Here is a 121,796-nt window from a genome sequence, read left to right as displayed (position 1 = left end):
ACCAGCAGCGTGCACGGGTGGCCAAGAAGGCCACTGGCAACCTGGCCAATATCAGGAACAGTGTGGCCAGCAGGAGCAGGGAGGTCATTCTGCCCCTGCACTTGGCACTGGTTAGGGCACACCTTGAGTCCCGTGTCCAGTTCTGGGCCCCTCCGTTTAAGCAAGACGTTGAGTTGCTGGAAGGAGTCCGGAGAAGGGCAACAAAGCTGGGGAGGGGTTTGGAGCACAGGCCTGTGAGGAGACGCTGAGGGAGCTGGGGTTGCTTAGCCTGGAGAAGAGGAGGCTCAGGGGAGACCTTCTTGCTCTCTGCAACTCCCTGAAGGGAGGTTGTAGCCAGGTGGGGGTTGGTCTCTTCTTCCAGGCAAGCAGCACCAGAACAAGAGGACACAGTCTCAAGCTGTGGCAGGGGAGGTTTAGGCTAGAGGTTAGGAAGAGGTTCTGCACAGAGAGAGTGATTGCCCATTGGAGTGGGCTGCCCAGGGAGGTGGTGGAGTCACCATCTTTGGAGGTGTTCAGGAGGAGACTGGATAGGGTGCTTGGTTGCATGGTTTAGTTGATTAGGTGGTGTTGGATGATAGGTTGGACACGATGATCTTGAAGGTCTCTTCCAACCTGGTCCGGTCCATTCCATTCCAATCAACTAAACCACGGCACTGAGTGCCTCATCCAGTCTCTTTCTAAACACTTCCAGTGATGGTGACTCCACCACCTCCCTGGGCAGCACATTCCAAAGGCCAATCTCTCTTTCATCCTGCTCTATTCTAGTCTATGAAGACCTTCTTCCTAACATCCAGGTTTAATTGGTGAGAGCAACAGACTTGGTTGCTGCCACCCGCTGCTACGGGGTCTGAGTGGCCCCCAAATGGGGTTTGGAGGCAGGTAAAGGTTTCTTTTGGCATGTGAAGGGGTTTTGTGGGCATCTAGAAGGGGTGTGAAGCCCCCTGAAAGGGTCTGGGATAGTGTCAGGGGGTTCTGGGCTGGTCCACCAGCGGGTCTGGGGACATTAGAAGCGTCTGGGGGTACCTAAACCGGAGCTGGGCGTATCAGATGGGGGGTTTGGGTGCCTCCAAAGGGGTTTTGTGGGCATCTAAGTTGGGGAATCTGTGGGGGTCCTGAAGGAGTTGGGGGGTTCTCAGTGAGGTTTTGGAGTCTCTATGGAGTGCCTGGAGTCTCCTGGAGTGCCCGTGCTTGAAACCCCCCCAGAGGCCGTGCAGAGTGGTGCTCACAGTAGCTCTGCAAGTCTGCCATGGGCTCAGGAGGCTGTGCAGCGGTTAAACCTTTTCTTTTGCTCAAGCACAATCTTTCTGAATTCTTGGATTTTTTTTTTTTCCCAGGGTGATGTGAAACTGTCTGATTTTGGGCTAAGCACAGCTGTTCAGAAGTCTCAGAGACCTGAGCTCTACAGGAACTTCGCACACAAACCCCCAAGTGCTTTCTGTGAGTACAAGCTGTCCTTGTCCAGCATGGAGGTAGTTGAGAGCTGAAGCCAGACCACGCCATAATTCCCTCAGCTTCCTCTTCTGAAAAAAGAAGTAGCAGAGAAGGAAAGCTGAAGCTGCAAAGACTGAAGTGAGTGGCCAGTCGTTCTACATGAACAATTGTCTTAGTGCTAGCAAGTAGGAGGCTCTGAAGTGTGGTACTTTGAGAGCTCCATTCATACTTGCCCTTCAGGAGGAGCCAGCTCTTTCATTGAAGGATCTTCCTGAGGTGTCCAAGTACAATTTCTGTTGACACTTTTCAGCTCTTACATCCAGGTTGCTGACAGAGGATGTTGGGTTTGTGGGCCCTGGCAGCGACAGTTTTCCAAAGAGGAGCTCTAAGGCCAGCTGCAAGGTTAGGTTTGGATTCTCCTGGGGTGCCTGTGCTTGAAAGCACCCCCAGAGGCCGTGCAGAGTGGTGATCGCAGTAGCTCTGTGCAAGTCTGCCATGGGCTCAGGAGGCCAGTATCTAGAGAGAGGGAAGGACAGAGACTCTTCTAAGACAGTTTTAAAGAAATAATTATGAGAAGAGGCAAATTAATTCTGGGGACTCATGTGATATATCTGTTTAAGAGAAAAAAAAATGAAGGCAGTTTCTGACCATAACCAGGCTGACAAAGCACAGTAATGTGGTTTCCTATGGGATTCAACTCCTCCTGCATTGCACAGGACACTTCAACAGCTGTCCTGACAAGCTCTAAGTAATGAACTTAATCCACCCTGTGCGAGCAATGGGGCAAAAGATTACAAAATCCATGTATGCAGTTGAGATGTGTTACGTTGGGACGCCCAGGATAGAGCTCATCAAGCTCTCCTAGTGTTTAGACGCAAGATGGAAGAAGGAAGGGGGAAGACAGAGCAGAAGGTCTATTTAAATATGAAACTCCTAGGCTGAAAGAAAAGAAAAACATTTTAAAGAGCACTCAGTGAGACTCTGTCACCAGCATAGCTAATCACAGAATCACTGAGTGTTAGGGGTTGGAAGGGACCCCAAAATAGCATCCGGTCCAACCCCTGTGCCAGTGCAGGATCACCTGGGGCGGGTTTTGAATGTCTCCAGAGACTCCACTAACTCTCTGGGCAGCCTGCTCCAGGGCTCTGGCACACACAGTGAAAAGGTTTTCCCTTCTGTTCCTGTGGAACTTCCTCCTTTTATTCGTCGGACGCAGCGAAGCCGCTGGGTCGTGTTGCTGCGGCAAGGTGACCCACCCTGTAGTTCAGGGCCTGGGTCTGTGCCTTCATGGCAGCCTGTTCCCTTGGCACCCTGTCAGCTTAACAGCCCTGTGCTCGGGGTCTGTGTGACGAGTTGTGGAGCCCTCCATCCCCCTTCTGTCCCCAGCAGCAGCCCAAGGTCCCTGTAAGCAGGGCTGGGGAGGCTGCTTTAGGCAGCTAACAGGAACCAACCTTGCCTGGCCCTTAGGGGGCTGAGGTCAGTCCCTGGGCTCCTGAAGAGGTGGTGTTGCGCTGCTGCCAGGAGGGCCGGCCCGTAGGTGGGGCACGGGCCAGAGCCTGTGGCTCTCTGTGGGGCTTTTTGGGAGTGCTGCTGAGGCCTCACTCTGTCCTGTTGGCATCCTTTGTCAGGGTAGCCAGATCCTAGGCCTGATGTCTGTCGTTAGCTCAATCGCAGAATTTGCTCGTCTGCTGTTCCTGTCCGTAAATTTTTGCCAGTGCTTCTGTAATAAAAAGGTTTTTATTTCTCCTGTAACTTGCAAGCTGGTGACCTCCTTAGGAGCACCACTGTGTTGTTCACAAAGTTCTTTGCTGTTGCAAAGCTGGGAGAAGTGTGAGGTTCAGCTGATGAAGTTTCTCTCTTTAGGAGTGTCTGCTCAGCCGTCCTCTTCCTGGATCTCGGAGCTTTGTCTCTCCCTGTTTGCGGTGCCCCGACAAGGACTTGTGCCGACACATCCTCGGGAAGCTGAAACCACCAAAGGGTTTAATGGGTGAGAGCAAAGCTCAGCTGTGTGCTGAAGCTGCAAACCTTGCCCAGAAGGCTGTCCCCGGCTCGGGGTGATAAAAAGAACAGGAGCGTAGCCGCTCGGCTGTCTTTCCTTCTGTGATGCCACAGCGGGGTGGGCGAGGATACAGCAGAGGAGCAGTGAGGGAGGGGTGAGGGCAGCCTCCCACAAAGGCTGCTTGCAGACCTGAAATGCCAAATGTTTGAAATGCCAGGACGTTCTTGGAGGGGAGGGAAAGCCCCGGGCAAGTGTAAGAGTGAGTGTGAGGTGTTCCAGCCGAGGAACAGCGGTGCTGCTTATTGAGAGATTGCAGAAGGGCAGTGATTTGTGTGCAGAAAGGCCTTGACGTGACCCCCCTCTGTTCTGTAGAAAGGCTTCTAGAGGAGAAAAGCACATCCTGAGCAGAGCCACGGGGGGGTGTGGGGTGTGGTTTGAAGCAGAAATAGCAACTGTCTCTCAATTAAAACAGTGGATTGTCTTGTGTGTGTGTGTGTGGTGTGCTGTTTTTTCATTGACTGGAAAAAGCTCTGCAGGGAGACCAGCTGATCTGCTCCCGAGGCACAGCAGCACCGGACCTGCTGAGCGCTGGGGGCCTGTTAAGGAGGGTCTGCTGTCATCTGAAGTGGGCTTGGGGGTATGAAAGGGGAATTTGGGGGCATGTGAAGGGTTCTGGGAGCATCTAGAGGTGTCTGGGGACCTCTGGAGGGGCTCCTGGGTCATGTCTGGAGGGTCAGGGAGGAGTGGGGGGGTCTGTGCCTCAGTGTGGTTTCGGGGTCTCTGTGTCAGGTCCCCACAGCGTGTGGGTTGCTGTGTGGCACTGCTGGAGTCTCGGTGTCCCTAGCGCCCCTGGCTCTTCTGCTCACTGCTCCCACCTTGTGGGCACGGCCAGGTACTGCTTGCTGTCGCCTGCTGCCAAGGGTGTGAGTGGCCTCTGCAGGGAGGCGCAGAGAGGTATTCTGGGGCGTCTAGAGGGGCTTTGTGGGCATCGAGAGGTGTCTGGCGGCCTCTGGAGGGTCTCCGGGGGGGTCTCTGGAGGGTCCTGAAGCAGCTGAGGGGGCGGGGAGTGGTGGTGTTGTGTTAGAGGTCTCGGGGGGGTTCCAGGGTTTGGGGTCCCGCAGGATTGGGGTGGTCTCACCCCGGTATTGGGTGTCCTGCAGTCCCAGGGTCCCCCAGCCACATCTCCCCCGGCATCTCAAGGCGAGCTGCGAGCACCTCAAGGGCCTTAGAGGGTGAGAAAGGAGGGCTGGGGGCATGTAGACGGAAGTGAGGGCACCAAGACGGCACCGTCCTCCCCGTGACAGCGCCTGCCCTTCCCAAGATGGCGCCGCCCTACCCGTGACAGCGCCTGCCCTTCCCAAGATGGCGTCGATCTCCCCGTGACAGCGCCTGCCCTTTCCAAGATGGCGTCGCCCTCCCCGTGACAGCGCCTGCCCTTCCCAAGATGGCGCCGCCCTCGCCCCGTCGGCTCCGACCTAGCCAGCGTAATCCTCGTCCCCTCTGCTTTCTCCGCTCCGCATCAGCTCAGTGTGGACTCTGCTGCTCTCTGGAGTTGCTCTGTGCCTGCTGCAGGACTCTGCTATGGGTTTGAGGGTGGGCGGCAGCGAGGGGGGGGCCGAGAAACACCAGCGGGGGGGGGGGGGGGGGGGGTGGGTGTCGATTTGCCGCGGTCGGGAGCAGTCTACTCCCAGTTCACGAGCTGTTCTCCTGTCTCTCCCAGCTCTTGCAGGCTGACCCCAATGCCCTCAGACTCGCCCAGCGATCCCAGGGTGAACCCGGCAGCACCCAGACTCGCCCAGCGATCCCAGGGCGAACCCAGCAGCACCCAGACTCGCCCAGCGATCGTCACGTGATTAGGGGCCGCGCAAAGGAGGGGCGGGGAGCAGAGAAAGCGGCGGCGGCGCCCAGCCTCCAGCCACGCCCGCTGGAACATGCTTTCCAATTAGTACGCTACCTCTTAGGTTTCCAACCTGGGTATTCAAAGAACGCCGAGGAAAGTGGGGGCAGGTGCTTTTGCCAGGCAGCCTCCAATGAGCAGGCCCGGGGCAACGAGGAGGTGGCAGCAGCCAGCACATGCAGGCATTTCCTGGGGCTCAGTGAATGTTTAGAGCTCAGGGGCTCAGCCTGTGCTTCCGCTTCCTTTTCTTCAGCACAGGAGTTCGGTTTGGCTGTCCAGAGCCTTGCTCTGCACCCGAATGCCGTACCGAGCGTGAGGGAAAGATGAAGCAACACCCACGTAGGCACCCAGGGAAAAAGCGGAGGTTGTCTTAGGAGCCGGTTTGAGACAAAATTCACCCAACTCCTTCTGCGGTGGTGTACGGGAAAGAGTCGGTAGGGGAAGCCGCAGGACAGCCTGCAGCAAAGCTCAGGACTTGTTCCCTCGCCTCTGCCTTCTGCACGTCTCCTCGTCGGCCGCCTGTGAGCGAGACGCTTCACCAGCTGGCTTGTTTGAAATCAGCAAAGTTATGGCATGGAAGTTATCTGGTAGGAGTCGTTGCTAAACAGATGCAGTTGAAGCTTTGTATCTTCCGTTCTCTCTACTAGTTATTCTAATCTTGCCCTGTTGGTTTAGCCCATCAGTTTTCATGTTCTCTTCATCTATTAATAGCAGAAGAAAGGGCCCCTTGATTCCAGTATTTCTTGCTGTAGTTCAGAGGTAGAGTTGGCTTTCCCTCTGACCTTTTATACTTTTACTTTGTGTTAAGTGGAACCCAAAACTGAATAGGATACTTTGTGTAAAGCTTGAGCAGCCCTTAACTTTCGAATTATTATACCGCATGCACTACTGCTTTGCAACATTCACAGGACTGTGGTGGTGTCAGATAGTTCACTTGCATTTAGTTCCTCAGGGCCCAGGCCTTCCTTTGGGCTGATGGTCTTGGCCAAAGCTGCAATGTTCAGTCCTTGCTGTGAAAGGCAGGAGGTGCTGGCTGGGCAGTTTGCTTTATTTTGTGCCTTTTTGGGGGCGACTCAAAGGGAGTGGGGGGATTGTGGGTGGGCTGGTTCTGCCACGTGGGGCAGGGGGCTGCTGCAGCAGAGGAGCAGGTGAGCGAGGGCTGGGGGCCCCCCCCTAAAGTGCTGAAAATTCTCCGAGGGGACCACACTATCTTTAAAAGTGTAAGTACTGGGGTGAGGCGAGGCGGAGGCAAACCTCTGGTTTGCAGCTGGAGAGGGAGGGCTTGGAGTGACTGGTGCGTAAGAAAGCTTTGGAAACGACCCCTGTCTGCCCTCTCTGCTTCTAAAAGGCTTTTAGCATTGGAAAATAAAAGCCAGGTGGGGGCCCGGCTGCTGCCCACGCCCAGGGAGGTGCTCAGTGCTGCCACCCGGTGTGTAACGGCCGGCAGTGCAGCCGTGCCGCGGCGTGTGCCGCCCCGTGGGAGCTCAATGCTGCCACCCTGTGTGTAACGGCCGGCAGTGCAGCCGTGCCGCGGCGTGTGCCGCCCCGGGGGAGCTCAATGTTGCCATCCGGTGTGTAACGGCCGGCAGTGCTGGCGGAACGAACGTTTTTCTGACAGCTCTTGGAGGAACGTTTCTGTACAGGTGTTCCCCAGGGCTCCTCAGCTGCTCAGAACTCAACGTGTTGTCTTGGAGGGGAGTAAAACCCATGGAACGCTGAGCGTGAGGTCACAACGCAGGCACCGCCCCCCCCCCAGCGTGGCACCGCCCCCCCCAGCGTGGCACCGCCCCCCCCCAGCGTGGCACCGCCCCCCCCCAGCGTGGCACCGCCCCCCCAGCGTGGCACCGCCCCCCCCAGCGTGGCACCGCCCCCCCCAGCGTGGCACCGCCCCCCCCCAGCGTGGCACCGCCCCCCCCAGCGTGGCACCGCCCCCCCCAGCGTGGCACCGCCCCCCCCAGCGTGGCACCGCCCCCCCCAGCGTGGCACCGCCCCCCCCAGCGTGGCACCGCCCCCCCCAGCGTGGCACCGCCCCCCCCAGCGTGGCACCGCCCCCCCCCAGCGTGGCACCGCCCCCCCCAGCGTGGCACCGCCCCCCCCAGCGTGGCACCGCCCCCCCCAGCGTGGCACCGCCCCCCCCAGCGTGGCACCGCCCCCCCCGCGTGGCACCGCCCCCCCCGCGTGGCACCGCCCCCCCCGCGTGGCACCGCCCCCCCCAGCGTGGCACCGCCCCCCCCCAGCGTGGCACCGCCCCCCCCAGCGTGGCACCGCCCCCCCCAGCGTGGCACCGCCCCCCCCCAGCGTGGCACCGCCCCCCCCAGCGTGGCACCGCCCCCCCCAGCGTGGCACCGCCCCCCGCAGCGTGGCACCGCCCCCCCCCCGGCGTGGCACCGCCCCCCCCCGGCGTGGCACCGCCCCCCCCCAGCGTGGCACCGCCCTCAACAACATGGCGCCAGATGCTTAAAGTGGCTCAGTGCAGGGTTGTGGCTGGTAGAGGTTGGAGCTCTTCTGCTGTGTCCCAGGTCAGTGCCAGTCTCTGCTGCTTTGGGGGGTTTCTCTATAGCAGCCGCTGGAGCTGCGCGGGGCTTGGGGGGGGTGGCCACCGGCGGGGCAGCGCGGGGCTTTTGGGGGGGGGGAGGGGGGCGTGTCCGGGCTTGGCCGGCGGGGCTCTGCGGGGTTGGCGGCTGCTGCCTCAACCGTACCCAGAGGCCCCGTGGGAGCTCAATGCTGCCACCCTGTGTGTAATGGCCGGCAGTGCAGCCGTGCCGCGGCGTGTGCCGCCCCGGGGGAGCTCAATGCTGCCACCCTGTGTGTAATGGCCGGCAGTGCAGCCGTGCCGCGGCGTATACCGCCCCGTGGGAGGTCAGTGCTCAACCTGGTGTGTAATGGCCGGCAGTGCAGCCGTGCCGCGGCGTGTGCCGCCCTGGGTGAGCTAATTTCTGCAGCCTAACTGCGCTGAATGCTCGAAAATTCTTAGGGGAAGAGCGGAGGGCGGAGAGCTTGACTCGAGCGTCGCTATGGATCCGGCGCCTGCGCCCTAGCCCGGCTCTGCTCGCGCCAGGGGGGCAGCGTCCCGGTGGTCGCTATGGACACGGCGCCTGCGCCGCAGCGGGTCCGGTCCCGGTGTCGCTGCCGGCCCGGGACTCCCAGGTGTGTTCCTTCCGGCGTCTGAAGGTGGTCTGGGGCCATCGGCAGGGCTTTTGGGGGTGACGGAGGAGGTCTTGGGGACACCTAAAAGGGTCTGGGGATACGTAAAGTTCTCGTGGGGCCATCGGAAAGGGTCAAGGGTCGTGGGGAGGCAGCTGGGCACCTCCGACGGACCCTTTGGGAGGTCTCTGCAGGCTCCCGTGGGAGCTGGGGGTGTCTCGGGGTGGGTTTGGGTTTGGGTTTGTGCTGCAAACAGCGTTGATAATGACTTAGAGAAAGACACACAAGAGACTCAGTAAGTCTCTTGTATCGTGCTTCTATTCTGGCGCCTGACACAGGTAGGATCATTTCAAAAGAGCTGTGTGTCTTCAGAGAGGTTTGGGCAAACTTTTATACAAAAAGTTATCTGTCTATAATGACAGAGGTCCAGATGCTGCCTATCTATACAAAGCTTATCTCTCTAAAAGAGCAGAAGTACACATATCATGCAGCTGTCCTTTGTCTTATCCAAAAGAGCATCTTGTCCAAGACTAACAGAAGTGAATCACTGACAAATCCTGTTATTCCTTCTCTATCCAAAGGCTGTCTGCCAACCCCTCTCCCCCTCCCTGCGTCCCAGCATTTCAGCTAACAAGCGGAAAATTCTTATCAACTCTGTGGTTCTGTTAATGAGACTTTTCTGTTCATCAGTTCCCCCCTTTCTCACAGCCAACAGTATATTCCTATACTATATTTTCTTAAGGCAAACTTTGGACCCAGGCTTTCTGAGCTATCTTTCCCATGCTGACACTTGTGGAAGGTACTCTCAGATGTAGTCACCCAGTCTGATGCCCCCCAAGTCCAATTCATTGAGGCTTCCCCAAATAAAGGGGTCCTCATTTGGCCTCGAGGAAGTTCAGTGCATATCCAACAGTTAGAGAGATTAGTTTGCAAAGCCAATTCTTGCCTAACGTGTAAGTACATATTGCCTTCCCATCCCTCAATTTCCTTGCTGTGCTGCAAAGATTTTGATAGGAATTTCTAGGTATTAACTACAGCCAGGGCAATCCTTCAAGTGCCCTAGGAATGCAGTGAAAACCTTTTGGGAATTGTTCCTGCTCTGGTACTCCTCAAGCTATGAGGAGCTCTTCAGGGCAGCTCCAAGGTTAGGTTTGGATTCTCCTGGAGTCTCACACAGAACGAGTCTCACGATTCCAGTGGTCTCATTTCATAGCTGCATTTTCTTCTCTCTGCCTAGGTGACAGGACGACCTCACTAATGAAGAGAGATAGCCTGAGCTCTGCAGGAACCTTGAACCCAAGCAGCCAGTGCCTTCTGTGAGTACAAGCTGTCCTTGCTCAACGTGGAAGTAGTTGAGAGCTGAAGCCAGACCACGCCATAATTCCCTCAGCTTCCTCTTCTGCAGATTAAACAGTCCCAGTTCCTTCAGCCACTCCTCCTAAGGCTTGTTATCCAGACCCCTCACCAGCTTTGTGGCCCTTCTCTGGACTCACTCTCTCACAAGGGGTGTCCTGGGGAACACCACTTGTGCCCGGCCGGCCACCGGCTGGGTTTAACTCTGTTCCCCACCGCTCTTGGGGCCCAGCCATCCATCCTGTTCTGCTGTCCAGCAGTCCCTTTGAAAAACAATCCATCTGAAAAAAGAAGTAGCAGAGAAGGAAAGCTGAAGCTGCAAGGATTGCAGTCCCCTCAGTTCTGGTTGTAGCCAGGTGGGGGTTGGTCTCTTCTCCCAGGCAAGCAGCACCAGAACAAGAGGACACAGTCTCAAGCTGTGCCAGGGGAGTTTTAGGCTGAATGTTAGGAAGTGGTTTACAGCTTGGCCGAAGACTCTTCTGATCCCTGTCTTCTGGTCGTGACCAGCAGCGTGCACGGGTGGCCAAGAAGGCCACTGGCAACCTGGCCAATATCGGGAACAGTGTGGCCAGCAGGAGCAGGGAGGTCATTCTGCCCCTGCACTTGGCACTGGTTAGGGCACACCTTGAGTCCCGTGTCCAGTTCTGGGCCCCTCCGTTTAAGCAAGACGTTGAGTTGCTGGAAGGAGTCTGGAGAAGGGCAACAAAGCTGGGGAGGGGTTTGGAGCACAGGCCTGTGAGGAGACGCTGAGGGAGCTGGGGTTGCTTAGCCTGGAGAAGAGGAGGCTCAGGGGAGACCTTCTTGCTCTCTGCAACTCCCTGAAGGGAGGTTGTAGCCAGGTGGGGGTTGGTCTCTTCTTCCAGGCAAGCAGCACCAGAACAAGAGGACACAGTCTCAAGCTGTGGCAGGGGAGGTTTAGGCTAGAGGTTAGGAAGAGGTTCTGCACAGAGAGAGTGATTGCCCATTGGAATGGGCTGCCCAGGGAGGTGGTGGAGTCACCATCTTTGGAGGTGTTCATGAGGAGACTGGATAGGGTGCTTGGTTGCATGGTTTAGTTGATTAGGTGGTGTTGGATGATAGGTTGGACACGATGATCTTGAAGGTCTCTTCCAACCTGGTCCGGTCCATTCCATTCCATCACCATCTAATCAACTAAACCACGGCACTGAGTGCCTCATCCAGTCTCTTTCTAAACACTTCCAGTGATGGTGACTCCACCACCTCCCTGGGCAGCACATTCCAAAGGCCAATCTCTCTTTCAACCTGCTCTATTCTATTCTATGAAGACCTTCTTCCTAACATCCAGGTTTAATTGGTGAGAGCAACAGACTTGGTTGCTGCCACCCGCTGCTAAGGGGTCTGAGTGGCCCCCAAATGGGGTTTGGAGGCAGGTAAAGGTTTCTTTTGGCATGTGAAGGGGTTTTGTGGGCATCTAGAAGGGGTGTGGAGCCCCCTGAAAGGGTCTGGGATAGTGTCAGGGGGTTCTGGGCTGGTCTACCAGCGGGTCTGGGGACATTAGAAGCGTCTGGGGGTACCTAAAACGGAGCTGGGCGTATCAGATGGGGGGTTTGGGTGCATCCAAAGGGGTTTTGTGGGCATCTAAGTTGGGGAGTCTGGGGGGGTCCTGAAGGAGTTGGGGGGTTCTCCTCAAGCTATGAGCAGACACACAGACAGTTGTTAACGGACTTTCTTTGATCATTCCAGGACTGGTGTGCTGGGACTGGCAGGATCTTCCTGAGCTGTCCACGTACAGTTTCTGTCGACACTCTTCAGCTCGTACATCCGGTTTGCTGACAGAGGGTGTGGGGTTTGTGGGGCCCGGCAGCGAGAGCTTTCCAAAGAGGAGCTCTTCAGGGCAGCTCCAAGGTTAGGTTTGGATTCTCCTGGAGTCTCACACAGAACGAGTCTCACGATTCCAGTGGTCTCATTTCATAGCTGCATTTTCTTCTCTCTGCCTAGGTGACAGGACGACCTCACTAATGAAGAGAGATAGCCTGAGCTCTGCAGGAACCTTGAACCCAAGCAGCCAGTGCCTTCTGTGAGTACAAGCTGTCCTTGCTCAACGTGGAAGTAGTTGAGAGCTGAAGCCAGACCATACCTTAATTCCCTCAGCTTCCTCTTCTGCAGATTAAACAGTCCCAGTTCCTTCAGCCACTCCTCGTAAGGCTTGTTATCCAGACCCCTCACCAGCTTTGTGGCCCTTCTCTGGACTCACTCTCTCACAAGGGGTGTCCTGGGGAACACCACTTGTGCCCGGCCGGCCACCGGCTGGGTTTAACTCTGTTCCCCACCGCTCTTGGGGCCCAGCCATCCATCCTGTTCTGCTGTCCAGCAGTCCCTTTGAAAAACAATCCATCTGAAAAAAGAAGTAGCAGAGAAGGAAAGCTGAAGCTGCAAGGATTGCAGTCCCCTCAGTTCTGGTTGTAGCCAGGTGGGGGTTGGTCTCTTCTCCCAGGCAAGCAGCACCAGAACAAGAGGACACAGTCTCAAGCTGTGCCAGGGGAGGTTTAGGCTGGATGTTAGGAAGAAGGTCTTCATAGAATAGAATAGAGCAGGTTGAAAGAGAGATTGGCCTTTGGAATGTGCTGCTCAGGGAGGTGGTGCCCAGGGAGTCACCATCACTGGAAGTGTTTAGAAAGAGACTGGATGAGGCACTCAGTGCCGTGGTTTAGTTGATTAGATGGTGTTGGAATGGGATGGAACGGAATAGAATAGAATAGACCAGACCGAGTTGGAAGAGACCTTCAAGATCATCGTGTCCAACCTATCATCCAACACCACCTAATCAACTAAACCAAGCAACCAGGCACCCTATCCAGTCTCCTCCTGAACACCTCCAAAGATGGTGACTCCACCACCACCCTGGGCAGCCCATTCCAATGGGCAATCACTCTCTCTGTGCAGAACCTCTTCCTAACCTCTAGCCTAAACCTCCCCTGGTGCAGCCTGAGACTGTGTCCTCTTGCTGGGCCCGGTGATGATCAAAGTTCTTTTCCAAGCTGCTTACTCCTGTTTGGTTTTATTCTCCTGCATGAATTGTCAGTTCAAAGCACTCGAGAGAAATGGTGTGATGGCTGTGCTGCCAAGCATCAGACTGGGGACCGAAAGACAACCTCCTGTGGATCGATGTACCGGGATATTCCAGGAACCTCTGTGCTGCCACAGACCTGGACTTAAACTCGTTCCAGATGCCGCGGTGTGTTCCGCATGACAATCGCACTCGGCACGTGAAGAGTGGCCAAGAGACTTCCCTTGTTTCCTTTGTGGAAGGCTTTTGTGTGTCCCCCGGCCCCGGGGGCCGTGTTCCTCTCGGGCAGGCTGCGGACGAGGCTGCCCTCGGCAGCAGGCGTGCCGCAAGCGGAGCGGCGAAGCTGTGTTCCTGGCAGTTCTCTCTCCGCCTGGATCAGGACGAAGGTGCCGGCCGACAAGGACTTGCACTGACACAGGGTCAGAGAGCTGAGAGCACCAAAGGGTTTAATTGGTGAGAGCAACAGACTTGGTTGCTGCCACCCGCTGCTAAGTGGCCCCCACGTGGGGTTTGGAGGCAGGTAAAGGTTTCTTTTGGCGTGTGAAGGGGTTTTGTGGGCATCTAGAAGGGGTGTGGAGCCCCCTGAAAGGGTCTGGGATAGTGTCAGGGGGTTCTGGGCTGGTCCACCAGCGGGTCTGGGGACATTGGAAGCATCTGGGGGTACCTAAAGTGGAGCTGGGTGTTTCAGATGGGGGGTTTGGGTGCAACCAAAGGGGTTTTGTGGGCATCTAAGTTGGAGAATCTGTGGGGGTCCTGAAGGAGTTGGGGGGTTCTCAGTGAGGTTTTGGAGTCTCTATGGAGTCCCTGTTGTATCTTGGGTCTGCTGTGGGATTGGTAGTGACTGGGTGCTCCGGTTTTGGTGGCTCCAGGGCAGCAGGTACCCACAGGGCTGTGCCTTGCTTTATGTTCCCCAGCTGTGGGCCAAGCAGGAGCCCCAGGGGAAGGGAATTTCAGCATGTGGCGGGTGATAGTGGAGGCGACTTCCTGACAAAATGGCTTTGGGGGTTTGGTTAGGTCTTGTTTTTATGGTTGACTCACTCTTGCTTTCTTTCCTTTTTTTTCAGGGAGCTTAACTGCTTTGCCTGAGGACCAGTTGCAGATTTGTATTCGGCCTCAGCCACAAGCCCTGACACGGAGCGGGGTGCTTTGGTGTCAGAATGTGGAGCTGTTGGAAACCCAATTGCTCACTGAAAAAAAGAAAAGGAATAATTTGTCATAAAAAAATCCCCACAGTTCCTGTAAGCTTTCGAGTTCCTACTTAATAATATAAAGCAGTTTGTGGTTTGGTTGGTTTGGTTTTTTTCTTGTTGTGCTGCAAAGATTTTGATAGGAATTTCTAGGTATTAACTACAGCCAGAGCAAGCCTCTACTTGCCCTGGGAACGCAGTGAAAACCTTTTGGGAATTGGTTCTGCTCTGTTACTCCTCAAGCTATGAGCAGACACACAGGCAGTTGTTAACAGAGTTTCTTTGTGCATTCCAGGTCCGGTGTGTTCAGACCGGCAGGATCTTCCTGGGCCATCCGATTACGGTTTCCGTTGACACTTTTCAGCCCTTACATCCGGTTTGCCGACAGAGGACGTTGGTTTGTGGGCCCTGGCAGCGACAGTTTTCCAAAGAGGAGCTCTAAGGCCAGCTGCAAGGTTAGGTTTGGATTCTCCTGGGGTGCCTGTGCTTGAAAGCCCCCCAGAGGCCGTGCAGAGTGGTGCTCGCAGTAGCTCTGTGCAAGTCTGCCGTGGGCTCAGGAGGCCAGTATCTAGAGAGAGGGAAGGACAGAGACACTTCTAAGACAGTTTTAAAGAAATAATTATGAGAAGAGGCAAATTAATTCTGGGGACTCATGTGATATATCTGTTCAAGAGAAAAAAAAATGAAGGAGGTTTCTGACCATAACCAGGCTGACAAAGCACAGTAATGTGGTTTCCTATGGGATTCAACTCCTCCTGCATTGCACAGGACACTTCAACAGCTGTCCTGACAAGCTCTAAGTAATGAACTTAATCCACCCTGTGCGAGCAATGGGGCAAAAGATTACAAAATCCATGTATGCAGTTGAGATGTGTTACGTTGGGACGCCCAGGATAGAGCTCATCAAGCTCTCCTAGTGTTTAGACGCAAGATGGAAGAAGGAAGGGGGAAGACAGAGCAGAAGGTCTATTTAAATATGAAACTCCTAGGCTGAAAGAAAAGAAAAACATTTTAAAGAGCACTCAGTGAGACTCTGTCACCAGCATAGCTAATCACAGAATCACTGAGTGTTAGGGGTTGGAAGGGACCCCAAAATAGCATCCGGTCCAACCCCTGTGCCAGTGCAGGATCACCTGGGGCGGGTTTTGAATGTCTCCAGAGACTCCACTAACTCTCTGGGCAGCCTGCTCCAGGGCTCTGGCACACACAGTGAAAAGGTTTTCCCTTCTGTTCCTGTGGAACTTCCTCCTTTTATTCGTCGGACGCAGCGAAGCCGCTGGGTCGTGTTGCTGCGGCAAGGTGACCCACCCTGTAGTTCAGGGCCTGGGTCTGTGCCTTCATGGCAGCCTGTTCCCTTGGCACCCTGTCAGCTTAACAGCCCTGTGCTCGGGGTCTGTGTGACGAGTTGTGGAGCCCTCCATCCCCCTTCTGTCCCCAGCAGCAGCCCAAGGTCCCTGTAAGCAGGGCTGGGGAGGCTGCTTTAGGCAGCTAACAGGAACCAACCTTGCCTGGCCCTTAGGGGGCTGAGGTCAGTCCCTGGGCTCCTGAAGAGGTGGTGTTGCGCTGCTGCCAGGAGGGCCGGCCCGTAGGTGGGGCACGGGCCAGAGCCTGTGGCTCTCTGTGGGGCTTTTTGGGAGTGCTGCTGAGGCCTCACTCTGTCCTGTTGGCATCCTTTGTCAGGGTAGCCAGATCCTAGGCCTGATGTCTGTCGTTAGCTCAATCGCAGAATTTCCTCGTCTGCTGTTCCTGTCCGTAAATTTTTGCCAGTGCTTCTGTAATAAAAAGGTTTTTATTTCTCCTGTAACTTGCAAGCTGGTGACCTCCTTAGGAGCACCACTGTGTTGTTCACAAAGTTCTTTGCTGTTGCAAAGCTGGGAGAAGTGTGAGGTTCAGCTGATGAAGTTTCTCTCTTTAGGAGTGTCTGCTCAGCCGTCCTCTTCCTGGATCTCGGAGCTTTGTCTCTCCCTGTTTGCGGTGCCCCGACAAGGACTTGTGCCGACACATCCTCGGGAAGCTGAAACCACCAAAGGGTTTAATGGGTGAGAGCAAAGCTCAGCTGTGTGCTGAAGCTGCAAACCTTGCCCAGAAGGCTGTCCCCGGCTCGGGGTGATAAAAAGAACAGGAGCGTAGCCGCTCGGCTGTCTTTCCTTCTGTGATGCCACAGGGGGGTGGGCGAGGATACAGCAGAGGAGCAGTGAGGGAGGGGTGAGGGCAGCCTCCCACAAAGGCTGCTTGCAGACCTGAAATGCCAAATGTTTGAAATGCCAGGACGTTCTTGGAGGGGAGGGAAAGCCCCGGGCAAGTGTAAGAGTGAGTGTGAGGTGTTCCAGCAGAGGAACAGCGGTGCTGCTTATTGAGAGATTGCAGAAGGGCAGTGATTTGTGTGCAGAAAGGCCTTGACGTGACCCCCCTCTGTTCTGTAGAAAGGCTTCTAGAGGAGAAAAGCACATCCTGAGCAGAGCCACGGGGGGGTGTGGGGTGTGGTTTGAAGCAGAAATAGCAACTGTCTCTCAATTAAAACAGTGGATTGTCTTTCGTGTGTGTGTGTGGTGTGCTGTTTTTTCATTGACTGGAAAAAGCTCTGCAGGGAGACCAGCTGATCTGCTCCCGAGGCACAGCAGCACCGGACCTGCTGAGCGCTGGGGGCCTGTTAAGGAGGGTCTGCTGTCATCTGAAGTGGGCTTGGGGGTATGAAAGGGGAATTTGGGGGCATGTGAAGGGTTCTGGGAGCATCTAGAGGTGTCTGGGGACCTCTGGAGGGGCTCCTGGGTCATGTCTGGAGGGTCAGGGAGGAGTGGGGGGGTCTGTGCCTCAGTGTGGTTTCGGGGTCTCTGTGTCAGGTCCCCACAGCGTGTGGGTTGCTGTGTGGCACTGCTGGAGTCTCGGTGTCCCTAGCGCCCCTGGCTCTTCTGCTCACTGCTCCCACCTTGTGGGCACGGCCAGGTACTGCTTGCTGTCGCCTGCTGCCAAGGGTGTGAGTGGCCTCTGCAGGGAGGCGCAGAGAGGTATTCTGGGGCGTCTAGAGGGGCTTTGTGGGCATCGAGAGGTGTCTGGCGGCCTCTGGAGGGTCTCCGGGGGGGTCTCTGGAGGGTCCTGAAGCAGCTGAGGGGGCGGGGAGTGGTGGTGTTGTGTTAGAGGTCTCGGGGGGGTTCCAGGGTTTGGGGTCCCACAGGATTGGGGTGGTCTCACCCCGGTATTGGGTGTCCTGCAGTCCCAGGGTCCCCCAGCCACATCTCCCCCGGCATCTCAAGGCGAGCTGCGAGCACCTCAAGGGCCTTAGAGGGTGAGAAAGGAGGGCTGGGGGCATGTAGACGGAAGTGAGGGCACCAAGACGGCACCGTCCTCCCCGTGACAGCGCCTGCCCTTCCCAAGATGGCGTCGATCTCCCCGTGACAGCGCCTGCCCTTTCCAAGATGGCGTCGCCCTCCCCGTGACAGCGCCTGCCCTTCCCAAGATGGCGCCGCCCTCGCCCCGTCGGCTCCGACCTAGCCAGCGTAATCCTCGTCCCCTCTGCTTTCTCCGCTCCGCATCAGCTCAGTGTGGACTCTGCTGCTCTCTGGAGTTGCTCTGTGCCTGCTGCAGGACTCTGCTATGGGTTTGAGGGTGGGCGGCAGCGAGGGGGGGGCCGAGAAACACCAGCGGCGGGGGGGGGGGGGGTGGGTGTCGATTTGCCGCGGTCGGGAGCAGTCTACTCCCAGTTCACGAGCTGTTCTCCTGTCTCTCCCAGCTCTTGCAGGCTGACCCCAATGCCCTCAGACTCGCCCAGCGATCCCAGGGTGAACCCGGCAGCACCCAGACTCGCCCAGCGATCCCAGGGCGAACCCAGCAGCACCCAGACTCGCCCAGCGATCGTCACGTGATTAGGGGCCGCGCAAAGGAGGGGCGGGGAGCAGAGAAAGCGGCGGCGGCGCCCAGCCTCCAGCCACGCCCGCTGGAACATGCTTTCCAATTAGTACGCTACCTCTTAGGTTTCCAACCTGGGTATTCAAAGAACGCCGAGGAAAGTGGGGGCAGGTGCTTTTGCCAGGCAGCCTCCAATGAGCAGGCCCGGGGCAACGAGGAGGTGGCAGCAGCCAGCACATGCAGGCATTTCCTGGGGCTCAGTCAATGTTTAGAGCTCAGGGGCTCAGCCTGTGCTTCCGCTTCCTTTTCTTCAGCACAGGAGTTCGGTTTGGCTGTCCAGAGCCTTGCTCTGCACCCGAATGCCGTACCGAGCGTGAGGGAAAGATGAAGCAACACCCACGTAGGCACCCAGGGAAAAAGCGGAGGTTGTCTTAGGAGCCGGTTTGAGACAAAATTCACCCAACTCCTTCTGCGGTGGTGTACGGGAAAGAGTCGGTAGGGGAAGCCGCAGGACAGCCTGCAGCAAAGCTCAGGACTTGTTCCCTCGCCTCTGCCTTCTGCACGTCTCCTCGTCGGCCGCCTGTGAGCGAGACGCTTCACCAGCTGGCTTGTTTGAAATCAGCAAAGTTATGGCATGGAAGTTATCTGGTAGGAGTCGTTGCTAAACAGATGCAGTTGAAGCTTTGTATCTTCCGTTCTCTCTACTAGTTATTCTAATCTTGCCCTGTTGGTTTAGCCCATCAGTTTTCATGTTCTCTTCATCTATTAATAGCAGAAGAAAGGGCCCCTTGATTCCAGTATTTCTTGCTGTAGTTCAGAGGTAGAGTTGGCTTTCCCTCTGACCTTTTATACTTTTACTTTGTGTTAAGTGGAACCCAAAACCGAATAGGATACTTTGTGTAAAGCTTGAGCAGCCCTTAACTTTCGAATTATTATACCGCATGCACTACTGCTTTGCAACATTCACAGGACTGTGGTGGTGTCAGATAGTTCACTTGCATTTAGTTCCTCAGGGCCCAGGCCTTCCTTTGGGCTGATGGTCTTGGCCAAAGCTGCAATGTTCAGTCCTTGCTGTGAAAGGCAGGAGGTGCTGGCTGGGCAGTTTGCTTTATTTTGTGCCTTTTTGGGGGCGACTCAAAGGGAGTGGGGGGATTGTGGGTGGGCTGGTTCTGCCACGTGGGGCAGGGGGCTGCTGCAGCAGAGGAGCAGGTGAGCGAGGGCTGGGGGCCCCCCCCCTAAAGTGCTGAAAATTCTCCGAGGGGACCACACTATCTTTAAAAGTGTAAGTACTGGGGTGAGGCGAGGCGGAGGCAAACCTCTGGTTTGCAGCTGGAGAGGGAGGGCTTGGAGTGACTGGTGCATAAGAAAGCTTTGGAAACGACCCCTGTCTGCCCTCTCTGCTTCTAAAAGGCTTTTAGCATTGGAAAATAAAAGCCAGGTGGGGGCCCGGCTGCTGCCCACGCCCAGGGAGGTGCTCAGTGCTGCCACCCGGTGTGTAACGGCCGGCAGTGCAGCCGTGCCGCGGCGTGTGCCGCCCCGTGGGAGCTCAATGCTGCCACCCTGTGTGTAACGGCCGGCAGTGCAGCCGTGCCGCGGCGTGTGCCGCCCCGGGGGAGCTCAATGTTGCCATCCGGTGTGTAACGGCCGGCAGTGCTGGCGGAACGAACGTTTTTCTGACAGCTCTTGGAGGAACGTTTCTGTACAGGTGTTCCCCAGGGCTCCTCAGCTGCTCAGAACTCAACGTGTTGTCTTGGAGGGGAATAAAACCCATGGAACGCTGAGCGTGAGGTCACAACGCAGGCACCGCCCCCCCCTGCGTGGCACCGCCCCTCCCGGCGTGGCACCGCCCCCCCCAGCGTGGCACCGCCCCCCCCAGCGTGGCACCGCCCCCCCCAGCGTGGCACCGCCCCCCCAGCGTGGCACCGCCCCCCCAGCGTGGCACCGCCCCCCCAGCGTGGCACCGCCCCCCCCAGCGTGGCACCGCCCCCCCGCGTGGCACCGCCCCCCCAGCGTGGCACCGCCCCCCGCGTGGCACCGCCCCCCAGCGTGGCACCGCCCCCCCCAGCGTGGCACCGCCCCCCCAGCGTGGCACCGCCCCCCCCAGCGTGGCACCGCCCCCCCCAGCGTGGCACCGCCCCCCCCAGCGTGGCACCGCCCCCCCCAGCATGGCGCCAGATGCTTTAAAGTGGCTCAGTGCAGGGTTGTGGCTGGTAGAGGTTGGAGCTCTTCTGCTGTGTCCCAGGTCAGTGCCAGTCTCTGCTGCTTTGGGGGGTTTCTCTATAGCAGCCGCTGGAGCTGCGCGGGGCTTGGGGGGGTGGCCACCGGCGGGGCAGCGCGGGGCTTTTGGGGGGGGGAGGGGGGCGTGTCCGGGCTTGGCCGGCGGGGCTCTGCGGGGGTGGCGGCTGCTGCCTCAACCGTACCCAGAGGCCCCGTGGGAGCTCAATGCTGCCACCCTGTGTGTAATGGCCGGCAGTGCAGCCGTGCCGCGGCGTGTGCCGCCCCGGGGGAGCTCAATGCTGCCACCCGGTGTGTAATGGCCGGCAGTGCAGCCGTGCCGCGGCGTATACCGCCCCGTGGGAGGTCAGTGCTCAACCCGGTGTGTAATGGCCGGCAGTGCAGCCGTGCCGCGGCGTGTGCCGCCCTGGGTGAGCTAATTTCTGCAGCCTAACTGCGCTGAATGCTCGAAAATTCTTAGGGGAAGAGCGGAGGGCGGAGAGCTTGACTCGAGCGTCGCTATGGATCCGGCGCCTGCGCCCTAGCCCGGCTCTGCTCGCGCCAGGGGTGCAGCGTCCCGGTGGTCGCTATGGACACGGCGCCTGCGCCGCAGCGGGTCCGGTCCCGGTGTCGCTGCCGGCCCGGGACTCCCAGGTGTGTTCCTTCCGGCGTCTGAAGGTGGTCTGGGGCCATCGGCAGGGCTTTTGGGGGTGACGGAGGAGGTCTTGGGGACACCTAAAAGGGTCTGGGGATACGTAAAGTTCTCGTGGGGCCATCGGAAAGGGTCAAGGGTCGTGGGGAGGCAGCTGGGCACCTCCGACGGACCCTTTGGGAGGTCTCTGCAGGCTCCCGTGGGAGCTGGGGGTGTCTCGGGGTGGGTTTGGGTTTGGGTTTGTGCTGCAAACAGCGTTGATAATGACTTAGAGAAAGACACACAAGAGACTCAGTAAGTCTCTTGTATCGTGCTTCTATTCTGGCGCCTGACACAGGTAGGATCATTTCAAAAGAGCTGTGTGTCTTCAGAGAGGTTTGGGCAAACTTTTATACAAAAAGTTATCTGTCTATAATGACAGAGGTCCAGATGCTGCCTATCTATACAAAGCTTATCTATCTAAAAGAGCAGAAGTACACATATCATGCAGGTGTCCTTTGTCTTATCCAAAAGAGCATCTTGTCCAAGACTAACAGAAGTGAATCACTGACAAATCCTGTTGTTCCTTCTCTATCCAAAGGCTGTCTGCCAACCCCTCTCCCCCTCCCTGCGTCCCAGCATTTCAGCTAACAAGCGGAAAATTCTTATCAACTCTGTGGTTCTGTTAATGAGACTTTTCTGTTCATCAGTTCCCCCCTTTCTCACAGCCAACAGTATATTCCTATACTATATTTTCTTAAGGCAAACTTTGGACCCAGGCTTTCTGAGCTATCTTTCCCATGCTGACACTTGTGGAAGTTACTCTCAGATGTAGTCACCCAGTCTGATGCCCCCCAAGTCCAATTCATTGAGGCTTCCCCAAATAAAGGGGTCCTCATTTGGCCTCGAGGAAGTTCAGTGCATATCCAACAGTTAGAGAGATTAGTTTGCAAAGCCAATTCTTGCCTAACGTGTAAGTACATATTGCCTTCCCATCCCTCAATTTCCTTGCTGTGCTGCAAAGATTTTGATAGGAATTTCTAGGTATTAACTACAGCCAGGGCAATCCTTCAAGTGCCCTAGGAATGCAGTGAAAACCTTTTGGGAATTGTTCCTGCTCTGGTACTCCTCAAGCTATGAGGAGCTCTTCAGGGCAGCTCCAAGGTTAGGTTTGGATTCTCCTGGAGTCTCACACAGAACGAGTCTCACGATTCCAGTGGTCTAATTTCATAGCTGCATTTTCTTCTCTCTGCCTAGGTGACAGGACGACCTCACTAATGAAGAGAGATAGCCTGAGCTCTGCAGGAACCTTGAACCCAAGCAGCCAGTGCCTTCTGTGAGTACTAGCTGTCCTTGCTCAACGTGGAAGTAGTTGAGAGCTGAAGCCAGACCATGCCATAATTCCCTCAGCTTCCTCTTCTGCAGATTAAACAGTCCCAGTTCCTTCAGCCACTCCTCGTAAGGCTTGTTATCCAGACCCCTCACCAGCTTTGTGGCCCTTCTCTGGACTCACTCTCTCACAAGGGGTGTGCTGGGGAACACCACTTGTGCCCGGCCGGCCACCGGCTGGGTTTAACTCTGTTCCCCACCGCTCTTGGGGCCCAGCCATCCATCCTGTTCTGCTGTCCAGCAGTCCCTTTGAAAAACAATCCATCTGAAAAAAGAAGTAGCAGAGAAGGAAAGTTGAAGCTGCAAGGATTGCAGTCCCCTCAGTTCTGGTTGTAGCCGGGTGGGGGTTGGTCTCTTCTCCCAGGCAAGCAGCACCAGAACAAGAGGACACAGTCTCAAGCTGTGCCAGGGGAGGTTTAGGCTGAATGTTAGGAAGAGGTTTACAGCTTGGCCGAAGACTCTTCTGATCCCTGTCTTCTGGTCGTGACCAGCAGCGTGCACGGGTGGCCAAGAAGGCCACTGGCAACCTGGCCAATATCAGGAACAGTGTGGCCAGCAGGAGCAGGGAGGTCATTCTGCCCCTGCACTTGGCACTGGTTAGGGCACACCTTGAGTCCCGTGTCCAGTTCTGGGCCCCTCCGTTTAAGCAAGACGTTGAGTTGCTGGAAGGAGTCCGGAGAAGGGCAACAAAGCTGGGGAGGGGTTTGGAGCACAGGCCTGTGAGGAGACGCTGAGGGAGCTGGGGTTGCTTAGCCTGGAGAAGAGGAGGCTCAGAGGAGACCTTCTTGCTCTCTGCAACTCCCTGAAGGGAGGTTGTAGCCAGGTGGGGGTTGGTCTCTTCTTCCAGGCAAGCAGCACCAGAACAAGAGGACACAGTCTCAAGCTGTGGCAGGGGAGGTTTAGGCTAGAGGTTAGGAAGAGGTTCTGCACAGAGAGAGTGATTGCCCATTGGAATGGGCTGCCCAGGGAGGTGGTGGAGTCACCATCTTTGGAGGTGTTCATGAGGAGACTGGATAGGGTGCTTGGTTGCATGGTTTAGTTGATTAGGTGGTGTTGGATGATAGGTTGGACACGATGATCTTGAAGGTCTCTTCCAACCTGGTCCGGTCCATTCCATTCCAACACCATCTAATCAACTAAACCATGGCACTGAGTGCCTCATCCAGTCTCTTTCTAAACACTTCCAGTGATGGTGACTCCACCACCTCCCTGGGCAGCACATTCCAAAGGCCAATCTCTCTTTCAACCTGCTCTATTCTATTCTATGAAGACCTTCTTCCTAACATCCAGGTTTAATTGGTGAGAGCAACAGACTTGGTTGCTGCCACCCGCTGCTAAGGGGTCTGAGTGGCCCCCAAATGGGGTTTGGAGGCAGGTAAAGGTTTCTTTTGGCATGTGAAGGGGTTTTGTGGGCATCTAGAAGGGGTGTGGAGCCCCCTGAAAGGGTCTGGGATAGTGTCAGGGGGTTCTGGGCTGGTCTACCAGCGGGTCTGGGGACATTAGAAGCGTCTGGGGGTACCTAAACCGGAGCTGGGCGTATCAGATGGGGGGTTTGGGTGCATCCAAAGGGGTTTTGTGGGCATCTAAGTTGGGGAGTCTGGGGGGGTCCTGAAGGAGTTGGGGGGTTCTCCTCAAGCTATGAGCAGACACACAGAGAGTTGTTAACGGACTTTCTTTGATCATTCCAGGACTGGTGTGCTGGGACTGGCAGGATCTTCCTGAGCTGTCCACGTACAGTTTCTGTCGACACTCTTCAGCTCGTACATCCGGTTTGCTGACAGAGGGTGTGGGGTTTGTGGGGCCCGGCAGCGAGACTTTTCCAAAGAGGAGCTCTTCAGGGCAGCTCCAAGGTTAGGTTTGGATTCTCCTGGAGTCGCACACAGAACGAGTCTCACGATTCCAGTGGTCTCATTTCATAGCTGCATTTTCTTCTCTCTGCCTAGGTGACAGGACGACCTCACTAATGAAGAGAGATAGCCTGAGCTCTGCAGGAACCTTGAACCCAAGCAGCCAGTGCCTTCTGTGAGTACAAGCTGTCCTTGCTCAACGTGGAAGTAGTTGAGAGCTGAAGCCAGACCACACCATAATTCCCTCAGCTTCCTCTTCTGCAGATTAAACAGTCCCAGTTCCTTCAGCCACTCCTCATAAGGCTTGTTATCCAGACCCCTCACCAGCTTTGTGGCCCTTCTCTGGACTCACTCTCTCACAAGGGGTGTCCTGGGGAACACCACTCGTGCCCAGCCGGCCACCGGCTGGGTTTAACTCTGTTCCCCACCGCTCTTGGGGCCCAGCCATCCATCCTGTTCTGCTGTCCAGCAGTCCCTTTGAAAAACAATCCATCTGAAAAAAGAAGTAGCAGAGAAGGAAAGCTGAAGCTGCAAGGATTGCAGTCCCCTCAGTTCTGGTTGTAGCCAGGTGGGGGTTGGTCTCTTCTCCCAGGCAAGCAGCACCAGAACAAGAGGACACAGTCTCAAGCTGTGCCAGGGGAGGTTTAGGCTGAATGTTAGGAAGTGGTTTACAGCTTGGCCAAAGACTCTTCTGATCCCTGTCTTCTGGTCGTGACCAGCAGCGTGCACGGGTGGCCAAGAAGGCCACTGGCAACCTGGCCAATATCAGGAACAGTGTGGCCAGCAGGAGCAGGGAGGTCATTCTGCCCCTGCACTTGGCACTGGTTAGGGCACACCTTGAGTCCCGTGTCCAGTTCTGGGCCCCTCCGTTTAAGCAAGACGTTGAGTTGCTGGAAGGAGTCCGGAGAAGGGCAACAAAGCTGGGGAGGGGTTTGGAGCACAGGCCTGTGAGGAGAGGCTGAGGGAGCTGGGGTTGCTTAGCCTGGAGAAGAGGAGGCTCAGGGGAGACCTTCTTGCTCTCTGCAACTCCCTGAAGGGAGGTTGTAGCCAGGTGGGGGTTGGTCTCTTCTTCCAGGCAAGCAGCACCAGAACAAGAGGACACAGTCTCAAGCTGTGGCAGGGGAGGTTTAGGCTAGAGGTTAGGAAGAGGTTCTGCACAGAGAGAGTGATTGCCCATTGGAATGGGCTGCCCAGGGAGGTGGTGGAGTCACCATCTTTGGAGGTGTTCAGGAGGAGACTGGATAGGGTGCTTGGTTGCATGGTTTAGTTGATTAGGTGGTGTTGGATGATAGGTTGGACACGATGATCTTGAAGGTCTCTTCCAACCTGGTCCGGTCCATTCCATTCCAACACCATCTAATCAACTAAACCATGGCACTGAGTGCCTCATCCAGTCTCTTTCTAAACACTTCCAGTGATGGTGACTCCACCACCTCCCTGGGCAGCACATTCCAAAGGCCAATCTCTCTTTCAACCTGCTCTATTCTATTCTATGAAGACCTTCTTCCTAACATCCAGGTTTAATTGGTGAGAGCAACAGACTTGGTTGCTGCCACCCGCTGCTAAGGGGTCTGAGTGGCCCCCAAATGGGGTTTGGAGGCAGGTAAAGGTTTCTTTTGGCATGTGAAGGGGTTTTGTGGGCATCTAGAAGGGGTGTGGAGCCCCCTGAAAGGGTCTGGGATAGTGTCAGGGGGTTCTGGGCTGGTCTACCAGCGGGTCTGGGGACATTAGAAGCGTCTGGGGGTACCTAAAACGGATCTGGGCGTATCAGATGGGGGGTTTGGGTGCATCCAAAGGGGTTTTGTGGGCATCTAAGTTGGGGAGTCTGGGGGGGTCCTGAAGGAGTTGGGGGGTTCTCCTCAAGCTATGAGCAGACACACAGACAGTTGTTAACGGACTTTCTTTGATCATTCCAGGACTGGTGTGCTGGGACTGGCAGGATCTTCCTGAGCTGTCCACGTACAGTTTCTGTCGACACTCTTCAGCTCGTACATCCGGTTTGCTGACAGAGGGTGTGGGGTTTGTGGGGCCCGGCAGCGAGACTTTTCCAAAGAGGAGCTCTTCAGGGCAGCTCCAAGGTTAGGTTTGGATTCTCCTGGAGTCGCACACAGAACGAGTCTCACGATTCCAGTGGTCTCATTTCATAGCTGCATTTTCTTCTCTCTGCCTAGGTGACAGGACGACCTCACTAATGAAGAGAGATAGCCTGAGCTCTGCAGGAACCTTGAACCCAAGCAGCCAGTGCCTTCTGTGAGTACAAGCTGTCCTTGCTCAACGTGGAAGTAGTTGAGAGCTGAAGCCAGACCATACCTTAATTCCCTCAGCTTCCTCTTCTGCAGATTAAACAGTCCCAGTTCCTTCAGCCACTCCTCGTAAGGCTTGTTATCCAGACCCCTCACCAGCTTTGTGGCCCTTCTCTGGACTCACTCTCTCACAAGGGGTGTGCTGGGGAACACCACTTGTGCCCGGCCGGCCACCGGCTGGGTTTAACTCTGTTCCCCACCGCTCTTGGGGCCCAGCCATCCATCCTGTTCTGCTGTCCAGCAGTCCCTTTGAAAAACAATCCATCTGAAAAAAGAAGTAGCAGAGAAGGAAAGCTGAAGCTGCAAGGATTGCAGTCCCCTCGGTTCTGGTTGTAGCCGGGTGGGGGTTGGTCTCTTCTCCCAGGCAAGCAGCACCAGAACAAGAGGACACAGTCTCAAGCTGTGGCAGGGGAGGTTTAGGCTGGATGTTAGGAAGAAGGTCTTCATAGAATAGAATAGAGCAGGTTGAAAGAGAGATTGGCCTTTGGAATGTGCTGCTCAGGGAGGTGGTGCCCAGGGAGTCACCATCACTGGAAGTGTTTAGAAAGAGACTGGATGAGGCACTCAGTGCCGTGGTTTAGTTGATTAGATGGTGTTGGAATGGAATGGAACGGAATAGAATAGACTAGACCAGACCGAGTTGGAAGAGACCTTCAAGATCATCGTGTCCAACCTATCATCCAACACCACCTAATCAACTAAACCAAGCAACCAGGCACCCTATCCAGTCTCCTCCTGAACACCTCCAAAGATGGTGACTCCACCACCACCCTGGGCAGCCCATTCCAATGGGCAATCACTCTCTCTGTGCAGAACCTCTTCCTAACCTCTAGCCTAAACCTCCCCTGGTGCAGCCTGAGACTGTGTCCTCTTGCTGGGCCCGGTGATGATCAAAGTTCTTTTCCAAGCTGCTTACTCCTGTTTGGTTTTATTCTCCTGCATGAATTGTCAGTTCAAAGCACTCGAGAGAAATGGTGTGATGGCTGTGCTGCCAAGCATCAGACTGGGGACCGAAAGACAACCTCCTGTGGATCGATGTACCGGGATATTCCAGGAACCTCTGTGCTGCCACAGACCTGGACTTAAACTCGTTCCAGATGCCGCGGTGTGTTCCGCATGACAATCGCACTCGGCACGTGAAGAGTGGCCAAGAGACTTCCCTTGTTTCCTTTGTGGAAGGCTTTTGTGTGTCCCCCGGCCCCGGGGGCCGTGTTCCTCTCGGGCAGGCTGCGGACGAGGCTGCCCTCGGCAGCAGGCGTGCCGCAAGCGGAGCGGCGAAGCTGTGTTCCTGGCAGTTCTCTCTCCGCCTGGATCAGGACGAAGGTGCCGGCCGACAAGGACTTGCACTGACACAGGGTCAGAGAGCTGAGAGCACCAAAGGGTTTAATTGGTGAGAGCAACAGACTTGGTTGCTGCCACCCGCTGCTAAGTGGCCCCCACGTGGGGTTTGGAGGCAGGTAAAGGTTTCTTTTGGCGTGTGAAGGGGTTTTGTGGGCATCTAGAAGGGGTGTGGAGCCCCCTGAAAGGGTCTGGGATAGTGTCAGGGGGTTCTGGGCTGGTCCACCAGCGGGTCTGGGGACATTGGAAGCATCTGGGGGTACCTAAAGTGGAGCTGGGTGTTTCAGATGGGGGGTTTGGGTGCAACCAAAGGGGTTTTGTGGGCATCTAAGTTGGAGAATCTGTGGGGGTCCTGAAGGAGTTGGGGGGTTCTCAGTGAGGTTTTGGAGTCTCTATGGAGTCCCTGTTGTATCTTGGGTCTGCTGTGGGATTGGTAGTGACTGGGTGCTCCGGTTTTGGTGGCTCCAGGGCAGCAGGTACCCACAGGGCTGTGCCTTGCTTTATGTTCCCCAGCTGTGGGCCAAGCAGGAGCCCCAGGGGAAGGGAATTTCAGCATGTGGCGGGTGATAGTGGAGGCGACTTCCTGACAAAATGGCTTTGGGGGTTTGGTTAGGTCTTGTTTTTATGGTTGACTCACTCTTGCTTTCTTTCCTTTTTTTTCAGGGAGCTTAACTGCTTTGCCTGAGGACCAGTTGCAGATTTGTATTCGGCCTCAGCCACAAGCCCTGACACGGAGCGGGGTGCTTTGGTGTCAGAATGTGGAGCTGTTGGAAACCCAATTGCTCACTGAAAAAAAGAAAAGGAATAATTTGTCATAAAAAAATCCCCACAGTTCCTGTAAGCTTTCGAGTTCCTACTTAATAATATAAAGCAGTTTGTGGTTTGGTTGGTTTGGTTTTTTTCTTGTTGTGCTGCAAAGATTTTGATAGGAATTTCTAGGTATTAACTACAGCCAGAGCAAGCCTCTACTTGCCCTGGGAACGCAGTGAAAACCTTTTGGGAATTGGTTCTGCTCTGTTACTCCTCAAGCTATGAGCAGACACACAGGCAGTTGTTAACAGAGTTTCTTTGTGCATTCCAGGTCCGGTGTGTTCAGACCGGCAGGATCTTCCTGGGCCATCCGATTACGGTTTCCGTTGACACTTTTCAGCCCTTACATCCGGTTTGCCGACAGAGGACGTTGGTTTGTGGGCCCTGGCAGCGACAGTTTTCCAAAGAGGAGCTCTAAGGCCAGCTGCAAGGTTAGGTTTGGATTCTCCTGGGGTGCCTGTGCTTGAAAGCCCCCCAGAGGCCGTGCAGAGTGGTGCTCGCAGTAGCTCTGTGCAAGTCTGCCGTGGGCTCAGGAGGCCAGTATCTAGAGAGAGGGAAGGACAGAGACACTTCTAAGACAGTTTTAAAGAAATAATTATGAGAAGAGGCAAATTAATTCTGGGGACTCATGTGATATATCTGTTCAAGAGAAAAAAAAATGAAGGAGGTTTCTGACCATAACCAGGCTGACAAAGCACAGTAATGTGGTTTCCTATGGGATTCAACTCCTCCTGCATTGCACAGGACACTTCAACAGCTGTCCTGACAAGCTCTAAGTAATGAACTTAATCCACCCTGTGCGAGCAATGGGGCAAAAGATTACAAAATCCATGTATGCAGTTGAGATGTGTTACGTTGGGACGCCCAGGATACAGCTCATCAAGCTCTCCTAGTGTTTAGACGCAAGATGGAAGAAGGAAGGGGGAAGACAGAGCAGAAGGTCTATTTAAATATGAAACTCCTAGGCTGAAAGAAAAGAAAAACATTTTAAAGAGCACTCAGTGAGACTCTGTCACCAGCATAGCTAATCACAGAATCACTGAGTGTTAGGGGTTGGAAGGGACCCCAAAATAGCATCCGGTCCAACCCCTGTGCCAGTGCAGGATCACCTGGGGCGGGTTTTGAATGTCTCCAGAGACTCCACTAACTCTCTGGGCAGCCTGCTCCAGGGCTCTGGCACACACAGTGAAAAGGTTTTCCCTTCTGTTCCTGTGGAACTTCCTCCTTTTATTCGTCGGACGCAGCGAAGCCGCTGGGTCGTGTTGCTGCGGCAAGGTGACCCACCCTGTAGTTCAGGGCCTGGGTCTGTGCCTTCATGGCAGCCTGTTCCCTTGGCACCCTGTCAGCTTAACAGCCCTGTGCTCGGGGTCTGTGTGACGAGTTGTGGAGCCCTCCATCCCCCTTCTGTCCCCAGCAGCAGCCCAAGGTCCCTGTAAGCAGGGCTGGGGAGGCTGCTTTAGGCAGCTAACAGGAACCAACCTTGCCTGGCCCTTAGGGGGCTGAGGTCAGTCCCTGGGCTCCTGAAGAGGTGGTGTTGCGCTGCTGCCAGGAGGGCCGGCCCGTAGGTGGGGCACGGGCCAGAGCCTGTGGCTCTCTGTGGGGCTTTTTGGGAGTGCTGCTGAGGCCTCACTCTGTCCTGTTGGCATCCTTTGTCAGGGTAGCCAGATCCTAGGCCTGATGTCTATCGTTAGCTCAATCGCAGAATTTGCTCGTCTGCTGTTCCTGTCCGTAAATTTTTGCCAGTGCTTCTGTAATAAAAAGGTTTTTATTTCTCCTGTAACTTGCAAGCTGGTGACCTCCTTAGGAGCACCACTGTGTTGTTCACAAAGTTCTTTGCTGTTGCAAAGCTGGGAGAAGTGTGAGGTTCAGCTGATGAAGTTTCTCTCTTTAGGGGTGTCTGCTCAGCCGTCCTCTTCCTGGATCTCGGAGCTTTGTCTCTCCCTGTTTGCGGTGCCCCGACAAGGACTTGTGCCGACACATCCTCGGGAAGCTGAAACCACCAAAGGGTTTAATGGGTGAGAGCAAAGCTCAGCTGTGTGCTGAAGCTGCAAACCTTGCCCAGAAGGCTGTCCCCGGCTCGGGGTGATAAAAAGAACAGGAGCGTAGCCGCTCGGCTGTCTTTCCTTCTGTGATGCCACAGCGGGGTGGGCGAGGATACAGCAGAGGAGCAGTGAGGGAGGGGTGAGGGCAGCCTCCCACAAAGGCTGCTTGCAGACCTGAAATGCCAAATGTTTGAAATGCCAGGACGTTCTTGGAGGGGAGGGAAAGCCCTGGGAAAGTGTAAGAGTGAGTGTGAGGTGTTCCAGCAGAGGAACAGCGGTGCTGCTTATTGAGAGATTGCAGAAGGGCAGTGATTTGTGTGCAGAAAGGCCTTGACGTGACCCCCCTCTGTTCTGTAGAAAGGCTTCTAGAGGAGAAAAGCACATCCTGAGCAGAGCCACGGGGGGGTGTGGGGTGTGGTTTGAAGCAGAAATAGCAACTGTCTCTCAATTAAAACAGTGGATTGTCTTTCGTGTGTGTGTGTGGTGTGCTGTTTTTTCATTGACTGGAAAAAGCTCTGCAGGGAGACCAGCTGATCTGCTCCCGAGGCACAGCAGCACCGGACCTGCTGAGCGCTGGGGGCCTGTTAAGGAGGGTCTGCTGTCATCTGAAGTGGGCTTGGGGGTATGAAAGGGGAATTTGGGGGCATGTGAAGGGTTCTGGGAGCATCTAGAGGTGTCTGGGGACCTCTGGAGGGGCTCCTGGGTCATGTCTGGAGGGTCAGGGAGGAGTGGGGGGGTCTGTGCCTCAGTGTGGTTTCGGGGTCTCTGTGTCAGGTCCCCACAGCGTGTGGGTTGCTGTGTGGCACTGCTGGAGTCTCGGTGTCCCTAGCGCCCCTGGCTCTTCTGCTCACTGCTCCCACCTTGTGGGCACGGCCAGGTACTGCTTGCTGTCGCCTGCTGCCAAGGGTGTGAGTGGCCTCTGCAGGGAGGCGCAGAGAGGTATTCTGGGGCGTCTAGAGGGGCTTTGTGGGCATCGAGAGGTGTCTGGCGGCCTCTGGAGGGTCTCCGGGGGGGTCTCTGGAGGGTCCTGAAGCAGCTGAGGGGGCGGGGAGTGGTGGTGTTGTGTTAGAGGTCTCGGGGGGGTTCCAGGGTTTGGGGTCCCGCAGGATTGGGGTGGTCTCACCCCGGTATTGGGTGTCCTGCAGTCCCAGGGTCCCCCAGCCACATCTCCCCCGGCATCTCAAGGCGAGCTGCGAGCACCTCAAGGGCCTTAGAGGGTGAGAAAGGAGGGCTGGGGGCATGTAGACGGAAGTGAGGGCACCAAGACGGCACCGTCCTCCCCGTGACAGCGCCTGCCCTTCCCAAGATGGCGCCGCCCTACCCGTGACAGCGCCTGCCCTTCCCAAGATGGCGTCGATCTCCCCGTGACAGCGCCTGCCCTTTCCAAGATGGCGCCGCCCTACCCGTGACAGCGCCTGCCCTTCCCAAGATGGCGCCGCCCTCGCCCCGTCGGCTCCGACCTAGCCAGCGTAATCCTCGTCCCCTCTGCTTTCTCCGCTCCGCATCAGCTCAGTGTGGACTCTGCTGCTCTCTGGAGTTGCTCTGTGCCTGCTGCAGGACTCTGCTATGGGTTTGAGGGTGGGCGGCAGCGAGGGGGGGGCCGAGAAACACCAGCGGCGGGGGGGGGGGGGGGTGGGTGTCGATTTGCCGCGGTCGGGAGCAGTCTACTCCCAGTTCACGAGCTGTTCTCCTGTCTCTCCCAGCTCTTGCAGGCTGACCCCAATGCCCTCAGACTCGCCCAGCGATCCCAGGGTGAACCCGGCAGCACCCAGACTCGCCCAGCGATCGTCACGTGATTAGGGGCCGCGCAAAGGAGGGGCGGGGAGCAGAGAAAGCGGCGGCGGCGCCCAGCCTCCAGCCACGCCCGCTGGAACATGCTTTCCAATTAGTACGCTACCTCTTAGGTTTCCAACCTGGGTATTCAAAGAACGCCGAGGAAAGTGGGGGCAGGTGCTTTTGCCAGGCAGCCTCCAATGAGCAGGCCCGGGGCAACGAGGAGGTGGCAGCAGCCAGCACATGCAGGCATTTCCTGGGGCTCAGTCAATGTTTAGAGCTCAGGGGCTCAGCCTGTGCTTCCGCTTCCTTTTCTTCAGCACAGGAGTTCGGTTTGGCTGTCCAGAGCCTTGCTCTGCACCCGAATGCCGTACCGAGCGTGAGGGAAAGATGAAGCAACACCCACGTAGGCACCCAGGGAAAAAGCGGAGGTTGTCTTAGGAGCCGGTTTGAGACAAAATTCACCCAACTCCTTCTGCGGTGGTGTACGGGAAAGAGTCGGTAGGGGAAGCCGCAGGACAGCCTGCAGCAAAGCTCAGGACTTGTTCCCTCGCCTCTGCCTTCTGCACGTCTCCTCGTCGGCCGCCTGTGAGCGAGACGCTTCACCAGCTGGCTTGTTTGAAATCAGCAAAGTTATGGCATGGAAGTTATCTGGTAGGAGTCGTTGCTAAACAGATGCAGTTGAAGCTTTGTATCTTCCGTTCTCTCTACTAGTTATTCTAATCTTGCCCTGTTGGTTTAGCCCATCAGTTTTCATGTTCTCTTCATCTATTAGTAGCAGAAGAAAGGGCCCCTTGATTCCAGTATTTCTTGCTGTAGTTCAGAGGTAGAGTTGGCTTTCCCTCTGACCTTTTATACTTTTACTTTGTGTTAAGTGGAACCCAAAACTGAATAGGATACTTTGTGTAAAGCTTGAGCAGCCCTTAACTTTCGAATTATTATACCGCATGCACTACTGCTTTGCAACATTCACAGGACTGTGGTGGTGTCAGATAGTTCACTTGCATTTAGTTCCTCAGGGCCCAGGCCTTCCTTTGGGCTGATGGTCTTGGCCAAAGCTGCAATGTTCAGTCCTTGCTGTGAAAGGCAGGAGGTGCTGGCTGGGCAGTTTGCTTTATTTTGTGCCTTTTTGGGGGCGACTCAAAGGGAGTGGGGGGATTGTGGGTGGGCTGGTTCTGCCACGTGGGGCAGGGGGCTGCTGCAGCAGAGGAGCAGGTGAGCGAGGGCTGGGGGCCCCCCCCTAAAGTGCTGAAAATTCTCCGAGGGGACCACACTATCTTTAAAAGTGTAAGTACTGGGGTGAGGCGAGGCGGAGGCAAACCTCTGGTTTGCAGCTGGAGAGGGAGGGCTTGGAGTGACTGGTGCGTAAGAAAGCTTTGGAAACGACCCCTGTCTGCCCTCTCTGCTTCTAAAAGGCTTTTAGCATTGGAAAATAAAAGCCAGGTGGGGGCCCGGCTGCTGCCCACGCCCAGGGAGGTGCTCAGTGCTGCCACCCGGTGTGTAACGGCCGGCAGTGCAGCCGTGCCGCGGCGTGTGCCGCCCCGTGGGAGCTCAATGCTGCCACCCTGTGTGTAACGGCCGGCAGTGCAGCCGTGCCGCGGCGTGTGCCGCCCCGGGGGAGCTCAATGTTGCCATCCGGTGTGTAACGGCCGGCAGTGCTGGCGGAACGAACGTTTTTCTGACAGCTCTTGGAGGAACGTTTCTGTACAGGTGTTCCCCAGGGCTCCTCAGCTGCTCAGAACTCAACGTGTTGTCTTGGAGGGGAATAAAACCCATGGAACGCTGAGCGTGAGGTCACAACGCAGGCACCGCCCCCCCCCAGCGTGGCACCGCCCCCCCCAGCGTGGCACCGCCCCCCCAGCGTGGCACCGCCCCCCCCAGCGTGGCACCGCCCCCCCAGCGTGGCACCGCCCCCCCAGCGTGGCACCGCCCCCCCCAGCGTGGCACCGCCCCCCCCAGCGTGGCACCGCCCCCCCCCAGCGTGGCACCGCCCCCCCCAGCGTGGCACCGCCCCCCCCAGCGTGGCACCGCCCCCCCCAGCGTGGCACCGCCCCCCCCAGCGTGGCACCGCCCCCCCCAGCGTGGCACCGCCCCCCCCAGCGTGGCACCGCCCCCCCCCAGCGTGGCACCGCCCCCCCCAGCGTGGCACCGCCCCCCCCAGCGTGGCACCGCCCCCCCCAGCGTGGCACCGCCCCCCCCAGCGTGGCACCGCCCCCCCCAGCGTGGCACCGCCCCCCCCAGCGTGGCACCGCCCCCCCCAGCGTGGCACCGCCCCCCCCAGCGTGGCACCGCCCCCCCCAGCGTGGCACCGCCCCCCCCCCAGCGTGGCACCGCCCCCCCCCAGCGTGGCACCGCCCCCCCCAGCGTGGCACCGCCCCCCCCAGCGTGGCACCGCCCCCCCCAGCGTGGCACCGCCCCCCCAGCGTGGCACCGCCCCCCCCAGCGTGGCACCGCCCCCCCCAGCGTGGCACCGCCCCCCCCCCCAGCGTGGCACCGCCCCCCCCCCAGCGTGGCACCGCCCCCCCCCCCCAGCGTGGCACCGCCCCCCCCAGCGTGGCACCGCCCTCAACAACATGGCGCCCGATGCTTAAAGTGGCTCAGTGCAGGGTTGTGGCTGGTAGAGGTTGGAGCTCTTCTGCTGTGTCCCAGGTCAGTGCCAGTCTCTGCTGCTTTGGGGGGTTTCTCTATAGCAGCCGCTGGAGCTGCGCGGGGCTTGGGGGGGTGGCCACCGGCGGGGCAGCGCGGGGCTTTGGGGGGGGGGGGGAGGGGGGCGTGTCCGGGCTTGGCCGGCGGGGCTCTGCGGGGGTGGCGGCTGCTGCCTCAACCGTACCCAGAGGCCCCGTGGGAGCTCAATGCTGCCACCCTGTGTGTAATGGCCGGCAGTGCAGCCGTGCCGCGGCGTGTGCCGCCCCGGGGGAGCTCAATGCTGCCACCCGGTGTGTAATGGCCGGCAGTGCAGCCGTGCCGCGGCGTATACCGCCCCGTGGGAGGTCAGTGCTCAACCCTGTGTGTAATGGCCGGCAGTGCAGCCGTGCCGCGGCGTATACCGCCCCGTGGGAGGTCAGTGCTCAACCCGGTGTGTAATGGCCGGCAGTGCAGCCGTGCCGCGGCGTGTGCCGCCCTGGGTGAGCTAATTTCTGCAGCCTAACTGCGCTGAATGCTCGAAAATTCTTAGGGGAAGAGCGGAGGGCGGAGAGCTTGACTCGAGCGTCGCTATGGATCCGGCGCCTGCGCCCTAGCCCGGCTCTGCTCGCGCCAGGGGGGCAGCGTCCCGGTGGTCGCTATGGATCCGGCGCCTGCGCCGCAGCGGGTCCGGTCCCGGTGTCGCTGCCGGCCCGGGACTCCCAGGTGTGTTCCTTCCGGCGTCTGAAGGTGGTCTGGGGCCATCGGCAGGGCTTTTGGGGGTGACGGAGGAGGTCTTGGGGACACCTAAAAGGGTCTGGGGATACGTAAAGTTCTCGTGGGGCCATCGGAAAGGGTCAAGGGTCGTGGGGAGGCAGCTGGGCACCTCCGACGGACCCTTTGGGAGGTCTCTGCTGTGCTGCAAACAGCGTTGATAATGACTTAGAGAAAGACACACAAGAGACTCAGTAAGTCTCTTGTATCGTGCTTCTATTCTGGCGCCTGACACAGGTAGGATCATTTCAAAAGAGCTGTGTGTCTTCAGAGAGGTTTGGGCAAACTTTTATACAAAAAGTTATCTGTCTATAATGACAGAGGTCCAGATGCTGCCTATCTATACAAAGCTTATCTCTCTAAAAGAGCAGAAGTACACATATCATGCAGGTGTCCTTTGTCTTATCCAAAAGAGCATCTTGTCCAAGACTAACAGAAGTGAATCACTGACAAATCCTGTTATTCCTTCTCTATCCAAAGGCTGTCTGCCAACCCCTCTCCCCCTCCCTGCGTCCCAGCATTTCAGCTAACAAGCGGAAAATTCTTATCAACTCTGTGGTTCTGTTAATGAGACTTTTCTGTTCATCAGTTCCCCCCTTTCTCACAGCCAACAGTATATTCCTATACTATATTTTCTTAAGGCAAACTTTGGACCCAGGCTTTCTGAGCTATCTTTCCCATGCTGACACTTGTGGAAGGTACTCTCAGATGTAGTCACCCAGTCTGATGCCCCCCAAGTCCAATTCATTGAGGCTTCCCCAAATAAAGGGGTCCTCATTTGGCCTCGAGGAAGTTCAGTGCATATCCAACAGTTAGAGAGATTAGTTTGCAAAGCCAATTCTTGCCTAACGTGTAAGTACATATTGCCTTCCCATCCCTCAATTTCCTTGCTGTGCTGCAAAGATTTTGATAGGAATTTCTAGGTATTAACTACAGCCAGGGCAATCCTTCAAGTGCCCTAGGAATGCAGTGAAAACCTTTTGGGAATTGTTCCTGCTCTGGTACTCCTCAAGCTATGAGGAGCTCTTCAGGGCAGCTCCAAGGTTAGGTTTGGATTCTCCTGGAGTCTCACACAGAACGAGTCTCACGATTCCAGTGGTCTAATTTCATAGCTGCATTTTCTTCTCTCTGCCTAGGTGACAGGACGACCTCACTAATCAAGAGAGATAGCCTGAGCTCTGCAGGAACCTTGAACCCAAGCAGCCAGTGCCTTCTGTGAGTACAAGCTGTCCTTGCTCAACGTGGAAGTAGTTGAGAGCTGAAGCCAGACCACGCCATAATTCCCTCAGCTTCCTCTTCTGCAGATTAAACAGTCCCAGTTCCTTCAGCCACTCCTCCTAAGGCTTGTTATCCAGACCCCTCACCAGCTTTGTGGCCCTTCTCTGGACTCACTCTCTCACAAGGGGTGTCCTGGGGAACACCACTCGTGCCCGGCCGGCCACCGGCTGGGTTTAACTCTGTTCCCCACCGCTCTTGGGGCCCAGCCATCCATCCTGTTCTGCTGTCCAGCAGTCCCTTTGAAAAACAATCCATCTGAAAAAAGAAGTAGCAGAGAAGGAAAGCTGAAGCTGCAAGGATTGCAGTCCCCTCAGTTCTGGTTGTAGCCAGGTGGGGGTTGGTCTCTTCTCCCAGGCAAGCAGCACCAGAACAAGAGGACACAGTCTCAAGCTGTGCCAGGGGAGGTTTAGGCTGAATGTTAGGAAGTGGTTTACAGCTTGGCCAAAGACTCTTCTGATCCCTGTCTTCTGGTCGTGACCAGCAGCGTGCACGGGTGGCCAAGAAGGCCACTGGCAACCTGGCCAATATCGGGAACAGTGTGGCCAGCAGGAGCAGGGAGGTCATTCTGCCCCTGCACTTGGCACTGGTTAGGGCACACCTTGAGTCCCGTGTCCAGTTCTGGGCCCCTCCGTTTAAGCAAGACGTTGAGTTGCTGGAAGGAGTCCGGAGAAGGGCAACAAAGCTGGGGAGGGGTTTGGAGCACAGGCCTGTGAGGAGAGGCTGAGGGAGCTGGGGTTGCTTAGCCTGGAGAAGAGGAGGCTCAGGGGAGACCTTCTTGCTCTCTGCAACTCCCTGAAGGGAGGTTGTAGCCAGGTGGGGGTTGGTCTCTTCTTCCAGGCAAGCAGCACCAGAACAAGAGGACACAGTCTCAAGCTGTGGCAGGGGAGGTTTAGGCTAGAGGTTAGGAAGAGGTTCTGCACAGAGAGAGTGATTGCCCATTGGAATGGGCTGCCCAGGGAGGTGGTGGAGTCACCATCTTTGGAGGTGTTCATGAGGAGACTGGATAGGGTGCTTGGTTGCATGGTTTAGTTGATTAGGTGGTGTTGGATGATAGGTTGGACACGATGATCTTGAAGGTCTCTTCCAACCTGGTCCGGTCCATTCCATTCCAACACCATCTAATCAACTAAACCATGGCACTGAGTGCCTCATCCAGTCTCTTTCTAAACACTTCCAGTGATGGTGACTCCACCACCTCCCTGGGCAGCACATTCCAAAGGCCAATCTCTCTTTCAACCTGCTCTATTCTATTCTATGAAGACCTTCTTCCTAACATCCAGGTTTAATTGGTGAGAGCAACAGACTTGGTTGCTGCCACCCGCTGCTAAGGGGTCTGAGTGGCCCCCAAATGGGGTTTGGAGGCAGGTAAAGGTTTCTTTTGGCATGTGAAGGGGTTTTGTGGGCATCTAGAAGGGGTGTGGAGCCCCCTGAAAGGGTCTGGGATAGTGTCAGGGGGTTCTGGGCTGGTCTACCAGCGGGTCTGGGGACATTAGAAGCGTCTGGGGGTACCTAAAATGGAGCTGGGCGTATCAGATGGGGGGTTTGGGTGCATCCAAAGGGGTTTTGTGGGCATCTAAGTTGGGGAGTCTGGGGGGGTCCTGAAGGAGTTGGGGGGTTCTCCTCAAGCTATGAGCAGACACACAGACAGTTGTTAACGGACTTTCTTTGATCATTCCAGGACTGGTGTGCTGGGACTGGCAGGATCTTCCTGAGCTGTCCACGTACAGTTTCTGTCGACACTCTTCAGCTCGTACATCCGGTTTGCTGACAGAGGGTGTGGGGTTTGTGGGGCCCGGCAGCGAGACTTTTCCAAAGAGGAGCTCTTCAGGGCAGCTCCAAGGTTAGGTTTGGATTCTCCTGGAGTCGCACACAGAACGAGTCTCACGATTCCAGTGGTCTCATTTCATAGCTGCATTTTCTTCTCTCTGCCTAGGTGACAGGACGACCTCACTAATGAAGAGAGATAGCCTGAGCTCTGCAGGAACCTTGAACCCAAGCAGCCAGTGCCTTCTGTGAGTACAAGCTGTCCTTGCTCAACGTGGAAGTAGTTGAGAGCTGAAGCCAGACCATACCTTAATTCCCTCAGCTTCCTCTTCTGCAGATTAAACAGTCCCAGTTCCTTCAGCCACTCCTCCTAAGGCTTGTTATCCAGACCCCTCACCAGCTTTGTGGCCCTTCTCTGGACTCACTCTCTCACAAGGGGTGTCCTGGGGAACACCACTTGTGCCCGGCCGGCCACCGGCTGGGTTTAACTCTGTTCCCCACCGCTCTTGGGGCCCAGCCATCCATCCTGTTCTGCTGTCCAGCAGTCCCTTTGAAAAAAAATCCATCTGAAAAAAGAAGTAGCAGAGAAGGAAAGCTGAAGCTGCAAGGATTGCAGTCCCCTCAGTTCTGGTTGTAGCCAGGTGGGGGTTGGTCTCTTCTCCCAGGCAAGCAGCACCAGAACAAGAGGACACAGTCTCAAGCTGTGCCAGGGGAGGTTTAGGCTGGATGTTAGGAAGAAGGTCTTCATAGAATAGAATAGAGCAGGTTGAAAGAGAGATTGGCCTTTGGAATGTGCTGCTCAGGGAGGTGGTGCCCAGGGAGTCACCATCACTGGAAGTGTTTAGAAAGAGACTGGATGAGGCACTCAGTGCCGTGGTTTAGTTGATTAGATGGTGTTGGAATGGGATGGAACGGAATAGAATAGAATAGACCAGACCGAGTTGGAAGAGACCTTCAAGATCATCGTGTCCAACCTATCATCCAACACCACCTAATCAACTAAACCAAGCAACCAGGCACCCTATCCAGTCTCCTCCTGAACACCTCCAAAGATGGTGACTCCACCACCACCCTGGGCAGCCCATTCCAATGGGCCATCACTCTCTCTGTGCAGAACCTCTTCCTAACCTCTAGCCTAAACCTCCCCTGGTGCAGCCTGAGACTGTGTCCTCTTGTTGGGCCTGGTGATGATCAAAGTTCTTTTCCAAGCTGCTTACTCCTGTTTGGTTTTATTCTCCTGCATGAATTGTCAGTTCAAAGCACTCGAGAGAAATGGTGTGATGGCTGTGCTGCCAAGCATCAGACTGGGGACCGAAAGACAACCTCCTGTGGATCGATGTACCGGGATATTCCAGGAACCTCTGTGCTGCCACAGACCTGGACTTAAACTCGTTCCAGATGCCGCGGTGTGTTCCGCATGACAATCGCACTCGGCACGTGAAGAGTGGCCAAGAGACTTCCCTTGTTTCCTTTGTGGAAGGCTTTTGTGTGTCCCCCGGCCCCGGGGGCCGTGTTCCTCTCGGGCAGGCTGCGGACGAGGCTGCCCTCGGCAGCAGGCGTGCCGCAAGCGGAGCGGCGAAGCTGTGTTCCTGGCAGTTCTCTCTCCGCCTGGATCAGGACGAAGGTGCCGGCCGACAAGGACTTGCACTGACACAGGGTCAGAGAGCTGAGAGCACCAAAGGGTTTAATTGGTGAGAGCAACAGACTTGGTTGCTGCCACCCGCTGCTAAGTGGCCCCCACGTGGGGTTTGGAGGCAGGTAAAGGTTTCTTTTGGCGTGTGAAGGGGTTTTGTGGGCATCTAGAAGGGGTGTGGAGCCCCCTGAAAGGGTCTGGGATAGTGTCAGGGGGTTCTGGGCTGGTCCACCAGCGGGTCTGGGGACATTGGAAGCATCTGGGGGTACCTAAAGTGGAGCTGGGTGTTTCAGATGGGGGGTTTGGGTGCAACCAAAGGGGTTTTGTGGGCATCTAAGTTGGAGAATCTGTGGGGGTCCTGAAGGAGTTGGGGGGTTCTCAGTGAGGTTTTGGAGTCTCTATGGAGTCCCTGTTGTATCTTGGGTCTGCTGTGGGATTGGTAGTGACTGGGTGCTCCGGTTTTGGTGGCTCCAGGGCAGCAGGTACCCACAGGGCTGTGCCTTGCTTTATGTTCCCCAGCTGTGGGCCAAGCAGGAGCCCCAGGGGAAGGGAATTTCAGCATGTGGCGGGTGATAGTGGAGGCGACTTCCTGACAAAATGGCTTTGGGGGTTTGGTTAGGTCTTGTTTTTATGGTTGACTCACTCTTGCTTTCTTTCCTTTTTTTTCAGGGAGCTTAACTGCTTTGCCTGAGGACCAGTTGCAGATTTGTATTCGGCCTCAGCCACAAGCCCTGACACGGAGCGGGGTGCTTTGGTGTCAGAATGTGGAGCTGTTGGAAACCCAATTGCTCACTGAAAAAAAGAAAAGGAATAATTTGTCATAAAAAAATCCCCACAGTTCCTGTAAGCTTTCGAGTTCCTACTTAATAATATAAAGCAGTTTGTGGTTTGGTTGGTTTGGTTTTTTTCTTGTTGTGCTGCAAAGATTTTGATAGGAATTTCTAGGTATTAACTACAGCCAGAGCAAGCCTCTACTTGCCCTGGGAACGCAGTGAAAACCTTTTGGGAATTGGTTCTGCTCTGTTACTCCTCAAGCTATGAGCAGACACACAGGCAGTTGTTAACAGAGTTTCTTTGTGCATTCCAGGTCCGGTGTGTTCAGACCGGCAGGATCTTCCTGGGCCATCCGATTACGGTTTCCGTTGACACTTTTCAGCCCTTACATCCGGTTTGCCGACAGAGGACGTTGGTTTGTGGGCCCTGGCAGCGACAGTTTTCCAAAGAGGAGCTCTAAGGCCAGCTGCAAGGTTAGGTTTGGATTCTCCTGGGGTGCCTGTGCTTGAAAGCCCCCCAGAGGCCGTGCAGAGTGGTGCTCGCAGTAGCTCTGTGCAAGTCTGCCGTGGGCTCAGGAGGCCAGTATCTAGAGAGAGGGAAGGACAGAGACACTTCTAAGACAGTTTTAAAGAAATAATTATGAGAAGAGGCAAATTAATTCTGGGGACTCATGTGATATATCTGTTCAAGAGAAAAAAAAATGAAGGAGGTTTCTGACCATAACCAGGCTGACAAAGCACAGTAATGTGGTTTCCTATGGGATTCAACTCCTCCTGCATTGCACAGGACACTTCAACAGCTGTCCTGACAAGCTCTAAGTAATGAACTTAATCCACCCTGTGCGAGCAATGGGGCAAAAGATTACAAAATCCATGTATGCAGTTGAGATGTGTTACGTTGGGACGCCCAGGATACAGCTCATCAAGCTCTCCTAGTGTTTAGACGCAAGATGGAAGAAGGAAGGGGGAAGACAGAGCAGAAGGTCTATTTAAATATGAAACTCCTAGGCTGAAAGAAAAGAAAAACATTTTAAAGAGCACTCAGTGAGACTCTGTCACCAGCATAGCTAATCACAGAATCACTGAGTGTTAGGGGTTGGAAGGGACCCCAAAATAGCATCCGGTCCAACCCCTGTGCCAGTGCAGGATCACCTGGGGCGGGTTTTGAATGTCTCCAGAGACTCCACTAACTCTCTGGGCAGCCTGCTCCAGGGCTCTGGCACACACAGTGAAAAGGTTTTCCCTTCTGTTCCTGTGGAACTTCCTCCTTTTATTCGTCGGACGCAGCGAAGCCGCTGGGTCGTGTTGCTGCGGCAAGGTGACCCACCCTGTAGTTCAGGGCCTGGGTCTGTGCCTTCATGGCAGCCTGTTCCCTTGGCACCCTGTCAGCTTAACAGCCCTGTGCTCGGGGTCTGTGTGACGAGTTGTGGAGCCCTCCATCCCCCTTCTGTCCCCAGCAGCAGCCCAAGGTCCCTGTAAGCAGGGCTGGGGAGGCTGCTTTAGGCAGCTAACAGGAACCAACCTTGCCTGGCCCTTAGGGGGCTGAGGTCAGTCCCTGGGCTCCTGAAGAGGTGGTGTTGCGCTGCTGCCAGGAGGGCCGGCCCGTAGGTGGGGCACGGGCCAGAGCCTGTGGCTCTCTGTGGGGCTTTTTGGGAGTGCTGCTGAGGCCTCACTCTGTCCTGTTGGCATCCTTTGTCAGGGTAGCCAGATCCTAGGCCTGATGTCTATCGTTAGCTCAATCGCAGAATTTGCTCGTCTGCTGTTCCTGTCCGTAAATTTTTGCCAGTGCTTCTGTAATAAAAAGGTTTTTATTTCTCCTGTAACTTGCAAGCTGGTGACCTCCTTAGGAGCACCACTGTGTTGTTCACAAAGTTCTTTGCTGTTGCAAAGCTGGGAGAAGTGTGAGGTTCAGCTGATGAAGTTTCTCTCTTTAGGGGTGTCTGCTCAGCCGTCCTCTTCCTGGATCTCGGAGCTTTGTCTCTCCCTGTTTGCGGTGCCCCGACAAGGACTTGTGCCGACACATCCTCGGGAAGCTGAAACCACCAAAGGGTTTAATGGGTGAGAGCAAAGCTCAGCTGTGTGCTGAAGCTGCAAACCTTGCCCAGAAGGCTGTCCCCGGCTCGGGGTGATAAAAAGAACAGGAGCGTAGCCGCTCGGCTGTCTTTCCTTCTGTGATGCCACAGGGGGGTGGGCGAGGATACAGCAGAGGAGCAGTGAGGGAGGGGTGAGGGCAGCCTCCCACAAAGGCTGCTTGCAGACCTGAAATGCCAAATGTTTGAAATGCCAGGACGTTCTTGGAGGGGAGGGAAAGCCCCGGGCAAGTGTAAGAGTGAGTGTGAGGTGTTCCAGCAGAGGAACAGCGGTGCTGCTTATTGTGAGGTGTTCCAGCAGAGGAACAGCGGTGCTGCTTATTGAGAGATTGCAGAAGGGCAGTGATTTGTGTGCAGAAAGGCCTTGACGTGACCCCCCTCTGTTCTGTAGAAAGGCTTCTAGAGGAGAAAAGCACATCCTGAGCAGAGCCACGGGGGGGTGTGGGGTGTGGTTTGAAGCAGAAATAGCAACTGTCTCTCAATTAAAACAGTGGATTGTCTTTCGTGTGTGTGTGTGGTGTGCTGTTTTTTCATTGACTGGAAAAAGCTCTGCAGGGAGACCAGCTGATCTGCTCCCGAGGCACAGCAGCACCGGACCTGCTGAGCGCTGGGGGCCTGTTAAGGAGGGTCTGCTGTCATCTGAAGTGGGCTTGGGGGTATGAAAGGGGAATTTGGGGGCATGTGAAGGGTTCTGGGAGCATCTAGAGGTGTCTGGGGACCTCTGGAGGGGCTCCTGGGTCATGTCTGGAGGGTCACGGAGGAGTGGGGGGGTCTGTGCCTCAGTGTGGTTTCGGGGTCTCTGTGTCAGGTCCCTACAGCGTGTGGGTTGCTGTGTGGCACTGCTGGAGTCTCGGTGTCCCTAGCGCCCCTGGCTCTTCTGCTCACTGCTCCCACCTTGTGGGCACGGCCAGGTACTGCTTGCTGTCGCCTGCTGCCAAGGGTGTGAGTGGCCTCTGCAGGGAGGCGCAGAGAGGTATTCTGGGGCGTCTAGAGGGGCTTTGTGGGCATCGAGAGGTGTCTGGCGGCCTCTGGAGGGTCTCCGGGGGGGTCTCTGGAGGGTCCTGAAGCAGCTGAGGGGGCGGGGAGTGGTGGTGTTGTGTTAGAGGTCTCGGGGGGGTTCCAGGGTTTGGGGTCCCGCAGGATTGGGGTGGTCTCACCCCGGTATTGGGTGTCCTGCAGTCCCAGGGTCCCCCAGCCACATCTCCCCCGGCATCTCAAGGCGAGCTGCGAGCACCTCAAGGGCCTTAGAGGGTGAGAAAGGAGGGCTGGGGGCATGTAGACGGAAGTGAGGGCACCAAGACGGCACCGTCCTCCCCGTGACAGCGCCTGCCCTTCCCAAGATGGCGCCGCCCTACCCGTGACAGCGCCTGCCCTTCCCAAGATGGCGTCGATCTCCCCGTGACAGCGCCTGCCCTTTCCAAGATGGCGTCGCCCTCCCCGTGACAGCGCCTGCCCTTCCCAAGATGGCGCCGCCCTCGCCCCGTCGGCTCCGACCTAGCCAGCGTAATCCTCGTCCCCTCTGCTTTCTCCGCTCCACATCAGCTCAGTGTGGACTCTGCTGCTCTCTGGAGTTGCTCTGTGCCTGCTGCAGGACTCTGCTATGGGTTTGAGGGTGGGCGGCAGCGAGGGGGGGGCCGAGAAACACCAGCGGCGGGGGGGGGGGGTGGGTGTCGATTTGCCGCGGTCGGGAGCAGTCTACTCCCAGTTCACGAGCTGTTCTCCTGTCTCTCCCAGCTCTTGCAGGCTGACCCCAATGCCCTCAGACTCGCCCAGCGATCCCAGGGTGAACCCGGCAGCACCCAGACTCGCCCAGCGATCGTCACGTGATTAGGGGCCGCGCAAAGGAGGGGCGGGGAGCAGAGAAAGCGGCGGCGGCGCCCAGCCTCCAGCCACGCCCGCTGGAACATGCTTTCCAATTAGTACGCTACCTCTTAGGTTTCCAACCTGGGTATTCAAAGAACGCCGAGGAAAGTGGGGGCAGGTGCTTTTGCCAGGCAGCCTCCAATGAGCAGGCCCGGGGCAACGAGGAGGTGGCAGCAGCCAGCACATGCAGGCATTTCCTGGGGCTCAGTCAATGTTTAGAGCTCAGGGGCTCAGCCTGTGCTTCCGCTTCCTTTTCTTCAGCACAGGAGTTCGGTTTGGCTGTCCAGAGCCTTGCTCTGCACCCGAATGCCGTACCGAGCGTGAGGGAAAGATGAAGCAACACCCACGTAGGCACCCAGGGAAAAAGCGGAGGTTGTCTTAGGAGCCGGTTTGAGACAAAATTCACCCAACTCCTTCTGCGGTGGTGTACGGGAAAGAGTCGGTAGGGGAAGCCGCAGGACAGCCTGCAGCAAAGCTCAGGACTTGTTCCCTCGCCTCTGCCTTCTGCACGTCTCCTCGTCGGCCGCCTGTGAGCGAGACGCTTCACCAGCTGGCTTGTTTGAAATCAGCAAAGTTATGGCATGGAAGTTATCTGGTAGGAGTCGTTGCTAAACAGATGCAGTTGAAGCTTTGTATCTTCCGTTCTCTCTACTAGTTATTCTAATCTTGCCCTGTTGGTTTAGCCCATCAGTTTTCATGTTCTCTTCATCTATTAGTAGCAGAAGAAAGGGCCCCTTGATTCCAGTATTTCTTGCTGTAGTTCAGAGGTAGAGTTGGCTTTCCCTCTGACCTTTTATACTTTTACTTTGTGTTAAGTGGAACCCAAAACTGAATAGGATACTTTGTGTAAAGCTTGAGCAGCCCTTAACTTTCGAATTATTATACCGCATGCACTACTGCTTTGCAACATTCACAGGACTGTGGTGGTGTCAGATAGTTCACTTGCATTTAGTTCCTCAGGGCCCAGGCCTTCCTTTGGGCTGATGGTCTTGGCCAAAGCTGCAATGTTCAGTCCTTGCTGTGAAAGGCAGGAGGTGCTGGCTGGGCAGTTTGCTTTATTTTGTGCCTTTTTGGGGGCGACTCAAAGGGAGTGGGGGGATTGTGGGTGGGCTGGTTCTGCCACGTGGGGCAGGGGGCTGCTGCAGCAGAGGAGCAGGTGAGCGAGGGCTGGGGGCCCCCCCCCTAAAGTGCTGAAAATTCTCCGAGGGGACCACACTATCTTTAAAAGTGTAAGTACTGGGGTGAGGCGAGGCGGAGGCAAACCTCTGGTTTGCAGCTGGAGAGGGAGGGCTTGGAGTGACTGGTGCGTAAGAAAGCTTTGGAAACGACCCCTGTCTGCCCTCTCTGCTTCTAAAAGGCTTTTAGCATTGGAAAATAAAAGCCAGGTGGGGGCCCGGCTGCTGCCCACGCCCAGGGAGGTGCTCAGTGCTGCCACCCGGTGTGTAACGGCCGGCAGTGCAGCCGTGCCGCGGCGTGTGCCGCCCCGTGGGAGCTCAATGCTGCCACCCTGTGTGTAACGGCCGGCAGTGCAGCCGTGCCGCGGCGTGTGCCGCCCCGGGGGAGCTCAATGTTGCCATCCGGTGTGTAACGGCCGGCAGTGCTGGCGGAACGAACGTTTTTCTGACAGATCTTGGAGGAACGTTTCTGTACAGGTGTTCCCCAGGGCTCCTCAGCTGCTCAGAACTCAACGTGTTGTCTTGGAGGGGAATAAAACCCATGGAACGCTGAGCGTGAGGTCACAACGCAGGCACCGCCCCCCCCAGCGTGGCACCGCCCCCCCCCAGCGTGGCACCGCCCCCCCAGCGTGGCACCGCCCCCCCCCAGCGTGGCACCGCCCCCCCAGCGTGGCACCGCCCCCCCAGCGTGGCACCGCCCCCCCCAGCGTGGCACCGCCCCCCCCAGCGTGGCACGGCCCCCCCCCAGCGTGGCACCGCCCCCCCCAGCGTGGCACCGCCCCCCCCAGCGTGGCACCGCCCCCCCCAGCGTGGCACCGCCCCCCCCAGCGTGGCACCGCCCCCCCCCAGCGTGGCACCGCCCCCCCCCAGCGTGGCACCGCCCCCCCCCAGCGTGGCACCGCCCCCCCCCAGCGTGGCACCGCCCCCCCCAGCGTGGCACCGCCCCCCCCCAGCGTGGCACCGCCCCCCCCAGCGTGGCACCGCCCCCCCCAGCGTGGCACCGCCCCCCCCAGCGTGGCACCGCCCCCCCCCAGCGTGGCACCGCCCCCCCCAGCGTGGCACCGCCCCCCCCAGCGTGGCACCGCCCCCCCCAGCGTGGCACCGCCCCCCCCAGCGTGGCACCGCCCCCCAGCGTGGCACCGCCCCCCCCCAGCGTGGCACCGCCCCCCCCCAGCGTGGCACCGCCCCCCCAGCGTGGCACCGCCCCCCCAGCGTGGCACCGCCCCCCCCAGCGTGGCACCGCCCCCCCCCAGCGTGGCACCGCCCCCCCCAGCATGGCGCCAGATGCTTTAAAGTGGCTCAGTGCAGGGTTGTGGCTGGTAGAGGTTGGAGCTCTTCTGCTGTGTCCCAGGTCAGTGCCAGTCTCTGCTGCTTTGGGGGGTTTCTCTATAGCAGCCGCTGGAGCTGCGCGGGGCTTGGGGGGGTGGCCACCGGCGGGGCAGCGCGGGGCTTTGGGGGGGGGGGAGGGGGGGCGTGTCCGGGCTTGGCCGGCGGGGCTCTGCGGGGGTGGCGGCTGCTGCCTCAACCGTACCCAGAGGCCCCGTGGGAGCTCAATGCTGCCACCCTGTGTGTAATGGCCGGCAGTGCAGGCGTGCCGCGGCGTGTGCCGCCCCGGGGGAGCTCAATGCTGCCACCCGGTGTGTAATGGCCGGCAGTGCAGCCGTGCCGCGGCGTGTGCCGCCCTGGGTGAGCTAATTTCTGCAGCCTAACTGCGCTGAATGCTCGAAAATTCTTAGGGGAAGAGCGGAGGGCGGAGAGCTTGACTCGAGCGTCGCTATGGATCCGGCGCCTGCGCCCTAGCCCGGCTCTGCTCGCGCCAGGGGGGCAGCGTCCCGGTGGTCGCTATGGACACGGCGCCTGCGCCGCAGCGGGTCCGGTCCCGGTGTCGCTGCCGGCCCGGGACTCCCAGGTGTGTTCCTTCCGGCGTCTGAAGGTGGTCTGGGGCCATCGGCAGGGCTTTTGGGGGTGACGGAGGAGGTCTTGGGGACACCTAAAAGGGTCTGGGGATACGTAAAGTTCTCGTGGGGCCATCGGAAAGGGTCAAGGGTCGTGGGGAGGCAGCTGGGCACCTCCGACGGACCCTTTGGGAGGTCTCTGCAGGCTCCCGTGGGAGCTGGGGGTGTCTCGGGGTGGGTTTGGGTTTGGGTTTGTGCTGCAAACAGCGTTGATAATGACTTAGAGAAAGACACACAAGAGACTCAGTAAGTCTCTTGTATCGTGCTTCTATTCTGGCGCCTGACACAGGTAGGATCATTTCAAAAGAGCTGTGTGTCTTCAGAGAGGTTTGGGCAAACTTTTATACAAAAAGTTATCTGTCTATAATGACAGAGGTCCAGATGCTGCCTATCTATACAAAGCTTATCTATCTAAAAGAGCAGAAGTACACATATCATGCAGGTGTCCTTTGTCTTATCCAAAAGAGCATCTTGTCCAAGACTAACAGAAGTGAATCACTGACAAATCCTGTTATTCCTTCTCTATCCAAAGGCTGTCTGCCAGCCCCTCTCCCCCTCCCTGCGTCCCAGCATTTCAGCTAACAAGCGGAAAATTCTTATCAACTCTGTGGTTCTGTTAATGAGACTTTTCTGTTCATCAGTTCCCCCCTTTCTCACAGCCAACAGTATATTCCTATACTATATTTTCTTAAGGCAAACTTTGGACCCAGGCTTTCTGAGCTATCTTTCCCATGCTGACACTTGTGGAAGGTACTCTCAGATGTAGTCACCCAGTCTGATGCCCCCCAAGTCCAATTCATTGAGGCTTCCCCAAATAAAGGGGTCCTCATTTGGCCTCGAGGAAGTTCAGTGCATATCCAACAGTTAGAGAGATTAGTTTGCAAAGCCAATTCTTGCCTAACGTGTAAGTACATATTGCCTTCCCATCCCTCAATTTCCTTGCTGTGCTGCAAAGATTTTGATAGGAATTTCTAGGTATTAACTACAGCCAGGGCAATCCTTCAAGTGCCCTAGGAATGCAGTGAAAACCTTTTGGGAATTGTTCCTGCTCTGGTACTCCTCAAGCTATGAGGAGCTCTTCAGGGCAGCTCCAAGGTTAGGTTTGGATTCTCCTGGAGTCTCACACAGAACGAGTCTCACGATTCCAGTGGTCTAATTTCATAGCTGCACTTTCTTCTCTCTGCCTAGGTGACAGGACGACCTCACTAATGAAGAGAGATAGCCTGAGCTCTGCAGGAACCTTGAACCCAAGCAGCCAGTGCCTTCTGTGAGTACAAGCTGTCCTTGCTCAACGTGGAAGTAGTTGAGAGCTGAAGCCAGACCACGCCTTAATTCCCTCAGCTTCCTCTTCTGCAGATTAAACAGTCCCAGTTCCTTCAGCCACTCCTCATAAGGCTTGTTATCCAGACCCCTCACCAGCTTTGTGGCCCTTCTCTGGACTCACTCTCTCACAAGGGGTGTCCTGGGGAACACCACTCGTGCCCGGCCGGCCACCGGCTGGGTTTAACTCTGTTCCCCACCGCTCTTGGGGCCCAGCCATCCATCCTGTTCTGCTGTCCAGCAGTCCCTTTGAAAAACAATCCATCTGAAAAAAGAAGTAGCAGAGAAGGAAAGCTGAAGCTGCAAGGATTGCAGTCCCCTCAGTTCTGGTTGTAGCCAGGTGGGGGTTGGTCTCTTCTCCCAGGCAAGCAGCACCAGAACAAGAGGACACAGTCTCAAGCTGTGCCAGGGGAGGTTTAGGCTGGATGTTAGGAAGAAGGTCTTCATAGAATAGAATAGAGCAGGTTGAAAGAGAGATTGGCCTTTGGAATGTGCTGCTCAGGGAGGTGGTGCCCAGGGAGTCACCATCACTGGAAGTGTTTAGAAAGAGACTGGATGAGGCACTCAGTGCCGTGGTTTAGTTGATTAGATGGTGTTGGAATGGAATGGAACGGAATAGAATAGAATAGACCAGACCGAGTTGGAAGAGACCTTCAAGATCATCGTGTCCAACCTATCATCCAACACCACCTAATCAACTAAACCAAGCAACCAGGCACCCTATCCAGTCTCCTCCTGAACACCTCCAAAGATGGTGACTCCAGCACCTCCCTGGGCAGCCCATTCCAATGGGCCATCACTCTCTCTGTGCAGAACCTCTTCCTAACCTCTAGCCTAAACCTCCCCTGGTGCAGCCTGAGACTGTGTCCTCTTGTTGGGCCCGGTGATGATCAGAGTTCTTTTCCAAGCTGCTTACTCCTGTTTGGTTTTATTCTCCTGTATGAATTGTCAGTTCAAAGCACTGGAGAGAAATGGTGTGATGGCTGTGCTGCCAAGCATCAGACTGGGGACCGAAAGACAACCTCCTGTGGATCGATGTACCGGGATATTCCAGGAACCTCTGTGCTGCCACAGACCTGGACTTAAACTCGTTCCAGATGCCGCGGTGTGTTCCACATGACAATCGCACTCGGCACGTGAAGAGTGGCCAAGAGACTTCCCTTGTTTCCTTTGTGGAAGGCTTTTGTGTGTCCCCCGGCCCCGGGGGCCGTGTTCCTCTCGGGCAGGCTGCGGACGAGGCTGCCCTCGGCAGCAGGCGTGCCGCAAGCGGAGCGGCGAAGCTGTGTTCCTGGCAGTTCTCTCTCCGCCTGGATCAGGACAAAGGTACCGGCTGACAAGGACTTGCACTGACACAGGGCCAGAGAGCTGAGAGCACCAAAGGGTTTAATTGGTGAGAGCAACAGACTTGGTTGCTGCCACCTGCTGCTAAGTGGCCCCCTAATGGGGTTTGGAGGCAGGTAAAGGTTTCTTTTGGCGTGTGAAGGGGTTTTGTGGGCATCTAGAAGGGGTGTGGAGCCCCCTGTAAGGGTCTGGGATAGTGTCAGGGGGTTCTGGGCTGGTCTACCAGCGGGTCTGGGGACATTAGAAGCGTCTGGGGGTACCTAAAATGGAGCTGGGCGTATCAGATGGGGGGTTTGGGTGCATCCAAAGGGGTTTTGTGGGCATCTAAGTTGGGGAGTCTGGGGGGGTCCTGAAGGAGTTGGGGGGTTCTCCTCAAGCTATGAGCAGACACACAGACAGTTGTTAACGGACTTTCTTTGATCATTCCAGGACTGGTGTGCTGGGACTGGCAGGATCTTCCTGAGCTGTCCACGTACAGTTTCTGTCGACACTCTTCAGCTCGTACATCCGGTTTGCTGACAGAGGGTGTGGGGTTTGTGGGGCCCGGCAGCGAGACTTATCCAAAGAGGAGCTCTTCAGGGCAGCTCCAAGGTTAGGTTTGGATTCTCCTGGAGTCTCACACAGAACGAGTCTCACGATTCCAGTGGTCTCATTTCATAGCTGCATTTTCTTCTCTCTGCCTAGGTGACAGGACGACCTCACTAATGAAGAGAGATAGCCTGAGCTCTGCAGGAACCTTGAACCCAAGCAGCCAGTGCCTTCTGTGAGTACAAGCTGTCCTTGCTCAACGTGGAACTAGTTGAGAGCTGAAGCCAGACCACACCATAATTCCCTCAGCTTTCTCTTCTGCAGATTAAACAGTCCCAGTTCCTTCAGCCACTCCTCATAAGGCTTGTTATCCAGACCCCTCACCAGCTTTGTGGCCCTTCTCTGGACTCACTCTCTCACAAGGGGTGTCCTGGGGAACACCACTCGTGCCCGGCCGGCCACCGGCTGGGTTTAACTCTGTTCCCCACCGCTCTTGGGGCCCAGCCATCCATCCTGTTCTGCTGTCCAGCAGTCCCTTTGAAAAACAATCCATCTGAAAAAAGAAGTAGCAGAGAAGGAAAGCTGAAGCTGCAAAGATTGCAGTCCCCTCAGTTCTTGTTGTAGCCGGGTGGGGGTTGGTCTCTTCTCCCAGGCAAGCAGCACCAGAACAAGAGGACACAGTCTCAAGCTGTGCCAGGGGAGGTTTAGGCTGAATGTTAGGAAGTGGTTTACAGCTTGGCCAAAGACTCTTCTGATCCCTGTCTTCTGGTCGTGACCAGCAGCGTGCACGGGTGGCCAAGAAGGCCACTGGCAACCTGGCCAATATCAGGAACAGTGTGGCCAGCAGGAGCAGGGAGGTCATTCTGCCCCTGCACTTGGCACTGGTTAGGGCACACCTTGAGTCCCGTGTCCAGTTCTGGGCCCCTCCGTTTAAGCAAGACGTTGAGTTGCTGGAAGGAGTCCGGAGAAGGGCAACAAAGCTGGGGAGGGGTTTGGAGCACAGGCCTGTGAGGAGACGCTGAGGGAGCTGGGGTTGCTTAGCCTGGAGAAGAGGAGGCTCAGGGGAGACCTTCTTGCTCTCTGCAACTCCCTGAAGGGAGGTTGTAGCCAGGTGGGGGTTGGTCTCTTCTTCCAGGCAAGCAGCACCAGAACAAGAGGACACAGTCTCAAGCTGTGGCAGGGGAGGTTTAGGCTAGAGGTTAGGAAGAGGTTCTGCACAGAGAGAGTGATTGCCCATTGGAGTGGGCTGCCCAGGGAGGTGGTGGAGTCACCATCTTTGGAGGTGTTCAGGAGGAGACTGGATAGGGTGCTTGGTTGCATGGTTTAGTTGATTAGGTGGTGTTGGATGATAGGTTGGACACGATGATCTTGAAGGTCTCTTCCAACCTGGTCCGGTCCATTCCATTCCAATCAACTAAACCACGGCACTGAGTGCCTCATCCAGTCTCTTTCTAAACACTTCCAGTGATGGTGACTCCACCACCTCCCTGGGCAGCACATTCCAAAGGCCAATCTCTCTTTCATCCTGCTCTATTCTAGTCTATGAAGACCTTCTTCCTAACATCCAGGTTTAATTGGTGAGAGCAACAGACTTGGTTGCTGCCACCCGCTGCTACGGGGTCTGAGTGGCCCCCAAATGGGGTTTGGAGGCAGGTAAAGGTTTCTTTTGGCATGTGAAGGGGTTTTGTGGGCATCTAGAAGGGGTGTGGAGCCCCCTGAAAGGGTCTGGGATAGTGTCAGGGGGTTCTGGGCTGGTCCACCAGCGGGTCTGGGGACATTAGAAGCGTCTGGGGGTACCTAAACCGGAGCTGGGCGTATCAGATGGGGGGTTTGGGTGCCTCCAAAGGGGTTTTGTGGGCATCTAAGTTGGGGAATCTGTGGGGGTCCTGAAGGAGTTGGGGGGTTCTCAGTGAGGTTTTGGAGTCTCTATGGAGTGCCTGGAGTCTCCTGGAGTGCCCGTGCTTGAAACCCCCCCAGAGGCCGTGCAGAGTGGTGCTCACAGTAGCTCTGCAAGTCTGCCATGGGCTCAGGAGGCTGTGCAGCGGTTAAACCTTTTCTTTTGCTCAAGCACAATCTTTCTGAATTCTTGGATTTTTTTTTTTTCCCAGGGTGATGTGAAACTGTCTGATTTTGGGCTAAGCACAGCTGTTCAGAAGTCTCAGAGACCTGAGCTCTACAGGAACTTCGCACACAAACCCCCAAGTGCTTTCTGTGAGTACAAGCTGTCCTTGTCCAGCATGGAGGTAGTTGAGAGCTGAAGCCAGACCACGCCATAATTCCCTCAGCTTCCTCTTCTGAAAAAAGAAGTAGCAGAGAAGGAAAGCTGAAGCTGCAAAGACTGAAGTGAGTGGCCAGTCGTTCTACATGAACAATTGTCTTAGTGCTAGCAAGTAGGAGGCTCTGAAGTGTGGTACTTTGAGAGCTCCATTCATACTTGCCCTTCAGGAGGAGCCAGCTCTTTCATTGAAGGATCTTCCTGAGGTGTCCAAGTACAATTTCTGTTGACACTTTTCAGCTCTTACATCCAGGTTGCTGACAGAGGATGTTGGGTTTGTGGGCCCTGGCAGCGACAGTTTTCCAAAGAGGAGCTCTAAGGCCAGCTGCAAGGTTAGGTTTGGATTCTCCTGGGGTGCCTGTGCTTGAAAGCACCCCCAGAGGCCGTGCAGAGTGGTGATCGCAGTAGCTCTGTGCAAGTCTGCCATGGGCTCAGGAGGCCAGTATCTAGAGAGAGGGAAGGACAGAGACTCTTCTAAGACAGTTTTAAAGAAATAATTATGAGAAGAGGCAAATTAATTCTGGGGACTCATGTGATATATCTGTTTAAGAGAAAAAAAAATGAAGGCAGTTTCTGACCATAACCAGGCTGACAAAGCACAGTAATGTGGTTTCCTATGGGATTCAACTCCTCCTGCATTGCACAGGACACTTCAACAGCTGTCCTGACAAGCTCTAAGTAATGAACTTAATCCACCCTGTGCGAGCAATGGGGCAAAAGATTACAAAATCCATGTATGCAGTTGAGATGTGTTACGTTGGGACGCCCAGGATAGAGCTCATCAAGCTCTCCTAGTGTTTAGACGCAAGATGGAAGAAGGAAGGGGGAAGACAGAGCAGAAGGTCTATTTAAATATGAAACTCCTAGGCTGAAAGAAAAGAAAAACATTTTAAAGAGCACTCAGTGAGACTCTGTCACCAGCATAGCTAATCACAGAATCACTGAGTGTTAGGGGTTGGAAGGGACCCCAAAATAGCATCCGGTCCAACCCCTGTGCCAGTGCAGGATCACCTGGGGCGGGTTTTGAATGTCTCCAGAGACTCCACTAACTCTCTGGGCAGCCTGCTCCAGGGCTCTGGCACACACAGTGAAAAGGTTTTCCCTTCTGTTCCTGTGGAACTTCCTCCTTTTATTCGTCGGACGCAGCGAAGCCGCTGGGTCGTGTTGCTGCGGCAAGGTGACCCACCCTGTAGTTCAGGGCCTGGGTCTGTGCCTTCATGGCAGCCTGTTCCCTTGGCACCCTGTCAGCTTAACAGCCCTGTGCTCGGGGTCTGTGTGACGAGTTGTGGAGCCCTCCATCCCCCTTCTGTCCCCAGCAGCAGCCCAAGGTCCCTGTAAGCAGGGCTGGGGAGGCTGCTTTAGGCAGCTAACAGGAACCAACCTTGCCTGGCCCTTAGGGGGCTGAGGTCAGTCCCTGGGCTCCTGAAGAGGTGGTGTTGCGCTGCTGCCAGGAGGGCCGGCCCGTAGGTGGGGCACGGGCCAGAGCCTGTGGCTCTCTGTGGGGCTTTTTGGGAGTGCTGCTGAGGCCTCACTCTGTCCTGTTGGCATCCTTTGTCAGGGTAGCCAGATCCTAGGCCTGATGTCTGTCGTTAGCTCAATCGCAGAATTTGCTCGTCTGCTGTTCCTGTCCGTAAATTTTTGCCAGTGCTTCTGTAATAAAAAGGTTTTTATTTCTCCTGTAACTTGCAAGCTGGTGACCTCCTTAGGAGCACCACTGTGTTGTTCACAAAGTTCTTTGCTGTTGCAAAGCTGGGAGAAGTGTGAGGTTCAGCTGATGAAGTTTCTCTCTTTAGGAGTGTCTGCTCAGCCGTCCTCTTCCTGGATCTCGGAGCTTTGTCTCTCCCTGTTTGCGGTGCCCCGACAAGGACTTGTGCCGACACATCCTCGGGAAGCTGAAACCACCAAAGGGTTTAATGGGTGAGAGCAAAGCTCAGCTGTGTGCTGAAGCTGCAAACCTTGCCCAGAAGGCTGTCCCCGGCTCGGGGTGATAAAAAGAACAGGAGCGTAGCCGCTCGGCTGTCTTTCCTTCTGTGATGCCACAGCGGGGTGGGCGAGGATACAGCAGAGGAGCAGTGAGGGAGGGGTGAGGGCAGCCTCCCACAAAGGCTGCTTGCAGACCTGAAATGCCAAATGTTTGAAATGCCAGGACGTTCTTGGAGGGGAGGGAAAGCCCCGGGCAAGTGTAAGAGTGAGTGTGAGGTGTTCCAGCAGAGGAACAGCGGTGCTGCTTATTGAGAGATTGCAGAAGGGCAGTGATTTGTGTGCAGAAAGGCCTTGACGTGACCCCCCTCTGTTCTGTAGAAAGGCTTCTAGAGGAGAAAAGCACATCCTGAGCAGAGCCACGGGGGGGTGTGGGGTGTGGTTTGAAGCAGAAATAGCAACTGTCTCTCAATTAAAACAGTGGATTGTCTTGTGTGTGTGTGTGTGGTGTGCTGTTTTTTCATTGACTGGAAAAAGCTCTGCAGGGAGACCAGCTGATCTGCTCCCGAGGCACAGCAGCACCGGACCTGCTGAGCGCTGGGGGCCTGTTAAGGAGGGTCTGCTGTCATCTGAAGTGGGCTTGGGGGTATGAAAGGGGAATTTGGGGGCATGTGAAGGGTTCTGGGAGCATCTAGAGGTGTCTGGGGACCTCTGGAGGGGCTCCTGGGTCATGTCTGGAGGGTCAGGGAGGAGTGGGGGGGTCTGTGCCTCAGTGTGGTTTCGGGGTCTCTGTGTCAGGTCCCCACAGCGTGTGGGTTGCTGTGTGGCACTGCTGGAGTCTCGGTGTCCCTAGCGCCCCTGGCTCTTCTGCTCACTGCTCCCACCTTGTGGGCACGGCCAGGTACTGCTTGCTGTCGCCTGCTGCCAAGGGTGTGAGTGGCCTCTGCAGGGAGGCGCAGAGAGGTATTCTGGGGCGTCTAGAGGGGCTTTGTGGGCATCGAGAGGTGTCTGGCGGCCTCTGGAGGGTCTCCGGGGGGGTCTCTGGAGGGTCCTGAAGCAGCTGAGGGGGCGGGGAGTGGTGGTGTTGTGTTAGAGGTCTCGGGGGGGTTCCAGGGTTTGGGGTCCCGCAGGATTGGGGTGGTCTCACCCCGGTATTGGGTGTCCTGCAGTCCCAGGGTCCCCCAGCCACATCTCCCCCGGCATCTCAAGGCGAGCTGCGAGCACCTCAAGGGCCTTAGAGGGTGAGAAAGGAGGGCTGGGGGCATGTAGACGGAAGTGAGGGCACCAAGACGGCACCGTCCTCCCCGTGACAGCGCCTGCCCTTCCCAAGATGGCGCCGCCCTACCCGTGACAGCGCCTGCCCTTCCCAAGATGGCGTCGATCTCCCCGTGACAGCGCCTGCCCTTTCCAAGATGGCGTCGCCCTCCCCGTGACAGCGCCTGCCCTTCCCAAGATGGCGCCGCCCTCGCCCCGTCGGCTCCGACCTAGCCAGCGTAATCCTCGTCCCCTCTGCTTTCTCCGCTCCGCATCAGCGAGCTCAGTGTGGACTCTGCTGCTCTCTGGAGTTGCTCTGTGCCTGCTGCAGGACTCTGCTATGGGTTTGAGGGTGGGCGGCAGCGAGGGGGGGGCCGAGAAACACCAGCGGCGGGGGGGGGGGGGGGTGGGTGTCGATTTGCCGCGGTCGGGAGCAGTCTACTCCCAGTTCACGAGCTGTTCTCCTGTCTCTCCCAGCTCTTGCAGGCTGACCCCAATGCCCTCAGACTCGCCCAGCGATCCCAGGGTGAACCCGGCAGCACCCAGACTCGCCCAGCGATCCCAGGGCGAACCCAGCAGCACCCAGACTCGCCCAGCGATCGTCACGTGATTAGGGGCCGCGCAAAGGAGGGGCGGGGAGCAGAGAAAGCGGCGGCGGCGCCCAGCCTCCAGCCACGCCCGCTGGAACATGCTTTCCAATTAGTACGCTACCTCTTAGGTTTCCAACCTGGGTATTCAAAGAACGCCGAGGAAAGTGGGGGCAGGTGCTTTTGCCAGGCAGCCTCCAATGAGCAGGCCCGGGGCAACGAGGAGGTGGCAGCAGCCAGCACATGCAGGCATTTCCTGGGGCTCAGTGAATGTTTAGAGCTCAGGGGCTCAGCCTGTGCTTCCGCTTCCTTTTCTTCAGCACAGGAGTTCGGTTTGGCTGTCCAGAGCCTTGCTCTGCACCCGAATGCCGTACCGAGCGTGAGGGAAAGATGAAGCAACACCCACGTAGGCACCCAGGGAAAAAGCGGAGGTTGTCTTAGGAGCCGGTTTGAGACAAAATTCACCCAACTCCTTCTGCGGTGGTGTACGGGAAAGAGTCGGTAGGGGAAGCCGCAGGACAGCCTGCAGCAAAGCTCAGGACTTGTTCCCTCGCCTCTGCCTTCTGCACGTCTCCTCGTCGGCCGCCTGTGAGCGAGACGCTTCACCAGCTGGCTTGTTTGAAATCAGCAAAGTTATGGCATGGAAGTTATCTGGTAGGAGTCGTTGCTAAACAGATGCAGTTGAAGCTTTGTATCTTCCGTTCTCTCTACTAGTTATTCTAATCTTGCCCTGTTGGTTTAGCCCATCAGTTTTCATGTTCTCTTCATCTATTAATAGCAGAAGAAAGGGCCCCTTGATTCCAGTATTTCTTGCTGTAGTTCAGAGGTAGAGTTGGCTTTCCCTCTGACCTTTTATACTTTTACTTTGTGTTAAGTGGAACCCAAAACTGAATAGGATACTTTGTGTAAAGCTTGAGCAGCCCTTAACTTTCGAATTATTATACCGCATGCACTACTGCTTTGCAACATTCACAGGACTGTGGTGGTGTCAGATAGTTCACTTGCATTTAGTTCCTCAGGGCCCAGGCCTTCCTTTGGGCTGATGGTCTTGGCCAAAGCTGCAATGTTCAGTCCTTGCTGTGAAAGGCAGGAGGTGCTGGCTGGGCAGTTTGCTTTATTTTGTGCCTTTTTGGGGGCGACTCAAAGGGAGTGGGGGGATTGTGGGTGGGCTGGTTCTGCCACGTGGGGCAGGGGGCTGCTGCAGCAGAGGAGCAGGTGAGCGAGGGCTGGGGGCCCCCCCCTAAAGTGCTGAAAATTCTCCGAGGGGACCACACTATCTTTAAAAGTGTAAGTACTGGGGTGAGGCGAGGCGGAGGCAAACCTCTGGTTTGCAGCTGGAGAGGGAGGGCTTGGAGTGACTGGTGCGTAAGAAAGCTTTGGAAACGACCCCTGTCTGCCCTCTCTGCTTCTAAAAGGCTTTTAGCATTGGAAAATAAAAGCCAGGTGGGGGCCCGGCTGCTGCCCACGCCCAGGGAGGTGCTCAGTGCTGCCACCCGGTGTGTAACGGCCGGCAGTGCAGCCGTGCCGCGGCGTGTGCCGCCCCGTGGGAGCTCAATGCTGCCACCCTGTGTGTAACGGCCGGCAGTGCAGCCGTGCCGCGGCGTGTGCCGCCCCGGGGGAGCTCAATGTTGCCATCCGGTGTGTAACGGCCGGCAGTGCTGGCGGAACGAACGTTTTTCTGACAGCTCTTGGAGGAACGTTTCTGTACAGGTGTTCCCCAGGGCTCCTCAGCTGCTCAGAACTCAACGTGTTGTCTTGGAGGGGAGTAAAACCCATGGAACGCTGAGCGTGAGGTCACAACGCAGGCACCGCCCCCCCCCCAGCGTGGCACCGCCCCCCCCAGCGTGGCGCCGCCCCCGCCAGCGTGGCGCCGCCCCCGCCAGCGTGGCGCCGCCCCCGCCAGCGTGGCGCCGCCCCCGCCAGCGTGGCGCCGCCCCCGCCAGCGTGGCGCCGCCCCCGCCAGCGTGGCGCCGCCCCCGCCAGCGTGGCGCCGCCCCCGCCAGCGTGGCGCCGCCCCCGCCAGCGTGGCGCCGCCCCCGCCAGCGTGGCGCCGCCCCCGCCAGCGTGGCGCCGCCCCCGCCAGCGTGGCGCCGCCCCCGCCAGCGTGGCGCCGCCCCCGCCAGCGTGGCGCCGCCCCCGCCAGCGTGGCGCCGCCCCCGCCAGCGTGGCGCCGCCCCCGCCAGCGTGGCGCCGCCCCCGCCAGCGTGGCGCCGCCCCCGCCAGCGTGGCGCCGCCCCCGCCAGCGTGGCGCCGCCCCCGCCAGCGTGGCGCCGCCCCCGCCAGCGTGGCGCCGCCCCCGCCAGCGTGGCGCCGCCCCCGCCAGCGTGGCGCCGCCCCCCCCCGCGTGGCGCCGCCCCCCTCCCGCGGCGCCGCCCCCCTCCCGCGTGACACCGCCCCCCCCAGCGTGTCACCGCCCCCCCCAGCCTGAACCCCACCCCCCAGCATGGCACCGCCCTCAACAACATGGCGCCAGATGCTTTAAAATGGCTCAGTGCAGGGTCGTGGCTGGTAGAGGTTGGAGCTCTTCTGCTGTGTCCCAGGTCAGTGCCAGTCTCTGCTGCTTTGTGGGGTTTCTCTATAGCAGCCGCTGCAGCTGCGCGGGGCTTGGGGGGGTGGCCACCGGCGGGGCAGCGCGGGGCTTTTGGGGGGGGGGGCGTGTCCGGGCTTGGCCGGTGGGGCTCTGCGGGGATGGCGGCTGCTGCCTCAACCGTGCCCAGAGGCCCCGTGGGAGCTCAATGCTGCCACCCGGTGTGTAATGGCCGGCAGTGCAGCCGTGCCGCGGCGTGTGCCGCCCCGGGGGAGCTCAGTGCTCACCCCTGTGTGTAATGGCCGGCAGTGCAGCCGTGCCGCGGCGTGTGCCGCCCCGCGGCGTGTGCCGCCCCGGGGGAGCTCAGTGCTCAACCCTGTGTGTAATGGCCGGCAGTGCAGCCGTGCCGCGGCGTGTGCCGCCCCGGGGGAGCTCAATGCTGCCACCCGGTGTGTAATGGCCGGCAGTGCAGCCGTGCCGCGGCGTGTGCTGCCCCGGGGGAGCTCAATGCTGCCACCCGGTGTGTAATGGCCGGCAGTGCAGCCGTGCCGCGGCGTGTGCCGCCCCGGGGGAGCTAATTTCTGCAGCCTAACTGCGCTGAATGCTCGAAAATTCTTAGGGGAAGAGCGGAGAGCTTGAGTCGAGCGTCGCTATGGGTCCAGCGCCTGCGCCCTAGCCCGGCTCTGCTCGCGCCAGGGGGGCAGCGTCCCGGTGGTCGCTATGGATACGGCGCCTGCGCCCTAGCCCGGCTCTGCTCGCGCCAGGGGGGCAGCGTCCCGGTGGTCGCTATGGATACGGCGCCCGCGCCGCAGCGGGTCCGGTCCCGCGCACGCGCCCTCCTCGCGGGCTGCGCCCCGCTTTTCTGGCCGGGGGGGGCGGGCGCCGCCCTGAGCAGCTTTGGAGCCGGAGCGGTGGCGGAGAGCCCTGATTCGGCGCCTGACGCCGTTCTGGCCCCAGGGTGCCTGCGAACCGCCGTCCTTTGGCGGGGCAAGGCGTCCTGGCGCATTCGGGGAGCTCGCAGTGCGGTTTCCGGTGTCGCTGCCGGCCCGGGACTCCCAGGTGTGTTCCTTCCGGCGTCTGAAGGTGGTCTGGGGCCATCGGCAGGGCTTTTGGGGGTGACGGAGGAGGTCTGGGGACACCTAAAAGGGTCTGGGGATATGTAAAGTTCTGGTGGGGCCATCTGAAAGGATCAAGGGTCGTGGAGAGGCAGCTAGGCACCTCCGACGGACCCTTTGGGAGGTCTCTGCAGGCTCCCGTGGGAGCTGGGGGTGTCTCGGGGTGGGTTTGGGTTTGGGTTTGTGCTGCAAACAGCGTTGATAATGACTTAGAGAAAGACACACAAGAGACTCAGTAAGTCTCTTGTATCGTGCTTCTATTCTGGCGCCTGACACAGGTAGGATCATTTCAAAAGAGCTGTGTGTCTTCAGAGAGGTTTGGGCAAACTTTTATACAAAAAGTTATCTGTCTATAATGACAGAGGTCCAGATGCTGCCTATCTATACAAAGCTTATCTATCTAAAAGAGCAGAAGTACACATATCATGCAGGTGTCCTTTATCTTATACAAAAGAGCATCTTGTCCAAGACTAACAGAAGTGAATCACTGACAAATCCTGTTATTCCTTCTCTATCCAAAGGCTGTCTGCCAGCCCCTCTCCTCCTCCCTGCGTCCCAGCATTTCAGCTAACAAGCGGAAAATTCTTATCAACTCTGTGGTTCTGTTAATGAGACTTTTCTGTTCATCAGTTCCCCCCTTTCTCACAGCCAACAGTATATTCCTATACTATATTTTCTTAAGGCAAACTTTGGACCCAGGCTTTCTGAGCTATCTTTCCCATGCTGACAATTGTGGAAGGTACTCTCAGATGTAGTCACCCAGTCTGATGCCCCCCAAGTCCAATTCATTGAGGCTTCCCCAAATAAAGGGGTCCTCATTTGGCCTCGAGGAAGTTCAGTGCATATCCAACAGTTAGAGAGATTAGTTTGCAAAGCCAATTCTTGCCTAACGTGTAAGTACATATTGCCTTCCCATCCCTCAATTTCCTTGCTGTGCTGCAAAGATTTTGAGGGGAATTTCTAGGTATTAACTACAGCCAGGGCAATCCTTCAAGTGCCCTAGGAATGCAGTGAAAACCTTTTGGGAATTGTTCCTGCTCTGGTACTCCTCAAGCTATGAGGAGCTCTTCAGGGCAGCTCCAAGGTTAGGTTTGGATTCTCCTGGAGTCTCACACAGAACGAGTCTCACGATTCCAGTGGTCTAATTTCATAGCTGCATTTTCTTCTCTCTGCCTAGGTGACAGGACGACCTCACTAATGAAGAGAGATAGCCTGAGCTCTGCAGGAACCTTGAACCCAAGCAGCCAGTGCCTTCTGTGAGTACAAGCTGTCCTTGCTCAACGTGGAACTAGTTGAGAGCTGAAGCCAGACCACGCCTTAATTCCCTTAGCTTCCTCTTCTGCAGATTAAACAGTCCCAGTTCCTTCAGCCACTCCTCATAAGACTTGTTATCCAGACCCCTCACCATCTTTGTGGCCCTTCTCTGGACTCACTCTCTCACAAGGGGTGTCCTGGGGAACACCACTCGTGCCCGGCCGTCCACCGGCTGGGTTTAACTCTGTTCCCCACTGCTCTTGGGGCCCAGCCATCCATCCTGTTCTGCTGTCTAGCAGTCCCTTTGAAAAACAATCCATCTGAAAAAAGAAGTAGCAGAGAAGGAAAGCTGAAGCTGCAAAGATTGCAGTCCCCTCAGTTCTGGTTGTAGCCAGGTGGGGGTTGGTCTCTTCTCCCAGGCAAGCAGCACCAGAGCAAGAGGACACAGTCTCAAGCTGTGCCAGGGGAGGTTTAGGCTGAATGTTAGGAAGAGGTTTACAGCTTGGCCAAAGACTCTTCTGATCCCTGTCTTCTGGTCGTGACCAGCAGCGTGCACGGGTGGCCAAGAAGGCCACTGGCAACCTGGCCAATATCGGGAACAGTGTGGCCAGCAGGAGCAGGGAGGTCATTCTGCCCCTGCACTTGGCACTGGTTAGGGCACACCTTGAGTCCCGTGTCCAGTTCTGGGCCCCTCCGTTTAAGCAAGACGTTGAGTTGCTGGAAGGAGTCCGGAGAAGGGCAACAAAGCTGGGGAGGGGTTTGGAGCACAGGCCTGTGAGGAGCGGCTGAGGGAGCTGGGGTTGCTTAGCCTGGAGAAGAGGAGGCTCAGGGGAGACCTTCTTGCTCTCTGCAACTCCCTGAAGGGAGGTTGTAGCCAGGTGGGGGTTGGTCTCTTCTTCCAGGCAAGCAGCAGCAGAACAAGAGGACACAGTCTCAAGCTGTGGCAGGGGAGGTTTAGGCTAGAGGTTAGGAAGAGGTTCTGCACAGAGAGAGTGATTGCCCATTGGAGTGGGCTGCCCAGGGAGGTGGTGGAGTCACCATCTTTGGAGGTGTTCAGGAGGAGACTGGATAGGGTGCTTGGTTGCATGGTTTAGTTGATTAGGTGGTGTTGGATGATAGGTTGGACACGATGATCTTGAAGGTCTCTTCCAACCTGGTCCGGTCCATTCCATTCCAACACCATCTAATCAACTAAACCACGGCACTGAGTGCCTCATCCAGTCTCTTTCTAAACACTTCCAGTGATGGTGACTCCACCACCTCCCTGGGCAGCACATTCCAAAGGCCAATCTCTCTTTCAACCTGCTCTATTCTATTCTATGAAGACCTTCTTCCTAACATCCAGGTTTAATTGGTGAGAGCCACAGACTTGGTTGCTGCCACCCGCTGCTAAGGGGTCTGAGTGGCCCCCAAATGGGGTTTGGAGGCAGGTAAAGGTTTCTTTTGGCGTGTGAAGGGGTTTTGTGGGCATCTAGAAGGGGTGTGGAGCCCCCTGAAAGGGTCTGGGATAGTGTCAGGGGGTTCTGGGCTGGTCTACCAGCGGGTCTGGGGACATTAGAAGCGTCTGGGGGTACCTAAAACGGAGCTGAGCGTATCAGATGGGGGGTTTGGGTGCCTCCAAAGGGGTTTTGTGGGCATCTAAGTTGGGGAATCTGGGGGGGTCCTGAAGGAGTTGGGGGGTTCTCCTCAAGCTATGAGCAGACACACAGACAGCTGTTAACGGACTTTCTTTGATCATTCCAGGTCTGGTGTGCTGGGACTGGCAGGACCTTCCTGAGCTGTCCACGTACAGTTTCTGTCGACACTCTTCAGCTCGTACATCCGGTTTGCTGACAGAGGGTGTGGGGTTTGTGGGGCCCGGCAGCGAGACTTTTCCAAAGAGGAGCTCTTCAGGGCAGCTCCAAGGTTAGGTTTGGATTCTCCTGGAGTCGCACACAGAACGAGTCTCACGATTCCAGTGGTCTAATTTCATAGCTGCATTTTCTTCTCTCTGCCTAGGTGACAGGACGACCTCACTAATGAAGAGAGATAGCCTGAGCTCTGCAGGAACCTTGAACCCAAGCAGCCAGTGCCTTCTGTGAGTACAAGCTGTCCTTGCTCAACGTGGAACTAGTTGAGAGCTGAAGCCAGACCATACCTTAATTCCCTCAGCTTCCTCTTCTGCAGATTAAACAGTCCCAGTTCCTTCAGCCACTCCTCGTAAGGCTTGTTATCCAGACCCCTCACCATCTTTGTGGCCCTTCTCTGGACTCACTCTCTCACAAGGGGTGTCCTGGGGAACACCACTCGTGCCCGGCCGGCCACCGGCTGGGTTTAACTCTGTTCCCCACCGCTCTTGGGGCCCAGCCATCCATCCTGTTCTGCTGTCCAGCAGTCCCTTTGAAAAAAAATCCATCTGAAAAAAGAAGTAGCAGAGAAGGAAAGCTGAAGCTGCAAAGATTGCAGTCCCCTCAGTTCTGGTTGTAGCCAGGTGGGGGTTGGTCCCTTCTCCCAGGCAAGCAGCACCAGAGCAAGAGGACACAGTCTCAAGCTGTGCCAGGGGAGGTTTAGGCTGGATGTTAGGAAGAAGGTCTTCATAGAATAGAATAGAGCAGGTTGAAAGAGAGATTGGCCTTTGGAATGTGCTGCTCAGGGAGGTGGTGCCCAGGGAGTCACCATCACTGGAAGTGTTTAGAAAGAGACTGGATGAGGCACTCAGTGCCATGGTTTAGTTGATTAGATGGTGTTGGAATGGAATGGAATAGAATAGAATAGAATAGACCAGACCGAGTAGGAAGAGACCTTCAAGATCATCGTGTCCAACCTATCATCCAACACCACCTAATTAACTAAACCATGCAACCAAGCACCCTATCCAGTCTCCTCCTGAACACCTCCAAAGATGGTGACTCCAGCACCTCCCTGGGCAGCCCATTCCAATGGGCCATCACTCTCTCTGTGCAGAACCTCTTCCTAACCTCTAGCCTAAACCTCCCCTGGTGCAGCCTGAGACTGTGTCCTCTTGTTGGGCCCGGTGATGATCAAAGTTCTTTTCCAAGCTGCTTACTCCTGTTTGGTTTTATTCTCCTGCATGAATTGTCAGTTCAAAGCACTCGAGAGAAATGGTGTGATGGCTGTGCTGCAAAGCATCAGACTGGGGACCGAAAGACAACCTCCTGTGGATCGATGTACCGGGATATTCCAGGAACCTCTGTGCTGCCATAGACCTGGACTTAAACTCGTTCCAGATGCCGCGGTGTGTTCCACATGACAATCGCACTCGGCACGTGAAGAGTGGCCAAGAGACTTCCCTTGTTTCCTTTGTGGAAGGCTTTTGTGTGTCCCCCGGCCCCGGGGGCCGTGTTCCTCTCGGGCAGGCTGCGGACGAGGCTGCCCTCGGCAGCAGGCGTGCCGCAAGCGGAGCGGCGAAGCTGTGTTCCTGGCAGTTCTCTCTCCGCCTGGATCAGCACGAAGGTGCCGGCCGACAAGGACTTGCACTGACACAGGGTCAGAGAGCTGAGAGCACCAAAGGGTTTAATTGGTGAGAGCAACAGACTTGGTTGCTGCCACCCGCTGCTAAGTGGCCCCCTAATGGGGTTTGGAGGCAGGTAAAGGTTTCTTTTGGCGTGTGAAGGGGTTTTGTGGGCATCTAGAAGGGGTGTGGAGCCCCCTGAAAGGGTCTGGGATAGTGTCAGGGGGTTCTGGGCTGGTCCACCAGCGGGTCTGGGGACATTGGAAGCATCTGGGGGTACCTAAAGTGGAGCTGGGTGTTTCAGATGGGGGGTTTGGGTGCAACCAAAGGGGTTTTGTGGGCATCTAAGTTGGAGAATCTGTGGGGGTCCTGAAGGAGTTGGGGGGTTCTCAGTGAGGTTTTGGAGTCTCTATGGAGTCCCTGTTGTATCTTGGGTCTGCCGTGGGATTGGTAGTGACTGGGTGCTCCGGTTTTGGTGGCTCCAGGGCAGCAGGTACCCACAGGGCTGTGCCTTGCTTTATGTTCCCCAGCTGTGGGCCAAGCAGGAGCCCCAGGGGAAGGGAATTTCAGCATGTGGCGGGTGATAGTGGAGGCGACTTCCTGACAAAATGGCTTTGGGGGTTTGGTTAGGTCTTGTTTTTATGGTTGACTCACTCTTGCTTTCTTTCCTTTTTTTTCAGGGAGCTTAACTGCTTTGCCTGAGGACCAGTTGCAGATTTGTATTCGGCCTCAGCCACAAGCCCTGACACGGAGCGGGGTGCTTTGGTGTCAGAATGTGGAGCTGTTGGAAACCCAATTGCTCACTGAAAAAAAGAAAAGGAATAATTTGTCATAAAAAAATCCCCACAGTTCCTGTAAGCTTTCGAGTTCCTACTTAATAATATAAAGCAGTTTGTGGTTTGGTTGGTTTGGTTTTTTTCTTGTTGTGCTGCAAAGATTTTGATAGGAATTTCTAGGTATTAACTACAGCCAGAGCAAGCCTCTACTTGCCCTGGGAACGCAGTGAAAACCTTTTGGGAATTGGTTCTGCTCTGTTACTCCTCAAGCTATGAGCAGACACACAGGCAGTTGTTAACAGAGTTTCTTTGTGCATTCCAGGTCCGGTGTGTTCAGACCGGCAGGATCTTCCTGGGCCATCCGATTACGGTTTCCGTTGACACTTTTCAGCCCTTACATCCGGTTTGCCGACAGAGGACGTTGGTTTGTGGGCCCTGGCAGCGACAGTTTTCCAAAGAGGAGCTCTAAGGCCAGCTGCAAGGTTAGGTTTGGATTCTCCTGGGGTGCCTGTGCTTGAAAGCCCCCCAGAGGCCGTGCAGAGTGGTGCTCGCAGTAGCTCTGTGCAAGTCTGCCGTGGGCTCAGGAGGCCAGTATCTAGAGAGAGGGAAGGACAGAGACACTTCTAAGACAGTTTTAAAGAAATAATTATGAGAAGAGGCAAATTAATTCTGGGGACTCATGTGATATATCTGTTTAAGAGAAAAAAAAATGAAGGAGGTTTCTGACCATAACCAGGCTGACAAAGCACAGTAATGTGGTTTCCTATGGGATTCAACTCCTCCTGCATTGCACAGGACACTTCAACAGCTGTCCTGACAAGCTCTAAGTAATGAACTTAATCCACCCTGTGCGAGCAATGGGGCAAAAGATTACAAAATCCATGTATGCAGTTGAGATGTGTTACGTTGGGACGCCCAGGATACACCTCATCAAGCTCTCCTAGTGTTTAGACGCAAGATGGAAGAAGGAAGGGGGAAGACAGAGCAGAAGGTCTATTTAAATATGAAACTCCTAGGCTGAAAGAAAAGAAAAACATTTTAAAGAGCACTCAGTGAGACTCTGTCACCAGCATAGCTAATCACAGAATCACTGAGTGTTAGGGGTTGGAAGGGACCCCAAAATAGCATCCGGTCCAACCCCTGTGCCAGTGCAGGATCACCTGGGGCAGGTTTTGAATGTCTCCAGAGACTCCACTAACTCTCTGGGCAGCCTGCTCCAGGGCTCTGGCACACACAGTGAAAAGGTTTTCCCTTCTGTTCCTGCGGAACTTCCTCCTTTTATTCGTCGGACGCAGCGAAGCCGCTGGGTCATGTTGCTGCGGCAAGGTGACCCACCCTGTAGTTCAGGGCCTGGGTCTGTGCCTTCATGGCAGCCTGTTCCCTTGGCACCCTGTCAGCTTAACAGCCCTGTACTCGGGGCCTGTGTGACGAGTTGTGGAGCCCTCCATCCCCCTTCTGTCCCCAGCAGCAGCCCAAGGTCCCTGTAAGCAGGGCTGGGGAGGCTGCTTTAGGCAGCTGACAGGAACCAACCTTGCCTGGCCCTTAGGGGGCTGAGGTCAGTCCCTGGGCTCCTGAAGAGGTGGTGTTGCGCTGCTGCCAGGAGGGCCGGCCCGTAGGTGGGGCACGGGCCAGAGCCTGTGGCTCTCTGTGGGGCTTTTTGGGGGTGCTGCTGAGGCCTCACTCTGTCCTGTTGGCATCCTTTGTCAGGGTAGCCAGATCCTAGGCCCGATGTCTATCGTTAGCTCAATCGCAGAATTTCCTCGTCTGCTGTTCCTGTCCGTAAATTTTTGCCAGTGCTTCTGTAATAAAAAGGTTTTTATTTCTCCTGTAACTTGCAAGCTGGTGACCTCCTTAGGAGCACCACTGTGTTGTTCACAAAGTTCTTTGCTGTTGCAAAGCTGGGAGAAGTGTGAGGTTCAGCTGATGAAGTTTCTCTCTTTAGGAGTGTCTGCTCAGCCGTCCTCTTCCTGGATCTCGGAGCTTTGTCTCTCCCTGTTTGCGGTGCCCCGACAAGGACTTGTGCCGACACATCCTCGGGAAGCTGAAACCACCAAAGGGTTTAATGGGTGAGAGCAAAGCTCAGCTGTGTGCTGAAGCTGCAAACCTTGCCCAGAAGGCTGTCCCCGGCTCGGGGTGATAAAAAGAACAGGAGCGTAGCCGCTCGGCTGTCTTTCCTTCTGTGATGCCACAGGGGGGTGGGCGAGGATACAGCAGAGGAGCAGTGAGGGAGGGGTGAGGGCAGCCTCCCACAAAGGCTGCTTGCAGACCTGAAATGCCAAATGTTTGAAATGCCAGGACGTTCTTGGAGGGGAGGGAAAGCCCCGGGAAAGTGTAAGAGTGATTGTGAGGTGTTCCAGCAGAGGAACAGCGGTGCTGCTTATTGAGAGATTGCAGAAGGGCAGTGATTTGTGTGCAGAAAGGCCTTGACGTGACCCCCCTCTGTTCTGTAGAAAGGCTTCTAGAGGAGAAAAGCACATCCTGAGCAGAGCCACGGGGGGGTGTGGGGTGTGGTTTGAAACAGAAATAGCAACTGTCTCTCAATTAAAACAGTGGATTGTCTTTCATGTGTGTGTGGTGTGCTGTTTTTTCATTGACTGGAAAAAGCTCTGCAGGGAGACCAGCTGATCTGCTCCCGAGGCACAGCAGCACCGGACCTGCTGAGCGTTGGGGGCCTGTTAAGGAGGGTCTGCTGTCATCTGAAGTGGGCTTGGGGGTATGAAAGGGGAATTTGGGGGCATGTGAAGGGTTCTGGGAGCATCTAGAGGTGTCTGGGGACCTCTGGAGGGGCTCCTGGGTCATGTCTGGAGGGTCAGGGAGGAGTGGGGGGGTCTGTGCCTCAGTGTGGTTTCGGGGTCTCTGTGTCAGGTCCCCACAGCGTGTGGGTTGCTGTGTGGCACTGCTGGAGTCTCGGTGTCCCTAGCGCCGCTGACTCTTCTGCTCACTGCTCCCACCTTGTGGGCACGGCCAGGTACTGCTTGCTGTTGCCTGCTGCCAAGGGTGTGAGTGGCCTCTGAAGGGAGGCGCAGAGAGGTATTCTGGGGCGTCTAGAGGGGCTTTGTGGGCATCGAGAGGTGTCTGGCGGCCTCTGGAGGGTCTCCGGGGGTGTCTCTGGAGGGTCCTGAAGCAGCTGAGGGGGCGGGGAGTGGTGGTGCTGTGTTAGAGGTCTCTGGGGGGTTCCAGGTTTTGGGGTCCCCCAGGATTGGGGTGGTCTCACTCCGGTATTGGGTGTCCTGCAGTCCCAGGACCCCCCAGCCACATCTCCCCCGACATCTCAAGGCGAGCTGCGAGCACCTCAAGGGCCTTAGAGGGTGACAAAGGAGGTCTGGGGGCATGTAGACGGAAGTGAGGGCACCAAGACGGCACCGCTCTCCCCGTGACAGCGCCTGCCCTTCCCAAGACGGCGCCGCCCTCCCCGTGACAGCGCCTGCCCTTCCCAAGATGGCGTCGCCCTCCCCGTGACAGCGCTTGCCCTTCCCATGATGGCGTCGCCCTCCCCGTGACAGCGCTTGCCCTTCCCAAGATGGCGTCGCCCTCCCCGTGACAGCGCTTGCCCTTCCCAAGATGGCGCCGCCCTCGCCCCGTCGGCTCCGACCTAGCCAGCGTAACTATCGTCCCCTCTGCTTTCTCCGCTCCGCATCATCTCAGTGTAGACTCTGCTGCTCTCTGGAGTTGTTCTGTCCCTGCTGCAGGACTCTGCTATGGGTCTGAGGGTGGGCAGCAGCGAGGGGGGGGGGGCGAGAAACATCAGCGGCGAGGGGGGGGGGGTGGGTGTCGATTTGCCGCGGTCGGGAGCAGTCTGCTCACGAGCTGTTCTCCTGTCTCTCCCAGCTCTTGCAGGCTGACCCCAATGCCCCCAGACTCGCCCAGCGATCCCAGGGTGAACCCCGCAGCACCCAGACTCGCCCAGCGATCGTCACGTGATTAGGGGCCGCGCAAAGGAGGGGCGGGGAGCAGAGAAAGCGGCGGCGGCGCTGTGAGGGGATAGGAAAGGGAAAGGGTGGGAAGGGAGCTAGAGGGGAGGGGGAGCGGGGAAGAGTGCGCAGGTTACGTCACTGGAGGCGGGGCTAGCGGGCGGCAATAGAATGGCTAAGGGAGGGGGCGGGAACGAGAGGACAGCTGCGTCACAAGGGGGCGGGGTTTGAGTGAAATAGGATGGTTATGGAGGGGGCGGGGAAAGGGCTGAGGGAGGTTGCAGGAGGTGGGACTGGAGGACTGGAGGCAGGGCTGGAGAGCGACAATTGGATGGCTATAGGAGGGGGCGGGGCTGGAGGAGGGCAGCAGGATGGCTATGATGGGGAGGGGAATAGCGCAGACTATGTCACGGGGGGCGTGGCCTGAGCAGCTGGGGCAGAGAGGCGATGGCTGCTGATTACGTCAGAGCAAGGGGGCGGAGCACCCAGGCGGGAGTGGGGAGGAGGGCACCAGGGCTGCCCCGCGCGGTGACATCAGAGAGTGGAGTGGGGCCGCGGGGAGCGCGGAAAAGGGAGAATGGGAGGGGAGAGGAGGAGGAGGGGTGGGAGGGAGAGGCTGGGGGGGGTCATTAGTGGCCACCCAAGCTCGATACTGATCCAGACCGGTCCAAACCGGTCCAAGCCGGTCCAGACCGGTCCAAACTGGTCCAAACCGGTCCAAACCGGTCCAAGCCGGTCCAGAATGGTCCAAACCGGTCCAAACCGGTCCAGACCGGGCCAGACCAGTCCAGACTGGTCCAAGCCGGTCCAGCCTGGTCCAGACCGGTCCAAGCCGGTCCAGACCGGTCCAGACCGGTCCGGACCGGTCAAAACCGGTCCAAACTGGTCCAGACCAGTCCAAACCGGTCAAAACCGGTCCAGACCGGTCCAAACTGGTCCAGACCGGTCCAAACCGGTCAAAACCGGTCCAGACCGGTCCAAACTGGTCCAGACCGGTCCAAGCCGGTCCAGACTGGTCCAAACCGGTCCAAACCGGTCCAGACCGGGCCAGACCGGTCCAGACTGGTCCAAGCCGGTCCAGACTGGTCCAGACCGGTCCAAGCTGGTCCAGACCGGTCCGGACCGGTCCAGACCGGTCCGGACCGGTCCGGACCGGTCAAAACCGGTCCAAACCGGTCCAGACCGGTCCAGACCGGTCCAAACTGGTCCAGACCGGTCCAAACCGGTCAAAACCGGTCCAGACCGGTCCAAACTGGTCCAGACCGGTCCAAACTGGTCCAGACCGGTCCAAACCGGTCCAAACCGGTCCAGACCGGTCCAAACTGGTCCAGACCGGTCCAAACCGGTCCAGACCGGCCCAGACCGGCCCAGACCGGTCCAGACCGGTCCAGACCGGTCCAAACCGGTCCAGACCGGTCCAAACCGGTCCAGACCGGCCCAGACCGGTCCAGACCGGTCCAGACCGGCCCAGACCGGTCAAAACCGGCCCAGACCGGCCCAGACCGGTCCAAACCGGTCCAAACCGGTCCAAACCGGTCCAGACCGGTCCAAACCGGTCCAGACCGGTCCAAACCAGTCCAGACCGGTCAAAACCGGTCCAGACTGGTCCAGACCGGTCCAGACCGGTCCAAACCGGTCCAAACCACTCCAGACTGGTCCAAACCGGTCCAAACCAGTCTACACTGGTCCAAACTGATCCATACTGTTCCAAAATGGTCCAGACTGGTCCAGACTGGTCCAGACTGGTCCAAACTGGTCCAGACCGGTCCAGACTGGTCTAGCCCTGGCTCCATACTGGTACATACTGGTACATACTGGTCCCCCCTCTCTTCCTCTCTCCTCCCTTCCCCTTCCTTATTCCTTTCCCACCCTCCCCTCCCCTTTTGCCGCCCACCCCTAACCCCTTTCCCGCCTTTGCGCTTTCCCCTCCCTCCTATTGGCCGCACCGCGCCAGAAGCTCCCTCCCCTTTTTAGCTTGGTGGGGGGAGGGGGCATGGCCAGCCACCCGCCTCCGCTTCACTTTCTCCCTCCCTTATTTGGGGGGGTGGCGTGGCCAGCCCCCCACCTCGCTTCTTCACTGCCCTCCCTTTGTGGGTGTGGCCAGCCGTCCTCCTCCGTTTCACTCTCCCTCCCTTATTTGGGAGGGGGCGTGGCCAGCCAGTCCCATCGCAGTGCACTCCCAGTCCTTCGCATTCTCTCCCAGTTCCCTCCCATTCCACTACACCCAGTTCCTCCCTGTCCTTTCCCACTCCCTTTCCAAAACCCTTCCAGTGCCCTCCCAGTCCCTTCACTGTTCCCTACCAATTCCCTCCCAGTTTCCTCCCGCTGCCTCCCAGTCCCCTCCAATTTCACTCAGGTCCTCCCAGTTCCCTCCAAGTCCCCTTCCAGTTTGACCCAGGCCCTTCCCAGTTCCTTCCCAGTCCCCTCCCATCCCTCCCATTCCCTACCACTGCCCTCCCTGTCAATCCCAGTCCACCCAAGCCCCTAACAGTCCATCCCAGTCCCTTTCATTCCCTTCCCAGTTCACTCAGTCCCATCCCAATCCCCTCCCTGTCCCTTCCCTGTCCCTTCCCAATCCCCTTACTGTCCCATCCCACTCCATCCCAGTCCCTGCCAGTCCCTCCCAGTCCATTCACACTATGTCCCCTCCCTGTCCCTCCAAGTCCCCTACCATACTGTCCCACTCCCTTCCCATCCCCTCCCAGTCCCTCCCTGTTTATTCCTGTCCCTTACAGTACCTCCCAATCCCTTCTAGTCCTATCCCAGTATGGGAGGAGACCAGTAGGGACCAGGAGGCACTGGGAGACATGCCTGGACCAGCTGGAGGCATTGCTGGAGCCCTGGGAGACAACTGGAAGCAGCAGGAACTCAACTGGGAGCACTGGGAACAACTGGGAGACAACTGGGAGAGCACTGGGAGCACTGTGAGTATCTCCACATAACCCCCAGTGCCCCCCTCAGCCCCTCCAGACCTCCTCAAAGTCTTTCCAGAGTCTCTGAGTTCTTCCCAGTGCCATTCAGAGCCCTTCCCAGTACCTCCCAGTTAACCCTTATAGTTCTCCAGCGCCCCCTCACTCCCCCCAGTAACCCTCCCCCCCCAGATCTTTTCACAGCCTCCCAGTACCTCCCAGTGCCCCCCCAGAGCCCTTAACAGCCTCCCTGTCCTTCACAGTACTGTCCTGAGCCCTTTCCAATTCCCTCCCTGATCCATCCCACTCCATCCTAGTCCCTTCCAACTCTTTTCCCTTCCCATTCCCTTCTTAGTTCCCTCCCAATCCCCTCCCACTGGCTCCCCACTCCCCTCCCAGTCCCGTCGCAGTGCACTCCCAGTCCTTCCCAGTCTCTCCCAGTTCCCTCCCATTCCAGTACACCCAGTTCCTCCCTGTCCTTTCCCACTCCCATCCCAGTCTCTTCCCAGTGCCCCCCCAGTCCATCCCCGCCCCTCCCAGTTCCTCCCAGTCCATCCCAGTCCCTTCACAGTCCCCAACCAGTCCCTTCCCCATCCCTTTCCAGTACCCTCCCAGTTCTACCTGCACTACCTGGCAAGAGCCCTGGTGGACAATTGGAAGCAGTAGCATCCCCACTGGGAGACAACTGGGAGCACTGGGAGCATGACCCAGGAATTCCCAGTACCCCCCCTCAGTCCCCCATTTCCCTCCCACAGCCCTTTACAGCCTCCCAGTCCATCCCATTTTCTCCTACACCTTTCCCAGTCTGGGAGGAGACTGGTAGGGACTGGAAGTTTCTGGGAGAGTCTGGGAGCCGTACCTGCAGCACCTGGAGTCAGACCTGGAGCCCTGGGAGACAACTGGAAGCAGCAGGAACCCAACTGGGACAAAACTGGGAGACAGCTGTGAAAGTGCCCTCTCAGTCCCTGCCAGTCCCTCCCAGTCCATTCCCACTATGTCCCCTCCCTGTCCCTCCATGTCCCCTCCCATACTGTCCCACTCCCTTCCCAGTCCCTCCCTGTTTATTCCTGTCCCTCCCAGTACCTCCCAATCCCTTCTAGTCCTATCCCAGTATGGGAGGAGACCAGTAGGGACCAGGAGGCACTGGGAGGCATACCTGGACCAGCTGGAGGCATTGCTGGAGCCCTGGGACACAACTGGAAGCAGCAGAAACCCAACTGGGAGCACTAGGGGTCCCTGGGAGGAACTGGGAGACAACTGGGAGAATCTCCCCATGACCCCCAGTGCCCCCCTGAGCCCCTCCAGACCGCCCCAAAGTCTTTCCACAGTCTCTGAGTTCTTCCCAGTGCCATTCAGAGCCCTTCCCAGTACCTCCCAGTTAACCCTTAGACTTCCCCAGTGCCCCCTCACTCCCCCCACAGTAACCCTCCCCTCCCAGAGTCCTTTCACAGCCTCCCAGTACTCCCCACTACCTCCCAGTACCTTCCAGTAACCCCCAGTGCCCCCCTGAGCCCTCCCAGTTCCACCGAGGAAGTCCTTCCACAGCCTCCCAGTGACCCTCTGTACCCCACTGAGCATCCCCAATTCCTCCCCAGAGTCCTTCCACAGTCTCCCAGTACCTCCCCACTACTGTCCTGAGCCCCTCCCAGTGCCTCCCAGTCCTTTCCCAGTCTGGGAGGAGGCTGGCAGGGGCTGAGAGGCACTGGGAGGGACTGGGAGCCATACCTGCAGCACCTGGAGTCAGTTCTGGAGCCCTGGGATACAACTGGAAGCATCAGGAACTCAACTGGGAGCACTGGGAGGAACTGGGAGACAACTGGGAGAGCACTGGGAGCACTGTGAGTATCTCCCCATAACCCCCAGTGACCCCTTCACCCCCTGCAGACCGCCCCAAAGTCTCTCCACAGTCTCTGAGTTTTTCCCAGTGCCATTCAGAGCCCTTCCCAGTACCTCCCAGTTAACCCTTATAGTTCTCCAGTGCCCCTCACTCCCCCCCAGAGTCCTTCCACAGCCTCCCAGTACCTTCTAGTACTTCCCAGTAACCCCCAGTTCCTCCTAGTACCTCCCAGTCTCACATAATCAACCAGGTTTGAAGAGACCTCAGATCTCATCAATTCCCTCCTATGTCTGCATCCCTATCCCCTCCTCACAATTAAACCATGGCTCCAGGTGCCACATCCAGTTCTTTTTTGGAACACCTCCAGGGATGGGGACTCCACCACCTCCCTGGGCAGCACATTCCAATGGCCAGTTCCTCTTTCTGGGATGAACTTTGTCCTCACCTCTAGCTTAAACCTTCCCTGGCACAGCCTGAGACTGCGTCCTCTTGTTCTGGTACTGGGTGCCTGGGTGAACAGACCAAACCCCACCTGGCTACAATCTGCCCTCAGGTAGTTGTAGAGAGCAAGAAGGTCTCCCCTGAGCCTCCTCTTCTCCAGGCTAAGCAACCCCAGCTCCCTCAGCCTTGCCTCACAGGGCTGTGCTCCAGACCCCTCCCCAGCTTTGTTGCCCTTCTCTGGACACCTTCCAGCATCTCAACATCTTTCCTAAACTGAGGGGCCCAGGAACTGGACCCAGAACTCAAGGTGTGGCCTGACCAGTGCTGAGCACAGGGCAGAATGACCTCCCTGCTCCTGCTGGCCACACTGTTCCTGATGCAGGCCAGGATGTATTTGGCCTTCTTGGCCACCTGGGCACACTGCTGGCTCATGTTCAGCTGGTGTCAACCAGCACCCTCAGGTCCCTTTCCAGCCTGGTTCCTATCCAGCTAGTCTGACCCCAGCCTGTAGCAATGCCTGGGGTTGTTGTGGTAATGTGTAGAACCTGGCACTTGCATGTGTTCAATAGCATGCCCTTGGACTCTGCCTGGAGGAAAGCAGAAAGTATCTATGGAAGGTTTCAGGACAGGAAAGAACAACAGGCTGCTGACGACGGAAGAACGGTCTGATGATAAAGAAGAGCTGACTGCAGTAAACAGCCTGAAGCGCGAGACAGAAGGACGCTCGCCTCCGTGCCGGAGAAGCTCAACCTGATATGGGATGAAGATAATAATGGAGAGCTGCATATCAAAGGAGAAAACTCAATTAGCAGCAGTGGTGCAAGAATGCCAGGGAATTGCTTAGCCTGCTTGGTTTTTCCTACATACACTGCTTGTTCTGTACCACTAAACAATTCTGCTTCACCAACCAGGGAGTCCGTGCATGCTTTCCAAACTCTGCCCATCTGTCCAGCCTGTCAGGGTCCCTCTGCTGAGCTCTCCTACCTTCCAGCAGATCAACTCCTGCCCCCAGCTTGGTGTCATCTGCAAAGTTATTGATGATGGACTTGCTCCCCTCATCCAGATCATCAATACAGATATTGAACAGGATGGGACCCAGCACTGATCCCTGGGGGACACCACTAGTGCCCGGCTGCCAGCTGCATGTGGCACCATTCACCACCACTCTCTGGGCCCAGGACTCCAGCCAGTTCCTAACCCAGCACAGAGTGCTCCTGTCCAGGATGTGGGCTGTTCTGCTTGGCCAGGAGTTTGTTGTGGCAGACAGTGTCAAAGGCCTTGCTGAAGTCCAGGCAGACTACATCCACAGCCTTCCCCACACCTACCAGGCAGTCACCTGGGCATAGAAGGAGATCAGGTTGGTGAGGCAGGACCTGCCCCTCCCACCAAATCTTTGCTGGCTGGGCCTGAGCCCTTGCCCGTCCTGCAGGTTTGCTGTGATTGCCCCCAGGACGATCTGCTCCATAGTCTTGCCAGGCACTGAGGTCAGGCTTACAGGCCTGGAGTTCCCAGGTTCTTCCCTCCAGCCCTTCTCGTGAATGGCATCACACTGGCAGCTTCCAGCCACCTGGGACCTCTGTGGTCATGCAGGACTGGTGGCAAATGTTGGACAGTGGCTTGGAGCTCATCTGCCAGAGCTCTCTGCCCTGGGATGGATCCCATCTGGTGCCATAGACTTGTGAGGGTCCCAGTGGTATCCCAGTCCCTCCCAGTTCTTTCCCAGTCCTTCTCAGTCAGATTTTTCTGACAGCTCTTGGAAGAACATTTCTGTACAGGTGTTCCCCAGGGCTCCTCAGCTGCTCATAACTCAACAATCTTGGAGGGGAATAAAACCCATGGAAAGCTGAGCGTGAAGTGACAAAGCAGGCACCGCCCCCCCCCAGGGTGGCACCGCCCCCCCCAGGGTTGCACCGCACCCCCCCAGGGTGGCACCGCCCTTCCCAGGGTGGCACCGCCCTTCCCAGGGTGGCACCGCCCCTTCCCAGGGTGGCACCGCCCCTTCCCAGGGTGGCACCGCCCTTCCCAGGGTGGCACCGCCCTTCCCAGCGCGGCACCGCCCCCCAGCGCGGCACCGCCTCCACCCATGTGGCACCGCCCCCCAGCGTGGCACCGCCCCCTCAGCGTAGCATCGCCCCCCCCAGCCTGAACCCCACCCCCCAGCGTGGCACCGCCCTCAACAACATGGCGCCGGATGCTTTAAAACGGCTCAGTGCAGGGTCGTGGCTGGTAGAGGTTGGAGCTCTTCTGCTGTGTCCCGGGTCAGTGCCAGTCTCTGCTGCTTTGTGGGGTTTCTCTATAGCAGCCGCTGGAGCTGCGCGGGGCTTGGGGGTGTGGCCGCCCGCGGTGCTGCGCGGGGCTTTGGGGGGGGTGGCCGCCCGCGGTGCTGCGCGAGGCTTTGGGGGGGTGGCCGCCGGCGGTGCTGCGCGGGGCTTTGGGGGGGTGGCGGCTGCTGCCTCAACTGTACCCAGAGATACCTGTAACTCTGTGCTTCTAATGCATGCAATAATGACGGAAGTGTGGAGCTGTAAGTGATAACAGAATTGGCCCTTTATCTCTTTTTCTTTTCTAGTACGCCCAGTGTTTCCCCACTCCTGTTAGGAGTCTTGTCTGCAGGACTCTTGCTGTTCTCCACATGTGGGGTGTGTGTGTATGTCTACATCAGGAGCAGTCTATACGTTGTGCTTTGGAGAACAAGACCACAAGTAAGTCTGCTTTGTGTTGCACTCATGAGGAATGAGCTGCCCTGGGAGGTGATGGAGTCACCATCACTGCAAGTGTTTAAAGTAAGACTGGATGAGGCACTGAGTACCATGGTTTAGTTGATTAGATGGTGGTGGGTGATAGGTTGGACTCAGTGTTCTGGAAGGTCTTTTGCAACCTGGTTAAGTCTGTATTCTATTCTGCTTTCCTGATTGCTCCCAGCATGGCCCCTGTGTTCTCCCTCTTCTTCCCAGTAACTCCAAAATCCTTTTCTAGTGCTCCCAGTGCCTTCCCAAGTCTCCCAGTGGGGCCCCAGATCTTCCCTCAGTGGGGAAGTGTTCTCCCAGCATGCCAAACTCTCTTCTTGGTGCTCCAAGTACCACCAGATGCTGACTGTGTGTTTTGGGACAGCATCAGTTCACAGCTCTGTGAGTTAAATGAACGCTGAAGGGAGAACAAATGATTTTGTGGTATTTTTATTGAATGCATGCTAACCTCCTCAGAGCTTTACAATGTGAGTAACTGAGATCTGTTCTTTGCTTTTTGCTTTATTCTTTACAGATTGACTCTTTGCTTTCCACTTCATTAACTGAGCAAGCAAGACGTGCAGCAGCGACACGGTCGGCACAAGGGCTACGGCTGCTGCGACGGTACAGCCTCGCCCTGCCAGCCTAGCAGGGGATCTCCTGCTTGGCTTGTGTGGGCTCCAGGTAGGGTTTGATCTGTCAGTCAGGAAGGAAAGGCTGAAAAAGAAACTGCTCAGTCCACGCTTTTACCGAGGAGCTGAAACTTCTTCCAGTGTAGACTCCAACCGAGCAGGTAGGTAAGCAAGCAGAAGTCCTCTGATGGGTATAATGGGAGTGGCAAAGAGACTTCCCTTGTTTCCAGTGTGGACAACCTCTTGTTTGTCCCCTGACCCCAGGAGCTTTTCACAGGGGCTGTGTTCCTCACTAACAGCAAGGCTGCGCTCGGCCCCTGGGGATGCTGCAACCGTAGCAGAGAAGTTGTGCTCCTGGCAGTTCTCTCTCCACCTGGATCAGGATGAAGGTGCAGGCCATTGCTCTGCAGCTAGGCACCGCTGGGAGCTGCAGCTGGTGTCCAGATCAAAGACAGCTTTGTCTCTAAGGCCAGTGCTTCTCTGCAGAGAAACCAAGATTTCTCTGTAGGTGTTGCCCAGGGTTCCTCATCTGCTCAGAATGCCCAGCTCCAGTGCCAGGCTGATGTCCCCTCACAGCCGTCACTCTGTCGGTGCTTGCCTGGAAGTGCCGGAAATCTTCCTGGAACTATTGGAGAAAAGGAAGCTTTGTCTGTCTCTGTTTGCAGTGCCCTGAGAAGGACTTGTACCGACACAGGCTCAGAAAGCTGAAACAAAACAATGAGAGCAACAGATGGAAGAGATGGGTTGATTGCCAGCAAGAAATGCACCAACTGCAAGGTGATTATGGGGTAGTAAATCCCTGAAGGTGTGACACGCTTGGAGATGCAGACCTGCGCAGCAGCTGTCACAGAGGAGGGAAGCGCAGCAAAAACTCAGCTGCGTGCTGAAGGTGCAAATCCTACTGAGAAGGGCATCCGTGGGTCGGGGTGATAAAAAGCGGGGCAGCCCCTCAGCTGTCTCTCTTTCCTTCCATGATACCACATGGGGGTGGGTGCTGATGCAGGAGAGGAGCAGGTGAGTGAGGGGCGGGGGATGCTGCCCAAAAAAGCTGCCTGAATGCTCTCAGAGGGGATGAAAACCCATGAAAAAAATTTAAGTGTTAGTGTGAGGTATTCCAGCAGAGAAAAAGCTGTGCTCTTAATCGAGAGATTGCAGAACAGTAGTAATGTGGATGCAAAAAGGCTTTGAAATGACTCTTATTTGCAAACTAAAAAACCCCACAAGACACACAAAAGAAACATCACTGGTTTTATTTTTAGTTTCTTAATTTGAATGGGAAGTCAAGGGGAATATAGAGGCATGTGGGGACTAATGGAAGGTCTCCTGTGGGTATTTTAGTCGGATGGTTAGGGTTAGTTGTGGTGGTGGGGGGAAAGCTTTGCAGTAGTGGCCTTTGTGGCGGGGGTCCAAATAACCCTAAATATCCAACTAATCCTTTGGGAGACTCTCCAGAGGCCCTCCTCATCCCTCTATGTGCCCCCAAATTCCCCTTTGATACCCCCAGGTGCACCTTAGGTGCCAACCGATCCCCTTAAGAGGGGTGGCAACACTGACCAGTTAGGGGCTTCTCTTGCCCCTGTGTGTGGGGAGCAGCTGAGTGCGGCCCTCTTTGAAGGTTTTTCCATTTGTATTGAAAACTAAGAAACAAAAAGAAAAAAACCCCAAAGGAACAAAGAAGGGCAACCCCCCCCTCCCATGACAGACAAAAAGGAAGGTCTACTGTTTTTATGTGATACACATGTTATATTTATGCTTTGAAACCCTGTTTTGCTCTCCCTAGAATTTGCTTTTACATTCCAGAAGCTCTCCTGTTTAAGTGGATGTAGAAGAATAGTATGATGTGGGAAGGTGTTTTGGGATAGCTTTGGAAGACTACGGGGAAGATTTGCCTTTGCTCGAGTCAGAGAAAGCTATGTTTTGCCTTTGACTCTGAGAGTAATGTAAACACTTTGGAACCGAAGGAGAGAAACTGGGCAGAGTTTGGTTGGACGTGTTAAAATAGTTTTGTTGTTACGACCTACTGTATGCCTTAATTACACGTATGCCAGTAGAAAATGCCCAACTGAGATGTGCCACGTGTGCCTTCTGATTAGACTATATAACTTTGCTGTATAATGTAATAAATGTCTTCAGCTGCTTACATCTGGCCCAGAAAGCACTGCTCGAAGTAATTAAAACATCAATACTACAACAAATGGTCACCCCGGACAGAGGTAAGTGACTGGGGAAACTGAGCGTCGGTGCCTCCTGTTGAGGAGCACGTATGGGTAATGAAAGAACAAAAGAAGATAACTTGATACTCAGAGTCATTTACTTACATCTTGGAGGGAAAAAAAAGGGCAACAATGTAGAATGAAAAGACATGGGAGCGGGGAGGGATGGCGGCAACAAAAGTAAACAAAATTGTTACATCTTCCCTTACAACACAGGGACTAATTAAAGATTCTTTAGATCAATTAGCAGAGCATTATAAAGCTGTTACAATAGTAATGCCATTTCACCAGAACAAAGCTCTTCTTTGACATCTACGCCCCCCAGCCCTTCTCCCCCACCATGGCCACTAAGCTCACCTGCACCCCTGGAGCTGCAGTCACTGGCACCTGGCCAATAGCAACAGCAGCCCACTCCCCCCCTGCTGCTGGACACCCTCCCACTAACTCTTAAAAGCTTTTCCATGTGTTTTAATTGTGGACAGAAGGGACACTTTAGGCAAAAAGCATGACTTGGGAGAAGATGACTGTCCTAGAAGCCTGTAAGAAACACTGATTGCCAGATACTTTTGTGTACTTTAGGAACTGCTGCTGTAAGTTGTATGCACTGACATCCAGCAATATGGAGTGGAGAAGAGACAGTGGCATCTGCTACAAGCACCTTGAGTTTTAGGCTCAAAAACATCAATGTAGCTCAAAATTGCTGCTATCGCCTCCTATGGAAGTCTCCATGCCTTCAGGGAATCCTACATTTGACCTCGAGGCTGCCTGGAAGGGCAGCTGGTGTGAATTCGGTGGCTTTCTCCCCACCCCCCTTTCCCCCCCCTCTCTTTGTCCCTATGGTGCCTTTGCTAGCCGGCCGCCTCCCCCCCCCCCCCATTTCTCCCCCCCTTTCTGATAACCTCTCTAGTCTATGAAAGTTGTGTTCTGATTTAAAGCAACAATGATTATTTCATTATTTCTGATTGTGATGTGTTTTAGAGATTTTTTTTTTTGTTTTTAATAGTTGTTTTACCTGTAAGCATAATGAATAGTAAGTATTTAGTGTTTATAAGTATTAAGTAATTAGTGATTGTACTAAGGTACTAAGGTGTTAGGATAAGAGTTTGATATAGGGATATTATAGAATGAGATTTTTGTTTCTTTGTATTCAAAATCGTTTTAAGAGAAGGATTATATATATTAAAAAAAAAAAGGATGCATATTTTATAACAGGTTGGATGTGTTAAAATAGTTTTATTGCAACCTATTGTATGCCAGCAGAAAATGCCCGAGATGTGCCACGTGTGCCTTCTGATGAGACTATATGTCTTTGCTGTATAATGTAATAAATGTCTTCAGCTGCTTACATCTGGCCCAGAAAGCACTGCTCGAAGTAAAACCTCTATACTACAGTGTTAATTCGTAAGAAGGGAGGCTTTGAAATGGGGTACGTGGGGTTCTCAAATATATAAATGTGCAGTGTGTATCTATCATATGCAAAGAGTGGCTTTTTAAAAGTATCGATTTTGTTGTCGATTGGTTGTTTTTTATGTGAATGGAAAACCCTCTGAACAGAGGCTGGCTGAGCCTGATAGGAAAAATTAACCGTTCTGTATAAAATAAGAATTAACATGGGAAAAGATTAACCTTTTATATAACCCCCGGCTGGGCACGGCTCCCTTCGGCGCCTCGGCTGGGCTCGGCTCCCTTCGGCGCCTCGGCTGGGCTCGGCTCCCTTCGGCGCCTCGGCTGGGCTCGGCTCCCTTCGGCGCCTCGGCTGGGCTCGGCTCCCTTCGGCGCCTCGGCTGGGCTCGGCTCCCTTCGGCGCCTCGGCTGGGCTCGGCTCCCTTCGGCGCCTCGGCTGGGCTCGGCTCCCTTCGGCGCCTCGGCTGGGCTCGGCTCCCTTCGGCTCCTCGGCTCGGCTCGGCTTCCTTCGGCTCCTCGGCTCGGCTCGGCTCCCTTCGGCGCCTCGGCTCGGCTCGGCTCCCTTCGGCTCCTCGGCTCGGCTCCCTTCGGCTCCTCGGCTCGGCTCCCTTCGGCTCCTCGGCTCGGCTCGGCTCCCTTCGGCTCCTCGGCTCGGCTCGGCTCCCTTCGGCTCCTCGGCTCGGCTCGGCTCGGCTCCCTTCGGCTCCTCGGCTCGGCTCGGCTCGGCTCCCTTCGGCTCCTCGGCTCGGCTCGGCTCGGCTCCCTTCGGCGCCGCCCTCCCCGTGACAGCGCCTGCCCTTCCCAAGATGGCGCCGTCCTCCCCGTGACAGCGCCTGCCCTTCCCAAGATGGCGCCGTCCTCCCCGTGACAGCGCCTGCCCTTCCCAAGATGGCGCCGCCCTCGCCCCCTCGGCTCTGACCTAGCCAGCGTAACCCTCGTCCCCTCTGCTTTCTCTGCTCCGCATCAGCTCAGTGTCGACTCTGCTGCTCTCTGGAGTTGTTTTGTCCCTGCTGCAGGACTCTGCCACGGGTCTGGGGGTGGGCAGCAGCGAGGGGGCGGGGGTGGGTGTCGATTTGCCGCGGTCAGGAGCAGTCTGCTCCCAGTTCACGAGCTGTTCTCCTGTCTCTCCCAGCTCTTGCAGGCTGACCCCAATGCCCCCAGACTCGCCCAGCGATCCCAGGGTGAACCCAGCGCCTCCCAGTCTCTGCCAGTGCTCCCGGGAACTGCAAAATCCCTCTCCAGTGCTCCCAGGAACGCAGTGAGTGACCTCCTGTCCCACGCGGTGCTGCCAGTAAAACCTCTCCGATCCTATTCTCGGTGACCTCGCAGCAACAACAGTGCTCCCAGGAACTCCAAGATCTCCCTCAAGGGCTCCCAGTACTGCAATGTGTTCTCCCAGTCCCTTCCCTGTTTGTCCCTGTCCCTCCCAGCTTGTCCCAGTCTGTAACAATCGCTTTGCTATCCCTACCAAGTCCCTTCCCACACTGTCCCAGTCCCTTCCCAGTCCCTTCCCAGTTTCATTCCCAGTCCTTTCCCACTGCATCCCAGTCCCTTCACAGTACTCTCCCATTCCCAGCCAAGTCCCTTCCCAGTTTCCTTCCAGTCCCTCCCAATTTCTCCCACTACCTCCCAGTTCTTCTTAGTCCCTTGCCAGTTCCCTCCAGGGCCTTTCCAGTCCATCCCATTCCCACCCAGTCCCTTCCCTGTCCTATCCCAGTCCATCCCACTCCATCCCGGGCCCTCCCAGTCCCTTCCCATTCCCTTCCCAGTTCCCTCCCATTCCGTCCCAGTCCTTCCCAGTCTCTCCCCCCCCATTCCTGTCCATCCCAGCCCCTCCCATTCCCTCCCCGTCCCCTCCCAGTCTGCCCAGTGCCCTCCCAGTCATTCCCAGTTCCTCCCATTCCCTCTCAGTCCCCTCCTGGTCCATTCCCAGTGCCCTCCCATTCCCTCCCCGTCCCCTCCCATTTCACTCTGGTCCTCCCAGTGCACTCCCAGTCCCCTCCCACTTTGTCCCAGTTCCCTCCCTGTCCCTTCCCAGCCCCTTCCCAGTCCCTCCCACTCCATCCCAGTCCCTCCCATTCCCTCCTGTTCCACCCAGTCCCTCCCACTCCCTCACTGTCCCTTCCCAGTTCCCTCCCAGTCCGTCCCAGTGCCCTCCCCATACCTTCCCAGTCTCTTCACAGTTCCCTCCCAGTTTCGCCCAGGCCCTTTCCAGTCCCTCCCAGCAAGCTCCCAGTCCTGCCCTGTCCCTCCCAATTCCCTCCCAGTCCACCCAGTCCCTCCCACTCCCCTCCCAGTTCCCTCCCAGTTTGTCCCAGGCCCTTACCAGTCCATTCTCACTTTCCTCCCTGTCCCCTCCCAGTCCCTTCCCAGTGCACTCCCAGTCCCTTCCCAGTGCACTCCCAGTCCCTTCCCAGTGCACTCCCAGTCCCTTCCCAGTGCACTCCCAGTCCCCTCCCATTCTCTTCCAGACCCCTCCCATTCTCTCCCAGTCCCTCCAAGCCCCTCCCTGTCCATCCCAGTCCCCTCCCACTTAGTTCCAGGCCCCTCCCTGTCCCTTCCCACTCCCCTCCCTGTCCCTTCCCACTCCCCTCCCTGTCCCTTCCCTGTCACCTCCGTGTCGCTTCCCTGTCGCCTCTGTGTTGCTTCCTTGTCCCTTTCTTGTCGCCTCCTTGTCTCCTCCGTGTTGCTTCCTTGTCCCTTCCTTGTTCCATCCCAGTCCCCTCCCATTTTGTCCCAGGACCTTCCCAGTCCCCTTCCAGTCCCCTCCCAGTCCACCCAGTTTCTCCCAGTCCCTTTCCAGTCCCTTCCCAGGCCTTCCAAGTTTCCTCCCATTCCTTCCCGGTCCTTCCCAGTGCCCTCCCAGGTCCTCCCAGTTCCCTCCAAGTCCCCTCCCACAGGCCCTTCCCAGTCCCTTCTCAGGTCCCTCCCAGTCCCATCCCAATCCCCTCCCAGTCCCTTCCCACTGCCCTTCCTTGTGCATTCCCAGTTCCCTCCCAGTTTGTCCCAGGACCTACCCAGTCCCTTCTCAGTCCCTCCCAGGCCCTTTCCAGTTCCTTCCCAGGCCCTCCCATTCCCTCCCAGTTCCCTCCAAGTCCCCTCCCACTTAGTTCCAGGGCCTTCCTAGGCCGTTCCCAGTGTCCTCCCACTCCATCCCATTCCCCTCCAGTCCACCCACTTCCTCCAGTCCCTTCCCAGGCCCTCCCAGATTCCTCCCATTCCCTCCCAGTTCCCTCCAAGTCCCTTCCCACTTAGTTCCAGGCCCTTCCCAGTCCCTTCCCAGTTTGACCCAGTCCACCCATTCCCTCCCACTCCCCCCCACTCCCTTCCCAGTCCCTTTCCAATACCCTCTCACTCCCCTCCCGCTCCCTTTCCATTAGCCTTCCAGTGCCCTCCCAGTCGCCTCCCAGTTTGTCCCAGTCCCTTTCCTGGTCCTCCCAGTTTCCTACCAGTCCCTCCCATTCCCTCCCGGTCCCCTCCCAGTCCACCCAGTTCCTCCCAGGCCCCTCCCAGTCTCTTCCCATTCCCTTTCCAGTGGTCACCCAGTCTTTCCCACTGCCCTCCCAGTCCCTCCCAGTGCCCTCCCATTTCACTCGGGTCCTCCCACTTCCCTCCAAGTCTGCTCCCAGTGTGTCCCAGTCCCTTCCCACTTTGTCCCAGTCCCTTCCCACTTTGTCCCAGTCCCTTCCCAATCCCCTCCCAGCCCCTTCCCACTCCCCTCCCTGTCCATTCCTTGTTACTTTCCAGTTCCCTTCCAGTCCCCTCCCAGTTTGTCCTAGTCCCCTCCCAGTCCACCCAGTTCCTCCCAGGCCCTTTCCCGTCTCTTCCCAGTCCCTCCCGTTCCCTCCCATTCCCTCCCAGGTCTTCCCAGTTCCCTCCAAGTCCCCTCCCAGTTAGTTCCAGGCCCTTCCCAGTCCCTTCAAAGTTTATCCCAGTGCCTACTCAGTTCCATCCCAGTCCATCCCACTCCACCCAGTCTCTCCCACTCCCCTCCCAGTCCCTTTGCATTACCCTTCCAGTTCCCTCCCACTCCCCTCCCTGTCCCTTCCTTGTCGCCTCCGTGTCGCTTCCTTGTCCCTTTCTTGTTGCCTCCGTGTTGCTTCCTTGTCCCTTCCTTGTTCCATCCCAGTCCCCTTCCAGTCCCCTCCCAGTCCACCCAGTTTCTTCCAGTCCCTTCCCAGGCCCTCCAAGTTTCCTCCCACTCCATCCCACCCCCTCCCATTCCTTCCCGGTCCTTCCCAGTGCCCTCCCAGGTCCTCCCAGTTCCCTCCAAGTCCCCTCCCAGTTAGTTCCAGGCCCTTCCCAGTTTGTCCCAGTCCCTTCTCAGGTCCCTCCCAGTCCCATCCCAATCCCCTCCCAGTCCCTTCCCACTGCCCTTCCTTGTGCATTCCCAGTTCCCTCCCAGTTTGTCCCAGGACCTACCCAGTCCCTTCTCAGTCCCTCCCAGGCCCTTTCCAGTTCCTTCCCAGGCCCTCCCATTCCCTCCCAGTTCCCTCCAAGTCCCCTCCCACTTAGTTCCAGGCCCTTCTCACTCCCCTCCCAGTCCCTTCTCACTCCCCTCCCAGTCCCTTCTCACTCCCCTCCCAGTCCCTTCTCACTCCCCTCCTTGTCCCCTCCTTGTCCCCTCCCTGTCCCTTCCTTTTCCCTTCCCAGTTCCATCCCAGTCCCCTCCCAGTTTGTCCCAGGCCCTTTCCAGTCCCTTCCCAGGCCCTCCAAGTTTCCTCCCACTCCCTCCCGGTCCCCTCCCATTCCTTCCAAGTACCCTCCCAGGTCCTCCAAGTCCCCTCCCACTTCGTTCCAGGCCCTTCCTAGTTTGTCCCTGTCCCTTCTCAGTACCCTCCTTGTCCTCCCACTCCCCTCCCAGTCCCCTCCTTGTCCCCTCCTTCTACCCTTCTTGTCCCTTCCTTTTCCCTTCCCAGTTCCATCCCAGTCCCCTCCAATTTGTCCCAGGCCCTTTCCAGTCCCTTCCCAGGCACTCCCAGTTTCCTCCCACTCCCTCCCGGTGCCCTCCCAGTCCTTCCAAGTGCCCTCCCAGGTCCTCCAAGTCCCCTCCCAGTTAGTTCCAGGCCCGTCCCATTCCCTTCTCAGTTCCCTCCCACTCCCTCCCACTCCCTCTCACTCCCCTCCCTGTCCCTTCCTTGTCCCGTCCCTGTCCCTTCCCACTCCCCTCCCTGTCCCTTCCTGGGTCCTCCCAGTTCCCTCCAAGTCCCCTCCCAATTTGTCCCAGGCCCTTCCCAGTCCCGTCCCAGTCCCTTCCTGTCCCTTCCCAGTCCCTTTGCACTGCCCTCCTTTTCCCTTCCCAGTTCCCTCCCAGTCCCCTCCCAGTTTGTGCCAATCTCTTCCCACTCCCCTTCCTTGTCCCTTCCCAGGCCCTCCCAGTTCCCTCCCACTCCATCCCAGTTCCACCCATTCCCTCCCGGTCCCCTCCCAGTCCGCCCAGTCCTTCCCAGTGCCCTCCCATTCCCTCCCAGTCCACTCCCAGTTCCCTCCAAGTCCCCTCCCAGTTTCTCCCAGGCTTTTTCCAGACCCTTCCCAGTACCCTCCCAGTCCCTTCCATTCCCTCCTGGTCCACCCTGTCCCTCAAACTCCCCGCACTGTCCCTTCTCAGTCCCTTCCAACTCTTTTCCCTGTCCCTTTTACATTCCCATCCCAGTGCCTAAGCAGTCCCCTCCCAGTCCCCCCCCCAGTCCCTTCCCAGTTTGTCCCAGTGCCCTCCCTGTCCCTTCCCAGTCCCTTCCTGTCCCTTCACTGTCACTTCCCAGTCCCTTCACAGTTCATCCACTTCCCAACCAGTCCCCTCCCAGTTTGTCCCAGTCCATTCCCATTCCCCTCATAGTTCCCTCCCCATCCTTCCCAGTTCCTCCCATTCCCTCTCAGTCCCCTCCCATTTCACTCAGGTCCTCCCAGTGACATTGCCAGTCCCCTCCCAGTTTGTCCCGGTGCCCTCCCTGTTCCTTCCCACTCCCTTCACACTCCCTACCCATTCCATTCCCAGTCCCTTCCAACTTTTTTCCCTTCCCATTCCCTTCTTAATTCCCTCCCATTTCCCTCCCACTGGCTCCCCACTCCCCTCCCAGTCACTTGCCACTCCCCTCCCAGTCCCGTCGCACTGCATTCCCAGTCCTTCCCAGTCTCTCCCGGTTCCCTCCCACTCCCATCCCAGTACACCCAGTTCCTCCCTGTCCTTTCCCACTCCCATCCCAGTCTCTTCTCAGTGCCCCCCCAGTCCATCCCAGCCCCTCCCAGTCCATCCCAGTTCCTCCCATTCCATCCCAGTCCCTTCCATGTCCCCTACTAGTCCCTTCCTAGTTTTCCCCAGTCCTTCCCAATCCCCTCCCATTCAACCCATTTCCTCCCAATCCTTTCTCAGTCCCTTCCCAGTCCTTGCCAGTCCCTGCCAGTTCCTCCCCAGTCCCTCCCAGTCCTGCCCAGTGGCCCTCCCACTCCCCTCCCAGTGCCCCTCCCAGTCCTCTTCAAGTCCCTTCACAGTCCCCAACCAGTCCCTTCCCCATCCCTTTCCAGTTCCCTCCCAGTCATACATGCACTACCTGGCAAGAGCCCTGGTGGACAATTGGAAACAGTAGCATCCCCACTGGGAACACTGGGAGACAACTGGGAAACAACTGGGAGCACTGGGAGCATGACCCAGGAATTCCCAGTACCCCCCCTCAGTCCCCCATTTCCCTCCACAGCCCTTTACAGCCTCCCAGTCCATTCCCACTATGTCCCCTCCCTGTCCCTCCACGTCCCCTCCCACACTGTCCCACTCCCTTCCCAGTCCCCTCCCAGTCCCTCCCTGTTTATTCCTGTCTCTCCCAGTACCTCCCAATCCCTTCTAGTCCTATCCCTGTATGGGAGGAGACCAGTAGGGACCAGGAGGCACTGGGAGGCATACCTGGACCAGCTGGAGGCATTGCTGGAGCCCTGGGACACAACTGGAAGCAGCAGAAACCCAACTGGGAGCACTAGGGGTCCCTGGGAGGAACTGGGAGACAACTGGGAGAATCTCCCCATGACCCCCAGTGCCCCCCTGAGCCCCTCCAGACCGCCCCAAAGTCTTTCCACAGTCTCTGAGTTCTTCCCCGTGCCATGTAGAGCCCTTCCCAGTACCTCCCAGTTAACCCTTAGACTTCCCCAGTGCCCCCTCACTCCCCCCCAGTAACCCTCCCTACCCCAGATCCTTCCACAGCCTCCCACTGCCCCCCCCAGTTCCCCTCCAGAGCTGTTAACAGCCTCCCAGTCCTTCCCACTATTGTCCTGAGCCCTTTCCAGTACCCTCCCAGTCGTTTTCCAATCCCCTCCCTGTCCCTTCCCAGTCCCTTCCAACTCTTTTCCTTTCCCATTCCCTTCTTAGTTCCCTCCCAATCCCCTCCCACTGGCTCCCCACTCCCCTCCCAGTCCCGTCGCAGTGCACTCCCAGTCCTTCCCAGTCTCTCCCAGTTCCCTCCCATTCCCATTCCAGTGCACCCAGTTGCTCCCTGTCCTTTCCCACTCCCATCCCAGTCTCTTCCCAGTGCCCCCCCAGTCCATCCCAGCCCCTCCCAGTCCATCCCAGTTCCTCCCATTCCATCCCAGTCCCTTCACAGTCCCCAACCAGTGCCTTCCCCATCCCTTTCCAGTCCCCTCCCAGTCATACCTGCACTACCTGGCAAGAGCCCTGGTGGAGAATTGGAAACAGTAGCATCCCCACTGGGAGACAACTGGGAGCACTGGGAGCATGACCCAGGAATTCCCAGTACCCCCCTCAGTCCCCCATTTCCCTCCCACAGCCCTTTACAGCCTCCCAGTCCATTCCCACTGTGTCCCCTCCCTGTCCCTCCAAGTCCCCTCCCACACTGTCCCACTCCCTTCCCAGTCCCCTCCCAGTCCCTCCCTGTTTATTCCTGTCCCTCCCAGTACCTCCCAATCCCTTCTAGTCCTATCCCAGTATGGGAGGAGACCAGTAGGGACCAGGAGGCACTGGGAGACATGCCTGGACCAGCTGGAGGCATTGCTGGAGCCCTGGGACACAACTGGAAGCAGCAGGATCCCAACTGGGAGCACTAGGGGTCCCTGGGAGGAACTGGGAGACAACTGGGAGAGCACTGGGAGTATCTCCCCATGACCCCCAGTGCCCCCCTGAGCCCCTCCAGACCGCCCCAAAGTCTTTCCACAGTCTCCGAGTTCTTCCCAGTGCCATGTAGAGCCCTTCCCAGTACCTCCCAGTTAACCCTTAGAATTTTCCCAGTGTCCCCTTACTCTCCCCCCCGTAACCTTACCCCCACCACAGGTCTTCCACAGCCTCCCAGTACCTTCCAGTACTGTCCTGAACCCCTCCCAGTGCCTCCCAGTCCTTTCCCAGTCTGGGAGGAAGCTGGTAGGGGCTGAGAGGCACTGGGAGGGACTGGGAGCCATACCTGCAGCAGCTGAAGTCAGTTCTGGAGCCATGGGAGACAACTGGAAGCAGCAGGAACCCAACTGGGAGCAACTGGGAGACAACTGGGAGAGCACTGGGAGCACTGTGAGTATCTCCTCATAACCCCAAGTGCCCCCCTCAGCCCCTCCACACTGCCCCAGAGTCTTTCCACAGTCTCTGAGTTCTTCCCAGTGCCATTCAGAGCCCTTCCCAGTACCTCCCAGTTAACCCTTAGAATTTTCCCAGTGCCTCCTCACTCCCCCCCAGTAACCCTCCCCCCCAGAGTCCTTCCACAGCCTCCCAGTACCTCCCAGTACTGTCCTGAGCCCCTCCCAGCCCTTTGCCACCCCCTTACCGCTCCCTTTCCAGCCTGGTTCCTCTCCAGCTAGTCTGACCCCAGCCTGTAGCAATGCCTGGGGTTGTTGTGGTAATGTGTAGAACCTGGCACTTGGATGTGTTCAATATCATGCCCTTGGACTCTGCCTGGAGGAAAGCAGAAAGTCTGTATGGAAGGTTTCAGGACAGGAAAGAACAACAGGCTGCTGACGACGGAAGAACGGTCTGATGATAAAGAAGAGCTGACTGCAGTAAACAGCCTGAAGCGCGAGACAGAAGGACGCTCGCCTCCGTGCCGGAGAAGCTCAACCTGATATGGGATGAAGATAATAATGGAGAGCTGCATATCAAAGGAGAAAACTCAATTAGCAGCAGTGGTGCAAGAATGCCAGGGAATTGCTTAGCCTGCTTGATTTTTCCTACATACACTGCTTGTTCTGTACCACTAAACAATTCCTGCTTCACCAACCAGGGAGTCCGTGCATGCTTTCCAAACTCTGCCCATCTGTCCAGCCTGTCAGGGTCCCTCTGCTGAGCTCTCCTACCTTCCAGCAGATCAACTCCTGCCCCCAGCTTGGTGTCATCTGCAAAGTTATTGATGATGGACTCGCTCCCCTCATCCAGATCATCAATACAGATATTGAACAGGATGGGACCCAGCACTGATCCCTGGGGGACACCACTAGTGCCCGGCTGCCAGCTGCATGTGGCACCATTCACCACCACTCTCTGGGCCCAGGACTCCAGCCAGTTCCTAACCCAGCACAGAGTGCTCCTGTCCAGGATGTGGGCTGTTCTGCTTGGCCAGGTGGTTGTTGTGGCAGACAGTGTCAAAGGCCTTGCTGAAGTCCAGGCAGACTACATCCACAGCCTTCCCCACACCTACCAGGCAGTCACCTGGGCATAGAAGGAGATCAGGTTGGTGAGGCAGGACCTGCCCCTCCCACCAAATCTTTGCTGGCTGGGCCTGAGCCCTTGCCCGTCCTGCAGGTTTGCTGTGATTGCCCCCAGGACGATCTGCTCCATAGTCTTGCCAGGCACTGAGGTCAGGCTTACAGGCCTGGAGTTCCCAGGTTCTTCCCTCCAGCCCTTCTCGTGAATGGCATCACACTGGCAGCTTCCAGCCACCTGGGACCTCTGTGGTCATGCAGGACTGGTGGCAAATGTTGGGCAGTGGCTTGGAGCTCATCTACCAGAGCTCTCTGCCCTGGGATGGATCCCATCTGGTGCCATAGACTTGTGAGGGTCCCAGTGGTATCCCAGTCCCTCCCAGTTCTTTCCCAGTCCTTCTCAGTCAGATTTTTCTGACAGCTCTTGGAAGAACATTTCTGTACAGGTGTTCCCCAGGGCTCCTCAGCTGCTCATAACTCAACAATCTTGGAGGGGAATAAAACCCATGGAAAGCTGAGCGTGAAGTGACAAAGCAGGCACCGCCCCCCCCCAGGGTTGCACCGCCCCCCCCACAGGGTTGCACCGCCCCCCCCCCAGGGTTGCACCGCCCCCCCCCAGGGTGGCACCGCCCTTCCCAGCGTGGCACCGCCCTTCCCAGCGTGGCACCGCCCTTCCCAGCGCGGCACCGCCTCCCCCAGCGCGGCACCGCCTCCCCCAGCGCGGCACCGCCTCCCCCAGCGCTGCACCGCCTCCCCCAGCGCGGCACCGCCCCCCAGCGTGGCACCGCCTCCCCCAGCGCGGCACCGCCCCCCAGCGTGGCACCGCCCCCTCAGCGTAGCATCGCCCCCCCAGCCTGAACCCCACCCCCCAGCGTGGCACCGCCCTCAACAACATGGCGCCGGATGCTTTAAAATGGCTCAGTGCAGGGTCGTGGCTGGTAGAGGTTGGAGCTCTTCTGCTGTGTCCCAGGTCAGTGCTAGTCTCTGCTGCTTTGTGGGGTTTCTCTATAGCAGCCGCTGGAGCTGCGCGTGGCTTGGGAGGGTGGCCGCCGGCGGTGCTGCGCGGGGCTTTGGGGGGGTGGCCGCAGGCGGTGCTGCGCGGGGCTTGGGGGGGTGGCCCCAGGCGGGGCTGCGCGAGGCTTTGGGGGCTGGCCGCCGGCGGGGCAGCGCGGGGCTTTGGGGGGGTGGCGGCTGCTGCCTCAACTGTACCCAGAGATACCTGTAACTCTGTGCTTCTAGTGCATGCAATAATGACGGAAGTGTGGAGCTGTAAGTGATAACAGAATTGGCCCTTTATCTCTTTTCTTTTCTAGTACACCCAGTGTTTCCCCACTCCTGTTAGGAGTCTTGTCTGCAGGACTCTTGCTGTTCTCCACATGTGGGGTGTGTGTGTATGTCTACATCAGGAGCAGTCTATACGTTGTGCTTTGGAGAACAAGACCACAAGTAAGTCTGCTTTGTGTTGCACTCATGAGGAATGAGCTGCCCTGGGAGGTGATGGAGTCACCATCACTGCAAGTGTTTAAAGTAAGACTGGATGAGGCACTGAGTACCATGGTTTGGTTGACTAGATGGTGGTGGGTGATAGGTTGGACTCAGTGTTCTGGAAGGTCTTTTGCAACCTGGTTAAGTCTGTATTCTATTCTGCTTTCCTGATTGCTCCCAGCATGGCCCCTGTGTTCTCCCTCTTCTTCCCAGTAACTCCAAAATCCTTTTCTAGTGCTCCCAGTGCCTTCCCAAGTCTCCCAGTGGGGCCCCAGATCTTCCCTCAGTGGGGAAGTGTTCTCCCAGCATGCCAAACTCTCTTCTTGGTGCTCCAAGTACCACCAGATGCTGAGTGTGTGTTTTGGGACAGCATCAGTTCACAGCTCTGTGAGTTAAATGAACGCTGAAGGGAGAACAAATGATTTTGTGGTATTTTTATTGAATGCATGCTAACCTCCTCAGAGCTTTACAATGTGAGTAACTGAGATCTGTTCTTTGCTTTTTGCTTTATTCTTTACAGATTGACTCTTTGCTTTCCACTTCATTAACTGAGCAAGCAAGACGTGCAGCAGCGACACGGTCGGCACAAGGGCTACGGCTGCTGCGACGGTACAGCCTCGCCCTGCCAGCCTAGCAGGGGATCTCCTGCTTGGCTTGTGTGGGCTCCAGGTAGGGTTTGATCTGTCAGTCAGGAAGGAAAGGCTGAAAAAGAAACTGCTCAGTCCACGCTTTTACCGAGGAGCTGAAACTTCTTCCAGTGTAGACTCCAACCGAGCAGGTAGGTAAGCAAGCAGAAGTCCTCTGATGGGTATAATGGGAGTGGCAAAGAGACTTCCCTTGTTTCCAGTGTGGACAACCTCTTGTTTGTCCCCTGACCCCAGGAGCTTTTCACAGGGGCTGTGTTCCTCACTAACAGCAAGGCTGCGCTCGGCCCCTGGGGATGCTGCAACCGTAGCAGGGAAGTTGTGCTCCTGGCAGTTCTCTCTCCACCTGGATCAGGATGAAGGTGCAGGCCATTGCTCTGCAGCTAGGCACCGCTGGGAGCTGCAGCTGGTGCCCAGATCAAAGACAGCTTTGTCTCTAAGGCCAGTGCTTCTCTGCAGAGAAACCAAGATTTCTCTGTAGGTGTTGCCCAGGGTTCCTCATCTGCTCAGAATGCCCAGCTCCAGTGCCAGGCTGATGTCCCCTCACAGCCGTCACTCTGTCAGTGCTTGCCTAGAAGTGCCGGAAATCTTCCTGGAACTATTGGAGAAAAGGAAGCTTTGTCTGTCTCTGTTTGCAGTGCCCTGAGAAGGACTTGTACCGACACAGGCTCAGAAAGCTGAAACAAAACAATGAGAGCAACAGATGGAAGAGATGGGTTGATTGCCAGCAAGAAATGCACCAACTGCAAGGTGATTATGGGGTAGTAAATCCCTGAAGGTGTGACATGCTTGGAGATGCAGACCTGCGCAGCAGCTGTCACAGAGAAGAGAAGCGCAGCAAAAACTCAGCTGCGTGCTGAAGGTGCAAATCCTACTGAGAAGGGCATCCGTGGGTCGGGGTGATAAAAAGCGGGGCAGCCCCTCAGCTGTCTCTCTTTCCTTCCATGATACCACATGGGGGTGGGTGCTGATGCAGGAGAGGAGCAGGTGAGTGAGGGGCGGGGGATGCTGCCCAAAAAAGCTGCCTGAATGCTCTCAGAGGGGATGAAAACCCATGAAAAAAATTTAAGTGTTAGTGTGAGGTATTCCAGCAGAGAAAAAGCTGTGCTCTTAATCGAGAGATTGCAGAACAGTAGTAATGTGGATGCAAAAAGGCTTTGAAATGACTCTTATTTGCAAACTAAAAAACCCCACAAGACACACAAAAGAAACATCACTGGTTTTATTTTTAGTTTCTTAATTTGAATGGGAAGTCAAGGGGAATATAGAGGCATGTGGGGACTAATGGAAGGTCTCCTGTGGGTATTTTAGTCGGATGGTTAGGGTTAGTTGTGGTGGTGGGGGGAAAGCTTTGCAGTAGTGGCCTTTGTGACGGGGGTCCAAATAACCCTAAATATCCAACTAATCCTTTGGGAGACTCTCCAGAGGCCCTCCTCATCCCTCTATGTGCCCCCAAATTCCCCTTTGATACCCCCAGGTGCACCTTAGGTGCCAACCGATCCCCTTAAGAGGGGTGGCAACACTGACCAGTTAGGGGCTTCTCTTGCCCCTGTGTGTGGGGAGCAGCTGAGTGCGGCCCTCTTTGAAGGTTTTTCCATTTGTATTGAAAACTAAGAAACAAAAAGAAAAAAACCCCAAAGGAACAAAGAAGGGCAACCCCCCCCCCCCATGACAGACAAAAAGGAAGGTCTACTGTTTTTATGTGATACACATGTTATATTTATGCTTTGAAACCCTGTTTTGCTCTCCCTAGAATTTGCTTTTACATTCCAGAAGCTCTCCTGTTTAAGTGGATGTAGAAGAATAGTATGATGTGGGAAGGTGTTTTGGGATAGCTTTGGAAGACTACGGGGAAGATTTGCCTTTGCTCGAGTCAGAGAAAGCTATGTTTTGCCTTTGACTCTGAGAGTAATGTAAACACTTTGGAACCGAAGGAGAGAAACTGGGCAGAGTTTGGTTGGACGTGTTAAAATAGTTTTGTTGTTACGACCTACTGTATGCCTTAATTACACGTATGCCAGTAGAAAATGCCCAACTGAGATGTGCCACGTGTGCCTTCTGATTAGACTATATAACTTTGCTGTATAATGTAATAAATGTCTTCAGCTGCTTACATCTGGCCCAGAAAGCACTGCTCGAAGTAATTAAAACATCAATGCTACAACAAATGGTCACCCCGGACAGAGGTAAGTGACTGGGGAAACTGAGCGTCGGTGCCTCCTGTTGAGGAGCACGTATGGGTAATGAAAGAACAAAAGAAGATAACTTGATACTCAGAGTCATTTACTTACATCTTGGAGGGAAAAAAAAGGGCAACAATGTAGAATGAAAAGACATGGGAGCGGGGAGGGATGGCGGCAACAAAAGTAAACAAAATTGTTACATCTTCCCTTACAACACAGGGACTAATTAAAGATTCTTTAGATCAATTAGCAGAGCATTATAAAGCTGTTACAATAGTAATGCCATTTCACCAGAACAAAGCTCTTCTTTGACATCTACGCCCCCCAGCCCTTCTCCCCCACCATGGCCACTAAGCTCACCTGCACCCCTGGAGCTGCAGTCACTGGCACCTGGCCAATAGCAACAGCAGCCCACTCCCCCCCTGCTGCTGGACACCCTCCCACTAACCCTTAAAAGTTTTTCCATGTGTTTTAATTGTGGACAGAAGGGACACTTTAGGCAAAAAGCATGACTTGGGAGAAGATGACTGTCCTAGAAGCCTGTAAGAAACACTGATTGCCAGATACTTTTGTGTACTTTAGGAACTGCTGCTGTAAGTTGTATGCACTGACATCCAGCAATATGGAGTGGAGAAGAGACAGTGGCATCTGCTACAAGCACCTTGAGTTTTAGGCTCAAAAACATCAATGTAGCTCAAAATTGCTGCTATCGCCTCCTATGGAAGTCTCCATGCCTTCAGGGAATCCTACATTTGACCTCGAGGCTGCCTGGAAGGGCAGCTGGTGTGAATTCGGTGGCTTTCTCCCCACCCCCCTTTCCCCCCCCCTCTTTGTCCCTATGGTGCCTTTGCTAGCCGGCCGCCTCCCCCCCCCCCCATTTCTCCCCCCCTTTCTGATAACCTCTCTAGTCTATGAAAGTTGTGTTCTGATTTAAAGCAACAATGATTATTTCATTATTTCTGATTGTGATGTGTTTTAGAGATTTTTTTTTTGTTTTTAATAGTTGTTTTACCTGTAAGCATAATGAATAGTAAGTATTTAGTGTTTATAAGTATTAAGTAATTAGTGATTGTACTAAGGTACTAAGGTGTTAGGATAAGAGTTTGATATAGGGATATTATAGAATGAGATTTTTGTTTCTTTGTATTCAAAATCGTTTTAAGAGAAGGATTATATATATTAAAAAAAAAAAGGATGCATATTTTATAACAGGTTGGATGTGTTAAAATAGTTTTATTGCAACCTATTGTATGCCAGCAGAAAATGCCCAACTGAGATGTGCCACGTGTGCCTTCTGATGAGACTATATGTCTTTGCTGTATAATGTAATAAATGTCTTCAGCTGCTTACATCTGGCCCAGAAAGCACTGCTCGAAGTAAAACCTCTATACTACAGTGTTAATTCGTAAGAAGGGAGGCTTTGAAATGGGGTACGTGGGGTTCTCAAATATATAAATGTGCAGTGTGTATCTATCATATGCAAAGAGTGGCTTTTTAAAAGTATCGATTTTGTTGTCGATTGGTTATTTTTTATGTGAATGGAAAACCCTCTGAACAGAGGCTGGCTGAGCCTGATAGGAAAAATTAACCGTTCTGTATAAAATAAGAATTAACATGGGAAAAGATTAACCTTTTATATAACCCTCGGCTGGGCTCGGCTCCCTTCGGCGCCTCGGCTGGGCTCGGCTCCCTTCGGCGCCTCGGCTGGGCTCGGCTCCCTTCGGCGGCTCGGCTGGGCTCGGCTCCCTTCGGCGCCTCGGCTGGGCTCGGCTCCCTTCGGCGCCTCGGCTGGGCTCGGCTCCCTTCGGCGCCTCGGCTGGGCTCGGCTCCCTTCGGCGCCTCGGCTGGGCTCGGCTCCCTTCGGCGCCTCGGCTGGGCTCGGCTCCCTTCGGCGCCTCGGCTGGGCTCGGCTCCCTTCGGCTCCTCGGCTCGGCTCCCTTCGGCTCCTCGGCTGGGCTCGGCTCCCTTCGGCGCCTCGGCTCGGCTCGGCTCCCTTCGGCGCCTCGGCTCGGCTCGGCTCCCTTCGGCGCCTCGGCTCGGCTCGGCTCCCTTCGGCTCCTCGGCTCGGCTCGGCTCCCTTCGGCTCCTCGGCTCGGCTCGGCTCCCTTCGGCTCCTCGGCTCGGCTCGGCTCCCTTCGGCTCCTCGGCTCGGCTCGGCTCCCTTCGGCTCCTCGGCTCGGCTCGGCTCCCTTCGGCTCCTCGGCTCGGCTCGGCTCCCTTCGGCTCCTCGGCTCGGCTCGGCTCGGCTCCCTTCGGCTCCTCGGCTCGGCTCGGCTCGGCTCCCTTCGGCTCCTCGGCTCGGCTCGGCTCGGCTCCCTTCGGCGCCGCCCTCCCCGTGACAGCGCCTGCCCTTCCCAAGATGGCGCCGTCCTCCCCGTGACAGCGCCTGCCCTTCCCAAGATGGCGCCGTCCTCCCCGTGACAGCGCCTGCCCTTCCCAAGATGGCGCCGCCCTCGCCCCCTCGGCTCTGACCTAGCCAGCGTAACCCTCGTCCCCTCTGCTTTCTCTGCTCCGCATCAGCTCAGTGTCGACTCTGCTGCTCTCTGGAGTTGTTTTGTCCCTGCTGCAGGACTCTGCCACGGGTCTGGGGGTGGGCAGCAGCGAGGGGGCGGGGGTGGGTGTCGATTTGCCGCGGTCAGGAGCAGTCTGCTCCCAGTTCACGAGCTGTTCTCCTGTCTCTCCCAGCTCTTGCAGGCTGACCCCAATGCCCCCAGACTCGCCCAGCGATCCCAGGGTGAACCCAGCGCCTCCCAGTCTCTGCCAGTGCTCCCGGGAACTGCAAAATCCCTCTCCAGTGCTCCCAGGAACGCAGTGAGTGACCTCCTGTCCCACGCGGTGCTGCCAGTAAAACCTCTCCGATCCTATTCTCGGTGACCTCGCAGCAACAACAGTGCTCCCAGGAACTCCAAGATCTCCCTCAAGGGCTCCCAGTACTGCAATGTGTTCTCCCAGTCCCTTCCCTGTTTGTCCCTGTCCCTCCCAGCTTGTCCCAGTCTGTAACAATCGCTTTGCTATCCCTACCAAGTCCCTTCCCACACTGTCCCAGTCCCTTCCCAGTCCCTTCCCAGTTTCATTCCCAGTCCTTTCCCACTGCATCCCAGTCCCTTCGCAGTACTCTCCCATTCCCAGCCAAGTCCCTTCCCAGTTTCCTTCCAGTCCCTCCCAATTTCTCCCACTACCTCCCAGTTCTTCTTAGTCCCTTGCCAGTTCCCTCCAGGTCCTTTCCAGTCCATCCCATTCCCACCCAGTCCCTTCCCCGTCCTATCCCAGTCCATCCCACTCCATCCCGGGCCCTCCCAGTCCCTTCCCATTCCCTTCCCAGTTCCCTCCCATTCCGTCCCAGTCCTTCCCAGTCTCTCCCCCCCCATTCCTGTCCATCCCAGCCCCTCCCATTCCCTCCCCGTCCCCTCCCAGTCTGCCCAGTGCCCTCCCAGTCATTCCCAGTTCCTCCCATTCCCTCTCAGTCCCCTCCTGGTCCATTCCCAGTGCCCTCCCATTCCCTCCCCGTCCCCTCCCATTTCACTCTGGTCCTCCCAGTGCACTCCCAGTCCCCTCCCACTTTGTCCCAGTTCCCTCCCTGTCCCTTCCCAGCCCCTTCCCAGTCCCTCCCACTCCATCCCAGTCCCTCCCATTCCCTCCTGTTCCACCCAGTCCCTCCCACTCCCTCACTGTCCCTTCCCAGTTCCCTCCCAGTCCGTCCCAGTGCCCTCCCCATACCTTCCCAGTCTCTTCACAGTTCCCTCCCAGTTTCGCCCAGGCCCTTTCCAGTCCCTCCCAGCAAGCTCCCAGTCCTGCCCTGTCCCTCCCAATTCCCTCCCAGTCCACCCAGTCCCTCCCACTCCCCTCCCAGTTCCCTCCCAGTTTGTCCCAGGCCCTTACCAGTCCATTCTCACTTTCCTCCCTGTCCCCTCCCAGTCCCTTCCCAGTGCACTCCCAGTCCCTTCCCAGTGCACTCCCAGTCCCTTCCCAGTGCACTCCCAGTCCCCTCCCATTCTCTTCCAGACCCCTCCCATTCTCTCCCAGTCCCTCCAAGCCCCTCCCTGTCCATCCCAGTCCCCTCCCACTTAGTTCCAGGCCCCTCCCTGTCCCTTCCCACTCCCCTCCCTGTCCCTTCCCACTCCCCTCCCTGTCCCTTCCCACTCCCCTCCCTGTCCCTTCCCTGTCACCTCCGTGTCGCTTCCCTGTCGCCTCTGTGTTGCTTCCTTGTCCCTTTCTTGTCGCCTCCTTGTCTCCTCCGTGTTGCTTCCTTGTCCCTTCCTTGTTCCATCCCAGTCCCCTCCCAGTCCCCTTCCAGTTTGTCCCAGTCTCTTCCCAGTTCCCTCCCACTCCTTTCCCAGGTCCCTTCCCGTTCCCTTCCCGTTCCCTTCCCAGTTCCCTTCCCAGTCCCCTCCCAGTCCACCCATTTCCTCCCAGTCCCTTTCCAGTCCCTTCCCAGGCCCTCCAAGTTTCCTCCCACTCCCTCCCGGTCCCCTCCCAGTCCTTCCAAGTGCCCTCCCAGGTCCTCCAAGTCCCCTCCCACTTAGTTCTTGGCCCTTCCTTCCCAGTTTGTCCCTGTCCCTTCTCACTCCCCTCCTTGTCCTCTCCTTGTCCTCTCCTTGTTCCCTCCTTCTTCTCTCCTTGTCCTTTCCATGTCCCTTCCTTTTCCCTTCCCAGTTCCATCCCAGTCCCCTCCCACTTAGTTCCAGGCCCTTCCCTGTCCCTTCCCACTCCCCTCCCTGTCCCTTCTCATTCCCCTCCCAGTCCCTTTGCATTACCCTTCCAGTTCCCTCCCACTTCCCTCCCAGTCCCCTTCCAGTTTGTCCCAGTCTCTTCCCAGTTCCCTCCCACTCCCTTCCAGTTCCCTTCCCAGTTCCCTTCCCGTTCCCATCCCAGTCCCCTCCCACTTAGTTCCAGTCCCCTCCCACTTAGTTCCAGGCCCCTCCCTGTCCCTTCCCACTCCCCTCCCTGTCCCTTCCCACTCCCCTCCCTGTCCCTTCCCTGTCACCTCCGTGTCGCTTCCCTGTCGCCTCTGTGTTGCTTCCTTGTCCCTTTCTTGTCGCCTCCTTGTCTCCTCCGTGTTGCTTCCTTGTCCCTTCCTTGTTCCATCCCAGTCCCCTCCCATTTTGTCCCAGGACCTTCCCAGTCCCCTTCCAGTCCCCTCCCAGTCCACCCAGTTTCTCCCAGTCCCTTTCCAGTCCCTTCCCAGGCCTTCCAAGTTTCCTCCCATTCCTTCCCGGTCCTTCCCAGTGCCCTCCTAGGTCCTCCCAGTTCCCTCCAAGTCCCCTCCCACAGGCCCTTCCCAGTCCCTTCTCAGGTCCCTCCCAGTCCCATCCCAATCCCCTCCCAGTCCCTTCCCACTGCCCTTCCTTGTGCATTCCCAGTTCCCTCCCAGTTTGTCCCAGGACCTACCCAGTCCCTTCTCAGTCCCTCCCAGGCCCTTTCCAGTTCCTTCCCAGGCCCTCCCATTGCCTCCCAGTTCCCTCCAAGTCCCCTCCCACTTAGTTCCAGGGCCTTCCTAGGCCGTTCCCAGTGTCCTCCCACTCCATCCCATTCCCCTCCAGTCCACCCACTTCCTCCAGTCCCTTCCCAGGCCCTCCCAGATTCCTCCCATTCCCTCCCAGTTCCCTCCAAGTCCCTTCCCACTTAGTTCCAGGCCCTTCCCAGTCCCTTCCCAGTTTGACCCAGTCCACCCATTCCCTCCCACTCCCCCCCACTCCCTTCCCAGTCCCTTTCCAATACCCTCTCACTCCCCTCCCGCTCCCTTTCCATTAGCCTTCCAGTGCCCTCCCAGTCGCCTCCCAGTTTGTCCCAGTCCCTTTCCTGGTCCTCCCAGTTTCCTACCAGTCCCTCCCATTCCCTCCCGGTCCCCTCCCAGTCCACCCAGTTCCTCCCAGGCCCCTCCCAGTCTCTTCCCATTCCCTTTCCAGTGGTCACCCAGTCTTTCCCACTGCCCTCCCAGTCCCTCCCAGTGCCCTCCCATTTCACTCGGGTCCTCCCACTTCCCTCCAAGTCTGCTCCCAGTGTGTCCCAGTCCCTTCCCACTTTGTCCCAGTCCCTTCCCAATCCCCTCCCAGTCCCTTCCCACTCCCCTCCCTGTCCATTCCTTGTTACTTTCCAGTTCCCTTCCAGTCCCCTCCCAGTTTGTCCTAGTCCCCTCCCAGTCCACCCAGTTCCTCCCAGGCCCTTTCCCGTCTCTTCCCAGTCCCTCCCGTTCCCTCCCATTCCCTCCCAGGTCTTCCCAGTTCCCTCCAAGTCCCCTCCCAGTTAGTTCCAGGCCCTTCCCAGTCCCTTCAAAGTTTATCCCAGTGCCTACTCAGTTCCATCCCAGTCCATCCCACTCCACCCAGTCTCTCCCACTCCCCTCCCAGTCCCTTTGCATTACCCTTCCAGTTCCCTCCCACTTCCCTCCCTGTCCCCTTCCAGTTTGTCCCAGTCTCTTCCCAGTTTGTCCCAGTCTCATCCTAATCCCCTCCCTGTCCCTTCCCAGTCCCTTCCCACTCCCCTCCGTCCCTCCCCAATTCCCTCCTTGTCTCCTCCTTGTCCCTTCCCAGTCCCCTCCCAGTCCACCCATTTCCTCCCGGTCCCCTCCCAGTCCTTCCAAGTGCCCTCCCAGGTCCTCCCAGTCCCTTCCCACTCCCCTCCCAGTCCCTTCCCACTCCCCTCCTTGTACTCTCTTTGTTCTCCTTGTCTCCTCCTTCTCCTCTCCTTGTCCTTTCCATGTCTCTTCCTTTTCCCTTCCCAGGCCCTCCCAGTTTCCTCCCACTCCCTCCCGGTCCCCTCCCAGTTCTTCCAAGTGCCCTCCCAGGTCCTCCAAGTCCCCTCCCACTTAGTTCTAGGCCCTTCCCTGTCCCTTCTCAGTTCCCTTCCCACTCCCCTCCCTGTCCCTTCCCACTCCCCTCCCTGTCCCTTCCCACTCCCCTCCCTGTCCCTTCCCACTCCCCTCCCTGTCCCTTCCTTGTCGCCTCCGTGTCGCTTCCTTGTCCCTTTCTTGTTGCCTCCGTGTTGCTTCCTTGTCCCTTCCTTGTTCCATCCCAGTCCCCTTCCAGTCCCCTCCCAGTCCACCCAGTTTCTTCCAGTCCCTTCCCAGGCCCTCCAAGTTTCCTCCCACTCCATCCCACCCCCTCCCATTCCTTCCCGGTCCTTCCCAGTGCCCTCCCAGGTCCTCCCAGTTCCCTCCAAGTCCCCTCCCAGTTAGTTCCAGGCCCTTCCCAGGCCCTTCCCAGTTTGTCCCAGTCCCTTCTCAGGTCCCTCCCAGTCCCATCCCAATCCCCTCCCAGTCCCTTCCCACTGCCCTTCCTTGTGCATTCCCAGTTCCCTCCCAGTTTGTCCCAGGACCTACCCAGTCCCTTCTCAGTCCCTCCCAGGCCCTTTCCAGTTCCTTCCCAGGCCCTCCCATTCCCTCCCAGTTCCCTCCAAGTCCCCTCCCACTTAGTTCCAGGCCCTTCCCAGTTTGTCCCAGTCCCTTCTCACTCCCCTCCCAGTCCCTTCTCACTCCCCTCCCAGTCCCTTCTCACTCCCCTCCCAGTCCCTTCTCACTCCCCTCCTTGTCCCCTCCCTGTCCCTTCCTTTTCCCTTCCCAGTTCCATCCCAGTCCCCTCCCAGTTTGTCCCAGGCCCTTTCCAGTCCCTTCCCAGGCCCTCCAAGTTTTCTCCCACTCCCTCCCGGTCCCCTCCCATTCCTTCCAAGTGCCCTCCCAGGTCCTCCAAGTCCCCTCCCACTTCGTTCCAGGCCCTTCCTAGTTTGTCCCTGTCCCTTCTCAGTACCCTCCTTGTCCTCCCACTCCCCTCCCAGTCCCCTCCTTGTCCCCTCCTTCTACCCTTCTTGTCCCTTCCTTTTCCCTTCCCAGTTCCATCCCAGTCCCCTCCAATTTGTCCCAGGCCCTTTCCAGTCCCTTCCCAGGCACTCCCAGTTTCCTCCCACTCCCTCCTGGTGCCCTCCCAGTCCTTCCAAGTGCCCTCCCAGGTCCTCCAAGTCCCCTCCCAGTTAGTTCCAGGCCCGTCCCATTCCCTTTTCAGTTCCCTCCCACTTCCTCTCACTCCCCTCCCTGTCCCTTCCTTGTCCCGTCCCTGTCCCTTCCCACTCCCCTCCCTGTCCCTTCCTGGGTCCTCCCAGTTCCCTCCAAGTCCCCTCCCAATTTGTCCCAGGCCCTTCCCAGTCCCTTCCTGTCCCTTCCCAGTCCCTTTGCACTGCCCTCCTTTTCCCTTCCCAGTTCCCTCCCAGTCCCCTCCCAGTTTGTGCCAATCTCTTCCCACTCCCCTTCCTTGTCCCTTCCCAGGCCCTCCCAGTTCCCTCCCACTCCATCCCAGTTCCACCCATTCCCTCCCGGTCCCCTCCCAGTCCGCCCAGTCCTTCCCAGTGCCCTCCCATTCCCTCCCAGTCCACTCCCAGTTCCCTCCAAGTCCCCTCCCAGTTTCTCCCAGGCTTTTTCCAGACCCTTCCCAGTACCCTCCCAGTCCCTTCCATTCCCTCCTGGTCCACCCTGTCCCTCAAACTCCCCGCACTGTCCCTTCTCAGTCCCTTCCAACTCTTTTCCCTGTCCCTTTTACATTCCCATCCCAGTGCCTAAGCAGTCCCCTCCCAGTCCCCCCCCCAGTCCCTTCCCAGTTTGTCCCAGTGCCCTCCCTGTCCCTTCCCAGTCCCTTCCTGTCCCTTCACTGTCACTTCCCAGTCCCTTCACAGTTCATCCACTTCCCAACCAGTCCCCTCCCAGTTTGTCCCAGTCCATTCCCATTCCCCTCATAGTTCCCTCCCCATCCTTCCCAGTTCCTCCCATTCCCTCTCAGTCCCCTCCCATTTCACTCAGGTCCTCCCAGTGACATTGCCAGTCGCCTCCCAGTTTGTCCCGGTGCCCTCCCTGTTCCTTCCCACTCCCTTCACACTCCCTACCCATTCCATTCCCAGTCCCTTCCAACTTTTTTCCCTTCCCATTCCCTTCTTAATTCCCTCCCATTTCCCTCCCACTGGCTCCCCACTCCCCTCCCAGTCACTTGCCACTCCCCTCCCAGTCCCGTCGCACTGCATTCCCAGTCCTTCCCAGTCTCTCCCGGTTCCCTCCCACTCCCATCCCAGTACACCCAGTTCCTCCCTGTCCTTTCCCACTCCCATCCCAGTCTCTTCTCAGTGCCCCCCCAGTCCATCCCAGCCCCTCCCAGTCCATCCCAGTTCCTCCCATTCCATCCCAGTCCCTTCCATGTCCCCTACTAGTCCCTTCCTAGTTTTCCCCAGTCCTTCCCAGTCCCCTCCCATTCAACCCATTTCCTCCCAATCCTTTCTCAGTCCCTTCCCAGTCCTTGCCAGTCCCTGCCAGTTCCTCCCCAGTCCCTCCCAGTCCTGCCCAGTGGCCCTCCCACTCCCCTCCCAGTGCCCCTCCCAGTCCTCTTCAAGTCCCTTCACAGTCCCCAACCAGTCCCTTCCCCATCCCTTTCCAGTTCCCTCCCAGTCATACATGCACTACCTGGCAAGAGCCCTGGTGGACAATTGGAAACAGTAGCATCCCCACTGGGAACACTGGGAGACAACTGGGAAACAACTGGGAGCACTGGGAGCATGACCCAGGAATTCCCAGTACCCCCCCTCAGTCCCCCATTTCCCTCCACAGCCCTTTACAGCCTCCCAGTCCATTCCCACTATGTCCCCTCCCTGTCCCTCCACGTCCCCTCCCACACTGTCCCACTCCCTTCCCAGTCCCCTCCCAGTCCCTCCCTGTTTATTCCTGTCTCTCCCAGTACCTCCCAATCCCTTCTAGTCCTATCCCAGTATGGGAGGAGACCAGTAGGGACCAGGAGGCACTGGGAGGCATACCTGGACCAGCTGGAGGCATTGCTGGAGCCCTGGGACACAACTGGAAGCAGCAGAAACCCAACTGGGAGCACTAGGGGTCCCTGGGAGGAACTGGGAGACAACTGGGAGAATCTCCCCATGACCCCCAGTGCCCCCCTGAGCCCCTCCAGACCGCCCCAAAGTCTTTCCACAGTCTCTGAGTTCTTCCCAGTGCCATGTAGAGCCCTTCCCAGTACCTCCCAGTTAACCCTTAGACTTCCCCAGTGCCCCCTCACTCCCCCCCAGTAACCCTCCCTACCCCAGATCCTTCCACAGCCTCCCACTGCCCCCCCCAATTCCCCTCCAGAGCTGTTAACAGCCTCCCAGTCCTTCCCACTATTGTCCTGAGCCCTTTCCAGTACCCTCCCAGTCGTTTTCCAATCCCCTCCCTGTCCCTTCCCAGTCCCTTCCAACTCTTTTCCTTTCCCATTCCCTTCTTAGTTCCCTCCCAATCCCCTCCCACTGGCTCCCCACTCCCCTCCCAGTCCCGTCGCAGTGCACTCCCAGTCCTTCCCAGTCTCTCCCAGTTCCCTCCCATTCCCATTCCAGTGCACCCAGTTGCTCCCTGTCCTTTCCCACTCCCATCCCAGTCTCTTCCCAGTGCCCCCCCAGTCCATCCCAGCCCCTCCCAGTCCATCCCAGTTCCTCCCATTCCATCCCAGTCCCTTCACAGTCCCCAACCAGTGCCTTCCCCATCCCTTTCCAGTCCCCTCCCAGTCATACCTGCACTACCTGGCAAGAGCCCTGGTGGACAATTGGAAGCAGTAGCATCCCCACTGGGAGACAACTGGGAGCACTGGGAGCATGACCCAGGAATTCCCAGTACCCCCCCTCAGTCCCCCATTTCCCTCCCACAGCCCTTTACAGCCTCCCAGTCCATTCCCACTGTGTCCCCTCCCTGTCCCTCCAAGTCCCCTCCCACACTGTCCCACTCCCTTCCCAGTCCCCTCCCAGTCCCCCCCTGTTTATTCCTGTCCCTCCCAGTACCTCCCAATCCCTTCTAGTCCTATCCCAGTATGGGAGGAGACCAGTAGGGACCAGGAGGCACTGGGAGACATGCCTGGACCAGCTGGAGGCATTGCTGGAGCCCTGGGACACAACTGGAAGCAGCAGGAACCCAACTGGGAGCACTAGGGGTCCCTGGGAGGAACTGGGAGACAACTGGGAGAGCACTGGGAGTATCTCCCCATGACCCCCAGTGCCCCCCTGAGCCCCTCCAGACCGCCCCAAAGTCTTTCCACAGTCTCCGAGTTCTTCCCAGTGCCATGTAGAGCCCTTCCCAGTACCTCCCAGTTAACCCTTAGAATTTTCCCAGTGTCCCCTTACTCTCCCCCCCGTAACCTTACCCCCACCACAGGTCTTCCACAGCCTCCCAGTACCTTCCAGTACTGTCCTGAACCCCTCCCAGTGCCTCCCAGTCCTTTCCCAGTCTGGGAGGAAGCTGGTAGGGGCTGAGAGGCACTGGGAGGGACTGGGAGCCATACCTGCAGCAGCTGAAGTCAGTTCTGGAGCCATGGGAGACAACTGGAAGCAGCAGGAACCCAACTGGGAGCAACTGGGAGACAACTGGGAGAGCACTGGGAGCACTGTGAGTATCTCCTCATAACCCCAAGTGCCCCCCTCAGCCCCTCCACACTGCCCCAGAGTCTTTCCACAGTCTCTGAGTTCTTCCCAGTGCCATTCAGAGCCCTTCCCAGTACCTCCCAGTTAACCCTTAGAATTTTCCCAGTGCCTCCTCACTCCCCCCCAGTAACCCTCCCCCCCAGAGTCCTTCCACAGCCTCCCAGTACCTCCCAGTACTGTCCTGAGCCCCTCCCAGCCCTTTGCCACCCCCTTACCGCTCCCTTTCCAGCCTGGTTCCTCTCCAGCTAGTCTGACCCCAGCCTGTAGCAATGCCTGGGGTTGTTGTGGTAATGTGTAGAACCTGGCACTTGGATGTGTTCAATATCATGCCCTTGGACTCTGCCTGGAGGAAAGCAGAAAGTATCTATGGAAGGTTTCAGGACAGGAAAGAACAACAGGCTGCTGACGACGGAAGAACGGTCTGATGATAAAGAAGAGCTGACTGCAGTAAACAGCCTGAAGCGTGAGACAGAAGGACGCTCGCCTCCGTGCCGGAGAAGCTCAACCTGATATGGGATGAAGATAATAATGGAGAGCTGCATATCAAAGGAGAAAACTCAATTAGCAGCAGTGGTGCAAGAATGCCAGGGAATTGCTTAGCCTGCTTGATTTTTCCTACATACACTGCTTGTTCTGTACCACTAAACAATTCCTGCTTCACCAACCAGGGAGTCCGTGCATGCTTTCCAAACTCTGCCCATCTGTCCAGCCTGTCAGGGTCCCTCTGCTGAGCTCTCCTACCTTCCAGCAGATCAACTCCTGCCCCCAGCTTGGTGTCATCTGCAAAGTTATTGATGATGGACTCGCTCCCCTCATCCAGATCATCAATACAGATATTGAACAGGATGGGACCCAGCACTGATCCCTGGGGGACACCACTAGTGCCCGGCTGCCAGCTGCATGTGGCACCATTCACCACCACTCTCTGGGCCCAGGACTCCAGCCAGTTCCTAACCCAGCACAGAGTGCTCCTGTCCAGGATGTGGGCTGTTCTGCTTGGCCAGGTGGTTGTTGTGGCAGACAGTGTCAAAGGCCTTGCTGAAGTCCAGGCAGACTACATCCACAGCCTTCCCCACACCTACCAGGCAGTCACCTGGGCATAGAAGGAGATCAGGTTGGTGAGGCAGGACCTGCCCCTCCCACCAAATCTTTGCTGGCTGGGCCTGAGCCCTTGCCCGTCCTGCAGGTTTGCTGTGATTGCCCCCAGGACGATCTGCTCCATAGTCTTGCCAGGCACTGAGGTCAGGCTTACAGGCCTGGAGTTCCCAGGTTCTTCCCTCCAGCCCTTCTCGTGAATGGCATCACACTGGCAGCTTCCAGCCACCTGGGACCTCTGTGGTCATGCAGGACTGGTGGCAAATGTTGGGCAGTGGCTTGGAGCTCATCTGCCAGAGCTCTCTGCCCTGGGATGGATCCCATCTGGTGCCATAGACTTGTGAGGGTCCCAGTGGTATCCCAGTCCCTCCCAGTTCTTTCCCAGTCCTTCTCAGTCAGATTTTTCTGACAGCTCTTGGAAGAACATTTCTGTACAGGTGTTCCCCAGGGCTCCTCAGCTGCTCATAACTCAACAATCTTGGAGGGGAATAAAACCCATGGAAAGCTGAGCGTGAAGTGACAAAGCAGGCACCGCCCCCCCCCAGGGTTGCACCGCCCCCCCCCCAGGGTGGCACCGCCCTTCCCAGCGTGGCACCGTCCTTCCCAGCGCGGCACCGCCTCCCCCAGCGCGGCACCGCCTCCCCCAGCGCGGCACCGCCTCCCCCAGCGCGGCACCGCCTCCCCCAGCGCGGCACCGCCTCCCCCAGCGCGGCACCGCGCCCCCCAGCGTGGCACCGCCTCCCCCAGCGCGGCACCGCCCCCTCAGCGTAGCATCGCCCCCCCAGCCTGAACCCCACCCCCCAGCGTGGCACTGCCCTCAACAACATGGCGCCGGATGCTTTAAAATGGCTCAGTGCAGGGTCGTGGCTGGTAGAGGTTGGAGCTCTTCTGCTGTGTCCCAGGTCAGTGCTAGTCTCTGCTGCTTTGTGGGGTTTCTCTATAGCAGCCGCTGGAGCTGCGCGTGGCTTGGGGGGGTGGCCGCCGGCGGTGCTGCGCGGGGCTTTGGGGGGGTGGCCGCAGGCGGTGCTGCGCGGGGCTTGGGGGGTGGCCCCAGGCGGGGCTGCGCGAGGCTTTGGGGGCTGGCCGCCGGCGGGGCAGCGCGGGGCTTTGGGGGGGTGGCGGCTGCTGCCTCAACTGTACCTAGAGATACCTGTAACTCTGTGCTTCTAGTGCATGCAATAATGACGGAAGTGTGGAGCTGTAAGTGATAACAGAATTGGCCCTTTATCTCTTTTCTTTTCTAGTACACCCAGTGTTTCCCCACTCCTGTTAGGAGTCTTGTCTGCAGGACTCTTGCTGTTCTCCACATGTGGGGTGTGTGTGTATGTCTACATCAGGAGCAGTCTATACGTTGTGCTTTGGAGAACAAGACCACAAGTAAGTCTGCTTTGTGTTGCACTCATGAGGAATGAGCTGCCCTGGGAGGTGATGGAGTCACCATCACTGCAAGTGTTTAAAGTAAGACTGGATGAGGCACTGAGTACCATGGTTTGGTTGACTAGATGGTGGTGGGTGATAGGTTGGACTCAGTGTTCTGGAAGGTCTTTTCCAACCTGGTTAAGTCTGTATTCTATTCTGCTTTCCTGATTGCTCCCAGCATGGCCCCTGTGTTCTCCCTCTTCTTCCCAGTAACTCCAAAATCCTTTTCTAGTGCTCCCAGTGCCTTCCCAAGTCTCCCAGTGGGGCCCCAGATCTTCCCTCAGTGGGGAAGTGTTCTCCCAGCATGCCAAACTCTCTTCTTGGTGCTCCAAGTACCACCAGATGCTGAGTGTGTGTTTTGGGACAGCATCAGTTCACAGCTCTGTGAGTTAAATGAACGCTGAAGGGAGAACAAATGATTTTGTGGTATTTTTATTGAATGCATGCTAACCTCCTCAGAGCTTTACAATGTGAGTAACTGAGATCTGTTCTTTGCTTTTTGCTTTATTCTTTACAGATTGACTCTTTGCTTTCCACTTCATTAACTGAGCAAGCAAGACGTGCAGCAGCGACACGGTCGGCACAAGGGCTACGGCTGCTGTGACGGTACAGCCTCGCCCTGCCAGCCTAGCAGGGGATCTCCTGCTTGGCTTGTGTGGGCTCCAGGTAGGGTTTGATCTGTCAGTCAGGAAGGAAAGGCTGAAAAAGAAACTGCTCAGTCCACGCTTTTACCGAGGAGCTGAAACTTCTTCCAGTGTAGACTCCAACCGAGCAGGTAGGTAAGCAAGCAGAAGTCCTCTGATGGGTATAATGGGAGTGGCAAAGAGACTTCCCTTGTTTCCAGTGTGGACAACCTCTTGTTTGTCCCCTGACCCCAGGAGCTTTTCACAGGGGCTGTGTTCCTCACTAACAGCAAGGCTGCGCTCGGCCCCTGGGGATGCTGCAACCGTAGCAGGGAAGTTGTGCTCCTGGCAGTTCTCTCTCCACCTGGATCAGGATGAAGGTGCAGGCCATTGCTCTGCAGCTAGGCACTGCTGGGAGCTGCAGCTGGTGCCCAGATCAAAGACAGCTTTGTCTCTAAGGCCAGTGCTTCTCTGCAGAGAAACCAAGATTTCTCTGCAGGTGTTGCCCAGGGTTCCTCATCTGCTCAGAATGCCCAGCTCCAGTGCCAGGCTGATGTCCCCTCACAGCCGTCACTCTGTCAGTGCTTGCCTAGAAGTGCCGGAAATCTTCCTGGAACTATTGGAGAAAAGGAAGCTTTGTCTGTCTCTGTTTGCAGTGCCCTGAGAAGGACTTGTACCGACACAGGCTCAGAAAGCTGAAACAAAACAATGAGAGCAACAGATGGAAGAGATGGGTTGATTGCCAGCAAGAAATGCACCAACTGCAAGGTGATTATGGGGTAGTAAATCCCTGAAGGTGTGACACGCTTGGAGATGCAGACCTGCGCAGCAGCTGTCACAGAGGAGAGAAGCGCAGCAAAAACTCAGCTGCGTGCTGAAGGTGCAAATCCTACTGAGAAGGGCATCCGTGGGTCGGGGTGATAAAAAGCGGGGCAGCCCCTCAGCTGTCTCTCTTTCCTTCCATGATACCACATGGGGGTGGGTGCTGATGCAGGAGAGGAGCAGGTGAGTGAGGGGCGGGGGATGCTGCCCAAAAAAGCTGCCTGAATGCTCTCAGAGGGGATGAAAACCCATGAAAAAAATTTAAGTGTTAGTGTGAGGTATTCCAGCAGAGAAAAAGCTGTGCTCTTAATCGAGAGATTGCAGAACAGTAGTAATGTGGATGCAAAAAGGCTTTGAAATGACTCTTATTTGCAAACTAAAAAACCCCACAAGACACACAAAAGAAACATCACTGGTTTTATTTTTAGTTTCTTAATTTGAATGGGAAGTCAAGGGGAATATAGAGGCATGTGGGGACTAATGGAAGGTCTCCTGTGGGTATTTTAGTCGGATGGTTAGGGTTAGTTGTGGTGGTGGGGGGAAAGCTTTGCAGTAGTGGCCTTTGTGGCGGGGGTCCAAATAACCCTAAATATCCAACTAATCCTTTGGGAGACTCTCCAGAGGCCCTCCTCATCCCTCTATGTGCCCCCAAATTCCCCTTTGATACCCCCAGGTGCACCTTAGGTGCCAACCGATCCCCTTAAGAGGGGTGGCAACACTGACCAGTTAGGGGCTTCTCTTGCCCCTGTGTGTGGGGAGCAGCTGAGTGCGGCCCTCTTTGAAGGTTTTTCCATTTGTATTGAAAACTAAGAAACAAAAAGAAAAAAACCCCAAAGGAACAAAGAAGGGCAACCCCCCCCCCCCCATGACAGACAAAAAGGAAGGTCTACTGTTTTTATGTGATACACATGTTATATTTATGCTTTGAAACCCTGTTTTGCGCTCCCTAGAATTTGCTTTTACATTCCAGAAGCTCTCCTGTTTAAGTGGATGTAGAAGAATAGTATGATGTGGGAAGGTGTTTTGGGATAGCTTTGGAAGACTACGGGGAAGATTTGCCTTTGCTCGAGTCAGAGAAAGCTATGTTTTGCCTTTGACTCTGAGAGTAATGTAAACACTTTGGAACCGAAGGAGAGAAACTGGGCAGAGTTTGGTTGGACGTGTTAAAATAGTTTTGTTGTTACGACCTACTGTATGCCTTAATTACACGTATGCCAGTAGAAAATGCCCAACTGAGATGTGCCACGTGTGCCTTCTGATTAGACTATATAACTTTGCTGTATAATGTAATAAATGTCTTCAGCTGCTTACATCTGGCCCAGAAAGCACTGCTCGAAGTAATTAAAACATCAATACTACAACAAATGGTCACCCCGGACAGAGGTAAGTGACTGGGGAAACTGAGCGTCGGTGCCTCCTGTTGAGGAGCACGTATGGGTAATGAAAGAACAAAAGAAGATAACTTGATACTCAGAGTCATTTACTTACATCTTGGAGGGAAAAAAAAGGGCAACAATGTAGAATGAAAAGACATGGGAGCGGGGAGGGATGGCGGCAACAAAAGTAAACAAAATTGTTACATCTTCCCTTACAACACAGGGACTAATTAAAGATTCTTTAGATCAATTAGCAGAGCATTATAAAGCTGTTACAATAGTAATGCCATTTCACCAGAACAAAGCTCTTCTTTGACATCTACGCCGCCCAGCCCTTCTCCCCCACCATGGCCACTAAGCTCACCTGCACCCCTGGAGCTGCAGTCACTGGCACCTGGCCAATAGCAACAGCAGCCCACTCCCCCCCTGCTGCTGGACACCCTCCCACTAACCCTTAAAAGTTTTTCCATGTGTTTTAATTGTGGACAGAAGGGACACTTTAGGCAAAAAGCATGACTTGGGAGAAGATGACTGTCCTAGAAGCCTGTAAGAAACACTGATTGCCAGATACTTTTGTGTACTTTAGGAACTGCTGCTGTAAGTTGTATGCACTGACATCCAGCAATATGGAGTGGAGAAGAGACAGTGGCATCTGCTACAAGCACCTTGAGTTTTAGGCTCAAAAACATCAATGTAGCTCAAAATTGCTGCTATCGCCTCCTATGGAAGTCTCCATGCCTTCAGGGAATCCTACATTTGACCTCGAGGCTGCCTGGAAGGGCAGCTGGTGTGAATTCGGTGGCTTTCTTCCCACCCCCCTTTTCCCCCCCTCTCTTTGTCCCTATGGTGCCTTTGCTAGCCGGCCGCCTCCCCCCCCCCCCCATTTCTCCCGCCCTTTCTGATAACCTCTCTAGTCTATGAAAGTTGTGTTCTGATTTTCTGATTTAAAGCAACAATGATTATTTCATTATTTCTGATTGTGATGTGTTTTAGAGATTTTTTTTTTTGTTTTTAATAGTTGTTTTACCTGTAAGCATAATGAATAGTAAGTGTTTAGTGTTTATAAGTATTAAGTAATTAGTGATTGTACTAAGGTACTAAGGTGTTAGGATAAGAGTTTGATATAGGGATATTATAGAATGAGATTTTTGTTTCTTTGTATTCAAAATCGTTTTAAGAGAAGGATTATATATATTAAAAAAAAAAAGGATGCATATTTTATAACAGGTTGGATGTGTTAAAATAGTTTTATTGCAACCTATTGTATGCCAGCAGAAAATGCCCAACTGAGATGTGCCACGTGTGCCTTCTGATGAGACTATATGTCTTTGCTGTATAATGTAATAAATGTCTTCAGCTGCTTACATCTGGCCCAGAAAGCACTGCTCGAAGTAAAACCTCTATACTACAGTGTTAATTCGTAAGAAGGGAGGCTTTGAAATGGGGTACGTGGGGTTCTCAAATATATAAATGTGCAGTGTGTATCTATCATATGCAAAGAGTGGCTTTTTAAAAGTATCGATTTTGTTGTCGATTGGTTATTTTTTATGTGAATGGAAAACCCTCTGAACAGAGGCTGGCTGAGCCTGATAGGAAAAATTAACCGTTCTGTATAAAATAAGAATTAACATGGGAAAAGATTAACCTTTTATATAACCCTCGGCTGGGCTCGGCTCCCTTCGGCGCCTCGGCTGGGCTCGGCTCCCTTCGGCGCCTCGGCTGGGCTCGGCTCCCTTCGGCGCCTCGGCTGGGCTCGGCTCCCTTCGGCGCCTCGGCTGGGCTCGGCTCCCTTCGGCGCCTCGGCTGGGCTCGGCTCCCTTCGGCGCCTCGGCTGGGCTCGGCTCCCTTCGGCGCCTCGGCTGGGCTCGGCTCCCTTCGGCGCCTCGGCTCGGCTCGGCTCCCTTCGGCTCCTCGGCTCGGCTCGGCTCCCTTCGGCTCCTCGGCTCGGCTCGGCTCCCTTCGGCTCCTCGGCTCGGCTCGGCTCCCTTCGGCTCCTCGGCTCGGCTCGGCTCCCCTCGGCTCCTCGGCTCGGCTCGGCTCCCTTCGGCTCCTCGGCTCGGCTCGGCTCCCTTCGGCTCCTCGGCTCGGCTCGGCTCCCTTCGGCTCCTCGGCTCGGCTCGGCTCCCTTCGGCTCCTCGGCTCGGCTCGGCTCCCTTCGGCTCCTCGGCTCGGCTCGGCTCCCTTCGGCTCCTCGGCTCGGCTCGGCTCCCTTCGGCTCCTCGGCTCGGCTCGGCTCCCTTCGGCTCCTCGGCTCGGCTCGGCTCCCTTCGGCTCCTCGGCTCGGCTCGGCTCCCTTCGGCTCCTCGGCTCGGCTCGGCTCCCTTCGGCGCCGCCCTCCCCGTGACAGCGCCTGCCCTTCCCAAGATGGCGCCGTCCTCCCCGTGACAGCGCCTGCCCTTCCCAAGATGGCGCCGCCCTCGCCCCCTCGGCTCTGACCTAGCCAGCGTAACCCTCGTCCCCTCTGCTTTCTCTGCTCCGCATCAGCTCAGTGTCGACTCTGCTGCTCTCTGGAGTTGTTTTGTCCCTGCTGCAGGACTCTGCCACGGGTCTGGGGGTGGGCAGCAGCGAGGGGGCGGGGGTGGGTGTCGATTTGCTGCGGTCAGGAGCAGTCTGCTCCCAGTTCACGAGCTGTTCTCCTGTCTCTCCCAGCTCTTGCAGGCTGACCCCAATGCCCCCAGACTCGCCCAGCGATCCCAGGGTGAACCCAGCGCCTCCCAGTCTCTGCCAGTGCTCCCGGGAACTGCAAAATCCCTCTCCAGTGCTCCCAGGAACGCAGTGAGTGACCTCCTGTCCCACGCGGTGCTGCCAGTAAAACCTCTCCGATCCTATTCTCGGTGACCTCGCAGCAACAACAGTGCTCCCAGGAACTCCAAGATCTCCTTCAAGGGCTCCCAGTACTGCAATGTGTTCTCCCAGTCCCTTCCCTGTTTGTCCCTGTCCCTCCCAGCTTGTCCCAGTCTGTAACAATCGCTTTGCTATCCCTACCAAGTCCCTTCCCACACTGTCCCAGTCCCTTCCCAGTTTCATTCCCAGTCCTTTCCCACTGCATCCCAGTCCCTTCGCAGTACTCTCCCATTCCCAGCCAAGTCCCTTCCCAGTTTCCTTCCAGTCCCTCCCAATTTCTCCCACTACCTCCCAGTTCTTCTTAGTCCCTTGCCAGTTCCCTCCAGGTCCTTTCCAGTCCATCCCATTCCCACCCAGTCCCTTCCCCGTCCTATCCCAGTCCATCCCACTCCATCCCGGGCCCTCCCAGTCCCTTCCCATTCCCTTCCCAGTTCCCTCCCATTCCGTCCCAGTCCTTCCCAGTCTCTCCCCCCCCATTCCTGTCCATCCCAGCCCCTCCCATTCCCTCCCCGTCCCCTCCCAGTCTGCCCAGTGCCCTCCCAGTCATTCCCAGTTCCTCCCATTCCCTCTCAGTCCCCTCCTGGTCCATTCCCAGTGCCCTCCCATTCCCTCCCCATCCCCTCCCATTTCACTCTGGTCCTCCCAGTGCACTCCCAGTCCCCTCCCACTTTGTCCCAGTTCCCTCCCTGTCCCTTCCCAGCCCCTTCCCAGTCCCTCCCACTCCATCCCAGTCCCTCCCATTCCCTCCTGTTCCACCCAGTCCCTCCCACTCCCTCACTGTCCCTTCCCAGTTCCCTCCCAGTCCGTCCCAGTGCCCTCCCCATACCTTCCCAGTCTCTTCACAGTTCCCTCCCAGTTTCGCCCAGGCCCTTTCCAGTCCCTCCCAGCAAGCTCCCAGTCCTGCCCTGTCCCTCCCAATTCCCTCCCAGTCCACCCAGTCCCTCCCACTCCCCTCCCAGTTCCCTCCCAGTTTGTCCCAGGCCCTTACCAGTCCATTCTCACTTTCCTCCCTGTCCCCTCCCAGTCCCTTCCCAGTGCACTCCCAGTCCCTTCCCAGTGCACTCCCAGTCCCCTCCCATTCTCTTCCAGACCCCTCCCATTCTCTCCCAGTCCCTCCAAGCCCCTCCCTGTCCATCCCAGTCCCCTCCCACTTAGTTCCAGGCCCCTCCCTGTCCCTTCCCACTCCCCTCCCTGTCCCTTCCCACTCCCCTCCCTGTCCCTTCCCACTCCCCTCCCTGTCCCTTCCCTGTCACCTCCGTGTCGCTTCCCTGTCGCCTCTGTGTTGCTTCCTTGTCCCTTTCTTGTCGCCTCCTTGTCTCCTCCGTGTTGCTTCCTTGTCCCTTCCTTGTTCCATCCCAGTCCCCTTCCAGTTTGTCCCAGTCTCTTCCCAGTTCCCTCCCACTCCTTTCCCAGGTCCCTTCCCGTTCCCTTCCCGTTCCCTTCCCAGTTCCCTTCCCAGTCCCCTCCCAGTCCACCCATTTCCTCCCAGTCCCTTTCCAGTCCCTTCCCAGGCCCTCCAAGTTTCCTCCCACTCCCTCCCGGTCCCCTCCCAGTCCTTCCAAGTGCCCTCCCAGGTCCTCCAAGTCCCCTCCCACTTAGTTCTTGGCCCTTCCTTCCCAGTTTGTCCCTGTCCCTTCTCACTCCCCTCCTTGTCCTCTCCTTGTCCTCTCCTTGTTCCCTCCTTCTTCTCTCCTTGTCCTTTCCATGTCCCTTCCTTTTCCCTTCCCAGTTCCATCCCAGTCCCCTCCCACTTAGTTCCAGGCCCTTCCCTGTCCCTTCCCACTCCCCTCCCTGTCCCTTCTCATTCCCCTCCCAGTCCCTTTGCATTACCCTTCCAGTTCCCTCCCACTTCCCTCCCAGTCCCCTTCCAGTTTGTCCCAGTCTCTTCCCAGTTCCCTCCCACTCCCTTCCAGTTCCCTTCCCAGTTCCCTTCCCGTTCCCATCCCAGTCCCCTCCCACTTAGTTCCAGGCCCCTCCCTGTCCCTTCCCACTCTCCTCCCTGTCCCTTCCCACTCTCCTCCCTGTCCCTTCCCACTCTCCTCCCTGTCCCTTCCCACTCTCCTCCCTGTCCCTTCCCACTCCCCTCCCTGTCCCTTCCCACTCCCCTCCCTGTCCCTTCCCACTCCCCTCCCTGTCCCTTCCCTGTCACCTCCGTGTCGCTTCCCTGTCGCCTCTGTGTTGCTTCCTTGTCCCTTTCTTGTCGCCTCCTTGTCTCCTCCTTGTTGCTTCCTTGTCCCTTCCTTGTTCCATCCCAGTCCCCTCCCATTTTGTCCCAGGACCCTTCCAGTCCCCTCCCAGTCCACCCAGTTTCTCCCAGTCCCTTTCCAGTCCCTTCCCAGGCCTTCCAAGTTTCCTCCCATTCCTTCCCGGTCCTTCCCAGTGCCCTCCCAGGTCCTCCCAGTTCCCTCCAAGTCCCCTCCCACAGGCCCTTCCCAGTCCCTTCTCAGGTCCCTCCCAGTCCCATCCCAATCCCCTCCCAGTCCCTTCCCACTGCCCTTCCTTGTGCATTCCCAGTTCCCTCCCAGTTTGTCCCAGGACCTACCCAGTCCCTTCTCAGTCCCTCCCAGGCCCTTTCCAGTTCCTTCCCAGGCCCTCCCATTCCCTCCCAGTTCCCTCCAAGTCCCCTCCCACTTAGTTCCAGGGCCTTCCTAGGCCGTTCCCAGTGTCCTCCCACTCCATCCCATTCCCCTCCAGTCCACCCACTTCCTCCAGTCCCTTCCCAGGCCCTCCCAGATTCCTCCCATTCCCTCCCAGTTCCCTCCAAGTCCCTTCCCACTTAGTTCCAGGCCCTTCCCAGTCCCTTCCCAGTTTGACCCAGTCCACCCATTCCCTCCCACTCCCCCCCCACTCCCTTCCCAGTCCCTTTCCAATACCCTCTCACTCCCCTCCCGCTCCCTTTCCATTAGCCTTCCAGTGCCCTCCCAGTCGCCTCCCAGTTTGTCCCAGTCCCTTTCCTGGTCCTCCCAGTTTCCTACCAGTCCCTCCCATTCCCTCCCGGTCCCCTCCCAGTCCACCCAGTTCCTCCCAGGCCCCTCCCAGTCTCTTCCCATTCCCTTTCCAGTGGTCACCCAGTCTTTCCCACTGCCCTCCCAGTCCCTCCCAGTGCCCTCCCATTTCACTCGGGTCCTCCCACTTCCCTCCAAGTCTGCTCCCAGTGTGTCCCAGTCCCTTCCCACTTTGTCCCAGTCCCTTCCCACTTTGTCCCAGTCCCTTCCCAATCCCCTCCCAGCCCCTTCCCACTCCCCTCCCTGTCCATTCCTTGTTACTTTCCAGTTCCCTTCCAGTCCCCTCCCAGTTTGTCCTAGTCCCCTCCCAGTCCACCCAGTTCCTCCCAGGCCCTTTCCCGTCTCTTCCCAGTCCCTCCCGTTCCCTCCCATTCCCTCCCAGGTCTTCCCAGTTCCCTCCAAGTCCCCTCCCAGTTAGTTCCAGGCCCTTCCCAGTCCCTTCAAAGTTTATCCCAGTGCCTACTCAGTTCCATCCCAGTCCATCCCACTCCACCCAGTCTCTCCCACTCCCCTCCCAGTCCCTTTGCATTACCCTTCCAGTTCCCTCCCACTTCCCTCCCTGTCCATTCCTTGTTACTTTCCAGTTCCCTTCCAGTCCCCTCCCAGTTTGTCCCAGTCTCATCCTAATCCCCTCCCTGTCCCTTCCCAGTCCCTTCCCACTCCCCTCTGTCCCTCCCCAATTCCCTCCTTGTCTCCTCCTTGTCCCTTCCCAGTCCCCTCCCAGTCCACCCATTTCCTCCCAGTCCCTTCCCAGGCCCTCCCGGTCCCCTCCCAGTCCTTCCAAGTGCCCTCCCAGGTCCTCCCAGTCCCTTCCCACTCCCCTCCCAGTCCCTTCCCACTCCCCTCCTTGTACTCTCTTTGTTCTCCTTGTCTCCTCCTTCTCCTCTCCTTGTCCTTTCCATGTCTCTTCCTTTTCCCTTCCCAGTTAAATCCCAGTCCCCTCTCAGTTTGTCCTAGGCCCTTTCCAGTCCCTTCCCAGGCCCTCCCAGTTTCCTCCCACTCCCTCCCGGTCCCCTCCCAGTTCTTCCAAGTGCCCTCCCAGGTCCTCCAAGTCCCCTCCCACTTAGTTCTAGGCCCTTCCCTGTCCCTTCTCAGTTCCCTTCCCACTCCCCTCCCTGTCCCTGCCCACTCCCCTCCCTGTCCCTGCCCACTCCCCTCCCTGTCCCTTCCCACTCCCCTCCCTGTCCCTTCCCACTCCCCTCCCTGTCCCTTCCCACTCCCCTCCCTGTCCCTTCCCACTCCCCTCCCTGTCCCTTCTCACTCCCCTCCCTGTCCCTTCCCACTCCCCTCCCTGTCCCTTCCCACTCCCCTCCCTGTCCCTTCCCACTCCCCTCCCTGTCCCTTCCTTGTCGCCTCCGTGTCGCTTCCTTGTCCCTTTCTTGTTGCCTCCGTGTTGCTTCCTTGTCCCTTCCTTGTTCCATCCCAGTCCCCTTCCAGTCCCCTCCCAGTCCACCCAGTTTCTTCCAGTCCCTTCCCAGGCCCTCCAAGTTTCCTCCCACTCCATCCCACCCCCTCCCATTCCTTCCCGGTCCTTCCCAGTGCCCTCCCAGGTCCTCCCAGTTCCCTCCAAGTCCCCTCCCAGTTAGTTCCAGGCCCTTCCCAGTTTGTCCCAGTCCCTTCTCAGGTCCCTCCCAGTCCCATCCCAATCCCCTCCCAGTCCCTTCCCACTGCCCTTCCTTGTGCATTCCCAGTTCCCTCCCAGTTTGTCCCAGGACCTACCCAGTCCCTTCTCAGTCCCTCCCAGGCCCTTTCCAGTTCCTTCCCAGGCCCTCCCATTCCCTCCCAGTTCCCTCTAAGTCCCCTCCCACTTAGTTCCAGGCCCTTCCCAGTTTGTCCCAGTCCCTTCTCACTCCCCTCCCAGTCCCTTCTCACTCCCCTCCCAGTCCCTTCTCACTCCCCTCCTTGTCCCCTCCTTGTCCCCTCCCTGTCCCTTCCTTTTCCCTTCCCAGTTCCATCCCAGTCCCCTCCCAGTTTGTCCCAGGCCCTTTCCAGTCCCTTCCCAGGCCCTCCAAGTTTCCTCCCACTCCCTCCCGGTCCCCTCCCATTCCTTCCAAGTACCCTCCCAGGTCCTCCAAGTCCCCTCCCACTTCGTTCCAGGCCCTTCCTAGTTTGTCCCTGTCCCTTCTCAGTACCCTCCTTGTCCTCCCACTCCCCTCCCAGTCCCCTCCTTGTCCCCTCCTTCTACCCTTCTTGTCCCTTCCTTTTCCCTTCCCAGTTCCATCCCAGTCCCCTCCAATTTGTCCCAGGCCCTTTCCAGTCCCTTCCCAGGCACTCCCAGTTTCCTCCCACTCCCTCCCGGTGCCCTCCCAGTCCTGCCAAGTGCCTTCCCAGGTCCTCCAAGTCCCCTCCCAGTTAGTTCCAGGCCCGTCCCATTCCCTTCTCAGTTCCCTCCCACTCCCTCCCACTCCCTCTCACTCCCCTCCCTGTCCCTTCCTTGTCCCGTCCCTGTCCCTTCCCACTCCCCTCCCTGTCCCTTCCTGGGTCCTCCCAGTTCCCTCCAAGTCCCCTCCCAATTTGTCCCAGGCCCTTCCCAGTCCCGTCCCAGTCCCTTCCTGTCCCTTCCCAGTCCCTTTGCACTGCCCTCCTTTTCCCTTCCCAGTTCCCTCCCAGTCCCCTCCCAGTTTGTGCCAATCTCTTCCCACTCCCCTTCCTTGTCCCTTCCCAGGCCCTCCCAGTTCCCT

At 56.8% G+C, this 121,796-nt stretch overlaps 1 protein-coding gene and 6 long non-coding RNA genes across 12 annotated transcripts; all 7 read left to right on the top strand.

Moving 5' to 3' along the window:
• The first annotated feature begins 9,525 nt into the window (after positions 1–9,525).
• Positions 9,526–16,558, top strand: LOC137448290 (uncharacterized). Of its 3 annotated transcripts, XR_010989040.1 has the most exons (7): positions 9,526–9,787; positions 11,529–11,690; positions 11,784–11,862; positions 12,868–13,372; positions 13,917–14,090; positions 14,335–14,494; positions 15,955–16,558. It is a non-coding gene; the product is annotated as an uncharacterized lncRNA (long non-coding RNA). The 3 variants fall into 3 exon arrangements; XR_010989039.1 differs by having other exon boundaries at positions 11,529–11,862; XR_010989041.1 differs by lacking the exon at positions 9,526–9,787 and adding an exon at positions 11,051–11,215 and having other exon boundaries at positions 11,529–11,862.
• Positions 16,559–21,985: 5,427 nt separating this feature from the next.
• On the top strand, positions 21,986–31,072 carry LOC137448416 (uncharacterized). Of its 2 annotated transcripts, XR_010989079.1 has the most exons (10): positions 21,986–22,063; positions 23,805–23,966; positions 24,060–24,138; positions 25,880–26,041; positions 26,135–26,213; positions 27,219–27,723; positions 28,268–28,441; positions 28,686–28,845; positions 30,306–30,429; positions 30,970–31,072. It is a non-coding gene; the product is annotated as an uncharacterized lncRNA (long non-coding RNA). The 2 variants fall into 2 exon arrangements; XR_010989078.1 differs by lacking the exons at positions 21,986–22,063; positions 23,805–23,966; positions 24,060–24,138; positions 30,970–31,072 and adding an exon at positions 25,433–25,566 and having other exon boundaries at positions 30,306–30,922.
• Positions 31,073–36,669: 5,597 nt separating this feature from the next.
• On the top strand, positions 36,670–43,650 carry LOC137448285 (uncharacterized). 2 transcript variants are annotated; one of them, XR_010989030.1, is made up of 8 exons: positions 36,670–36,840; positions 38,582–38,743; positions 38,837–38,915; positions 39,921–40,425; positions 40,970–41,143; positions 41,388–41,547; positions 43,008–43,413; positions 43,453–43,650. It is a non-coding gene; the product is annotated as an uncharacterized lncRNA (long non-coding RNA). The 2 variants fall into 2 exon arrangements; XR_010989031.1 differs by lacking the exon at positions 36,670–36,840 and adding an exon at positions 38,135–38,268.
• A 5,477-nt stretch (positions 43,651–49,127) lies between these two features.
• Positions 49,128–56,180, top strand: LOC137448286 (uncharacterized). Its single transcript, XR_010989032.1, has 6 exons — positions 49,128–49,423; positions 51,247–51,408; positions 51,502–51,580; positions 53,454–53,952; positions 55,414–55,537; positions 56,078–56,180. It is a non-coding gene; the product is annotated as an uncharacterized lncRNA (long non-coding RNA).
• Positions 56,181–63,558: 7,378 nt separating this feature from the next.
• LOC137448288 (uncharacterized) lies at positions 63,559–65,863 on the top strand. 2 transcript variants are annotated; one of them, XR_010989035.1, is made up of 4 exons: positions 63,559–63,707; positions 64,021–64,182; positions 64,276–64,354; positions 65,360–65,863. It is a non-coding gene; the product is annotated as an uncharacterized lncRNA (long non-coding RNA). The 2 variants fall into 2 exon arrangements; XR_010989034.1 differs by lacking the exon at positions 65,360–65,863 and having other exon boundaries at positions 64,276–64,437.
• A 548-nt stretch (positions 65,864–66,411) lies between these two features.
• Positions 66,412–69,068, top strand: LOC137448287 (uncharacterized). The gene is made up of 3 exons (XR_010989033.1): positions 66,412–66,582; positions 66,827–66,986; positions 68,447–69,068. It is a non-coding gene; the product is annotated as an uncharacterized lncRNA (long non-coding RNA).
• Positions 69,069–70,862: 1,794 nt separating this feature from the next.
• LOC137448441 (uncharacterized) lies at positions 70,863–76,102 on the top strand. Its single transcript, XM_068152974.1, has 4 exons — positions 70,863–70,877; positions 72,390–73,339; positions 74,129–75,162; positions 75,529–76,102. Exons 1-3 carry the CDS (start codon positions 70,863–70,865, stop codon positions 74,145–74,147), a joined length of 984 nt encoding a protein of 327 aa, XP_068009075.1. The 3' UTR covers positions 74,148–75,162; positions 75,529–76,102.
• The last annotated feature ends 45,694 nt before the right edge of the window (positions 76,103–121,796 follow it).

This window comes from Melanerpes formicivorus, unplaced genomic scaffold (assembly GCF_026170545.1).
Source record: "Melanerpes formicivorus ecotype bairdi unplaced genomic scaffold, bMelFor1.0.p_v2 SCAF_24, whole genome shotgun sequence".
Taxonomy (NCBI): Eukaryota; Metazoa; Chordata; class Aves; order Piciformes; family Picidae; genus Melanerpes; species Melanerpes formicivorus.
This window is presented reverse-complemented; position numbering and strand designations above follow the sequence as displayed.